At 37.3% G+C, this 121896-nt stretch overlaps 2 protein-coding genes across 6 annotated transcripts; one reads left to right on the top strand and one right to left on the bottom strand.

Moving 5' to 3' along the window:
• Window positions 1-275: 275 nt before the first annotated feature.
• Window positions 276-42614, bottom strand: LOC105484315 (centrosomal protein 57). 4 transcript variants are annotated; one of them, XM_011745819.3, is made up of 12 exons: window positions 41872-42458; window positions 32694-32850; window positions 18832-19011; window positions 18353-18474; window positions 14424-14540; window positions 13411-13488; window positions 10351-10458; window positions 9754-9831; window positions 4935-5173; window positions 3612-3756; window positions 1685-1926; window positions 276-304 (listed from the first exon to the last, which is right to left on the bottom strand). In XM_011745819.3, the coding sequence occupies exons 1-11, from the start codon at window positions 41914-41916 to the stop codon at window positions 1696-1698; spliced, it is 1500 nt and encodes a 499-aa protein (XP_011744121.1). In that variant the 5' UTR covers window positions 41917-42458; the 3' UTR covers window positions 276-304; window positions 1685-1695. The 4 variants fall into 4 exon arrangements, with proteins under 4 accessions (XP_011744121.1, XP_011744122.1, XP_011744120.1 ...); XM_011745820.3 differs by lacking the exon at window positions 41872-42458 and adding an exon at window positions 42476-42614 and having other exon boundaries at window positions 276-1926; XM_011745818.3 differs by having other exon boundaries at window positions 276-1926.
• A 53-nt stretch (window positions 42615-42667) lies between these two features.
• Window positions 42668-63668, top strand: LOC105484313 (family with sequence similarity 76 member B). Of its 2 annotated transcripts, none has more exons than XM_011745817.3 (10): window positions 42668-43227; window positions 44061-44125; window positions 44951-45005; window positions 46351-46506; window positions 49418-49617; window positions 52799-52846; window positions 53038-53118; window positions 53770-53902; window positions 56681-56782; window positions 60986-63668. In XM_011745817.3, exons 1-10 carry the CDS (start codon window positions 42808-42810, stop codon window positions 61073-61075), a joined length of 1350 nt encoding a protein of 449 aa, XP_011744119.1. In that variant the 5' UTR covers window positions 42668-42807; the 3' UTR covers window positions 61076-63668. The 2 variants fall into 2 exon arrangements, with proteins under 2 accessions (XP_011744119.1, XP_011744118.1); XM_011745816.3 differs by having other exon boundaries at window positions 53767-53902.
• Window positions 63669-121896: the final 58228 nt, after the last annotated feature.

The following is a 121896-nucleotide window of genomic DNA, read 5'->3' as shown; positions in this document are numbered from 1 at the left end:
TATCGGAATGAACAATTCACCTGTCTACCACAAGTCTGTAAGCATACCTTATTTGAAATGAATTGCAATAAAGCTGTGTTACAACATAAGTGGATGGATGACACATTCCTCTACTGTAAACTTGCAGATAAGAAAACTGAAACAGTATTTTTTCACTTCTCACCTGAGAGTACAAAAAGCTGGAGTAGTTCAGTTTGAATCCTAGTTGAGAAATGGGGTGGGATTTAGCATCATTCAATCACCCTTCTCCTAATTAGGACTCAGAGCCACTACAATTCAAATGATGGTTATACAATTTAATGACCTGAAATTCAAACAAGGAGATAACAGCAGTTTTTAATAGTTGAAATGGTGGTTGACACATATATTTATCATGTCACCAGTGCACTGTTTCTCACTTCTCTTGTGTCTATGGGCTCACAGTTATTAATTCGATCAAGCTACAAACCTACTCATTACAAAACTGGACACACAAGCACAAGTTTACAAGCCACAAATACCCCAAAATCTACTTCAGGATCCTAAATTAAAGGCTGTTACTGTAGTATCTTGTATCATGAGGAAATCTAATATTCTTGGGCTCTCTTTCTATGTAAGCATGAATATAGCAACTAAGTACTAGTTTTTTCTCTTCATCAATACATTGATGTCCTATTTAGAAATGCATTTTTTGAGAGTTTATCACAAAGCCTTTTACAGGCTGTTAAGGAAAGTTTCAGTGTTTCTTTTAAAAAGGTGCTTTATTGACTTTACATTTATAAAAGGTTAACATGTCTTGATCTAGTTGAAATTATGATTTATAGCAACATAACAATTATGTGTACAGTTCATATTCCACTCATACTGTACACCAGTAAAAGCAAATATTCAAAGGGTTCTCTAAGTTTCAAGATTAAAAACCATAATGCCTTGACTGAATATCATGATTACAAAACAGGTGTTAAGAACTGTGAAGGTATATGCTCACAACATATCCCTTCTCCCATTCTCACTTTATTCCAAAATCTCATTCCACTGACAATTTGTTTATACTTTCAAAAATCCTTTTATAATTTTTACAGATATAACTCAAAATGACTGCTTGAGTCTTTAAAAAAATTAACAGATTAAAAAGCAATACAAGTGCACTTAATACTGATCAAAGTCTGAAATGCCAAAAAGCAAAATAAAAATCCTCTGAAATATATATATATATTTAAATATAGGAAAACTCCACCAATAGTAGAAACAAAGTATGTTTAATGGTTGCTTTGGAAAGGGGAAGTGGGCACTTCATGCCAGGGAGATTTAAAAATGAGACTTTTCAAGCAAGCACTGCCTATGGCATAGTCTCATATTTTGAAAATGTAAACCTAGTTTTAAATATAAAGAACTATTTTTAAAAAATCACACCCACAAGTAAAAAACTGGTAATCTGTTTACAAAGTGCAATATATCAGTACAGCAAACTCATCTCAACAAAACAAGATTATGTGTGGTTTCTCAGGCTTTAAAACCCCCCTGGTTTCCATTTAAATGTTTTAACACTGAGTCATCCTGCATACATGAAAAGCCTGTGTAATGAAGCCTGGGTCCCTTAACACCTGCTATTAATTAATTCCAACATAAGTGAGTATGAGATCTGGGAAGTAAATTGTCATCATCTGATTGATGAGGTACAGATTATCTGAATAAAATTTCTGACCTGGTTATGAGTCAGTAATCCCAACACAAACTACTGCTTTGTAGTGAATTCTGTATGGTTTGCATGTCCTTCAATAACTGAAGATTTTTTCTGCCTTTTTCTCCAGGTCTGAGTTTGGTAAAATCTTTCTTATTTGTGGTCCCTGTGATTCCAGAACGGCTGCTGCTGTTTCCTTCTTCATCAAGAGTCTTTTTGGTAGCTTTTAATTCCTTCTTCTGCTTCTCTAACTTCTGTTTCTCCAGCTATACCAAATAACCAAGGCAGGAAGGAAAAGGAGAATTTAATGAAAATATTTTGTTCTGACAACAAAAAGTACAAAAGAGTACCTTTTTTTGGTTAACTCTCATGCTAACTGAAACTCAAATAATACATTCTAGGCTTTTTTAAAAAGACTTCAAAACCTACTGCACTAGTCATTTAACACTTAAATATTAATATAAATGAATATATGCTTAAATATATATAACAATATACAAACAAGTAAACCTGAGTAAACAAATTCTGGTTGTCCTAAATTAAGGCAATATTGCCAAAGTACAGAACAGGGCGAGTGAGAAACAAGGGGAGTTGAAGGAAACTCATGGAGGCGACAAAAATCAGACACACAGAAAAGAACGGGAAGGATTTTCACAAATGGGAGAAGAGGAGAAAGGCATTCTAGAAACTAGTCTGAGGAGGCAAAGAAGCAATTTCCAGATGGATGAACAGATGTAATTGGTAATGTATTAATACTATGAAAAGAATTTCATTTTTGTTCCATTATTTTAGAATAATTTAAACCAGGGGAGCTTTATTTTTACTTTAGCCAAACTGATGCTGGCATGTTGGTGTTCCATTAGAATAAGTCTAATTAGTATAAGCAACAAATTAAACCATTACTCCTTACTCCTACAGGAATAATTTGCTTGTATTTCTTTTTCATACATGAACTTTGAAAAAACATCCCAAGTTTTAGAGTTGAAAAGGCTAGTTTCATCCCAGCTCTGCCATTTCCCAGTGAGCTGATACTTGGGCAAGTTATTTAATTTCGCTGAGGATATATGCATACTTCCCAGAAAATGTGGCCTAGCATCCTCATCTATGAGAATATACCCACTTCATAAGCCATTTGTGAAAATTAGATGATATACTCAAAGCACTTGGCACTGGGTCTATCATATGGCTACCGATCAAGAGCCAACAAACCTGTTCTACTCTCTGAACTTCTCAGCCTTCTCCATTTCAGTCAGTGGAATCACCATCCTGCCTAACTCCCTCTCCTTCTACATGATACCCAGCAGCAAATAACCCCAATATTTTTTTTACTTCCAAAATACACCTCAAATCTGTTTACCTCTGCCCAAACCCAACTACTGTCTTGCTGACCACCACTGATATGTCTATAGCTGATCTCTCAGCCTCTCTGCCTTGATCCCATCACCCTACCCCTAGTCACTATAGTAATCTCTTAAATACCTGAATCATGTTTCTCTCTGGATGAAAACCCTTGAATGTGACGTCACCACTGCATCTAGTAGATACTACATTGTTGGCTGATATAAAATGATTAGTAACATAAATATATTTCACATATTTAATGTTTGACTTATTCCTTTGGAAACAGAATTTCCCAGGTGCTTTTTAAAAAAAACTTACTTGGATAAACTCAGAACTATTTAAATTCATCAAAGAAGTTAAAGCTTATTCATAAAGAATATTAAATACATTCAGTATTTGAAAGATTATCTTAGATGAATATGCTAAGTGACTAAAAGTGTCTTCTTTCCTAATCTACTTACCAATTCTTAATGAACAAATGTCTTCCGTAAAGAAGTATCTCCTGTAGATATTTATCTATGATACACTTAGTGTCATAATTTAGTATTTGAATTAAAGTGTATTTTTTTTCTTAATCATTAGAAACTTGAGTGAAGGAAAACTGAGTTACCTGGGCTTGGTATTTTCGAACTTTAGTTATTTGGTTGGCTTTTGCTTCCATCCTTCCCACTAATGCCTCCAATTCACACTCTAACTTGTCTTTCAGTTCAACAGTTGGTGACTCCTGGATAAGTTTTGCAAGCTGTTGGTGATCACTATATACAAAGCAGAAGTAGAACGTGGTTAAGTTTTCTATGTTTCATGACTAGGTCTATTATACCTTGCTCATTATGGGGTTACTGCCCCATGTATTTAAAAAATGACTCCATTTTTTGAATAGAGCAAGAAATTTTTTTTTGAGATGGAGTCTCACTCTGTCACCCAGGCTGGAGTGCAGTGGCATAATCTCGGCTCACAGCAAGCTCCGCTTCCCAGGTTCATGCCATTCTCCTGCCTCAGCCTCCTGAGTAGCTGGGACTACAGGCGCCCACCACTATGCCCGGCCAATTTTTTTGTATTTTTAGTACAGATGGGGTTTCACCATGTTAGCCAGGATGGTCTCAATCTCCTGACCTCATGATCACCCGCCTCGGCCTCCCAAAGTGCTGGGATTATAGGCGTGAGCCACCGTACCCAGACTAGATCAAGAAATTTTTAATTGAAAATATGAATTTAAAAGTTCAAGAAAGGCACTGGAGGGAAATGGAAGAGTTCTTAATTTCAAGGTTAAATCTTTATATTCATATTTTCCCCAAAAGAATACTGTATATGTAAAGGAAAGTCTAGAGATGAATTTTGTTCTTCAGACACTCATGTCCTAACTTATCAATTAAGTTTAGCTAAAATGAATATAATGTCAGGCACCAGATAATGATGCAGTACACAACAGACCACATATACAACAGTGATCCCATAAGACTTTAATATCATATTTTTACTGTATCTAGGTATGTTTATATACACAAATACCATTGTGTTACAACTGCTTATAGTATTTAGTAGTAGAGTAACATGCTGTATAGGTTTGTAGCCTAGGAGCAATAGGCTATAAGATTAGCACACTCCTACAGGCATAAGGAAAAAAAAATCGCCTAATGATATATTTCTCAGAGCACATCTCTGTCATTCAGTGATGCATGACTGTATATCCTAAGTTCTCAAAGAAATAAAACTTAAATATAAACCTTGGTCTTCAAAACATTTAACAGTAAGAGAGAGATTTTACCCTTATTAGTTGTATTTGTTAAAGTCCCAGTAACTTGGTTGGTGTTAAGGATTGTGGTCAGCCATACTTGCTCAACAAAGGAAAGTAAGAATAATAAAGTCAACAAGTTTTTAAAAACTGAGGTTTTAAAACTAAATTTAATTAAAAAACAAACAACAAAAAACTCACAAGCTCATTTGCCCAAATTCATCCTGTAAAGTTTGTAAGACTTCTGCCAGCTCCTCATTAATACCATTGGAGGGAGATGTTACTGACAACTTCTTACTTTTACCACCTCGTGAAGATACTTGCTTTGCCAAAGGAATACTGTTGATGACTCGATCATTGCACAAAGCTTTACTGTGTTGCTTCATCAGATGCAAGACAAGCTGAACATTGGCTACCACGGCATGGCTAGGACTTGTGGACTAAAGGAAGAAAAATGATGAAAGAAGTAACTGAAGTTATATTCTCTACACCACTTTCTATTCCCTAAGCCTAGGTAAAAAGAACTCTTCACCCTTCAAAGTACAGTATATAAATCCTAAAATTATTCTGATCATGATGTTCTTCTATTTGAAATCCTCTGATATAAATCCACTAACTATAATGTTTCAGAATGGAAAATAAGGCCCTACATCATTGAGCTGCAACCTACATTTCCTAGCCTCATGTCCTATCATCCTCCACTTTTCTCCATTTTGTGAACAAACCATATTTGCAGATGACATTTTTTGGTGTGTTAGCAACATTTATATCATTCTTTAAAACCCAGTTCAAATATATTATTTTTAAAGGCTTCCTTAAAACTGCCAGGTAATCAGTCCATTCTCAGATCACCTATAACACTTTTTACATATCTCTCTCATATCATTTATCATAATATATTTTAATTGCTTTTACATATCGATTTCACCTATTAAACAGTGTACATCCAGGTGGTAGAGACTTGTTCATTTCTCTATCCTGGAATAATAGGAAGCACTAAATACATGTCTATCACATGTGTAAGAAAAACCTGATAGACTTCTCAAAAATATTTTGTTTTTGTTTTAAACACTAAACCAACAATCTCAATGTACTATTCCATTTTATAAATAGATGGCTGGGCTTACTTGGCTCCATAAATATCATTAGATAGCATATTTAAAATGCAGGTTCCTACGCAGCACTCCAAACTCACTGCAGAGTTAGAGTTTGGAAATTTGTTTTCAAGTCCTCCAGTTGATTTTGATTAGCCAGATTCGGAACCACCATGCTAAGGTAAACATATGCTTTCCTTCTTATCTTAGTTCCCATTGTTAGCTAGCAAATTGAATACAGCAGTATTATATATCACATCCAAGTGGGAGTTTATTACATCAATGCAAGGCTGGTCCACTATTCAAAAATCAATCGAGGTAACCACTATTTTGCTCGTAACTTGTAATATATATTATACTAATTACCTATAAGTACACTTTCAGTATGCAATAATTTAAAAAATTCTCTTGTTCCTGTTATTTTTCTGATTATATTAATATGCACTTGACCCTTGAACAATGGAGGAGTTAGGGGCACCGACCACCCATGCAGTCAAAACTCTGCCATAATGAAACTTTATTTTCCTTCAACTTTTAAGTTCTGGGGTACACGCACAGATCTGTTACACAGGTAAATGTGTGCCATGGTGATGTGCTGCACAGATCAACCCATCACCTAGGTATGAACCCCAGCATCCATTGGGTACTCTTCCTGATGCTCTCCCTCCCCGTTGACCAACTCCCCCACCAAACAGGCTCCAGGGCATGTTGTTCCCCACTATGTGTCCATGTGTTCTGATCATTCAGCTTCCACTTATGCAGCTGAGAACTATAATAAAACTTTGCCCTAAAATGTAACCAATAGCCCACTATTGACTGGAAGCATTTATATTATGTTTTATGTATAAACTATATTCTAAAAGTAAAGTTAGAAGAAAATATTAAGAAAATCCTAAGGAAGAGAAAGTATATCTACTATTCATTAACTGGCTCACCATACAGGCCTTCATCCCCATTATTCACTATTGAGTAGGCAGAAGAATGGGGTTGGTCTTGCTGTCTCAGCAGTGGCAGAGGCAGAAGGGGTGGAGAGGGTGGAGGGGGAGGCAGGAGAGGCTAACACATTCTGTGTAACTTTACAGAAATATACTATAATTTGTCTTGGCTTTTCTGCTTTTTCATTTCTCTAAAAATATTTCTATATGATACCAATTATTCTTCCACCATTTGCTTTAGTTTCAGTGATGTATCATAGAAGGGTCTATGTCATAAAAGTCAAAAGCAGGTTGGGCACAGTGCTCATGCCTATAATCCCAGCACTTTGGGAGGCTGAGACGGGTGGATCACCTGAGGTCTGATTTTGAGACCAGCCTGGCCAACATGGAGAAACCCTGTCTCTACTAAAAAAATACAAAAATTAGCCAGGCATGGTGGCGCATGCCTGTTGTCCCAGGTATTTGAGAGGCTGAGGTGGGAGAATTGCTTGAACCCAGGAGACAGAGGCTGCAGTGAGCCGAGATGGAACCATTGCACTCCAGCCTGGGTGACAGAGCGAGACTCCATCTCAAAAAAAAAAAAAAAAAAAAAAAAAAAAAAAAAGTGAAAGGCAGTCTTGAATAATTAGAACCCTTCTGCCAGACTGTCTAGTGTCAATGTGTTTTCTGACATTACTTCCACGTTGTCTTCCTCATCTTGTGGCACTGGTTTGAAAGCACTTGTATCCATCCCAGTTGTTAATTCCTCTGTCATGGTGTCTACTGACTCTTGAATTTCTCCAAGATTTGTATCCTGAAATCCTTCACCTCCAGCCTTCTTTTTTTTTTTTTTGCCATATCTACAATCTCTTTCATGATTGGCTCTGTCACAAATCCTGTGAAATCATGCATATCATCTGGAGAGTTTTCTCCAACAGGAATTTATTACTTCAGGCTTGATGGCTTTCATGACTTTTTCTATAAAAATGATGACATCATCTTCAACTGTGTAATCCTTCCAGACTTTCATAATGTTCTCTCTGAAGTTCTCTTCCACAGCATTACGAACTCTTTTTACAGTGTATGTAATGTGCCTTAGAGGTCCTTATGCTCCCTGATCTAAAGGCTGAATTAGACACCTTGTGTTTAGGGGCAAGTAGACTACTTCCATGCCTTTGGTGTTGAACTTTCATGTTCCTGGGTAACTAGGGGCAATGCCTAGTATTAAAAAGACTTTAAAAGGCAGTCTCTTACTGGCAAATTACTTCCTGACTTCAGGGACAAAGCATTGATGGATCAATTCTTTTTCTAAATCCAGTTTAGAAAAAGGGTTCTCAACGGGGCATTCTTGTCGTAAACCCAAAGACTGGCAGTTGGGTATATTTCCCCTTGAAGGCTCAGGGATTAGCAGCTTTATAGACAAGGGCAATCCTGATTGTAAATCTGATTGTGTTTTCACGAAACAGTAGATTTAGCCTGTCTCCTCTTTCCTTAAATGCTGGTGCTGACTTCTCTTCCTTACTTATAAATATCCTTCATGGCATCATGTTTTTCCAGAATAGGGTACTTTTGTCTGCATTAAAAGCCTGGTTCTCCTCAATGATTTTCTTAATGGCATCTTAGGACTCATCTGCTGCCTCTTGGTCAGCAGAAGCATGACTTTTGTCTGCGTCTTGGGAGCACTTCCACCATCATTAGTAGCACTTGACATGGGTCCTATGGTATTATTCAAAGTATTTACTGTATTGTGCTAAACATGATGGTAAATACGAAACTGCTAGAGAACACTTTCTACTGTGACACACAATTTGCTGGAGAGATGAACTGCTCATTTGAAGATGATTAGCATCACACAGCATTTCAAGTGAATACTCCCAACCCTTGAGCTCATCACAATGACAACAGAGGTGGCTACAAAATTATCAGTTGCATAGTATATACTACAGTTAATTTTATACAGTTATGATTTAATACTGCATCTTTATTTACATTTATCTGTACTGTGAATGGCGCCATGTAGTCTGTGTGCAAATCGTTTTTGATAAAAAAACAGACTTGTATACATTTTATGGTAGTAATAAAATGCACTCGTATTGACATAGTCAATTTTATGCATCCATGACATACCAACTTTTTCTTAGCTTCTGATATTTCTAAGATACAGTTTGCAAGTTTTTTCAAATTGCCAGAAATCTCCAAAAAATTTTCCGAGATACTTATTGAAAAAAAAATCTGCCTGTAAGTAGACCCACACAGAGTTCAGACTCATGTTGTTCAAGGGTCAACTGTACCTTTTTCAAATGCTTGTCACCACTAACGTATTATATTCCCCATGATTTCACTCCAAATTTACTGGGGGTTTAAAATAAATAAATATAAACAAATATAAAATTCAAAAGAACATTTACTTCCCAAGATGCTAGAATGACAATCTAGTTGGAATCGAAACATAAAACCACCAGCAACACAGCTTATAAAGTAGTGTCAACTAGCACAGTTTTAGGCACTTCACTCAGTACTTGTTGATATATGACGATACAGCTTTACATTCAAGTGCTAAAGAAACTTAAGATTCAAGTGTACGTATGACTGCTTCTTGGAGAATTAGTCCTAGATCTGATGTGAGGGCAAGTAGTGCTATATGCTTATTCAAATATCTACCTGTATCTAAATATAACTCAACAGGATTAATACTAAAAATCCAATGCTACAAACATATTATTTCTTATTTCCTTGACCCCATCTGAAACGACACCTTCTTCAATTTAGGGTCTCTGCTTTTACCACTTCCTTTCCACATATACTTTATCTACTTTAAGGTATCCTCCCCATCTCTTCCTTGCTTCCCCAATCCCAAAAAACCTCCCCCCATCTCATTTTCACATCACTGTGATCCACACTGGTACAGGGACAGAAAAATGTTCATTCCATTTACAGACATACTTGCAGATGCAGGGACTTAATTCAAGGATCAACACTGTACAAAAAGAATCCAGAGTTTGACCAACTCACCTTCCCAGCTACAAATGGCATATCTCCCAAGCATAATCTATAATGTGGTTGTGCACCAAAATAGTTCCTAGAACTTTTCTGAATGAAAAGAAGAGGAAAACAATTTTATTTTATTCACATGATAATAAAAACTGACTATACATGACTAACTTGAAACTTCAGTTAACTATTGGGCTACTACTTGCCTTATCTATAGCTGGCATTATGATCACGAGCCAGCTCCTAATAGTACTTGTTAGCACGTATCCTAGCCTTGTAAAGGCTGGGGGAAAAAAAGCACTTCATAAAACAACAGTTACATTCTAAGTAGAAAATCAGTATACATATACACAAAACATTGTAAGAGCACAAGATAATGCAGTACTAATAATAATGCTAATTTTGTATGGTGTTCTGCAGTTCCAAAATCCTTATATATTTTCTCACTATCAGGATAAAAATTTAGAAGTATTACTTATCTCCACCTTCTGAATGAAGAAATTGAGAATGAAAGATTTACTCTCTCAAGGTTGTAGTACACCATACAGTTTATGGGTGTTTTGACATAAACTATATCAAGTAATCAGCATTTTGCCTGATTTGGTTCTGTCTTCACACCTTTTCTGGTGGTTTTGACTTCTTTTTTTTAATTCTTCTTGCACTGGGAACACGTGGAGTTGCCTTATCTTCAAAAGTAAGTCTATTTGTTTCTAGACCAGTCTGCAACTAGGAAAAATGAGAGCCTAAAGTTAATGCTGTAGGAATAAAACCGATGAAAGCCTGTAAAAGCCAATAGTAGTATCTAACTGAAAAACATTATAGCTGTGTAAAGTATGTCTTGAACTAATCTATCAATGATTGTCAAATATTTTAAATAAATACCAGTCTCTCATTTTATCTTGACCTTCTTTGTTATAATCTGTCCTTTCTTCAGTGTGGAACACATTACCTTCAGTATTTGTAGCTACTCCATAAATTCTATCTAATGAGTTAAAGGCAATGTATCTAACCCCAAACAATTGCTTCAATACATTCTCTTTTCAAAAATGGCATCTACTACATTACCAGACACAAAACAGCCAAAGAGCAGAATACATTTCTTCCCCTTCTAAAAAGCCATGCACTTACTATACAAGAAAAAGGAACTGAAAACTTATGTCCAAAAAAATACCAAAAAACAAAAAACACTGGAAGCTATCAGGCAAATGTTACCAAGTCCTTTTCTCTAGAAGCTTAGTAAGTATACTAATTTAAAAATATCCTGTCTTCATGGTAGAAATTCCACAAGCACTTACTAAGAATTTCAAAAAAGGACTGCTCTTTTCACTAAGCCAACTTTCAACTTTCCTTTAAACAAACAAACAAACAAACAAAACAAAACAAAAAAAACCTGTCCAGAATAGTGGTTGTTTCAAATCTGCCTGTATGTACCAAAACTGTCTGCAGTTTATGAGGACAATTTGGATTGCCAGGTGGCTGTCCAGACCTCATGATTTTGGCTCTTCCAGATTGGGGAAATTTATATTTTAAAGTATTTTAAAAGTTCCCCAGGAAATTATAATGGAGCTAAAACATATATTCAGGACCAGTGGATTCCATAAAAACAGATATTGAGATTATCACTATTACTTCCCACATGAGTGCAGCTTTGGGGTAAAAAAATCTATTCTGTGACAAAGGAATACAGGAAGCATCTATACACTCCCAACACATCTAACATTGCTTTATACACAGTAAATTGACTAGATATAATTCAATGAACAGGAAATTACTACTCTAGAAGACTTATGATGCCTATGAGTGTAAACAGTATACAAGAACATTTTTTTGAGTATTTTAACTTCCAGTTTATTTATTCTTCCCAGCAGCTATCTTATTTCTGTGCTAGTTTTCAAACATTTTAAAGCACTTTCATTATTTTTTATTCTCATTTGATCACCCCAACACCAAGAAGATGCAAAATGCAGAACATTTTTTTTTTTTTTTTTTTGAGACAGTTTGCTCTTGTTGCCCAGGATGGAGTGCAATGGTGTGATCTCAACTCACTGCAACTTCCACCTCCCAGGTTCAAGCGATCCTCCTGCCTCAGCCTCCCAAGTTGCTAGGATTACAGGCATGCACCACCACACCTGGCCAATTTTGTATTTTTAGTAGACAGGGTTTCACCATGTTGCTCAGGCTGGTCTCAAACTCCTGACCTCAGCAGACCACTATTTAACAATGGAAAAAATCCAGGCTCTGAATAGTTACATAACTTGCCCAACACTAGACTTGGAACCATGTATCTATCCCTCATTGTTCTTTCAGTACAATAATGTTCACCACCAACTCAAAATATTTACTGGTAACATATTACCAGCAACAACTAATTTGGTCCCTATGTGTTGCCTGCTAAATTAAGGAGAAAACAGAAGTACCATAAATTATTTTAAAAATTCATTAACTAAGGAACTTACTAAATTTTGTATTTCATATATAATGTACTCAACACCACAATGCATATAAAGCACAACCCACAAGTTTGTTACAAATATGGGAATGGAAACACAGTGAAGTGGCCAACCCTAAAGAGAAAATGGGCAAAGAAAATTTGTTGGTCAAAAATTAAGCCATGTGGCTATGTAACTCAGAAAGCACACTGAGGAAAAACAACAACAGTCTACAAATTGATCAGAAGGTAAATGTTTGAGAAAGAACTATATCTGATTTAATAGAAAATAAATTAAGTCAATAAATTTAGAGACGCACTAGAATAAACAAGGTAACAAAGATAACTTTTATATTCCTGTAATCACATATATGATGTGAGCCCAAGACACTGTAGGCATTTGGTCACAGATTGAACTGCAGAGGCTCTACCCTTTGGAATCAAGACCTGATTCTTGCGTTCATCCAAAAAAAGATACATGCATATGTCATAAAAATAAAAGACCCTGGAAGGGGCAGGGGAGTATCTGGGAGGAATTTGAGCAAATAAGCTCATAAGGAGAGTGTCTTCAGTTAAAAACATGAACATTTTATTTTACTGAGTCTATAAGTCAGACTTAATTCAGTAGTCTTGCTATGTATCTCCTGCAAACGCATTTCTGGTTGGTACATATAAACTCAATGCTTTTGTGAATCCACACTGCCTCACCTATTCTATCTGGTGGCCACTGCATGGGATAAAATCCAAAACTAGGAGAGAGTAGAGCTCATTTTCCTCATGTGGTGGCTTCTGTTAACTGCTCTGGGTCATTAGCTACTGGGGCAGCCCACTACCTCAACTTCTGTCCTGGCATCTTGAGGTCACCAAAGAAGAGAAGTACCTATAAGTAGGACACTGAAAGAGGTTTTAAGGACACTGAAAGAGCTTTTAAATATTTCTGATAGTGGCCATAAGAAGTTTTACATGGTTACATACCTTCTTATGTGTATAGTCTCTGATATTATCTAGTCTGTCATTTTTTAAAATGCTGACTGAAACTCCACAATTACAAACATGCTAAAAAACTGTACAAATTTTGCTGTCTATAAAAATACTTGTTCATAATTTTCCACATTAACCTGTATCTGAAAATTTATATGCTGCACTATTCTAAAATATAAATAATGTAAGATAACCAAATATAATTGTTTACTTGTATATAAAAAGCGGTAAGAAATATGAAGAGCCCACTTTCTCACATTTTAACTTACCTCAGCTGCCTTAGCTTGCATGCGTTTCCTTTCCTGTTCTTCTTCATGGAGTTTTGCTTCCAACTCTTGCATTTTTTTCTAGTGATAAAAATATCCAAAGGGATAAGGGTGAAAAATCTTAAGTGTCTGTAAAATTTTAATATAGCAGCATTGGAACATGTAAATTTTATCCTACTCAATATAAGGTGGTTAGATCACTGTAGTAATGGAGGCTGTGAGCTGGATGGCACCCATGATGCTCTTCTATTGTGTTCAATTATTTATCATCTGTGAGGTAGGTGGATAAAATTACAGGTAAAATCTATGGCCAAAGAACATAGCACTGCATGAATGTAAATAGGGATATGGAGGCTAAATTTGGAACTTTATTTTCAGCGGTATTAAATATCTCCCAAATGAAATAATTAAAACTAAAATTAGCTCAGAGAGCAACTTAAACCAAGTGATGCAAGCTTTAAGGATACTCAAAAACATTTACTTTTTTAACAAATATTTTAATTTAAAAAAATGCCCACCGCCGGGCGCAGTGGCTCAAGCCTGTAATCCCAGCACTTTGGGAGGCCGAGACGGGCGGATCACGAGGTCAGGAGATCGAGAACATCCTGGCTAACACGGTGAAACCCCGTCTCTATTAAAAAAATACAAAAAAACTAGCCGGGCGACGTGGCGGCGCCTGTAGTCCCAGCTACTCGGGAGGCTGAGGCAGGAGAATGGCAAGAACCCGGGAGGCGGAGCTTGCAGTGAGCTGAGATCGGGCCACTGCACTCCAGCATGGGCGGCAGAGCGAGACTCCGTCTCAAAAAAAAAAAAAAAAAAAAAAAAATGCCCACCAAGATTGTAAAATGTGAACACTCTCTCCAAAATTATTTTTTCTTTTTAAAACTCCAATATATTTCTTCATTATAAGATCATTTTTAATGCTATAAATATCCAGTTATACAAAATAATTAATCTTAAAAAAAAAACAAAAAAACCCTGATATATGTTAACAATAAAAAGACACATGCACTGACTTCTGCAAGGGCCTGCATTGTGGTAAGTTTGTTATACTCCTGTTCAAGTAGATCCAATTTTTCAAGTTGGCTCTGAACATGTGTTAGATCATGTTGTCGTTCTCTTTCTAGAGAAACCTGAAAAACAATATTCAATACAGCTTGATAATTTGACAATCAAAAAAGAGAAAAACACTTAACAGTGGATACTATTCTTACCTCAGTTGCCTTGGCTTATAGCTATTTATCTAATATGTAGTTTTATACAGTGACAATATCTTTATGCTCTGGGATAGCAGGGATTTATTGGACATATAGGCTTCACACACAGACAAATACTTTTAGTTTGGTCCTGTTAAGTAGTTAATCTCTTAATTAGGATAAAAATTACGGTTTTGGCATCTATCTTTTTATATTTCCTTTGAATTCTATGTATAATATCCTTTTAAACTTTTTTTTTGAGACGGAGTCTCGCTCTGCAGCCCAGGCTGGAGTGCAGTGGCATGATCTCGGCTCACTGCAAGCTCCGCATCCCGGGTTCACGCCATTCTCCTGCCTCAGTCTCCCGAGTAGCTGGGACTACAGGCACCCACCACCACACCCGGCTATTTTTTGTATTTTAGTAGAGGCGGGGTTTCACCGTGTTAGCCAGGATGGTCTCACTCTCCTGACCTTGTGATCAGCTCGCCTCCGCCTCCCAAAGTGCTGAAATTACAGGTGTGAGCCACCTTACCCGGCCCTAAACTTTTTTTTTTTTTTGAAGTTTAGAGTCAAAGATTTATAAAGATTGCCTCCTATATAGACTTTTTTTTTTTTTTTTTGAGACGGGGTATTGCTCTGTCACCAAGGTTGGAGCGCAGTGGCATGATGTCAGCTCACTGCAACCTCTGCCTCCGGGTTTCAAGTAATTCTCCTGCCTCAGCCTCCTGAGTAGCTGGGACTATAGGTGCCTGCCACCACACCCGACTAATTTATGTATTTTTAGTAGAGACAGGGTTTCACCATGTTGGCCAGGCTGCTCTCAAACCCCTGACCTCAAGTAATCCACCTATAAACCACTACACTAGGATAATTTCAAATATACTAACTCAAGGTCTATTATTGGTGAAAAGTGCCTGAACTTGTAAACTGTGTCTTCAAAATAGGGCTATAACAATAGGTACCATATTAATAGAAATTTGAATGTGACAAATTAATATAAAGCAATAATTTAGGAATTTGTGTGAACTAATTCCCTTCTAGCCACATCTTAGTGGATATTAACAGCTCCTGACATCTATTACATATGCCTAATAGTTGTCTCTGAGATATATATTAGTCAAAACATCTTAAAGTTGTCTTACTAAACTGACCCTTCTCCAGCCCATCCACAGAAATGTTAGACAAACACAGCAGACATAATAATAATATATGATTATTGATGTGGTCTAGCTCTGTGTCTTCAACCAAATCTCATCTTGAATTGTAATCCAAATTGTAATCCCCACATTTTGGGGGAGAGATCTCATGGGAGGTGATTAGATCATTGTGGTGGTTCCCCATGCTGTTCCAGTGATAGTGAATTCTCACGAGATCTGATGGTTTCATACGGGCTCTCCCCTGCTTTGCTCTGCACTTCCTTCTCTTGCCACCAATGTGAAGAAGGACATGTATGCTTCCCCTTCCACCATAATTGTTAAGTTTCCCGAAGCCCCCACCAGACATACAGAACTGTGAGTCAATTAAATCTCTTTCTTTTATAAATTACCCAGTCTTGGTTGCTCTTTATAGCAGCGTGAGAATGAACTAATACAATTACACAGCAATTTTGAAAGCAAGAAAGGAAAATCTTCAGATACAAAAAAAAAGAGAAAGGAACTCAAAAGCAATGAAAGGATACTGAAGTCAATATCACACAAGGCAATATTGGAGCCAGGATACATAGAATGTGCAGGAATATAAAACTTTAGGCAATGTATAATTCACAATGATCAACAATATCAAGCCAATATAGTAACATAAATCTGAATCAGAACCAGTGATTTTATTTATTGTTTGTAGAGACTTGGTCTCACTCTGTTGGCCTGGCTGGTCTTGAACTCGTGCACTCATGTGATCTGTCTGCCTTGGCCTCCTAAGTGCTGGGATTACAGGTGCGAGCCACCCTGCCCAGCCAGAACCAGTGAAAACCATCAAGCCTAACCAAAGGCAAATTCACAATGGGCCCATAAGGCTGCCCACACAACTGAGGATTTTATTGTGGAATTACCACAATAAATGAAAAAATGAGACCACCATTTAACTTTTCTTTATTAAGTTCCCATTAAAAAAAACAAGATACCATAAGGGAGAATCAATAGATAAAACCAAACAAAGATTAACACTTTGAAAACATCAAATAATTTTTAAAAATTGAGATTCATAGTGTTCAAAGAGATGAAGGTATAAAAACCACAGAGTTACAATACATTAAAAGAACAAAACTAAGTGGATGGAAAAAGATCTAAATGAAAATGAAAACATATAACCACTGAAATAAACGCAATAACATAGTGAAGAGACCTACTGCACACAAGAATTAATTACTGAGACATTTTCTCAAATATTGTTGTATGATTGCTCAAATATTTAAGTCTAATTCTCTCCAACGAGAACTGAAAGCTGATTGAGGGTAGAAAGCATATACGGTAAGCCCTCTGTATCTGTGTTTTGCATCCATGGATTCGATCAACTGTGGATTGAAAATATACAAGAAAAAACAAAAAAGGATGGTTGAGTCTGTACTAAACATATACAGATTCTTATTCTTATTCTTGATATTATTCTCCAAATATAGTATAGCAACTATTTACATAACATTTACATTGTATTAGGTATTATAAGTAATCTAGAGATAATTTATAGTATATGAGATTGGGTGTAGGTTATATGCAAATACCACACCATTTTATAGGACACTTGAGCATCCATGGATTTTACTATCCACAGGGGTCTCAGAACCAATTCACTCATGGATACTGAGGGACAACTGCCTAGTATTTCTTTTTTTACACTGCAGAGCATCTAGCATAATGTTAAGCATATAAACATTCATATTTTGCATAATAGAGTTAAGATCTCCACAAACTGTAGCACTGATAATGAATGTAAACTCCAGATTCATAACAGAAAAAGGAATAACTTCTAAAAAATATACACAAGGCCAGGGACAGTGGCTCATCCCCGTAACCCCGGAACTTTGGGAGGCCGAGGCGGCCTGATCACTTGAGGCCAGGAGTTTGAGACCAGCCTGGCCAACATAGCGAAACCCCATCTACACATAAATACACACACCAAAAAGTTAGCTGGGCATCGTGGCACGTGCCGGTAATCCCAGCTACTCGGGAGGATGAGGCATGAGAATCACCTGAGCCTAGGAGGTAGAGGTTGCAGTGAACCGAGATCATGCCACTACACTCCAGCCTGGGTGACAGAGTGAGACCCTATTTCCGATCAATTGATCAATCAATATATTTGAGACTGATGTTGCGATATCTTGTCACAAATGTGCGGGTTACCTAAATATGAAGAGCTCTGGTGTAAGAAAGCACAAAAATGTTATGCTAAGTAACAATTCTGAAGAGTTTTACAAAGTAATCTACTATCTCACTTGAGTGATTAAACAAATTTCAGAGATATAGAGTTATATGGTTATTTACACTTTTTATAATGTAGACTCAAAGAAGCTAACATAACTTTAAAACATCTCACAACTGTATTTTTACTATTTAAGTTAAACTCTACCAAATACAATAATAACAACAAAAAAAGCCAATCACATTTTTCGATTTCATAACTGATGCCAAGAAATTTCAGTCCTGGGCTATAACAGCACCATTAGTCCTCACCAAAAGAGAAAAAAATCTTTATTTAATTAGATTTCCCCGTAACTAACTGTTCCTGAGTATCAATCTGTGAGGTGCTTTACTTACTTGTTTCTCTAGCACAGATGTCCTCTCCATTTCTGCATGCTTTATCATATTTCGCATGTATTCCAATTGTTTTTCTAATAGATTGCATTTATTTTCTGCAGCTAACAACTGAGATGTCAGTTCTAAAAAGAATACATAACAAAAACAGATATCAACTCACCCATAAAATAGTTTTAACAAGCTGTTAACAGGACTTGAATCTACCGTGTATACAATAAAAACACCTTCCACAGACCTAGAAACCTTTTCAGATTACCAAAATCATTCTCTTTCTACATGCTAGTAAAACTGGCCTTGCATTCACTAAATAAATACCATGTATGATAACAGCATTTACTCCTCAAAATGCACCTGAATACAATGCAGTTTTGTAGTACTTGAAGATACCACTACAAAACACTAATGTAGTATTTCTTTTAGAATACTTAATACTGCACAACACTTATTTTGATAGAATTTAATTTTCTTCATAAACAAACCTTGATTGTGCTTTGATTCCTCATTCTTTGAATTCTCCCTTTCTTGTATCTGTTCATCCAGTACTTTCTTATATTCAATTGTTTCTCTAGACAAGGTTTTCACACTTTCTTCTGCCTGAATCCTCTCAAGTTCCAAGCGTCGAATCTTATCTTGAAGATTCTTAAGAGCAGAAAATATGGCTGCCAAATACAAACACAAACGTGGATGCTATAACAGCACATGTGGAGAAAGTATATTAAGAAAGAATAAACTCATCTAAATAAAAGATAAAATTGATGGGTGAGTCCAGTGGAGGATCATTCTTTGGGAACAATAAAATGTTAATTATCTCATGTTTGTTTTTTAAGAAATCAATTTAAAGACACTGAGTGGACCAGGTGCGGTGGTTCACACCTGTAATCCTAGCACTCTGGGAGGCTGAGGTGGGTGGATCAACTGAGGTCAGGATTTTGAGAGCAGGCTAACATGGTGAAACCCTGTCTCTACTAAAAACACAAAGATTAGGCGGGCGTAATGGCGGGCACCTGTAATGCCAGCTACTTGAGAGGCTGAGGCAGGAGAATCGCTTGAACCCAGGGGAGGGGTGGAGGTTGCAGTAAGCTGAGATTGCACCACTGCACTCCAGTCTGGGCAACAGCGTGAGATTGTGTCTCAGAAAAAAAAAAAAAGACAATGAGTGTTTGAAATGAGTTCAAGTAAAAGCCCCATTACTATGGTAAAAAAATTGCAAAGACTTTTATAAAGTGGTAAAAAATTTAGCCATCATACAAAGTTCACATAACAGTCCTAAAGTACATTACTGTCTTATTAATATATTACTTATTAATAAAAATTATTAGTAAATATATTAGTAACTAGTAACTAATACTTAATACATTTTATTAATAGAAGCACATATAAAATCCAACTGTAGAGTTACAGTCGAGTGCAAATAAATACTATTTTTAAAATCTGCATTTTAAGTACTTTCTAAACTCCCCTTCAAGTTTCTGATTATAAATTATGTTGACTGCAGTAAATGTAGATTGAGAAAAAACACGCTGAAAAATAACCAATAATCCTATTACACAGAGATAATGACTGTCATTTGGTTCTTTAAATTTTTTTCTGTATGTGTAAAATAAATTGAGACAAAATGTATGTAGGTTTTTTCACATTAGCATGGTTAAATCGTGAAAATTTCCTCATGCAATCTGTCTTAAAAGATTTTCTAATGATCAATAATTAAAAACTAAAAAGTTCAACTACTGGCTCAAAGAACATTCATAGCCATTCTAATGAGAAAAATATGCTACTTCTAGCTATTTTCCATTTCCATTATAGTATAAATCTTTTCGTATACGTTATTGGCCCATTTTCTCCCTTTCATGAATTTCCTTTGCCTGTTTTTGTACGGGAAAAAGTTTTCTTCATTTTATTATCTGCCTTTAACTCTAGTTCTGATGTACAAATGTTTGGATTTTTCACAGAGGTATACCTAACATTCTTTCCCATCATGGCTTTTTTTTTTTTTTTAATACTTTAAGTACTAAGGTACATGTGCACCACGTGCAGGTTTGTTACATATGCATACATGTGCCATGCTGGTGTGCTGCATCCATTAACTCATCATTTACATTAGGTGTATCTCCTAATGCCATCCCTCCCCCCAACCCCCACCCCACGACAGGCCCTGGTGTGTGATGTTCCCCACCCTGTGTCCATGTGTTCTCATTGTTCAATTCCCACCTATGAGTGAGAATGTGCAGTGTCTGGTTTTCTGTCCTTGTGATAATTTGTTTAGAATCATGGTTTCCAGCTTCATCCATGTCCCTACAAAGGACATGAACTCATCCTTTTTTATGGCTGCATAGTATTCCATGATGTATATGTGCCACATTTTCTTAATCCAGTCTATCATTGATGGACATTTGGGTTGGTTCCAAGTCTTTGCTATTGTGAATAGTGCTGCAATAAACATACGTGTGCATGTGTCTTTATAGCAGCATGATTTATAATCCTTTGGAAATATACCCAGTAATGGGATGGCTGGGTCAAATGGTATTCCTAGTTCTAGATCCTTGAGGAATCGCCACACTGTCTTCCACAATGGTTGAACTAGTTTACTTTTACCAACAGTGTAAAAGTATTCCTATTTCTCCACATCCTCTCCAGGACCTGTTGTTTCCTGACTTTTTAATGATCGCTTTAATGGCTTAGAATTGTCTTGGCAATGCGGGCTCTTTTTTGGTTCTGTATGAACTTTAAAGTAGTTTTTTCCAATTCTGTGAAGAAAGTCATCAGTAGCTTAACAGGGATGCCACTGAATCTATAAATTACTTTGGGCACTATGGCCATTTTCACAATACTGATTCTTCCTATCCATGAGCATGGAATGTTCTTCCATTTGTTTGTGTCCTCTTTTATTTCATTGAGCAGTGGCTTGTAGTTCTCTTTGAAGGGGTCCTTCACATCCGTTTTAAGTTGGATTCCTAGGTATTTCATTCTCTTTGAAGCAATTGTGAATGCCAGTTCATTCATGATTTGGCTGTTATTGGTGTAGAGGAATGCTTCTGATTTTTGCACACTGATTTTGTATCCTGAGAGTTTGCTGAAGTTGCTCATCAGCTTAAGGAAATTTTGGGCTGAGATGGGGTTTTCTAAATACACAATCATTTCATCTGCAAACAGGGACAATTTGACTTCCTCTTTTCCTAACTGAATACCCTTTATTTCTTTCTCCTGCCTGACTGCCCTGGCCAGAACTTCCAACACTATGCTGAATAGGAATGGTGAGAGAGGACAACCCTGCCTTGTGCCAGTTTTCAAAGGCAGTGCTTCCAGTTTCTGCCCATTCAGTATGATATTGGCCGTCGGTCTGTCATAAATAGCTCTTATTATTTCGAGATACACCCCATCAATACCTAGTTTATTGAGAGTTTTTAGCATGAAGGGCTGTTGAATTTTGTCGAAGGCCTTTTCTGCATCTATTGAGATAATCATGTGGTTTTTGTCTTCGGTTCTGTTTATATGATGCATTATGTTTATTGATTTGCCTATGTTGAACCAGCCTTGCATCCCATGGATAAAGTCAACTTGATCGTGGTGGATAAGCTTTTTGATGTGCTACTGGATTTGGTTTGCCAGTATTTTACTGAGGATTTTTGCGTTGATGTTCATCAGGGATATTGGTCTAAAATTATCTTTTTCTGTTGTCTCTGCCAGGCTTTGGTATCATGATGATGTGGGTCACATAAAATGAGTTAGGGAGGATTCTCTCTTTTTCTATTCATTGGAATTGTTTCAGAAGGAATGGTACCAGCTCCTCTTTGTGCCTCTGGTAGAATTCAGCTGTGAATCCATCTGGTCCTGGACTTTTTTTGGTTGGTTGACTATTAATTATTGCCTCGATTTCATAGCCTGTTATTGGTCTATTCAGGGATTCAACTTCTTCCTGGTTTAGTCTTAGGAGGGTGCATGTGTCTATGAATTTACCCATTTCTTCTAGATTTTCTAGTTTATTTGGGTAGAGGTGTTTATAGTGTTCTCTGATGGTAGTTTGCATCTCTGTGGGATTGGTGGTGATATCCCCTTTGTCATTTTTTTATTGTGTCTATTTGATTCTTCTCTCTTTTCTTCTTTATTAGTCTTGCTAGCAGTCTTATCAATTTTGTTGATCTTTTCAAAAAACCAGCTCCTGGATTCACTGATTTTTTGAAGGGTTTTTTGTGTTTCTATCTCCTTCAGTTCTGCTCTGATCTTAGTGATTTCTTGCCTTCTGCTAGCTTTTGCATGTGTTTGTTCTTGTTTCTCTAGTTCTTTTAATTGTGATGTTAGGGTGTCAATTTTAGATCTTTCCTGCTTTCTCTTGTGGGCATTTATTTAGTGCTATAAATTTCCCTCTACACACTGCTTTAAATGTGTCCCAGAGATTCTGGTATGTTGTATCTTTGTCCTCACTGGTTTCAAAGAACATCTTTATTTCTGCCTTCATTTCGTTATTTACCCAGTATTCATTCAGGAGCAGGTTTTTCAATTTCCATGTAGTTGAGTGGTTTTGAATGAGTTTCTTAATCCTGAGTTCTAGTTTGATGGCACTGTGATCTGAGAGACAGTTTGTTTTAATTTCTGTTCTTTTACATTTGCTGAGGAGTGCTTTACTTCCAACTATGTGGTCAATTTTGGAATAAGTGTGATGTGGTGCTAAGAATGTATATTCTGTTGATTTGGGGTCGACAGTTCTGTAGATGTCTATTGGGTCCACTTCGAGCAGAGCTTAGGTAAAGTCCTGGATATCCTTGTTAACTTTGTCTCGATGTGTCTAATGTTGATAGTAGGGTGTTAAAGGCTCCCATTACTATTGTGTGGGAGTCTACGTCTCTTTATAGGTCTCTAAGGGCTTGCTTTATGAATCTGGGTGCTCCTGTATTTGGCACATATATATTTTGGATAGTTAACTCTTCTTGTTGAATTGATCCCTTTACCATTGTGTAATCGTCTTGTCTCTTTTGATCTTTGCTGGTTTAAAGTCTGCTTTATCAGAGACTAGGGTTGCAACCCCTCTTTTTTTTGTTTTCCATTTTCTTGGTAGATCTTCCTCCATCCCTTTATTTTGAGCCTATGTGTGTCTCTGCACATGAGATGGGTCTCCTGAATAGAGCACACTGATGGGTCTTGACTCTTTATCCAATTTGCCAGTCTGTATCTTTTAATTGGAGCATTTAGCCCACTTGCATTTAAGGTTAATATTGTTATGTGTAAGTCTGATCCTGTCATTATAATGTTAGCTGGTTATTTTGCTCATTAATTGCTGCAGTTTCTTCCTAGCACCAATGGTCTTTACAATTTGGCATGTTTTTGCAGTGGCTGGTACTGGTTGTTCCTTTCCATGTTTAGTGCTTCCTTCAGGAGCTCTTTTAAGGCAGGCCTGGTGGTGACAAAATCTCTCAGCATTCCCTTGTCTGTAAAGGATTTTATTTCTCCTTCCTTAACTTATGACACTTAGTTTGGCTGGACATGAAATTCTGGATTGAAAATTCTTCTCTTTAACAATGTTGAATATTGGTCCCCACTGTCTTCTGGCTTATATAATTTCTGCAGAGAGATCCGCTGTTAGGCTGATGGCTTCCCTTTGTGGGTAACCTCATCTTTCTCTCTGGCTGCCCTTAATATTTTTTCCTTCATTTGAACTTTGGTGAATCTGACAATTAAGTGTCTTGGAGTTGCTCTTCTCGAGAAGTATCTCTGTGGCATTCTCTGTATTTCCTGAATTAGAATGTTGGCCTGCCTTGCTAGATTGGGGAAGTCCTCCTGGATAACATCCTGAAGAGTGTTTTCCAACTTGGTTCCATTCTCCCCGTCACTTTCAGGTACACCAATCAAGAGGTAGCTTTGGTTTTTTCACATAGTCCCATGTTTCTTGGAGGTTTTGTTCATTTCTTTTTACTCTTTTTTCTCTAAACTTCTCTTCTCGCTTCATTTCATTCATTTGATCCTCAATCACTGATACCCTTTCTTCCACTTGATCGAATCAGCTACTGAAGCTTGTGCATGCGCCACATAGTTCTCATGCCATGGTTTTCAGCTCCATCGGGTCATTTACGGTCTTCTCTATGCGGTTTATTCTAGTCAGCCATTCATCTAATCTTTTTTTAAGGTTTTTAGCTTATTTGCGATGGGTTCAAACATTCTCCTTTAGCTCGGAGAGGCTTGTTATTACCGATCGTCTGAAGCTTTCTTCTCTTAACTCATCAAAGTCATTCTCTGTCCAGCTTTCTTCCATTGCTGGCAAGGAGTTGCTTTCCTTTGGAGGAGAAAAGGAACTCTGATTTTAGAATTTTCAGCTTTTCTGTTTTGGTTTCTCCCCATCTTTGTGGATCTACCTTTGGTCTTTGATGATGGTGACGTGCAGATGGGGTTTTGGTGTAGATGTTCTTTCTGTTTTAGTTTTCCTTCTAACAGTCAGACCCTCAGCTGCAGGTCTGTTGGAGTTTGCTGGAGGTTCACTCCAGACCATTTGCCTGGGTATCACCAACGGAGGCTGCAGAACAGCAAATATTGCAGAACGGTAGATGTTGCTGCCTGATCCTTCTTCTGGAAGCTTCGTGTCAGAAGGGCACCCAGCCGTATGAGGTGTCCGTTGGCCCCTACTGGGAGGTGTCTCCCAGTTAGGCTACTCGGGGATCAGGGACCCACTTGAGGAGGCAGTCTGTCCATTCTCAGTCTCAAACTCCATGCTGGGAGAACCACTACTCTCTTCAAAGCTGACAGGGACGTTTAAGTCTGCAGAAGTTTCTGCTGCCTTTTGTTCATCTATGGCCTACCCATAGATGAACTCCATAGAGGTGGAGTCTACAGAGGCAAGCAGGCCTCTTTGAGCTGCGTTGGGCTCCATTCAGTTCAAGTTTCCCGGCCGCTTTGTTTACCTACTCAAGCCTCAGCAATGGTGGGAGCCCCTCCCCCAGCCTCAATGCCGCCTTGCAGTTCCATGTCAGACTGCTGTGCTAGCAGTGAGTGAGGCTCCGTGGGCGTGGGACCCCCCGAGCCAGGCGCAGGATGTAATCTCTTGGTGTGCCATTTGCTAAGACCGTTGGAAAAGTGCAGTATTAGGGTGGGAGTGTCCTGATTTTCCAGGTACCAGCTGTCACGGCTTCCTTTGGCTAGGAAAGGGAATTCCCCAACCCCTTGTGCTTCCTGGGTGAGACAACGCCCCGCCCCGCTTCGGCTCACACTCCATGGACTGCACCCACTGTCCGACAAGCCCCAGTGAGATGAACCCGGTACCTCAGTTAGAAATGCAGAAATCACCCGTCTTCTGTGTCACTCACGCTGGGAGCTGGAGACTGGAGCTCTTCCTATTCGGCCATTTTGGAACCAGACTGAGTTGTTCTTTATTTCTCTATTAGTTATACCCAGCTTACCTCCAAAAAGAACTTGAAGAAAATGAACTTAAGACTAGGACTTTTTCTCAAATATCTTACAGATTACAGGATGGTTCTTTTGAACTCTGAAAAGTAAGCTGGTTTTGCTGTCACCTTTATGATTGGGTCAGAAGTCATCAGTGCTTTAACAACAGAGTCTTGGGCGTGGTGTTTCCTCCCATCATGTTTTCTTTCTTTATATACTTAGAAAGTTCTTCCCAACCACCGGATCAGATAAACTTTGTATTTTTAAAATTGTATTTACAGTTTCATATGTTTACATTTGTTAAGTCATAGAAAAAGTGTTTTTTTTTTTTTTTTTTTTTTGAGACGGAGTCTCGCTCTGTCACCCAGGCTGGAGTGCAGTGGTCGAATCTCGGCTCACTGCAAGCTCCGCCTCCCAGGTTTATGCCATTCTCCTGCCTCAGCCTCCCGAGTAGCTGGGACAACAGGCGCCCGGAAAAAGTGTTTTTGCATTTAAAAAGAAACTTGAAATGTCAAATTGATCATACACTAAATTCACACACATATATATTAGATACTGTAATTCTGTTACATATACACCCTAAGACAGTTTCAGATCTTTCTTCTATTCCGGATTCTTTAATAATATTAGGGAATTAGTGCCAGTATGTCAATTACTAAAATTTCATAAACACTGATTCTGCCAATCACCTATATTATATAAATCTTAAAATGTTTCCAGTAATCATTCAGAATCATTTTGCCAAACACTAATTTAAACTATACAATATGTAAGGAGAGCTGCCATCTTTGAAGCATTGAGTCCTTTTACTCAACCCAAAGCACTCTTGTCCATTTATTAACATAATTTATTCCTTTGCCAAATTTTTCAGTGCCTAGGATATGACAAGCCTCAAACAGGAGACTAATACATTTTATTGCAGTCAGCTTATTCTTGCTGGTATGCAATGAGACTACAATCTAACTGGAAAAAATGCAGACATGAAACAGACACATACACAGGTAGAAACTGAAAAATCAACTGAAAACACACTTAGAAGTAAAAGAGAAGCAGCCTAGGTATAAGATTAATACTAAAGGGAACAATTCTTTTATATACCTGCAATAATCAGATAAATACAATAGCACAATAAAATTTTAAATGTCCTTTAATATCCATTGAGTTTTCTTAACCTCTTCTGAACCACAGGCAAATTTACTAAAGACTTTGCAATATCAAACATTTTTTGCACTCCTTCATTAAATTATACCCAACAGTACACAATTTTGCTATCATTTTATTTCTGCATTTATATTTATTATTGAAACTGGCTGGACATTTCATTTTTGTTCTTTATGTCAGCAACTGTAATATCACAGGGTTATGCTGGGGTGTGCGCTTTCCTTTTATGTATTCCTGAATGGCTTTATATCCCTGTTTAAAAGTGTAATGTTTTATTGTTTTCTTTTTTAAAAAATTACTGAATAAATGCAGAGGATAATTCAGAAAACACATGACTGAAAAGGAAAAAAAACACACCCATAATCTTACCATCTAGGTGTAGTAATTATAAACATTTTATTGAAATCCTATACATTTTTAAAATGCTTTCATATGTGAGATTGCCCTTTACTATGTCATATGTATTTATATATGAGCACACTTTAAATGCAATTTATAATATTAAGTATTTTCATTAACATTGTATAGCTCTCATTACGTATTCAAGTCTTCACATATGCACCTCAGTGAGCAGATAAAATTGGCTTGAGTTTACTTAACAGAGGTGACTTTTTTAATCCAGTCTCCTCCTGAGACCACGGGCTGCAGTGTTCCAGTTCTGCTTTGACAACTCTCATCACATCCAGCTTTTCAAAGTATTCCAGAAGTTGCCTCATGGGCACCTAGAGCTTTGTTCTCCAGTCCCTACCCACATTTAAAATTCCATCATCTCTGCTACTGTACCCCAACACTTAAGGCTTATACCTAATGCCAAGACTCCTAATACTGTCCCTAAGGGTTTTGGCTTTAGTTCCAAAACCTTACTGTCCTGGCTTGTAACTCATTTTATTTCTGTACTTGGGTATTTCTCTTTCTCACTTTTAAACTAGGTATTATTTATTTTTATTTAGTATTACATGAAGCTGCTCTCTGTCTATACTATTCTGTTTGGCAATAGTACTGTCATCAATCGTTTTTATTTGTATGATAGTAAACACCTTTGTCAGCTATTTATTTTTTATGTTTCATTTTATTTCAGGTTTTACTTAAAAAGCATATATTGGCTTTTGAGTTATAGTATTTGTCATACCTAATAAATTTCAAATTTTTCATTATATTTTATATTTCCTAATTCTGTTTCCGTGAATTTTTCTTATATTTTGCTGTATGAAGTATAGCACACATCTTTGGAACTGTTTGCCTGACTTATATACCTGTTTTTCTGGGAGTTTCCCCTTACCTCAACATGGCTATACCTACAACTTTATTATCCTTTGACAAATCTAACTGATCCACAAGTGACACACACTGAAACCCAGACAATGCTTTGTCTTCTTGGGACTTTTGTCTGAAACGTCAAAGCCAGAACTGGTTCAACTTAAAACTCAGTAATTGTTAGTAATGTTTCCTGCTAGGCAAAAAAAAAAGCTCCTTTGTAGCTAGAAAAAATGAAGCTAGTTACAAGCTGGGAAAAAAAAAAAAAAGATGGAAAGTGCTAGCCATGTTTGAATCCCTAATGTTCTTCAAGTCCAGCTGGGTCTATTTATTGCTTGGGACATTTCTGTCATTAACATAAAGACAGGTTTATGTTGTTGTAGATTAAGGGGGGGGGGGGTACCCAGATCTGTAATATGCATCTTTGATTTCTCCAATATTGCTGTCTTGGTAGTTCTCCACCTTTCTAACTTTTCCTACTTTTTAGTTTACTGTTTACACACGGTGGTAGTTTCCAAAGTCCTTTTCTCCCTCTACTTTCTTTTTCTGGAGAAACCCCTCTATACTCATAGGCTTCATCCACTACTGTATCTTTGATGATGTCTGAGTTCATTAGTGTAGCGTTCTCTATTACACTTCAGACTTTATTTTCATTTGCTTAGTATTCATCTCCATCTAATTCACAGGCATCTCAAATTTGATACAGCCAAAATTATATCAATTCCTCTAAGTATGCTTTTTTCTGTCATCTGTCCTAATCATACCACTAATCATCTACACTAGAAATTTTAGACTGAAACATTTCTCCATCTTCCTCATTCCCCACAACAAAATATGCATAAATCCTTCCTTAATCAGTCTCCTGTCTCGTTGTTTCAGTTTAGACTTACTTCTGATGTAAACCTGAGTCCATCAAGCATATAGACCACTATGATGTGTGAAGAACTCTGCAAGGTGTGAAGACAGTCTTTGGCCTCAAGGAGCTATCATCTAGATTGTGGAACAAATGCTGCTATCTACATTCTTCTCATATCTGATTTAAAAAAGTATTTACATGAATAAAATACTACTCTGGATGTACTCATATCCTTGATTACAGTGGTTCTCAAAATGTGGGGCATAGGCACATTGAGGGCAGGGCTCATGAGGCCTTTCCCAGGGCCTGTGAGGTCAATACTATTTTCATTATACTATTAACAGTAAGACTTCGCTTTTTTCACTGTGTTGAAGTTTGCCAACAATGATGCAAAAGCAATGTTGGGTAAAATTCCTAATTTTAGCTCAAATCAAGGTAGTAACACTCAACTATTATTTTAGGAATGTATTCTTTACTGTCATAAATTCCCAGTAAGAAAAAACTAAGCCACAATGTCCTTGATGAAGCAATAAAAATCATGTCAGGTTTGCCGGGCACAGTGGCTCATACCTGTAATCCCAGCACTTTGGGAGGCTAAGGCGGGCGGATCACAAGGTCAAGAAATCGAGACCATCCTGGCCAACATGGTGAAACCCTGTCTCCACTAAAAATACAAAAATTAGCCAGGCATGGTGGTATGTGTCTGTAATCCCAGCTACTCGGGAGGCTGAGGCAGGAGAACTGCTCGAACCTGGAAGGCGGAGGTTGTAGTGAGCCAAGATCACGCCACTGCACTCCAGCCTGGGCGAGAGAGCGAGACTGTCTCAAAAAAAAAAAAAAAAAAATCATGTCAAGTATACAAACCTTTCACATGCTGTACTCTTACTGAACTTTTCTTCTTATAGAACCGTACTCATTCTCTAAAGCTCAGATTATCTACTATTTCGTTTTTCCTCTGAGAGGTCTTCCTCTCCTCTAACTTCCCCAACACACACTTATCCCTGTTCCCCCCAAATATCTTTTCTGAACTCTCTTGGTCTTTGTTCGTATCTCACAGCCTTTACTTTTTTCTGGGTGAGAAGGAGATGGTGATTTGTGTGTCTTTCCTTCCCATTTGGAAAGTATCACTGGATTAACACACACTATAAAAGGATAATGGATTTTAATGATTATTCTGGGACACTGCTTAAACAGTTCACACCATCATGCTCTAAAGGCATAAAGGCTTATTTACTGTCTTGAAGGTTACTTTTCATCTTGTTTATTTCTCCTCTCCATCTCCTCCCTGCTTCTCCCACTTCTCTTTTATTCCTTAAAACCACTGATGTTGCACTCAAGCAGAATTTAGCTCTATTAGTAACACGCTGTGCTAAAATTTTTCTGATTCTCTGTGAATAAATCTGCCTTCTTTATTTTTTTATTCTTTGTTAGTAATTTGTCATTTTTTGAACTTTTTAAGTTTCTTTTCATGGGTGTAAAGATCAGAACTAGGTACAATATTGTAGTTGAAGGATTAATATCTAAATTCTTAGATTTTGTGTTCCTGTTAGAACTTTGTAAACGGATATTTTGTTTTGTGCTTATTTTTGAATAAGAAACTTCCTGAAACTGATTTTTTTTGCTCTTTTGTGGGCTTCAGTTACTTTTTTTGCTTTTTAAATCTACGATGTTTGAATGTCATGCAACTTAATTTTCTTAAATTGCCAACCTGCTATACTCTGATGTATAGAACTTTATCAACTGCTTTAACCATTAATTAAAAATTTTCATTATCATCGAGACACGGTATCTTACAACAAAGAGGCTTCTAGGTTAGCGATTATAGAGTACTAAAATTCTTAAAAGACTTCACACTATTTAGTCACATTTATTTCCGCAAACACTTTTCAGTACCTATTATAGGTTAGGATTTAAACTGGTATTTAGATATCATTACCTACTTGGTATTTTACTGTACAATCAGTCCAGTTTACAGAAGAGGTTCATTCTAAGATTTTTAGGATACTTACAATACATACCCCAACTGAAACAGAAAAAGTTCCTCAACTAATTTACAAATGCCTGTTTAGCCTACGATGCCAAAAATATAACATTTCTTTTACCTAGAGAATCATCAACACATATAATTGTTGCAGTATTAGTGATTAAACACAACTTTTAAAAAAAGGAAATGCCGTAGCATCCCAAATAAAGCAAAGACATTTCATTTAAACTTCACACATACACAAAGTATAATGTGGGTGTATTTTAAAAGATATAGATGAAGAAACATTGATGATTAACAAATTTAATATTAAAACCATCTTTTCATTATCTGAGTGGGTCCAATCTAATAACATGACCAGAAAATTTTCTCCAGCTGTTAGAGAAATGTAACAGCAGAACTCAGAGATTTGAAACATAAGGGACTTGGCTGGGCGCGGTGGCTCACGCCTGTAATCCCGGCACTCTGGGAGGCCGAGGCAGGTGGATCACGAGGTCAAGAGATTGAGACCATCTTGGCCAACATAGTGAAACCTCGTCCCTACTAAAAATACAAAAACTAGCTGGGCGTGGTGGCGCGCGCCTGTAGTCCCAGCTACTCAGGAGGCTGAGGTAGGAGAATAGATTGAACCCAGGAGGCGGAGGTTGTAGCGAGCCCAGATTGCGCCACTGCCCTCTAGCCTGGCGACAGAACGAGACTCTGTCTCAAACAAAAAAAAAAAAAGAGAAACATAAGAGACCTTACCTACTGTTACTGTAGGAGACAATAAGGAAAACATAAAGGAACAAGGACAGTTTCTAGGAGCAAAGACTGTCCCCAAGTAAGAGTCTACAAGGCAACAGAATCTCAGTACTGCAATGACAAGGAACTGAATTTAGCTAGGAATATTAAATGAGCTTGGAAGCAGATCTTCCCCAGAGCCTCTAGTAAAGAACAGAGCCCCAAGCAACACCTTGATTTCAGCCTTGTAAAGCTCTAAACAGAAGACCCAGATGAGCCTACACAGATTTCCAACCGACAGAAAACTGAGATGACAAATATTCAAAGCTAAGTTCATGGCAATTTGTTAAGGCAACAAGAAAACTAATACAGATGGCAGGTTCCAGGAACAAATGTATTTCAAAGTAGCCAGAGCAAAGGACGGGAAAGGAAAAAACAGAAGACAAGTTAGGGATGAAGTTGGTGAGGCAGATAGGGTCTAGGTTATGAAAAATTAAGATTTTATTATGTAAGCTACGAAGAGATGCTAAAACTTTAATTTTGTGGGAGAGATGATGGATAATGACAAATGACAGAAATGTTGTTAACTGGGGATGAGGAGGAGAAAACAGGCAGGGAGATTAATGAGGAATGTATTATGAACATCTGGGCTACAGATGATGAAAGCCTGAACCAAAGCAATGGGAACACAAAAAGGCAGAAAAACCAGTATGCTTTTGGTATATTTCAGAAGCAAAAAAGGTCTTCATTCCGGACTAATAGTGGGGATTACAGAGCAGTCACTGATGACTCAAAGTGTTTTAGCATCAGTAATGTGGTGGATGATGATGTTCAACAATCAACATAAGGAATACAAGGAAGCATAATATTTTGTGGTGGCTAACAACTGGAAACAAAGGGGAAATATATTTTCCTCTAATTGCAAAATAATGGAGACAAAGTTAAGAATTTTAAAGCAGCAAGAAAACATAAATAATATCTATTTCATTAGGCTCGATTACCTCTGCTGTTGCTTTCTGGATAGGCAAGTGTAGGCTTACTTGGGGAGCGTCGTAGATCACTATTAAGGAAAGGCTTATCCGAAGGATATACTACATATGGAGATGAAGAATGCCGAACCATGCTTCCATTAGACCTTGATGGCTCAGCTAAGATGTTCTAAAAAATAAAGACACAAATTACCTTTCAAAAGTGTGAACCACAAATAGCCGATTTAAACCACAAATATTTATGACTGAGAACTAGACTGTCCATACAGACAAGAGAAAAAAATCCACTGACTAGAAACGACAGAATTCAATCAATAAAGAAATACAACTTTTAAAGTGTTTCATATTAGTCTAAATATAGCCATAAGCCAGACACTACAAAAGAAAATAATGTTCATACAACTTGAATACAAATGCTGTGCAGAAATACTTACACGATACAATGAATGTAAATACTGTAGTTAAAAATATATACTGTGAAATATACATTCAGAAAAATAAATACATTATTTTTACAGGACCAGAAATTGCTACAAATGACTGAATTACTCTATTCCCCATCAATAAACTACTACTTGAATATTTAGAGTATTCAAAACTCCAGAAAGAAAATAAGGCACTGTCCCTGCCTCAAATAATATACATTTAATTAACAAAAAAGAAAATAATTAGAAAACATTAAGGCCCATCAAACACTCAAATATAAAACTTTATTTCCACAGTACACCATTCTGTCATGAATGAGATTCTGTTAAATTTAGGATTCCACATAATAATTTCAACCCAGAGGATGCTAACTGTGGAGTTTTATTTGTTGTAGGCAACTTCCTATTGACAGATGGTCCCAGACTGGTGGAAGTAACTAAGAAGCTGAGGGCTAAGGTGGAAAATATGACTGCTAGCTGTTCAAAATGTTCAGACATCCACTTTCCTTCCTCAAACCTCCACAGCAAACTATGTTTTTCAATTCTTACCTTTGAAAACTTAAATTTACCAGAATAATCCGTGTTTGTAAAAGTGCAAGAGCACAATGAATATTTAAAACAGTAAACAATCTCCTGAAACAAAGGTTATCGAAATATCTGCACTGTATTTAAATCTTACTTAAAAATTAAAGATTTTACTTCCATGTTAAAAATCATGAAAATTTCCAGTTGATTTAAGAAAGCAAATATAAAAGATTTTCTATTTATATAAATATAAAACACAGTATGGCTATGAAAATCAAAAGTGGGGACAAAGAGCTTAGGAGGGTAGGGCCAAGTCTTAAAAGTGGTACTCAAATAAGTGCTAAGTCTACTATAGTATGTTCATATATAACAAAGACTACTATTTGTCATTTTCCAAACTTAATGGCAAATTGGCATCTGGTTTTAGAGGTAACTGGAAAACAGGATGAGTTTTCAATTCTTTATAATACGGTCAAAGGTCTTGCAAAGCATCCTGAATTACTGCATAGCTTAAAAGTCACAGAGAACCTCAGGTTTTCATTGGTTATTTACAACCCACCAGAATCCTATCATTTAATATTCAAAAATATTAAGTGACTTGCCGACCACCCTCTGCCCAGTCAGGAGAATCCCATTAATTATATGATTAACTAATAAACTAGTTCCCAAAATGGAACTACCTCTGTTCTACATTTTATATGTTAGTGGGTTTGCCCTTTACTATTTTATATCACTCCTCATGACCTATACATTTTTATTATCTGTATGCCCTGTGGTATAATAAAAAATATATTTAGTCTTTTGTCCTTGGTTTCAGACAGAGATTCAAAAACTCCTAGAATTTCTTAAGTCATAGGGTGTCCTTGTTAGGCTGATGAGGGGACTCAAGGTAGGGCACCTAGATAGCTTCAGGTTTGAAGGTATCTTCTGGGAGCTGGTTACCAGTAAAACCAACCACTAGATTATAAAGAGTTACAAATTTCAGCCAGGCACACGGTGGCTCATGCCTGTAATCTCAGCACTTTAGGAGGCTGAGCTGGGTGGATGACTTGAGGTCAGGAGTTCAAGACTAACCTGGCCAACATGGTGAAACTCTGGCTCTATCTAAAATACAAAACAATGAGTCGAGTGTGGTGGCGTGCCCTGTAATCCCAATTACTCGGGAAGCCGAGGCAGGAGAATCGCTTGAACCCAGGAGGTGGATGTTGCAGTGAGCCAAGATTGGGCCACTGCACTACAGCCTGGGCAACAGAGTGAGACTCCATCTGTGTGTGTGTGTGCGTTGGGGGGAGGGAGGTGCAGTGGGTAAGAGTTACAAATTTCAGCCCTAGGCCCCGACCTCAGGGGAGGTAAGGGGCTGAGATTGAGCCCAGTGACCAGTGGATAAATTACTCAATTATGTACCTATGTAATGAAAGCTCAATGAAACCTCTTGAATAATGAGGTTTGGGGACCTTCTAGATTGTTGAACATACTGATATGCTGGGAAGGTGCTGTACCACAGAGAATATAGAAGCCCTTTCACACCTTGCCCTGTGTCTCCCTCCATTTGGCTGTTCCTGAGTTGTGTCCTTTATATAACTGAAATTGCTCAAGTACAGTCTTTCCTGAATACTGTGAGCCGTTCTTGGAAAGTTACAGGAATCCCTTAATTTGTAGTCAGCTGAGCAGAAATGCAGATGCTCTGCGAACTCTGACTTGACTTGGGGGCGGGCAGTCTTGTGAAATGGAGCCCCTTAATGTATGGGGGTCTGAGCTACATCTGGGCAGTGACAGAATTAAAATAATTTTAGGACACCCAGTTGGTGTAGCATTTTTGCTGGAGAAATTAAGTTCTAATAAAGGAGTTTTATTCTGTTCAATAAATCTGTTGAATATTAACTACACATTTCCTCCACAAACAGGAAACTGCACATCACTTATAAAAGATTAGCCTTTTCAACAAAGTTACTATAACTCTTTAAGAGATCATCAAAAGCTTTTGAGCTTCTTTATATTTAACAAACAGCACAAATATCATAGGAAGGCTGTGTAGAAAGGAGCCCAAGTCTAACTCCCAATCCACTAATCTTTCCATGACCCTAAGCACTCAGGAAAAATTATTTCAAACAAAACATGATTGTAGGAGAAACTTTCAGGATTAAAGGCAAAATGTTTAATGTGATCACTATCTTTTCCTGCAGCCTTTAGTTGTTAGGGCAAATATCTCATTTAGGAACACACAATTCAACAAATATTTACTGAACATCTTTTTATGACACTGTGTGAAGTATGAAGCATAATTTAAAAATGCATATTACTTGCTTTATAAGTGGAACAGGCAACACAGCTGCAAGACATTAGCTAGATAAAACTCAAATACAAAAGAGTAGGTGGGAACTGCTAAACTGGATGTGATAGAGACTAAGTGCAAATTAAATTCAGATGCATTCAATAGAACATTGCTTCAGATCAGTATGGTAAAGGAAGGTCTTTATTAGTGCTGAAATCGATACTGGGTCTTGTAGATTGACATGTATTCTAATAGGCAAGCTAGAAATGGGTATGAAAGGCAATTATTTCTAGGTTAATGAATACATTAGTTTAGCTGAAAAAAGAGTTTGTGTATACATGTTGAGGAAATAAAATTGGAGAAGTCAAGGTCCAATGGTGGAGAAACATGAGGTAGAGCTCTGAGCAGCGCAATCAATGCAATAGCTTCAAAGTAAAAATCAATACAATCATCAACAAATGTAAAAAAGCATTCAATAAAATTCAACATCCAGCTATTATTTTTTTAAAAACTTATATCCTTATGATAATACAAAGTTTTACAAGAAAACATGGCAAACATACTTAATGATGGAAAACTTGAAATATTCCTTTTAAAATCAGTAATAAGACAAAGATATCTACATCAATTCTAGTCAAGATTATATTTCATTTCCTAGTCTGCACACTAAGATTAAAAAAAAAAAGAATAACAGCTGTTAAGATTGAAAAGGAAGAATCCCAGTTTTGGATTATGACCATCTAAATAGAAAAAAACAAAAAATCTTCAATTATGAGAATTAAGTCTGGAAGGTTGCTGGGTAAAATAGATATGCAAGAGTCAGTAATTTTATATACTAGAAAATGGAACTTATGAAAATATATATCACGCAACTAAAAACTAGAAATAAATTGAATATACAAGACATGAAATTATACAAGTACTGAAAAATGTAAAAGTTCTAAATAAATGGAGTAACATAACATTCAGACAGAAGGGTCAATATCCTAAACATATCAGTTATACCCAAACTAAGCTAGAAATTCAACAAAATCTCAATCAAAATTCCAATAGCAGGTTCTAGAATTTCTACTGAAGAAAAGCAAAGGACCAACAATAGCTAATGTTTCTCTTGAGTAACAAGGAGGTAAATGCCTCCCCCCACCACAGCGGGTATCTAAGTAGGAGAGACAAATAAAACAAAGGGATAAAGAGCCAGGTAACACACCCATACGCATATGGAAATGAACATATTGCAAACCATTGAAGAAAGGATGAATTTTCAACAAGTAGTGTGGGGACAATTGTGTATTTTAAGTAAAACCATTAAATTGGATCCCTATCTCACAGCATACAAATTAATTTCAAGTAAATTAAGGACATAAAAGTTTCCAACTTTAAAATATGTAGGAAAAAAATACAGAAGAATACAACCAAGGCCTTGGAGAAAGGAAGAATTTCCTAAACAGAAATCACTAATTATAAAAAGACTAACAAATTTTACACTAAAAGTAACAACTATTAATCAAAAGGTATCAAAGACAAGCCAACATGTCCTTGGAACAGTCTTAACAAACTGATAATTAACATCCACAATATGTGAAAGAATGCCTATAAATCAGTAATAACAGGCAACCCAATTGAAAAACAGGCAAAAGACACGAACAGGTATTTCACAGAAGAAAACACACACACAAGAAAGTAAAGGTACAAAAAAAACAGGGTGCATATTCACCAATGATAAGAGGCGCACAAATCAGAAAAAGAATAGGACATCATTTCACACACACAGCAAAAATTTACAAGTGGGACAATACCATCCATTTAAGAGGACACAGAATAAAGAGGGCTGTTGGTATAATCACTTGGTAAAACAATTTAGTATGACCGAGTAAAGCTGAAGACGCATGTGCTCTGTGAACCAGATAATTCATTCAGTTATATTAGCTGAACGATTTTCTCTCCTTTCTTGAAAATGATATGAGTTGAGTCACAGTACATATTCCATGACCCACTACTGAGTTGTAATCCAGAGCCCAGCCTGAGGTCTGAAAAAAAAAAAAAAACCAATCACTGCTCTAGAGTTGCCCCTTGGAAACATTTTCTCTCAGGACCCCTTTACACTCTAAAAAATTTAGTGAAAAGAATAGCACTATTTTACATTTCTGCAGATCTCTTTAATGTTTGCCTTAAAAAAAGAATGCTGGATTCTCTTATCTAGTTCCACATTCACTCTGTTGGATATGTTATTTTGTTTGACATATTAAAGAAGATCTAGTCTACCACAAACGTGGTCATTACAGAAGGATCTTGTAGACTCGGAGAGGGTCTTGGAGATCTCCAAGGGTTGTGAGACCATACTTCGAGAACTGCACTCTAGAGAAACATTTGCCATGTACAGCATATAAGAATGAATACAACAGTGTTGTTTATAATATCTGGCAAACAAATGAACAACACAACTTATTAAATCCAAAGCCCATTAAGATACTGTCATTTACTAGCTAGATTTTTGACTCAACCTCTCTGTGACTCATTTTGCTCATCTGAAAAAGGAAATATTAATGCCAGTCTCAGAAGGTTAATTGTGAGGATTAAATGAGTTAACATACGAAAAGTGCTTAAAGTGCCTTTAAGGACTATGCATGCCAGATAGTCCTATATAAATACCTTACATTATAATCTTAAAATATGAGGTACTGGGTGGGCGTGGGAAGGAGAAGGAAGACACAAAGAGGTACATGAATACATGAAGGTATTCATTTTATTATTCTCAAAAAGTAAATCTTATATTTAATATTAAAAATGTATGATAGACATAAAACATTTTTAAGGGAAATTAATACGGAGCTACTGTGCAGCTTGGTCGAAGGAACTATCTAAAAAGTCAGAGAGACAAATTAAGAGATTAGTTCATTAATCACCAAGGTTACTGTGAAAACATTACAAGGCTGACATGAAAGACACTCTTGTGTGTTTCAACGCAATGCTGTCCAAACTTCTATATGGAATTAATTTCATTATGCCCAATCATAGTTGCTTTCCTGCCTTTTCCACCAGTCGAGTTTATCAATTCAAGAGCACTCACTCAATAAATGTTACCTAGACCTAACTGAAACTTATCGCCCTATCCATGTTGTTCACATTTGAGATTTACAGGGTTGAGGCTTCCTAAAGACGGTTATTCGTTAATCTACTTGTTAAAAATCCTGGCCTGTAAAGCATCTCAATGTACTTATAAGTAGCTCCATATGGGTTTATCAATGTTGAAAACAGCTGAATGTAACAGTTGTTAATCTTCACAATGGGGAAATCTGAATACGAGTTGTGTTTTCAGTTCATGGTACAGTTTTAACAAGTGTTTTTTTTTTTTTTTAATGTTGCCTACTGTTAAGATCAGCTGTTTGTTAAGCTAAGTGCTTTTCCAGTGCTTTTGGAAATGGCAGCCTTATTTCTGATGGGACATCTAAGCAGGACCTTTTCTTACGCAGCAAGAAACCAACTAAATTTAGTCATTTTTGTTTTGAGAAACAGTAGCTTCCAAATTAAGACATTTTGATGTAGCAGATTGAGTTATGCTTGTTATACTTTGATTTGTGGAGGATCCTAGACCCTCTTAGTGTACCCTTGATATTTAGAATCCAATTAAAGCTGAGCTTCGCACAAAAAAATGTATATGCTTTTCTAATGAACGGTCTTTGAGGTTTCTGTCAAGGCTACCATATTAAGTACTAAGAGCTGACTATATCCCAGTGCCAATGCTCAGCTAGGTGTCCTTGGCATAACGCAGCTCAATTAAACGTTTATTTAATATTTTATTTTATAGAAACAGAGTCGCTCTGTCGCCCAGGCTGAAGAGCAGTGGCACTATCATAGCTCACTTCAGCCTCGAACTCATTGGGCTCAAGTGATCTTCCTGCCTCAGCCTCCCTAGTAGCTGGTATTACAGGCATGAGCCACTCACCGACTCAACTCAAAATTTGTATGAGTATTCCTTTTCCTTGTTCAGTCTTCAAGTGCTTAACTTTTGAGAGCAGTGAAAAGTCCTCTTCTCCCAAGTTTAATCACTTCTCCTATAAAATCTCATCCATATGCTGACACTTCTCATAGTTTCTTTTACTTTTTTGTTTTACTGACCTAATCCTGAATAACCTTAAATTGCTGCTTTCATTACTTCTCCTTAACTTCCCCAAACCTCTCTGCAAACTTCTAATTCCCATTCTGCTGAATGCGTAGGTTGTTGAAAACCGCGGTGTTGGAAAGCTTTGATAGAAATGTTGGAGCTCTTATTTCTCCGTTTCTCCAGCTCTTATTTCTCCAATGTTAATACTTTTGGTCCCATTATTACAAATTCTAACAAGTCTGCGAAAGCTGAAACTGACTTCGCCAAGGTGACCAAGCTTTCCTTTTTTTTTTTTTTTTTTTTTGAGACAGAGTCTCGCTCTGTCGCCCGGGCTGGAGTGTAGTGGCGCGATCTCGGCTCACTGCAAGCTCCGCCTCCCGGGTTCACGCCATTCTCCTGCCTCAGCCTCCCGAGTGGCTGGGACTACAGGCGCCCGCCACCACGCCCGGCTAGTTTTTTGTATTTTTTAGTAGAGATGGGGTTTCACCGTGTTAGCCAGGATGGTCTCGATCTCCTGACCTCGTGATCCGCCCGTCTCGGCCTCCCAAAGTGCTGGGATTACAGGCGTGAGCCACCGCGCCCGGCCCAAGATGACCAGACTTTCTTAGCGTTCTCCACTCCTTCCCCGCTTAGATTCTAGAAAATAACTTTACCCTGATACTCTTCTAGTTTCTTCCCTCACCATCCTTTTTCCACGTTTTTACCTACGTTTCCAACTCACGTCATCCAACTCTACCTCCGTATTATTTCTTCTCATTCCGAACTAAAGTTTCCTGAAAGCACCACCGTCCTAGCACATACTCCAAAATTCCTGCATTGCCTTTTTCTCCCTCCTCTACTCTTGGGACAAGCAATTACAATTCCTTCGACACGCAACTAGCTCCATCTTCCCTTCTAGGAAACCTTCTCTGGCCTACGGAAGCACTGTTAATCACGCCCCTCTAGATTATTCTACTAAGGTCGCACTTGCTAAACTGTATTGCGTAGTAATCACTAATTACGTGTAGTTTCTCTTCACTGCTTTGCTCCTTCAAAGCAGGGTTTCTATTCTATTCATTTGAACCCTAACAGTATGCCAGGCATCGAACATTTGCTAATGTGGAGAAATAAGAGCTCCAAAATTTACTTCCTATCAAAGCTTTCCAACGCCGCGGTTTTCAACAACGTAAGCATTCGACACTCCAATTTGACAAATACCAGTGAATATCAGTTAATAAACTGGCTGGTGACCTTTGATGAGGCAAAAACAATATTTAAAATCAATTCCCCCTATCGCCTCTCCAAAATGGCATTTCCACAGTGAAGTTCCAGTAATTCTAGGTGGCGGGAAGCGCGCGCTCCGGCTACGAGGATCACACAACGAAGTTCATGTGGACGGCAGTGGGAGACACTGCAGGGATAGTTAACAGCATAAGCAACGACTAGTAAGCGCTCGAGAGACGGCGGACTACTACTCTGCAGCTGTCTCTTAAAATCACCGGCGCGCCTACCTGCTCTGGCGAGTTTCCTAGAGGGGCCGCTGAACTCACGTGACCAAACGAGCTACGTTTTCGCAGGCCAGGGAGTGGGCAGTTATCCCAGTTGGGCCTTGAGAATGTTAGGCAACCGGGGTTGCTACGCCGAAAGGTGAATGAAGGATGGGGAACAGAGACGGCCAGTCTCCGTTCCAGTTTCACTGGAAGCCAGAGAGTGCAGTCTCGACAGAGGAACAGTGAATGGAAGCTTGGGGAGCGCGGGGCAATCTAGGCACTCCCGCCGTCCTCCGGAATTGACTCAGAAGCTGGACTGACAGAGCCCTGAAAGTGAGGAAACTCAAAGAGGCGCTTGGGACCGACGTGGGGACCACTCGCGCCAACTGCTGCTTACCGACAACTGGGAACCAGAAGCCGCAGAGACAGACGCCGCCGCCATCTTTCAGCCTGCCCAGGGGGGTCTCCGCACCTTGGGGGCGGTCTGGGTTCTCGTGCTCTTCTCCAAGACTCGGGAGCCGCCCACCAGGGGCGACCCTGGGCTGAACCCCTGATGGAAAAGGGCAACGGTGCTGGTGCTCGGCTTGGAAACCCCTGCCACACACCCCCTCAGAGCCGCCTACGCTCACACCGTACACAGAAAAGGCAACACGTCCTAACGGACGTCTTCCCTAGCCAATCAAAACAGCAGACGTCTTTTAGTAGCAGGAGAGAATCCGCCTCTTCCCTGGTGACGTCACAAGGTAGCGCGTAACTGGGCCTGCTGGGGGCCGACAACGCCGCGGGCTACTGGCCGGCTCTGCGGGGATTCTACGGTGGGGCGGGCCTCCTCCAGTAAGAAGCGTGGGCGAGTAGTGTTGTCGCCAGTGGCAACCGAACGGAGTAATGTAGATAAAACAAAAGCGAAGGCGAAGTTAAAGCACTCCACGAGTTCCCTCGGATTAAACGCAGGAGAGAGCGTGAGTTTGCCTCGGGGACGCCTCTCCAGGTGAAGTACTTACCTTTTGGCCAATAACAAATAGGATTAGGAGGGACTTAACGACTTAGTCCAATAGAAAGCAAGGATAAAAAAGTTGCGGCAGAGAACGAGCCTTTCGCAAACATTTGCCCAATTGGATTGGGGCGCTCTCACCCAAACCTGGGACTGGCTGTTAGAAATAGCCGCGACCGCAGACCTTTGGGCGGGGCAGGTTCAAAGCGGATTTCGCGCGCTGAGAGCTCCGGGCTCTCATTGGCCGGCGACATCCTCCCTTTGTGGGCGCTCCAGGCGTCGCGGAAGTTGGAAGTTGGGAGGAGCCACCGAGTGACGCGTGGCCTCCGCAGCCAATCAGGGATGGGGAAGGGAGGCCGAGAAGGAAGCGGATCCGCGGTCGCGCAGCTAAACAGCAACCCCTACCCGCTTCGTCTCCCTCCGCCGCTATCGGGGCCTAAGCGGGTGCGGCTGGCACGGCGTCACTGGGTGGGCTGGGGCGGAAGTGGAGGCGGAGGGAGACGGTGGCGTCGTCCGCGGGGCCCTGGGCTCTGGCGGCGAGGACCTGGTGGGCGCGAGGCAGGGGGAGGGGGAGGAGGAGGAGCCCGCGGCCGGGGCGGCGGCGGCGGGTCTCGAGTTCTCCGTAGGGCCCCGCCTCGGAGCGGGCGGCGGCGGAGGAGGAGACTGAGGAGCAGGATGGCGGCCTCGGCCCTGTACGCCTGCACCAAGTGTACCCAACGCTATCCCTTCGAGGAGCTCTCCCAGGGCCAGCAGCTCTGCAAGGTCCGTGGCCTCCGGGAGGAGGGCGGGATGGATGTCCTCGGTCGTAGCCGGAGGGGGCCGGGTAGCCGCTGCACTGCAGCCCCTCTCTCTTTGCCGGCGCCTCGGGGGTTTGGGAGTCTGGTGTCCCCGCCTCCCCACTCGGGGACCCCTTTTTCTGGGGGCTTGAACATCAGCTGGGAACGGCCCCTGAGAGGGAGGCAGAATCGTGCCCTCTTCCAGGCGGCCCGGGCGGGTGCCGAACCCCGTCAGCGTCTGAGGGGTCTCAGAGGTGGGGTTGAGTGAGGCAGCCACCTGTCTATACCGCAGAGACCCAGGGATGGAGATGTTTTCATCTCGGTTTTCTGCCTGGTCTGTCCTCTTCTTCCACCAGGAGGCAGGGGACGATTTTTGCACTTTCTTGCTAGGAACCCGAAGCCGCAAAGCTGATGGCATCCTTCTTCCCTGTCCAGGAAAGCGAAGCGACTGGTTTGGGAACAGAATGCTCTGATTTGGAGCTCCTCCCATCCCATTAAAGCCAGGATGCTGTCTGTGAGCAACGGTGCAAAATAATAAGTAGTTTCACATTTAACCAATCCTTGAAATCGGCCCTGACAGCTTTCTTAATTTGTCTGTAATATACCCCACGTCTACTAAAGACAAAGACACCTATGCCTTCCCTGAGGAATTATATTGTGATTGGCCACTTATATGATAAAGCATCCAGTTCCTCACGTTGGGGCCAGGTTTTATCAATATTTTAGACATTTCACTAGTTTGGGTAAACAATTTTCTACCAGAAAAGTGACATTTGGGACTTTCAGATAGATACCGACTAATGTATTGTCTTATTACAGGAATGTCGGATTGCACATCCTATTGTAAAATGTACTTACTGCAGATCAGAATTTCAACAAGAGAGGTTTGTATACTGAACAGTTTTTGACTGTTAAAGACAAGGGTTGTCTGTATGGAATATTTGGGGGTTGTAATCCCATATTTTTGTGAAAGTATTTTTAAAAAATGGTTTAGCCCCAGAAATTTTAAGTTGTAAACCTTTTATACATGGTGGGAGAGAATGTTGCCAAAAAAACCAGGGGTTAATTTACCGTTACACTTTATATGAGACAGAATAAATTACTACGTGGAAAATGTACAGCCTTGCTAATGAAAATGCAAATGTAAACAGTTACTGTTATGCTAAAAAAAGAAGGTAAAGCCTTAATGGACCTGAGGAAAAGTCTGTAGTGTTACCAACTGCCGTCCAAGGGTGAAATGTAGTAATTTGTTACATGGAAGAGGAGTAGTATGTAACATTTTTAACAGTTATTTCCGCTCTGAGAGTATATACAGAAAGTAGCCTCAGAAAAGAACAAATAATTTCTTCTTAAATAGGTGTGGGCGTTATAATGTTGGACAATAGCCAAGTGGAAGGTTAGGTAGGCACTGGTATTGTAATGCTGTGCATTAATAGTGGCAAGTGTGAAGATTTTGGAGCTGTATAGGAAACATTATGATGTTTTGTGTACAAAAAGAAATACACAATAAAAATGTATAAAAATGTTTGTCTTAAGTTAATTTGGGTAAAACCAACTCTGAAAAGATCCTTGTGTTTTTGAGAAAAATCCGTGGTCCATATTAGAGTAAGTTTTAAGTACTACAAATCTTTGACTCATTTTATTTTGACATTGTGCTAATTGCTTTAGAAAGCTACATAAACATGATCTATATACAATTTCTTTTTCAGCAAAACTAACACAATTTGTAAGAAGTGTGCTCAAAATGTGAAGCAATTTGGGACGGTAAGTATGTCATGTTTTCATGTCATTGTTACCAGTTAATATTTTTCACAAAGCTGGACCTTTTAAAAAGTACATACTGCTGGCCGGGCACAGTGGCTCACGCCTGTAATCTATCACTTTGGGAGGCCAAGGCAGGCGGATCACGAGGTCAGGAGATCGAGACCATCCTGGCTAACACAGTGAAACCCCGTCTCTACTGAAAAAAAAAAAAAAAATTAGCCAGGCATGGTCGTGGGCGCCTGTAGTCCCAGCTACTCCAGAGGTTGAGGCAGGAGAATGGCGTGAACTCGAGAGGCGGGGTTTGCAATGAGCCGAGATCCTGCCACTGCATTCCAGCGTGGGCAACAGAGCAAGACCCAGTCTCAAAAAATAAAAAAGATGTACTGCTGTGCTCTTATGTATTTCAACATACCATATTTTATGAAAGAAATCTTCCATAGATATTTTGATGGAAAGGTGACAACATTTAAAAACAGTCAAATTATATGCCTGTTTTACATGTATTGAATATCAGTGTGAAATTTGTGAAGCTATTCTTTAAAGATTCAAATATAGCAAATTCTTGGTTATGGAGAGCTTATCCATGAAGTTTGCGTGATCAGACTTTAGCCCACTTCAGAACGACCTCTTCAGAACTATTTTTATAAAACAGCACAATTCATACATTTTTTCACAGAAATCATGACCCAATCCTAGTACAAATTGTCTTATATGTATACTACAGTCATTATAGGTATATTATACCAATATTATTTATTATTGGTTAAAAATGCTAACTTTAATGCTTTAAACTGTCCTGAATCATCTTTTGAATATCAAAGAAAATCAAGGTGTGTTTTTATAGTTTATGTTGAATATGCTTGTCCCTATTTTTTTAAAGTTGAAAACTCACAGTATATATTCCTTACATGATTTGTACCTATATGTGATGAAAAGTTAACATTTTTAAAATAAATGATATGGTCACTAAGCTAACTAGGATATTAAATTAGTAGAAGTACATTTCCTCAAATTCTTGATTCATGAGACTTCTATACATGTGTACCTTTATTTTCATTCTTGGTAACCTTTTTGTGTGTAGTTTTTGTGTTATCTAACACTATGCAAATCACAAATCTATTTCTCATGATCTTAGAGTAATAGTTTCATGACTAGAAATAAATATTAGTTGAATGCATAGAAACACCGTAAAAGTTATTGCGTATGACAGGGTAACAAACTTGACACAAAACAAATTTTTTACCTGAGTTTTCTTAATTCCAGAAATATGTCTAGAATACTGGATATGTGCTATGCAGCAAATATTTAATGTTTTTAAAAGTCTCAAAATATGTATGTTTTTCAGCCCAAGCCTTGTCAGTACTGTAACATAATTGCAGCATTTATTGGTACCAAGTGTCAGCGTTGCACAAATTCAGAAAAAAAGTATGGACCACCTCAGACCTGTGAACAGTGCAAACAACAATGTGCTTTTGATCGGAAGGAGGAAGGAAGAAGAAAGGTATGCTTTGTTTATGTTGTGACATCTTCTGGAAATTAAATGCCAAACAAGTTAGAAATTATGATTAATACACTGCCGAGACAGGATTTATTTTTTAGGTCCATGAAAGCAAGTAGTTAGATGAAAGTGCAGAATAGTGAGTTTTCTCCTTGTTTGCATGATACATAGATTCATGTACTATACTTTAAAAAATATTTTATGATGGCTATTCTGTACTAGTTGGCTATCCCACATTTGGTTCAGGAGATGTAACTAATTTTTATTAAATAACTCACTTTACCCTTTTGCTGGTTACTTGACATTGCTTGTGTGAAAAAGATACCTAATGGCACATTGGCACATGAAATTCAGTTACTCTTGTGCCTTTTGATACAGGCTCATATTTGAAACTGTTGTTTGTTTTTGTCTACCTGCAGTGACTTAATGTAATAAGTGTATGTGTTCATGTGATAATTCCTTTGCCGATCAGCATTCACACAGGCCTCCTGTTGCCTATCAATTTTAGTTGATTTAGAGAATGACTACCGCTTTGAGGGGCTTCTTCAGGTCTCCCCACAGCAATGTATGTACTGCGTTGTAAGACATGTCCCACCAGCATGACTGGTACATATACATCATGAAATACTGTGAATGGAATACATGTGAACAAAGAGAAGATAAAAACTTGATACTATTTTTAGAGGGTTAGTCAGTACTTTCGGAAAGTCTCCTCTTTTCTTTGACACAGGTACGATTGATCCTAATTATTTGTGGTAGGTCTTTAAAGTTCCCACAATGAATACAGTAGTACTCACCTTATCCATGGGAGATACCTTCTAAGACCAGTGGATGCCTGAAACTGGGGATAGTAAAGAACCTTACTATGTTTTCTTCTGTACGTACATGCCTACAATAAAGTCTAGTTTTTTAATTAGGTATAACGAGATTAATAAAAATAATAAAATAGAACAATTGTATTAGCATACTCTAGTTACAGTTACATAAATGTGGTCTTTATCCCTTAGAATACTGTATCATATGTAATATTTTTAGACTAAGGTTGACCATGGGTAACTGAAACTGTAGATTGGGGGAGTACTGTATTGAAGCATTGCCCAGGAGAAATATAGGATTAAGTTCATGTCTCCAGTAATAACATGTTGGTCAGTTGATCCAATACATAACCTTATTTTGTTTGTGTTCCTGTTTTGAAGATATGTCATTTAATATATACTGTTGATTGGCTGGGCATGGTGGCTCATGCCTGTAATCCCAGCACTTTGGGAGGCCGAGGTGGGTGGATCACGAGGTTAGGAGATTGAGACCATATTGGCTAACACGGTGAAACCCCGTTTCTACTAAAAATACAAAAAATTAGCCAGGCGTGGTGGCAGGCGCCTATAGTCCCAGCTACTCAGGAGGCTGAGGCAGAGAATGGCGTGAACTCGGGAGGCAGAGCTTGCATTGAGCCGAGATCATGCCGCTGCACTCCAGTCTGGGTGACAGAGCGAGACTCCGTCTCAAAAAATAGATATATTATATACATATTTATAATGTGTATGATATATATGTTTATGTAATATATGATATATAGCACATATGTAAGATATATATCACATATATTGCGTATATGTTTTATATATATGTACACACACAGTCGATTAATTGCATTCATGGCCAATAGCGCTAAGAGTGCCTGAATATAACTTATGTAACACATGTATTTTCTCTGTAAGACACATCACAGCCTTCGTAGCTTTCTTTTTCTATTTTTAAGTTTGCTGGTACATGTGCACTTTTATTATATAGGTAAACTTGTGTCATGGAGGTTTGTTGTACAGATTATTTTATCATCCAGGTATTAAGCCTAATATCCATTAGTTATTTTTCCTGATCCTTTCCCTCTTCTACCCTCCACCATCTGATAGGCCGTAATGTGTGTTGTTCCCCTCTGCGCGTCCACGTGTTTTCATCATTTAGCTCCTACTTGTAAGTAAGAACATGCAGGATTTGGTTTTCTGTTCTTTTGTCAGTTTGCTAAGGTTAATGACTTCCAGCTCTATCCATATTTCTGGAAAGGGCATGATCTTGTTCTTTTCCATAGCTGCATAGTATTCCATGGTGTATACGTACCACGTTTTCTTTATCCAGTCTACTAACGATGGGCATTTAGGTTGATTCTATGTCTTTGCTATTTCACATTACAACTTTCTTGAGCCTAGGAACACTATACAGCACTTTGGCATTACTCTTTGGGACGGCAAAAACTCGAAAAACATAGCACTAAATAGACTGAAAAGGATACTTGTCTGAGAGGTGAAATAAGGCAGAGCGTCACCTTGTTCCACCTCAGCTATGAATGTATGCTATTGGGTGGCACAGATTTTTGACCACTCTGTGTATGTGTGCAGTGGCCACAAAAGTGCTGCAAGTCTTGATTTTTGGGTTACAGATACATTTACTAAGTAGGCAAATACATGAATAGGAAATGCAAGAATAATGAGAGGCAACTGTGTATGTCATTTAGGTGCTTCTGTTTTTCTGTAAATTTACAATACTTACTGTAGTGAAAAATACTTTATTAGTAATTACACAGTGATTTAAGAATTCAGCCTATATGTCTTGGAAGTATATCAATTTATGCTTATTCTTCTGGAATAAGAAAAAATGTAACTTTTTCTTCAAATTAAAAATGCCTCAAAACTAATGGAAATCCGTATGTCATCCTCATCAGTTTTATAAGTATTTTCCCAAGTTTCAGAAAAGTCCAATTTTATTTCTATTTTGCAAAAAGTCCGTGAATATGTGCATACATGCATTTGCACATATTGCATGTGAAATATAGGTGGAAGTTGGGTGGTTTATCTTACCTGGTTTCATTTACAGCCAGTTTATATGGGTACATTTAATTTACCACGTGTTTTCTTAAAAGGTTGATGGAAAGTTATTATGCTGGCTCTGTACTTTATCGTACAAAAGAGTTTTACAGAAGACGAAAGAACAGAGGAAGAGCCTGGGATCTTCACATTCAAATTCATCATCTTCATCTCTAACTGAGAAAGACCAGCATCATCCAAAACATCATCACCACCATCATCACCATCACCATCGTCACAGCAGTAGCCATCACAAGTAAGTACTTCGAAATCATATTTTAAAAACTCATCCTGGCATTTTAATGCCATTTATTGGTGTTTACTTCTTGCAAATGTTCACTATGTGCTAGTCTAGTTTCCATTTTACACAGTAAGCATCTTGAGTGTCTAAGGCTGTGTCTCCATTTTATTCAGTGTATAATGTTACCTACATGGAATATGTTTAGCTGTTTACCTTAATAGAGATAAGACATTTAGGAAATTAATATATAAAACTATAACCATATAAAGTCAAAATACAAGTACATCAGTTTTAAATAATTTATCAAAAGCCTCAGTATTCTTTTTTTGTTTAAATAATTAAGGTTTTATTTGAAAAATTATAATTTATCTTAGTCAATTTGTTTTAGTAAAAACAAACCAAAACAAACCAATGACTGGGTTCGGAGAACATATTTTAATACTATAGTTTGTTACTATGATAGAAGCATTTCTAATCTTTGTGGTCCCCAAAATATGAGAAATGTTTTTAACTAGTGATACTTTGTGTTTTTTCAAACATATATTTAGGAACTCTACTTAAATACAGACAACTGTAGTTTTCCCTCAATATGTTTGAGGGATTGGTTCTGGAACCCCCTCATAGACCAAGATTTGCATATACTCCAGTTCTGCAGTTGGCCCTGTGGAGTCTGCCTATAGGAAAAGTTGGTCTTCTATGTATGCAGGTTTCACATCCTCCAAATACTATATTTTTGATCTGTATTTGGTTGGAAAAAAAAAATTCCCATATAGGTGGTCCCATACAGTTCAAACCTGGGATGTTCAAGGGACAACTGTACTTGATTTTTAAAGTGACCTGTGCGGGGAGTTATGTAGTAGTAGTACCTTAACCCTTGATGTGTGTGGTATAAAGGTTTTTTAAAATGCAGTTTTAGTCTTCATGGAAAAATCAAGAACATAAAAATTAAACTGATAAGCACAAATTAAAATAGAAAAAACAGGGACATATGGCATGCCCATTTTCAGAAGAATTTATTGTTTGTTCCTAAATTTTTCTGAGTCTTTAAAGTTTCAGATAGTTATTTAAAACAGAATTTACAAAAAACTGATGCCCACCTCATTTTGGAACACATGCAGTATTTTAGGGATGTAATGTAGTTCTAGCTAAATAGTAAGATTTGTTCTAAACTGTATTCAATCACCTATTAGATTATGAGGTTATGTTGAGGTTAGTGATGTTTAATTCTACCATGTTGTTGTAGTGCTGTCTAAATGTAGTGGTAGAATAAAATGCCGTGCCTTCTCTTCTGGCTGTTTTGAAGAAATCTTGTGATCTTTACGTCAGAGTATCTCAAGAAGCAAAGGAATATAAGTCTACATTGTTTTTGCTTCTTTCTTTAAGAAAAAATATGACAAAATGACTATATACCATAATAGCATACGTCAGACCTACTCCTGAGACTCCCAAAATGTCTCCTTTTCCTATTTACAGATAAATTTGTCTTAGCATTATATAAAAGGACACAATCAGATTATGTTTGTGAAGATTGAAGTATGTGACAGCAACTTAATTTTTTGAAAGAATGACAGATTTCAAAAAGAAAGGGAAAGAGAACGGTATTGAAAATGAAAGTCTTCAATTTTTTACTTTTTGTTACTTACGAAATACAAACACTTTTCTATTTGATGATTGTTGACCATTTGATGAACAGTTAGTTTGTAGGGTCCTATCTTAAGTTCAGTAGATCAGAATGAAAATAAGGAGCATTCATATTGTGATAGATGGTGATCGGCAGGGGTAGGGGATGTGATTCTAAGGTGGCACTAAGGTGGGTCTGAATCTAGGAATGGACAACCTTCAGAAAGCTAAGATGGGAATTCCGAGTGTTTCTGTCAGTCATATTAATGTGATTATTATTAACTTTGAGATATGGTTAGTGCTGTTAGTTCATGTATGGCTTGTTGTGCTTATAATGAAATTTGTGAGGGGAAAAAAAAGACAAGTGCCTTCCTCAGTAGGATTTCCATTCATTCACAAGTAAGAATAACTCAGTTGATGGAATTGTTGCTATTAATATTTTTTTCCCGACTTGGTACTTGTTTACAGCTGAGTCTTTAGGTCTGTTTTTTTCTTTTGCTTAAAAAACTTCTACAGCTGAACCAATAGTAAATTTTAGACACAGGTGAACATGTGTGTATATATATGTGTATATATATATACACACACAGGTGAACATGTATATATATATGTATATGTCTATTTTGTATATGCTAGCACTGTACTAAGTGCTTTTACGTATATAACTCATTTAATGCTCATATCAGTATAAGGTATGTATTACATATGAGGGAACCAAGGCTGGGGATTTTAAGTAATTTGCATAAGGTCACAGCTCAGATCTTCTAACATCTTCTACATTGTATAAAAACACGGCATGTGGTTCATAGAAGATGCTCTCTACATGCTGAGTGAATAAGCTAGGGGTTAGTGAAGCATTGACTGATATGCAAGTTTAGGAGGAAAAAAGTGTAGGATTTATGGTGAATTATAAAGTGATTATTAGTATTATGACAAAATAGAAAAGGAGTATTACAGTATTATGAGTAAAAGTAAAATCATTTGTTACTATGAAATTTCTCAATAGTTTCAGCGTTAACTTCTCCAGATTACTAAGTAAAGAGAGATCTACGGACTTTGGAGAGGATTCTTAAAAAAACTGGGAAAGAACCAAAGAAATCAATATATTTCCCCTTTTAAATTGATACACTATTCTGAGCAACTTGAGTTACTCCAAAAGAAGAATCTTTACTTTGGATTATTAGGAAAGCCTTAACTTTAAAGATACAAATTTTGTGTCTGAAATAGTAAGGACGGGCAAAGTACAGTGATACCTAAACTTTATAATCTTAGAATCTTGTTGTGGTAGTTTCCATGCTTGTGTAACCCACCCTTTGTATGATATTAAATTGAACTGTGGAGATCCTGATTAAAAAGAATTCTTGAAGAACTTAAGATGGTTAGTAGTCATTTGATTAAAATTTGTCTCATCAGAATGTGATTTATTCAATATATATTAGCTTAGTCTGAAAACTTAAATACCCCTTTCTCTGAACAAAATATTATAAACATAAAATGTGTATCCATCAAGAATGAATGTTAAATTTAGATGTACTAAATAAATGTCATTATTAGATGTCATTTGTGTATTTTTCAGAATCAGCAATCTAAGTCCAGAACAAGAGCAGGGACTGTGGAAACAGAGGTAAATACATTGCTGTATTTTCTGAAGTATTTTGAAATGTATGTTTATAAATGTGATATCCCTTCAACTTTGTTACTTAAGACTTACCAAAATCAATATTTTCAGTAATATTTTAGGGGAAGATGAATAACTTATCATTTGGTTTCTCTGTCCTTTTTACTCTAACTATTCTTATTAATGTTTGGTTTCAGCCATAAATCCTCTGCAGCAATTCAGAATGAAACTCCAAAGAAAAAGCCCAAATTGGAATCTAAGCCATCTAATGGAGATAGGTAAAAATGAATTCTTTTAGTGTTGTGAAAATTCAACTTAGTTGAATAGTTATGATTGAATGCCAGTTATTACTAGATTAAAAAAAAATAGAAACATGTATTTTCTACATTGACTTGAGTCACCTAGAAGAATAAACATAAATTAGTTTAAAATTTTTAGCTTAATTTTGGCAATAAGAAAGTGGCACTGAACTATGTTGTTCTATTTGGGAAATAAATTTGGGTTTTGAAGAAACAAATTTGGAGAACATTATTTTTATCTTTATTCTTCAGTGAAACACAAATCTAATTGTGATATTTTAAATTGACCTGCCTAGAAAATGTTTTTAGATTAAAAATATTATGAGCGTTACTTTGTTTTAGTTCATTAGCCAAAAGTTTGCTGATGTTACTGTACAAATTGGCTGCCTATTGCTTTACACTAGAAGTATTGACCCCCTAAAAGCTAATACTGAATTATATTTCTGCAGGTGTATGTAATGTGTGCCATTAGTAAGGTAATTTGCCAGTTGCATCCATTTCTGTCAGGTACATATTTTTTTGCATTAGCCTTAAGGATGTTTGTGGAATTGTCTAATTTATGCAATTTGAACACCTGCTAATTTTCCTTCTACTTCATTTAACTGTGTTTTACTTTTTTCTTTTTAGTAGCTCTATAAATCAGTCAGCAGATAGTGGGGGAACAGACAATTTTGTCCTTATAAGTCAACTGAAAGAAGAAGTGATGTCACTTAAGCGTCTCTTACAGCAGAGAGACCAGACCATTTTAGAAAAAGATAAAAAGGTAAGATCATGGTTCATTGAAGCCTGGTAAGAATTATGTGTTGACTGTTGCTTGATAATCACAAATTTTATTAGACTTTCTTTAATAATTTGGTAATGTTTGTTGGTTTGTTGTGCATGATTTTTATAAGACAAATTACAACCCCCCCGCCGCTGAAGCCGTCTAATGAAGATAGGTAAAAGTGGTCTTTCAGAATTTTAGTTCTAAGAATTAACTGAGCTTAATTAGGATAGTAATTTCTAAACTTTAATTTTCAGTAAGCATGTAATTTAAAAATAGGTCTAATACCTAATAATTTAAAGATGAGATGTAAATGGAATATTTTTAAAACTTTTTTAAGAATGTAGTTTGAATAGTCTTTGATATTCCATTAATATATATCAATCCAGATCAAATAACTGCTGAAAAGTAATGGTATGGGAATTTCCTGTAATAGTAATCAGCAATAGATGTCTAAAAGGTCATTGTGTAGGAAGTAAGTGTACTTATTGGGACTTTATCAGTTAAATCAAGAAGAATATTAAAATATGTTCATTTAGTGAAAAGAGGGATATTAACAGAATTATAGAAGGATTTAAGGTCTTGTGCTGTGAAATTAGGTTGGCATAATAGTGGGCAGGCATGGAACAGGAAACAATTTTGAAGTAATTTAGCCATGCTTAGATTCAAATCCCAGTTCTAATATTTTCTGTGTGACCTAAAGCAGAATGTGTAATTCTTTGGGCTTCAGTTTTCTCATTTAAATGAGAGCATTAATACTATCTCAAGTGATGGTTGTGATGATTAATGAAAATGCAAACTATTTATTATAGCTCCTGGTATGTATAAGTGCCCATAGGGGCTATTACTGTTTGATCATCTTTTGTACTTGTTTTATGGTGCCAGACAATGTAGTTTGACCTGTATCAAATTTATTATGCAGTAGAACACTAAAATCATTTCTTTTAAAAGAATAAGACCTTATTACGAATACATATATGAATTATGTCCATCTCTGAGTCTGTGCTTGAGTCTGTGCTGAGTTGGCTTTTACTTCTGGCATTCAATAATTTTTGATACATTTTCCCACACCTTGATGGTTAGTGGGCTTAATTTGTTCTAATACATTTGTACCTTACTTTAAGCAAATTCAGTACATGAAAATTAGGAGTGCCGTATAAGATAAAAATAGAATAGTTACGGGTGTCTTTGTCTTATAGTTCTTTTTGATTGACAGCATTTTTTAAATTAATGAGCCTTTATGGAAATTTGTCCTGTGTACAAAGTTTTAGAGACAAGCCAGGTATATCTGCATTAGCCTTGAGAAAAGTTGAATAAAATGCCGAGTTTACTGCAAAATAGCAATGATTTCAAAACCAAGTAGTAATCAGTTATAGAATATTGACTGTTAGATTTTTCTTTCCTCTCTAGCATAAGAGGTACTAACTTTGTATTGTGCCGTTAATTGAAGTTTTCTGCTTTTGTTAGTGTTCCTCTTTAAAAAAACCAAAGCACTAATGGGGATTGAAATCAGCATTGTTGTAAGGAAAATCCTAATTGTAGACCTAAAATAACTATACATTTGCAGCTTTTTCTTATTAATCTAAGACGACCAAGTTATTTTCCTGAATTGATTTCACAACGTTATTCAATGACTTCTAGAGCCAGACACTGAACTAGATCATGACGATACAAAGATGAATAAGACATAATTCTTACTTTCCAGAAAAGTTCATAGTCAGGAGGCAACTCACAGTGTGGTGAATAGAGTAATTGTCTTAGCTGATCTGGTGTAAATTGGCATTTCAGAACAGGAAATCTTTTGTGATTAGAGAAAGTTGAGAGAGAGAGAGAACTTAGTTATACTTTGAATTGGACAAAAGCAAGAGTTTTTTTTTTTTTTTTAATAAGAATATAAGACTCCATGATTTTCTCTATTTTTGCTGTTGTATGTCTTTCAGTCTACTAGATACTGGGTAATTACAAAGGAGAATGTGTAAACCTTTAAAGCTGGCATAAAGAAAAACCTTAAAAAGTAAACTGGAGTTGCTTCTGCATGGTTCTAATATGAAATTACATAATAACTTATTTAGTTGGAAGTCATGAGATATTATACTTTTATGTATGTCATTTATGAAAAAATTATGTAGCTTTCTTCCTCAAAGCACTGATTTTTTTCTTGTATTTGTCTAATTTAGCCCATATTTTATAGTAACCTTCTTTCTTTTCTCATTCTGTGTTGTATTTCTGTGCTGTGTTCTCTATTTTTGCCTCAAGTGTTAGGTGGTATTGTGTACATAATCCTGGACATAAATTAAAAAATAAAAACAGTGTAGCTTTTGGCTGAAAAGACTATTCCTTTTTGTATTACCCAGTGTGAAATTTCTTTCTTTAAGCATTGAAAGATTATTTTACCCTTAAGCTAGTTTAAATGTTTCTTTTGTTTTTACTATTATTGAAGTACATTTTTAAATGAGGCATTTTCCCAGTTATTAGCTGTTAAGCTTTTTTTGTTGGCATACCAGTTGCCAAACTATTTCCAGTCAAGCCATGTTTAGGAAAAAAAGAAAATTCAGAAGTTTTACTGATGGTCAGGTATTAACATTAAAATTATACTATTGTAAAGCAGATAGACTTCATCATTTCATAAAACAAATTTTAGATAGCTTGTACAATTCAGGAAACAGGAGTTAACATCTTCCACTTTTGTAATGAAATGTGAGTTTATTGTGAAAGTTACTTAAATTGTGTGTTTGTATGTGTGCAAATATATACATATATGTCTTTTTAATCTCTCAGTTAACTGAACTAAAAGCAGACTTTCAGTACCAAGAGTCAAATTTGAGAACAAAAATGAACAGTATGGAGAAAGCTCACAAAGAAACTGTGGAACAACTTCAGGTAACTACCATCATTTACGTAAAATGTTAGGCAAGGAGGGCTACACTTGAGTAATAGCATTCGTTGACTTAGATTGTTATTGGTAGCCCTATTTTGTGCATAGTTGGTGCATTTCAGTTTTGATTTTGACTTTATAATCATTTTTGATCTTGATCCCATTAGAAATTGTTGTTTGAAATTACTTGAAGTGTGATTCAGTACTTTAATCTTGAAAACTTTTGCCTAAACTTCAAGTGGAGTTTTTGGAGGAGGGTATCATTGGAGTATGTTCAATTGATTATTGGGCTTAGAGCAAAAAATTAAAAATCAGATTCATGAAACTAAGGTGAAAAGCAGGTCTTCAGTAGCAATCATTCTTCGTATTAATATTTCCTTCCAGATAATGGGAAGGTAGATGGGTGTATAAAACCAATTCTTAAGGACCTCGAGTGGCAAAAATGTATGCAAAGCAAGAGAGTTTACTTAACCTGCGTACAGTGGTTTGCAAAGTGCCAAATAGGGTTCTGCTAAATGCTAACAGGTAGTGATCCACCTGAACCTCAGAGTGCTGCAAAGTAGCATTTTAAGTATACAGAACAACTCAATGGTGAAGTCAGGAGTCACCACAGTAACAATCTGATGTCTGGCATGCAGAGATGGTGAACATCCAACATGGCTATGGAATGCTAACTATATTAAGCTTGTTCTCATCTAGGTTTCATAAATTTAGAAATTGGACCACACTAAATTAATTACATGTTCTCTGTGATTTATATAGTGTCACATTTGTAGAATTAATCTTTAGTAACAAAATTTTTAAGGTGTAAGAAATTTTAAATGTTAAAAGAATAGAAGATGGCAGCACACAGATTTCAGACTTGGGAGAGTACAGCTTCAGAAGGAAGGAGTTACTACTGCCCTGTTTCATTTTGTTTTTTCACATTGTAACACCAAGAGATATTTGCTGTTCCTTTCTTTTGGTTTTGTATTGTTCATACTTCTTTGCAAGTAGCTTAAATTAGTAGGGCTTAGGAACTTGCTGAAATTCGAGGTACACATTGTCTGGTTTTAATCCCTATCATACTATTATAAGATTGTTGAAAGGGAACCTCATGTAGAACCTGGGACATAGTAGGCATTCAGATAATTTGTTGACTAAGTGGTGATTTATGGAAATGCCCATATCATATATCAGATTCTTATATATTAATGTTTTTATCCACCAGCAAGTATTATTTTTAGTTTTATGTTATTCCTATTTTTCTTATTCAGTTATAAATGCTGAATGGTTACCTGGAACAAAATCTTCCACCTGATGATCCTTGATTTAATGTAATGTAACCAAAGCTCTGAAGTAAATCCAGAATGAGTTAACAGAATAACTGCAAGAGGTTCTTAGATATGTTTTAACTTAGTGCTCCCCACTGTTCAAAAGAGCAGTTTGTGTTTTGGTTTTTCTTTTTTAAAGTCATAGTTGCAAATACATGGGGTCTTCTTTGACTTAGCCTAATTGATATCTTAAGCCTACCTCCTCTTGGTAACTGAAGTTTCATATAATGTAAAAGTAACTAATATTTAAATTTTGACATGATTTTACATATGCTGTCTTACTTGTTACAAAAACTGAGTTATGTGATATGCCCATTTTACAGAGGAAACTGTGATCACATAGTAAACAGTGACATAGAAATCTCCATCTTCTGACTCCAGTTTATCTTTACTTTTCCCTGTTCTACACTAGTTCCCAACACTTCAGGTTCCTCAGGTTTTCTATTTCATCCTTCCTATCAGGCCACTTCCCTGATTTTTTTGTGTTATAACTAGAGACAGTCTGTCATAGCTGAGTACCATCTTTTTACCTCACTTCCTTTGGCAACCAATGGTACTAGTAGGATTCTTTACCGAGGTGAGGAAACAGGTAATTTTTTTTTAATCTTTATGTAATAAGGAATTGAATCCTGTGACACAAGATGGATCTTGCTCTAATAGCTAGTAAAATACTTTTAACTACCAAACCTACGACAAAACACGGAACATCACATGAAAATATTATTCAAAATGTCACCCCAAAATACCCCAAATATTGAAAATACTAAGATATCAAGTAAAAACTCTTATTCACTTAATTAGGTAAGTCGTTAAGAGGAAAAGGGACCTAACATCTGAGTGCCTTCTGTGTACCAGGAACTGTGTTAGGCTAAGTGTTTTATATATTTGATAAGTTCCTTTAACTCATTTTGAGTTTGGATGGTGGAGTTACTGTGTTACAAATGAGAAAATATGCTCCAGGTTATGTAGCTGGTTAGTAAGCCAGGATTTAAAGCAGGATCTGTGTAATTCTTAATTCTGATATTCTTTCCTTTAGACCAACATGTCTAAACTTTAAAACTTAGCTTTCTTAAGAGTCTGTAAAGAATTTCATTGATTTTCTTTTTTTTTTTGGCTGGCTGCAAAATGAAGTAATTTTAGGATAAAAAAATTTAAGTGTATATATATTGAAATATTGCATTATAAAATTCATTTTTAAGGTATTCAAATTAGAATAAATTTGGACTTGTACTTAACAATTGTGTTAATTTACCTTGAAGACTTCTTTTCTTATGTAATTTATTAAGAAATATCTTTATTAGTGATATAAATATATTAAAAGCAAATTGGAAATTAGCTACTAAAGCATTAAATGGAAAAATTGCTTTGAAGACTTAATGTTCAAATTACTTTATTTTGTACTTAAAATATGAAAGTTATAAACACTTTTTATTTCTTGATTGAGATAACTTGGAGATTCACAATTTTAGCTGTTTTGTATCAGTATAAACATTTTTACATAAATATAACTTACAGATCTAGTGGAGATCTTTTTGAGTCAAATTTGCAGACTCAAAATTTGAAATTGATACTGAATTTGAAATTGAAGTTTTTCATTACCACCTTAGTTATTAATAACCACTGAATAGGAAAGTCCTATTAATTATGCATCGGAACATAAAAAATGATTTGACTTGCACACATAAGATAGTACTGAGAATATTTGCATTTTGGAGGTCATGGCTGTTAATTAGCAAGAGTGATTGGAGAAGGGTGGGGAAATGGAAGAATAAAGTTTGAAAAAGGTTATTTCATGAAACCACTTTAAGATGGCATACAGAGAAGGCAGAGTGTTATCTGGCCATAAAAAGCTAAAATTAGAATAAAATATGAAGTACTGAGGTTAAAAAAGTCTTGTCTAGATAATAAAAATTCCTGAAACCTGTGAAGGAAAATGGTGTTGAAACCTAAGTCAGAGGATATCTTTTTAAAATGTGTTAATTTTAGGGGAGTACTCTGTTTTCATCACTTTCCCCATTTTGGTTCAAACTACAAAAATGCTTGATCATTAATGTATTTGTATATATAGGGATCCTTACTTATCTAAGTTTCCACATTTAAGAGACTGAATAAGGTGACAGAGGCAGTCAAAATGTGAAAATATTGACTGTACTTACACATTCCTCCTCACTAAACTAGTGATGGATGGACATTTAGTAATGAAATTCAAGTCAGATGATGAAATGAAATTTTGAATCTTTGCAAAAATTCAAGCTTTCATGAAATAGGAAACAATGATGTGGAACTGTATGTCAGATGACTGTATAGTAATTAAAGTAACAAGAATGAGTGGTTCTGATGGGTGCTTTAAAAAAAAATTGAGTATCATTGGGTGCATTTGGCAAAGTAACAAATTCTGAGTATTTTTTGCAAAAATGACCTCTTATGCTTGTTCTACAAGAGAGTAAACATAGAAGAAAGATCTTACACAGCTTGCCAGGAAATATTCCTCCCAAATCTTGATTCATTGTTTGATTTTATTAATTGTAAATTACAACTTATTTTCATAGTTTTCATGTTTTTAAGATGAAGGGCCAACACCTTTTCCCTTTTAAAATTTAGACCTCCTTTTAAGTGGATTCACTTCGTTTCCTTTTTTGTAACCAATTGTGCATCTTTGGACAACAATTATATTAATAATGACATTTACAAAGCGGGATGAACCAATCTAGAATTTTCCTTCTGCATGTTCATCCTTAAAGAGATGATTGTAAATGTATCAACTCTTTCATTTAATGTTAGTGCTTTAGTGAAACATTTATATAAATGAAAACAGTATTAAATAAGTAATATTCTTCATCATGACTTAATAATAATTCAAACATTTTTAATCTTGAATGTTTTTGTCTCCCACAGGCCAAAAACAGAGAACTACTCAAACAGGTCGCAGCATTATCAAAGGGTAAAAAATTTGACAAAAGTGGAAGCATACTAACATCTCCTTGAGAAAGTAATTTGTTTAGCATTTCTTCTTACAATGTAAATTTGGGGGAAAAAATTTTGTGAAGCCCTTAAATTCTGTGTAGTAGAAAAATATTTTTGCACACCAAATGAATTGGTGTGTTTCCTATTCACTTTTGTAATTGATATACAGCATTTTTTAAGTTGTAAAACATTGAAATAAAACTTCAACTGGTTTGAAGTAACTTTTTAATTATTTGATATCCAGGAACTTTTTTGCCAGCAATAGTATTAAACAGTTGTAAAGGAGTGCATGAGTAGTGCTCTTTATAAAACGCAACATGCAATAATAGAGTAGGTATGGTTTAAGAAGTCAGAGCAGCAGGGTTTTTTTGTTTTGTTTTTTTGTTTTACACTATGCTAATTTCAGACAAACAGTTTTCAATTTAGAAATACAAAACTTTTAAACGCGAAAAATGGTGAACACTGGTTTTTTGGGAATTGTGTTTTTACTTTGCATCACATGAATTTAGGAGAAAATCATGGTGCTTTTATTAAATGAACTTTAGATATATGTAAATTTGTTTTTTAAAGTTACATCATTAACATTAGTAACCTAGCATTTTCATTATTGGTATAGGAATTACTGTTTATTGTACAGTATCTAAGGTAAAATGTGTTTCTGTTTTGTAAAAACTACTGTAGATTTTTACTTACAAGTGCCTTTTGCCACCTAATGTTTTTATTTATAGGAATGCTGATCTTTTGTACATACAGTTTGTTTTAAAATCATGTTTAATAAATGTTTGTATATAAATGCATATGTACAGAAGCCTATTTCAAAAGGAAATCAAAGTTGCTAGTAAAATGTTTGAGATTACATTAAGAACTAACTGATAATGCATATAGATTTTAGAAAATCTTGTGATTTGTTTCTGTGTGATAAGGGAAGCTGTTGGTCTTTGAATTCATTTAATTATGTCAAAATAGTTCCCCAAAGAGTTAATTTTAAGTTGCTTCTTAAAGAGTAATTTTATTTTTTTTGTCATACGGCTTCATATTAATATTTTGTGAGTTATGTGTTTTGCTTTTTTATAAAATTTCTTTAAAATTGTAATGTTTCTACAACGATCCATATATCTGCTTTCCCTGTGTGTGGTTATCTAAGTTAATATTTATGTACACCATACTTAATTTGCAAATTTAAAGCAAATCTGAAAATTAATCTTTTTAATCCAGTCTGTGATAATCTTTGAATAAATTGGAATCTACTGTAAGATTCAGGCACTATAAGTAAATTGTCCCAAAGTCTTTAAAATTGTCTATAAAAGGTTAAGGTAGGGTGGGATAGGTTATGTGAAGTTATTGACTAATTATATTCTGATCCAGCGGTTTTCAGCCTGAAATGGAATTTATCTCCTAGTTATTATCAGTTCAGAGTTTTAGTTTGATTTTAAAGTATTGCTAGATACACTGTATAGAGTGAGTTGCTTCTCTTAATAATTTATGGGCAAAGATAAATTTGCTTCATGTAAAACTGTTACTGAATTTATCAGTTTTAAAGGTTTTTATACAAGCATTGATTATGAATGTCATATCAAGATTGGCTTTCTTAAGAACGTATGATTGAAACAATTTTTTTAACATGACGTGTTTCAGTAGACTGTTCTTATAGTTGCTCATTATAAAGTGATACCAAATAATTCTTTGTCCATTTTGAAAGCATAATATAGAGTAATTTTCAAGTGATAGAAAAAGATTCAGTTAGAATCTTGTAAACTAAACCAGTTTATTTTTATGGGATCTTCATGTAATAATTTTCTTAAATTTAGTACTCTCAACCATGATAGATAATGCCTTAACATGGATTTTAACGTTTGCAGGATTTGCTAAATTGATAAGATAGTTACTACCTTTCTTTGAAATTTGTAATGTTTTATATTCTTATTTCATAGCCATTTGTCAGTCCACAGTGGTCATTATGGTTTTACTTTGTGATAATTCTTATACCTTGTTGGAGAAACTACAAAAGAAAGCTGTCCTCGTCCTTCCCCTTAGCTAACATCAAAATTAAAAATAATATTAATGTTAGCCAACATTAAAATGAAGTTTGGAAGTTTAATGTTAGCTAACATTAACAGTCTAATAATTTAGCTTTGTAAATTCCAAGGCTAAAACCCTTTCATGGGCTTCACAGTATTTAATCCTAATTAAATACCCTTCTTTATTCCATGACCTTATTTTTATAACTTAAATTTTTTGCAATTGTATAAACTAGTTATTCAGTCCCAGTCCTGGATCTCTGTAGTGTTTTGACATAATAAACTGATATTCTTTAAATGTGGACCTGTAAGGAGATACTTATGGTGTGGTGTATTGTGCTTTTAGCCTGTTTTCCACTATTAATTAGCATTTACCAGTGAGAGTCATTTTGGCTTAAGTTATTTATGTATTAATAGCCTGTGAATATTGCAGTCCTTTTTAGATTATATTGGTCTAAATATGCATTCTGCAGTGAACCTGTTAAGCTGTTCACATGTATAGACTATTGAAATACTGTACTTGTACACATCTGACTGTTGACATTTTGTACTTTTTTCTAGATCCAATATTTCACAATAAAAAACTTGTCAAAGGCTTTGCATTAGTTTTCAATGGCTGCTGTAACAAATTCCCACAAACTTAGTGTCTTAATACAACAAAAATTAATTATTTTATGGTTCTGGAGGCTAGAAGTCCAAAATCAGGTTTACGGGTCTAAAGTCAAGGTATTGGCAGGATTGGTTCTTTCTGGAAGCTGTAGGGGAAAATCTGTTTTCTTGTCTTTTCCAGCTTCTATAGCTGCATTCTTTGCATTCTGTGAGCTCATTGACCTTTATCTTCAAAGCCCAAATTGTAGCATCTCAAATCTCTCTTTGCTGTTGCCATCATACCTTCTCTCTCAGAGTGTCTCCCTCTGTTCCCTCTTATAAGAACCTTATGAGAACATTATTGGCTCCACCTGCATGAACAATGTAGTTTTTCCATCTCAAGTCCTTAACCTATCACATCTACAAAGTCCCTATTTTCATATAAGGTAGTGTATTCACTGGTTCCACGGGTTAGGGCGTGGACATATTGGGGGACCATTATTGAGCCTACATAGCTTCATCTACATTTTGCCCCCTTTTCCAGTGTGAAACTCTGAAACAACAAATACATGAGAGAAGGGGTTTAGGCCAAACATTAGAAACTATTTTCCTGTCTGTCTATTCAGACCACTTCAGTGCGATAGTTATTTTTCCTGGAAGAAATAAATTTGCATCTAATTGAGCAAGCATTTCAAGCTATAGTTAAAGTTTTTGAAAACTTTGGATGACTAGTACCATGCTAGGTTGTTTGATACATTAAAAGTCGAAGGTGTGATTCTTTCATTTATAGACTAGTTGAGCAGATAAAGTACTTGGGGAAAAAATCTGGAACCTAACTTTGGTATTATAAAGTGTAGTAAAAGCTAACAGCTTTTAGCAAGGGCATTCCGAGACTTGTGGGAAAGATGTAGTCACTTGTTTCTCAAATGTTAGTATACATAAGAGTTACCTGGAGGGCATGATAAACACATGTTGCTGGACCCAGTTTTTGATTCAGTGGGTCTGGGATGAAGCCTAAGAATTTTCATTTCTAAGTCCTCAGGTAATGCTGCTTCTGGTCCAGAGCTCACATTTTGAGAACTACCATTTTAATATTTTCTGCATTTCCTATACAAACTATACCCTTGGGTAGGTAAGTAGTAGATGGGGGGTAGTTTCTCTTTAAAACATTCTAATGAAAAAGGAAGGATGGAATTGCAACATCACTATTTTGCAACCTCTCACAGAGATAAGGATTGGCCAGCAGCTGCTGACAATACACAAACACATTCTTAAGTGCTTTCTGATGGAGGAATACACTGCTACCTATAAAGTTTTACCAAAAAGAATAAAACCTAAATCTGACCAAGCATCTACCAATTAACCAAAAATAGAAAGGATGGAAGATCATATTGAGTGACACCAAAAGGATACAGTTGGCACAATTGTTCAGTAAGTTGCAAGCGGGAAATCAGTGGAGGGAGAACCGATAGCATAAGAGGTACTTACTATCAACCAATCACAACATGTGACCCTGATATGGATCTGGAATCAAGGAATTAAAAATTTTTAACGTGTATGAGAACCGAAAATTTGAACACTGGTTATGTAATGATTTTAAGGAATTACTACTCAACTTTTCAGATGTGATGGTGTTGCAGCTGTTTTTCTTTTAGAGTCCTGGAGACACCTACTAAAATATTTACAATGAAATGGTATGATGATTGGTATTTACTTCAAAATAATATAGGGAGGGAGATACGAGAATATAAATGAAATAGGATTGGGTGTGAGTTGTTGCTTTTTGAAACTGGGTGATATTTATTATACTATATTTAACTTTTGTATACGTTTTTTCATAACAAGAAGTAACACTGCCACCATCACTCCTGCCTGCCAAGTTATGCTCAATTTAAACAACACATGCTGATTGGAAAAAAAATATGCACAGTACAAAACTCAGGAGAAAAAAGAAAAGACCACTCACAGTTCTCCTAGGCGACATACTTCTTTCTGTTTTGTATGTTTTCTTGCAGTATTGTAATGGCTGTGATCATGCCACAGTGTAATTCTGGTTCCTGTTTCCATCCTTCCTTTCTCCCCCTACTTAACAAAAGCAATTTCCACACTAAAACAACAGCAATTATTTGTTGTCATTTCATAGCTGTACATGTAAGGCATTTAAGATGACTTTTTAGTGTAATGTCTGGTTTCAAATCCCACTTTGCCATTTGCTACAAGCTAGGTGTCTTGGAGGCATACTTCTTAATATCTCTGAGTTTCAGTTTCCTCATCTGTGTAATTACAGAGTTGTTAATGAACATTAAGGTAAAGTATTAATACACAAAGCACTTTACATAATATAGATTTATAATATATAATTGTTTTATTTATTTTAATTAAAAATAATACATAAAGGTAATGTAAAGGCTAACTGCCTTTTCAACTTTGGAGCGTGTCCCTTGATGCAGTTGATGAAAATTCTATTAGGATTGATTAATGGCTTCATAGTTTTCAGCTATGGAAACCTTTTTTTATTTTTTAATAAAATCTTATCAAGAGTCCCGATATATAAAACAAAAACTGATATACTGGTTGAAGTCGAGGCAAGGATTGGTATCCCTTTCATAGTAGGATCAAACATGGCAGATGCTGGTACTGTGTCCTTGATGGTGCTACATAATTTAAATGTCACAGTTACTTGAATTATATCTGAGTTTTTGCTAATTTTTAATTGAGAATGTCAATGAGTGGTATCTTACTGTATAGACATTTTCATTTCAGGGAGTGAATTTCCTGTTTAATTATCAGTTGAACATGTATTATGTGCTATGCATCAGTCACTATGCTAATTGCTACAAAGATACAAAGATAAATCTTATTCCCAGGAGCTCATAATCTAAAAGAGACAACTGGGTAAATTATTGCAGAAAGTATAATAAAGTACAGATATTCACAAATGTTTACATTAGGGAGGGACTTACTAAGATGAAACCATTTTGTGTAAAGAGAAAAAGTGTCCAAAGGTTCATGACTTCTAGAACATCACATTTGCCTGTTTTGTTTTTTTGTTTGTTTGTTTGTTTCCTCTTATGGAATGGTTGGAGTTGCTCAGGGCTCTTTTTTTGCTTTCTAGGTAAACTCATTAATATTACCTATAAGCCTAATGACTCCCAAACTTACAGTAACAGCCTAGCCCTCTACCCCTAATTTCCAGACTTTATATTCAGTGAAACTTGGTATCTCCATCTGGGTGTCTTACAAAGGCTCTCAAGTTTAACACATCCAAAATGATGTGCTCTTTATCTGCACTCCCCAGTTCAAACAACTACCAAGCCAGCCACTCTGCTATCTTCCCATCTCTGATAATGGCAACTCAATTTTAGTTGTTCAGGCCAAAATCCTTGATGTTATCATTGACTCTTTTCTACCACTTCATGGCTGTTCCTTGAAAAGTTCTGCCAGCTCTAACTTGAAGATTTGACTTTTTTTTTTTTTTTTTTTTTTGTCATCTCCACTCCTGACTGGTATCTCTGTTGTCTACAGTCTGTTTCTCAACAAAGAAGTGTGATCCTATTAAAAGATGTCATATCATGTTATCCCTGTATTCCAGTGTTCTCAACTGAGGGTTATTTTGCTCCCCTGGGGACATTTGGCAATGTCTGGAGACATTTTTGATTATCACACTGGTGGGGTTGGGGAGGGATCAAGTGAGTGGATGCCAGGGATGCTGCTAAGTATTCTACAATGCACAAAACAGCCCTGTGCAATAAAGAATTGGTTAACTGAAAATGTCAGTAGTCTCAGCCCAGGGTTGAGAACCCCTGCTTAGTTTATTGGACTGGTATAACATAACACCTTAGATTGGGTAGCTTATGAACATTAGAAATGTGTATCTCACGGTTGCAGAGCCTGGGAAGTCCAGGATCAAGGAATTGGCAGATTCTGTGTGTGATGAGAGCCCATTGCTCATAAACAGAATCTTCTTGCTGTGTCTTTACATGGTGGAAAGGGCAAGGCAGCTCTCTGGGGCCTCTTTTTTAAGGGCACTAATCCCATTCATCGGAGCAGATTTCTCATGACATAATCATCTCCAAAAGGCCTCACTTTCTAATACCATCACCTTGGTGATTAAAATAAAACATATAAATTTTGGAGGGAACACAAACATTCAGACCATACCAGCTGCTCTACTCAAAACTCTAAAATTATTCTCCACCTGTTTTCTTTAATTCTGCAAATATTAAGAGGAAATAAAATGTATTTAAAAGTTTTTACCCTTTTTTCTTAAAATTCCTACCTATTTCCACTAGGGGGAGGGCTTCACTACTAAATAATACAGTATTTTCATTCGCCACATTATAGGAGTCACTGTAATCAGAGCAAGCATTCTCATACTCTTTGTAACAGAATGTTTTATTATATATGGTAACCCATTTTCAGATGCAATTTATTTTTCACAATTCCAGTGTACATTTTTTTCAATTTGATAAAAATGAGTTTTAAAATCTAATTTTGTCTTTGAATGGATTGTTTTTGAATTTGCAAATACTATTTTAAGGAGTTGCTTTAAAGATTTCCATACTGGATTTTTTGTGCACATTTCTTTCCCTCTAAATCCAGTCCTACTGATGCACTAGGTGCAACATTTATTTGGTACCTCCTTCATCTATCTGTGAGGAAGTTCCTGCACCCAGCATAGCCAGGGGTAACATAGTAGGTTAGGAAATCATCAATTCTAAATCAGAAACCCACTATCTCCAACTAAGCCATTGTCTCCTAGAGAGACATGACATGGGCACTGCATTATTGAGTTTTTCATTGTCAATGCAAACCTGGAGGCCTAGACTTGTACAGTGCACAACCTGTGCAGCCGTGAATCCAAGCCTGAGGCTTGAATTACCCCCGGGCTGGAAATGTTATGCTTTGAATCAAGCCATCGTATGTATTAAATACCTCCTAAATGATCATTCTTTGCTCATTTTTGCATATTCTATGTGACATGAATTTTTCTTTGAGAGGGATATTAGGCCTCCCCTATTATTATGGAACAGTGTCTACTGGGACATCAAGGGTTCATAAAGGCTGGGCCATTCACCTTCTGTTGTGACCCCCTCTTCTTATTTTATCAATGCAGCTAGAAAAACTGTATAGTTTAGAAAATACCTGAAAAGTGGCCAGGCGTGGTGGCTCAAGCCTATAATCCCAGCACTTTGGGAGGCTGAGACCGTCGGATCACGAGGTCAGGAGATCGAGACCATCCTGGCTAACACGGTGAAACCCCGTCTCTACTAAAAGATACAAAAAATTAGCCGGGCGAGGTGGCGGGTGCCTGTAGTCCCAGCTACTAGGGAGGCTGAGGCAGGAGAATGGTGTGAACCTGGAAGGCAGAGCTTGCAGTGAGCTGAGATCCAGCCACTGCACTCCAGCCTGGGTGACAGAGTGAGACTCCGCCTCAAAAAAAAAAAAAAAAAAAAAGAAAGAAAGAAAATACCTGAAAAGTGATGAGTGAAACTGAAAACAATGATGAAGTGGAATAGCAGTGGGGAGGTAACCCGAGAAACCTGGAAAGTAGGTGAAAGTAACGTGGGGCATTGGGAAAAGTAGAGTTCATACAAAAACCAAACACCAGCCGGGCGTGGTGGCTCACACCTGTAATCCTAGCACTTTGGGAGGCTGAGGCAGGCGGATCACCTGAGGTCAGGAGTTTGAGACCAGCCTGACCAACATGGAAAAATTCCATCTGTACTAAAAATACAAAATTAGCTGGGCATGGTGGCACATGCCTGTAATCCTAGCTACTCGGGAGGCCTAGGCAGCAGAATCGCTTGAACCCGGGAGGCAGAGGTTGCAGTAAACTGAGAACACACCATTGCATTCCAGCCTGGGCAACAAAAGTGAAACTCCCTCTCAAAAAAATAAAAATAAAAATAAAAAAAACACCAAGCCAGCATAATTACTGCATCCAACTTTTGTTTATATCAAAATGACTTTTAATACAAATGTGACTTAGTTGGGGGTCATGGCATAAACATTCTATAGCTAGGTGCTTTTATAGTCAAACTAATAGTCAAAACTCATAACCAGTAAATATATATATAATATGTGTTTGTGTGTATACATACGCAAAATGAAATCTGCATTCTTATTTTCAAATTGTCTTAAGTTCTTTTTGCAATATACATTTTATTAATTCAAATGGAAGGTTTAAAAATGGCTGCAGGAATTCAGAGACTTTTAGAAATCATTTCCAAGTGCCTCTCAAAAGGAATGAAATGTATTTAATATAGTGTTTTCCTCACATCACCTTCTGATTTCCTTCAGCATGGCAGCTCTGAGCAAACAGAAGCCGCAATGCAGGCCTCTGATGTCATCAGCTGCCTACTCCTATGGTTACTAAGATGGGCCCATAATTTCTGATCATCTATGTCAATGAAGTGGCCCGTTTCCTAGACTATAAGTATGTGAGTAGTTATATAGAGTGGAGGGATAAAAGGGCATTTGTCAGTATTTAATTTTTCCTTTGGGTAAAGAAGTAGGAGGATTTTGTAATATGACTTATTTTTAAAATAAAATACACGTTTTCTGTTACCTTAATAGCTAGGCTCTCCATATACTTATCTCAAAGTACTACAGTAAGAAAACCTTTAGGAGCATTTGAAAAGGAACGAAAAACAAACATTTTATTTGGAAATAGGGCTGTGAATTCATCTTGGGCATACAGATCACTTATCATAGGATATGAGATTAAAATTCATGATTGAGACACCAAGGTACCAATAGATACCGAAGTGAGGTGGGCCACCCTCAGGAACTTGCAAAACGGTGGTAGCTGAAAACTCAGGACACAATTCTTATTTCCTCACCAGAATTGAGGGGTTAAAGAGGTTGAGAGTGGTACCCAGGAAAAGATTTGGAGAGAGATGAGATGTAAGTCCTTCCTGTCTATCCAAGGAGGTAGGTTTGGGGTGTTTTCCCCATCAGAAGTGAAGATTTTCAATGAATTCACTTGAAGAACTTATGTTCCCTGCCTCTAGTTGGGGACAACATGGTCTGTTGTCCAACTACCCCTGAAAATTCTAAAATCTGGCAGAGCTGGCCAGCTTTTCTGATGGTACCAACAAAGAAAATGCCACTGCATTGAGATCGTCGTCCGTCCTCAGAGATTATTGAGTCAAGGATATATGAGTATTGTTTCCAGTTGGGAATATGATATATCTGGCTTGGAGTTATTCAAAATTTTGCTGAAGATGATGGCTTTGGGTGAGTGGGAGTTGAGAAGTGAGGGAGTTCCAGCAGAAAGCCTTTATTGAATAGTTGAGATAAAACCTGAGCTTTTAGAGGAGCAGTGAGCCATAGGAAAATGTCCATGCTATGGAAAGTACAATAAAAAGTTTCCAGCGACTTGGAGGGAGATCTCAAAAGAACACATAAAAGCACCATTCCAGCTACCCATCCCATCACAAGAAAAGGAATCAGCTCCAAACATTTACCAAATTCAGAGAGTGAAGCTATATTATTATAACACCATTTAAGTAAAAACTCCCACTTCTCTTACTGCTCCAGTTTCCACCTGCTTTGGCACCAGCTGGGCCAGAAATACAAGCTGGAGGAAGAGGACAAATGCCAAGTGGAGGAACAGAATGACCAGGGTCTCTCTCCCCACCTACTGCAAATGGCTGGCATACAGCAGTCCTCAGTTAGGGAAGAGAAGACATCTTAGCTTTAAAACTTTAAAGCTTTAATTCATAGACAGATATGGTATGAATTACCAGTCCCCCCAAATTAGCCCCACGAATCATGCCTTCCAGTATTCACACCATGTGTAGTTCCCTGCTGCATTGATCTAGGATGGCCTTGCGTCTCCCTTTAACCGGTATAAAGCAAAGGAAGTGACACTGTGTCAGTTCTGTGCCTAAGCCTTGAAAGGGTCTGGCAGTTTTCGATTTTGTGCTCTTGGGAGACCTTCATATATAAAGCCCAGCTGTGCTGCTAAAAAGACCACACGGAAAGACCACATGTAAAGACCACATGGAGTGGAAAAGTCTGAGGCTACATGGAGAGGGAAAGAAGACCAGCTGTCCTACTCAAGTTGAAGGTCAATTTTATTTCATCTGTATCCACACCAAACTTCCCACAATTATCTCCAAGGAAATCCTAATCATCATATCATTTTATTCATAAGTATTTTAATATATGTTTCTAAACAAAAATATTCTTTCTAAAAACATAATCTTAATTCATTATCTGATATAATTTCTTAATATTATCAATTATGTGTTCAAACATTCTTGAGAGACCATGTTTTAGTTTGTTCAATTAAGAGCTATATAAGATCCACCAGACATTTATTATGTCATTTAAATATCTTTTCATCTCTAATTTCTCGTTCCATTTCCCCTTCCACACCCCACATCTCAGGGATAAGAATCCTTTTTTTTGTTTGTTTTTTGACAGGGGTGCCTGTCTGTCACCCAGGCTAGAGTGCAGTGGTGTAATCATGGCTCACTGCAGCCACAAACTCCTAGGCTAAAATGATCCTCCTGCCTCAGCTCCTGAGTAGCTAGAATTATAGGTGCACACCACCACACCTGGTTAATTAAAAAAAAAAAAATCTGCAGAGATGGGATCTGGCTTTGTTGCTCAAACTGATCTTAAACTCCTGGCCTCAAACAAGTAACACAAGCACAATCACCTAAAAATGCTGATGAAGAGAAATGAGCATTTGAACGGGAAAAAACAAAAACTACTAGAAGAACTACACACATTTTGGGGGAAAAGAGACTTTCTATACCTAAAAAGAAGGACTTCTCCACCGAACATTTCAGTAAATGGAGAGAATAGTCATTGCTGAAATATATACATATATATGCTAAATAGATCCAAGAGTCCAAACATGCAAAATAATAATAATCTTAAAAGGAGTTCTAAAAGAAAACATTAAAAAGGAGTAGAAGGAGTGGAGTCATTAATTATAGTAGAAAACATCCCAAAGCTGATGAAAGGCTTGTCTGCATATTAGATGGAATCAATGTTTCTAATAGGATTGATTTTTTTAAAAAAAGATATATCCTGTATTCTAAGGCTTATGATAAAATCTGATAAGTTTCCAGAAAGAAAAAATCGGTTTCCTGTAAAAGAAAAGGAATCAGACTTCTCATCTGTAACAACAGAAGTGACAGTGAACTAATATCTCACAAACTACTTAGAGAAAAAGACCTGCCACCTCAGAATCCTACACCAGCCAAGTATCATTCTCCTGACAAGATAACTTGAATTTTTGATATGGGTATAATCAGAGAATATATCACCCAAGTTGTCTATATGAAGAAAGTAATCTAGAAAGGACTCCAAGCAAGGAAACTAGAAAAGAAAACTTCTATGTAGAGATGTAGTGGACAGGAAAAGTGGTGAACAACGAAGCTTGTAAGACATATTTATCTTTAAATCTAAACAGTGAGTATCAGACTAGGGTATTTTAAGATCAGGAAGTGTTAAATATGGAGTCTTCAAAAAGGAGGGACATATCAAAAATGTTTAGCGATCTCAGCCAAATCCGTTAGAGATAAGAGAGTGGACTAGATTATTCCATCCATGAAGTTTCGTGGCCGGGGGGAAGCAGACCCCAACAAAACCATATTTTAAAGGTTTAAACTGACTGGGATGAAGAGAAAATACAAGACTAGAACCCCTGGGGTGGGATGGTAAGATTTCTTCAAATGAAATAAGAAAACATGAATGTGATCATGAGGGCAGGAAAGGACAGGCAGTCATTAATGAAATGAAGGGGCTAGAACATTGAAAATATTGGTGGAAAACTGGACTGGAAACTGTTTGATCAAACCAGCAAAAATCAGAAAGAGGAAACATGATTAAAAAATAATGACGGGAAGGGAGAAGTAGCAAGTAATGTAGAATGTCAGGAGAGAAATGGAAGACAAAAACAAAGACTGAAGATGGTGCTGTAAGAATCTAGCAAGAGGCCGGGTGCGGTGACTCACAGTTGTAATCCCAGCACTTTGGGAGGCCGAGGTGGGTGGATCATTCAAGACAGACTGGCTAACATATAGTGAAACCCTGTCTCTACTTAAAAAATGCAAAAATTAGCTGGGCCTGGTGGTGGGCACCTGTAATCCCAGCTACTTGGGAAGCTGAGGCAGGAGAATAGCTTGAACCCGGGAGGCAGAGGTTGCAGTGAGCAGAGATGGCGCCACTGCACTCCAGCCTGGGCAACAGAACAAGACTCTGCCTCTCAAAAAAAGAAAAAAAAAAAAGGAATTTAGCAAGAATATAATCATATTTATACACATGTAAAATTTAGCTAGGTGTGCATTTTTCAAAAGTTTTTAAGAGCTTTTTAGTTTTAAAAAAACTTCACCTTATGTAAATAAAAATAATTATACAATAATAATAAACTTTAGCATGGATATAAAAAGTAAAAGTATAATAACAACTTATGCATCCTGAATTGAAGAGAAAAGAGTAATTTCAGGAAGATCATTTCTTCTGATTACTAAAGTTTAATTAAAAGTAAAAAAATTGAGACCTGACGGGTGTGGTGGCTCATGCCTGTAATCCCAGCACTTTGGGAGGCTGAGGCAGGAGGATCGCTTGAGCCCAGGAGTTTGAGACCAGCCTGGGCAACATGGTAAAACCGTGTCTCTACAAAAAAAAAAAAAAAAAAAAAAAATAGCCAGGTGTGGTGGTGCACACCTGTGGTCCCAGCAACTTGGGAGAGTGAGGTGGTAGGATCGCTTGAACCCAAGTGGTTGAGGCTCCAGTGATCCAAGATCGCACAGTTGCACTCCAACCTGGGTGGCAGAGCAAGACCCTGTCAAAAAAAAAAAAAAAATTAAACCAGTTTTTGACAAAAAAACAAAAACAAAAAAACTCCCCCCAACAACTGCCAAAACAAATAAACAAACAAATAAAAAACCAAACTCAGAAAACACTTTCTGGCATTTTAAGTGGTGATTGCTGAAAAGAATTTAACCTTTCCTTAACTCAGAGACAAATACCTGAGACTTAGGATAGAGTTGCATACAGAGGCCACAAAGTGTGATAGCTAAGAACTGATACTTCAAGTTAGATCCTGGTTCAAACTCAGACTTGGCCACTGTCTGGCTGTATAACACTGGGTAAGTTACTCAAGCCCTCTGAGCTTCAGTTTCCTCATTGCTAAAATGGAGGTATAGCACATGACTGATGTCAAGTTTAAATAAGGCATGCAAAATGCTGATCTCATGGCTTGGCACATAGCAAGTGTTCAGTAAATGGGCCATTATTATTTTCTATAAAAGCAAGTGTATGGGGGCTCCCCTGGGAGATGCTGTTATGCCCTGAAGGCCCCCAGGCCACAGTGGAGCACCCTGGACCTCTCCTAGCAAGAGAAGCCACTTGGAGGAAGCTCAGAGGGAAGGGAACACATGGCCCATGTTTGAGAATGCCAAGGGTGTCGGGAACATGGTGTTGAGGTTCCTAGGAGCCTTTTCCACCCCAGGCAGATGTCCTTGAAAGGCAACACTCTCCCTACACAGGAGGGTAAACTGAGGTGGGAAGTGGACAGGGGGAGCCTTGGAAGGAGAGTCAGATCAGATGGGTTTCTGTTCCTCACCTCTATTATGGCCTTCATGTGCCAGGGGCCCTCTATAGGACTTGGCTTCAGTGGATGGACAAGAAGCTGCTGGCCATGCTGGCCACCCAACCTGTTTGCTTCTGATGTCCAACCACCAGCAATTCTACTCTCTCCATTTCCTGACTGAGGGTCCACAAAGAGTTCCATGGAGAGCCTCATATCAGGGTATCCAGTTGCAGCACCGGCAATGGAGCCTGGTCATGGAGAGTACAGTGGAGAATAAGTTTGGCAGCATCCTGCAGATGTACACTCTGGACATGCCGGATGAGGGCTACAGAGGGCAGGCAGAGGGGCAGCCTTCTAGTCCCCATCTGCCCCCACAGAGTGCTCTCCTCACTGACCGATTCTTCAGGTATGTCTGCTGCCCAATCAGACAGTGGCGCTGGGCAGTGGAGTCCCACTGCAAAGTGTACAGCAGCTTAGTACATGGAGGTGAACAGCAGCAAGGTGGACAATGCTGGCATAACCTACCTCACCACGCTCAAGGTGGGTGCCACTGCTGGCTAAGTGCAAGGGGTGGGTGGGCCAGAGCGACACTTCACTGAAATCTACTAGTATCAGAGAAGTTTTGGAACAGCCTATGAAAGAGATTATGGTACCAGCCAGTAGACAAAATCCTCTGTAGTGAGCAATTCTGGACATGAACTTGCTCCTGGTTCATAACATCTCTACCATGAACTGCAGTCTAAAATTAGATGCAGTTTCTCCTAAAGTAAGAATATGTGTGTCAGTCAATAAAAGTGGGAATCACCCCTGTGACTATTGTCCCCATAATCCTGCTTCTCCCTCTGCAACTTTGTGCTCTCTGAATTCCCATACTGAGTAAAGAACTCCTTGGTGAGCTTATCACCAACCTCACATATTTAACAAACGTGATTTTATCTTAAGACCCACTCTAAAATTATGCGGCAAAGTCCACTTGAATTACAGTAGATGACAAATTAAAGAATTAGGACAGGCCATTATGGAAGTTGTAGAATTAGTTGTATTTGTATCTGTGAGTTTTCCACTAGCCTATATTCATTACTTGTAAAATATGTCGTGTTTCATTCTGTCAAGTTTAAACTGACACACTTGATAATAAAAGGTGTCCCAGCCAAGGCCCGGCTAGGTGACCACTGGTGCACCACAGACTTCTGTCCCATCATCTGCAGAGATGCTGGTTTCTTCACAACAATTCTTGGGTGGCAGATGGGCAGATGTGTACCTGGGACTGTATCACTGAACTTTTCAGGGATGTAGGATGTTCTAAGCCCCAACTTCCAGTTAGTTTAGCTAACACTGTTTGAAATTCTTTGGTGTAGTTCGAAGATGGAAATAAACAGCTCTGAATGCTGGGGGAGGTGGGGCGGGGAAGACAAACAAATGTAGGACTAAATAGGAAAGGACACTGGAACTTGCTCCAGATATCAAAAGTTCCTTGATAATCCACTTACTTTTAAATTATTTACCTCTTTCAAATAAAGAGATGGAATATCTATGCAGTTGCATGATTTCGGAGCTGAGCTTCCACTAAATTAATCACTGAATCAAAGTCTGTTGTGATGGAGAGAAATAAATAAGAGATGTGGAGTCAGAAGACCTTGAAAATACCTTCTTTTTCATTTTGTTTCCTCTTTTAATGTGTCACAGTAATTCTGCTGTAAATATCAACTCCCAGAACGGTGAGGATCCAGTAAGATTATGACAAATTGCCCTCAAATATTGTTACTGTTACAGACCATGCAGCAAATACTTCCTTGGCAGCTGAACTGACCAGAGCTCCTGGGGTACCTTAATCATGGCCCCAGTTTGAATTCTGCCATGCTCGTTGGAGCTACGGAAGTTAACAAGTTGCACGCCCTTTCAGTGACAGTCCCTCTAGATCACAAGTACTCTGTAAGGAACAGAGATATCTAAGGGGCTTCCTTCATGTCATAGAATCCTGTTGGTGCTCTTCACATAGCAGATTCTCTTCTTTGTCCAGTCACTTCTATCCTCCTGCTGTTTCTACCCCAGAATCTGTGTCAAAGTCAGCTCCACTTTGGATCTCTACCACCCGCTCTGCTTGTGAATCTCCAGCATTTGCTACTCTCTGGCTGTTCCTTTTTGCTGTTTCATTTTTCTTCCTTTCCTTGTTCTTTCTTTCTAGTACTTCTTGTTTTGTTTTGTTATTTTTGCTTCCTTGCAAGTGCTTTAAAATAATTTTTGCTATGCTAATAAGCAGCTTGAATTTCCTGGCCATGAGAGACAAATGAAAGTGGTTTTTTGTATTTTTAATACCCCAACCAACCAGCCAGTAGACCCAACCTGATAAAGGTGACAAGATGATCATGAATATGATTGAAAAATTCAGATTTGGAGAAATCTACTATGCTCAAATTATTTTGTGATTATTTTGTTGATACCATGGGACCCTATGATACCCAGTAGAGGGGAAAGGATTTACTAGAAGGAAAGGAAGATTCCCACTGTTAACCACCTGCACATATGTGGTGGACCAAGGTCGAGGAGAGGGAAGGGCTTTGTCTCCTCTCTAGAGCTCTGAGTAAGTAGGCATGGGCTCTGAAGAGTGGGTAGGCCTGGAGAAGCCCAAGGAGTAGAGCTGTACCAGTAACAAGGACAACAGGGAAGGAGAAACCAAGGAAAACAAATAATCACTCTCTCACGGGACAGGCTTGAGCAGTGGCAACAGTAAGTTCAGAGGTTACAACTTCCAGAGCAGCAGGGAGAGCCTTTGGGTCTCAAGACTCCTGTATGTATTCCACTCAGCCCAAAGCAACAAGATATAAGAAAACATCTCCAGAAAGACTAGATGTCTTGCTCATCTGATCAAGTGGAAGATTGGTTCTCATATCTTGCCAATGGGGAGATGTTTGAAATTCAAGCCGGTCAAACTCTTCATACCTGTTGTAGATTCTTCAGAAGCTTCAGACTAGAGGTTTTCATACTGTGCTCCACAGAAGCTGTAAGGGTCTGCAAGTATAATAAAAATTCATTTAAACATTTTTGACTACTTCAAAAACGAATGAGAAGTAAGAAACAGGCTGGGCACAGTGACTCACACCTGTAATCACAGCACTTTAGGAGGCCAAGACAGGCGAATCACCCGAGGTCACGAGTTCGAGACTAGCCTGGCCAATATGGTGAAAACCCTGTCTCTACTAAAAACACAAAAATTAGCCAGGCGCGGTGGTGCTCACCTGTAATCCCAGCTACTCAGGAGGTTGAGACAGGAGAATGGCTTGAACCTGGGAGGCAGGGGTTGCAGTGAGCTGAGATCATGCCACTGCACTCCAGCCTGGGTGAAAGAGCAAGACTCATCTCAAAAAAAAAAAAAAAAAATTAAATTTAAAAAAATTAAAAGGAAGAAAGAAACAGGCTCACAACACACATATATAACAAACATATAACAGAAGTATAACAAATGTTATATGTAACAAGCATTAATACATAGTAGGTTCTATACATTAGGATTATGGTTTCAAGTAATAGAAATCAACTATAAAGAGCTAAAACAAAAATGGAGATTTTTACCTGAAGGACTCCGGACTTTGTCATAGACCAAGGGCTAGAATGCAGCCAGATCTCAGGAAGCAATTGAAACCAGGTATCAAAGGACAGTAGGAATCTATTGCTCATCTTTGTGTATTTCTTCATTCTTTTATCTGAAGACTTGCTTTCTATGCTCCTCAGGCCTTGTGGCCAAAAATGTCACCATATCACACACCTTGAGTCCATATATCATCTGCAGAGACTGACTCAACTTTGAGTCCCTATTCCAAATGCTCAAGAGAGGAAATCAAATTGACTAACAAGCCAAGTATCACCTGCACAATCAATTAACTTGGCCATGGGCACTGATACACAGTATAAATACGGCTTCCAGGATCCTATCCATGTTCATGGGAGAAGAGATGTGTGGGAGCCAGCACTGGGGAATCCCTGAGATGTCTACAGTAAGGACCACAAGTTATGTGCTAACTTGTGATACCTTGTTTAACTTGCTTTTGAGTAAATTTTGGAATTTTTTTTCTTACAGATTTTGTATTTGTACTTTTGAAAAAAGCAAATGTGTTATATGGGAGGTTTGTAGGTCTACCCCAGTGTTTTTTTTTTTTGAATTTGGATTGGTGCATGTGTTCTCTCATAAAGTTGTATTAGCAAGTGCATTGTAACAACTCACAAATGCTGGGTTCAATCAAATGTTAGATAATATTCAGATGCTTCCACTGGGTGCATGGGATTTTTGTGGAGGAATAGCCAGTGTTAAGAAATATGTGAATGGCTAACATGTTGTGATCCAATTATATTACAGATAGTTTTAGCATTTGTGAATCTGTGATGCTGTCTGACTTTTAATAAGCTGAACAAGCTCAATTTTATAATTCAATCCTTTAGTATTTTCCAGTTTATAAATGCAGATAAATGTCAAGGATAAAATTGAACCTTAAAGTTTAAAATCTACATCCAAAAACAAAGTAAATATAACCATTTGAAACCAGCCTCAGTATGGCAAAGCAATTACGAGATTCTAGATTTAAATTGCTTGAGTTTCACATGTAGCTTCTTGCCTTACTAGCTGTGAAACCTTAGACATACTACCCAACTTATCTGTGCCTCAGTTTGTTCAGCTATGAATTCAAGATAGTTTTATAGGATTGCTTTGAGCATTAAATGGGACAAAATCTAGTAAGGTGTTCAGAACATTGTTTAGCATTTAATAAGTGCTCAATAAAACTCAGTTATGATTCATTATCAACTCATGACTTTGTTGGCCATCACTATTAAGGTTAATCATCCCTCTGTCTCAGCCTCTTCAGTTCATGCTTAGAGCTGGCACTGCCTCCATTCTTCCTCATCCACTAGTGTCCCATCATCTAGTTTCTTACAGAAATTTACTAATGACTTTCATATGCTGATGTCTCCCATCCATTCTCAGCTCCTATAGGAATTTCTCCCATTTTTTGCTGATTATCATTTCAGTGGGTCTTCAGAAAGATGGGAAGGGAGTGTGTGCTCCATTTACTGTCTTGAATAGAAATCATTCTGAGATTTAAAAATACATTGTTAGGTATTTCATAATGATTCCAGTTATGTACTGCTTAAAAAATTGTCCCATCAACTTACTCCAAACTGAATACTTACCAATGACAAAATGTGAACAATGTTAGATAATTGTTAGTAGGCCAAATTTGAATAAAATGTATTTCTTACATCCTTCTTTCAAGATTGGGATCAATTATATTGTAGGGTATTACAAGACTGCCAGGCAATCTGTTAAAAACATTATCGTTTGCAACAAATTTTCTCTATGAATTAGAAGTTTCTTAATACTCTGCAACCCTATAAAAATAAAGACGTAAACTAGAGACTGAGGGTGATATAATACAGCAACTACTATGTATGATTTCTGTCAACCCTGATTTTTATCCAAGCAAAACCTTCATTGCTCATTGGTGACTGTATAAATAAATATTGGCAATTTTTATTAAACTTGGTGTACTGACCACATAAGTTTATAACCATTTCAAAACCTCACTAAAACTAAAGAAAATTAAAAGGTGTAGACCCAGGAAGAAAATGAGAATACCAGAGGATGCAGGAGAGTGATAAATGACTTAGCAGGGTAGAAGAGATCATGACATGAAGAGTCTGCAAAAGAGGAAACTGACGAGCAGCAAGCTAGTCCATCCCCATGGAAACTTCGCAAGGCTCAGGTACTTGGAGGTATCGGGTACTGTGCAGGGTGGGAATGAGGGATAGGGCTGAAAACAAGAAGATTGTTTGAACATAGGCAATAAGCAAAGCAAAGCTTGAACTCAAAAATAGCAGGCATTGTGTATGGCTAGAAGGAGAGACAAGCCAGAAAGCAGGGACTGAGTGAAAGTTCACATACAGAAAACAGGACCAGCTTCCAGTCACTTGCCCTGTCCTGCTTCCAGAATGCCAGAAGCCTTGAGAGTAAATAAAACTAGGTACAAATGTACAAGGACAGAGAAAAGCGAGTAAGAGGTTGCAGCAGATATGAGATGCCCTATTTGACTTTGCCCAGCCCAGGAACTGGAGGCAGGGGTGAGGATGGACTGCATGAAGGAAGACTGATTGAAACATAGGCTGTTCGAACTCCTCTGCCTTCCTCCACAAAGCTAAGCATCTGGAGGTTTATTCACCAAGGAAATGGAATCAAGATGCTCTGGACTTAGTGATGACAGACACAACCTAGGCCCAGAGTGAGTTACTTTGTTAGAAATGAGGATGATTTTAAATTCTTTACAATGAATGGTAAGGTCTTTCAGTCCATTTCTTTAGCTGGATGCTGAAATCATGGACACTTAGCATTGTGCACTGAAGCAGGGGTTTGGGAGATCTAGCTCTCCAAGGAAATGGGCATGGCAAGAACTAGGGTATTTATTTGTTTATTTAATTATTTATTTCAACAGACTCTTGCTGTGTCACCCAGGCTGGAGTTCAGTGGCATGATCTTAGCTCACTGCCACCTCTGCCTCCTGGGTTCAAGCAATTCTTGTGCCTCAGCCTCCCAAGAAGCTTGGATTACAGGCATGTGCCACCATGCCTGGCTAATTTTCATATTTTTAGTGGAGATGGGGTTTTGCCACGTTGGCCAGGCTGGTCTTGAACTCCTGGTCTCAAGTAATCTGCCCGCCTCAGCCTCCCAAAGTGCTGGGACTACAGGTGTGAGCCACTAGGCCTGGCCTAGTGTCATTACTAATGTTGTATAGCAAACCACCACAAAATTTAGTGGCATAAAAATATAAATCATTTTATTATGCTGAAGGTTTTTATTGATCAGGATTTCAGACAGTACCCTCTCTAATAAAACTTAAGTAAGGATGATTTTTCTCTGCTTTATAACAACTAGGGTCTTTATTGGGAAGACTCAAACATCTGGAATAACTCATATGGCCAGGGACGGAATCATCTGGAAACTTTTTTAACCACGGTTATGGTGACTGGTAATATGCCATGAAGACTAAGCTTAGTTGGGACTGTCAATTGGAATGCCTGTGTATAGCCTCTTCATGTGGTCTGGGCTTCTGTTGGACTGTTCCAGCAAAAAAGATAGATGCTCCCTGATCACTCATGGCCCAGCCTTGTAAATCAATGTATCACTTCCAGTGTACTTTACTTTATTGGGTAAAGCAGTCAAAACTAATCTAGATTCAAGTAGGGTACATCTACCATTTCTTAATAGGAGGAATGTCAAATAATTTGTAGGAAGGTTTTAAAATCACCACATATAGTCGTGAAAACAACAGTCAAATTGTCAGTAGCTCTTCAGAGAAACCAAGGCAGAAACCGGAAGGAAAATCAGGCTGATCTCTGCTGATAAGGGTTATGACAACAAAAATCATTCCTGGATCCAACTGCTGATGGCTGAGGCAGCTGCCTCTCTGGCATGTTACATGCTGGCTTAGGAGATGCAAAGGAAGATTATTTAGGGCCCCAGATGGGAGAATCTGGAAAAGTCGGGATTGAGGTAACCTCTGGAGCCCTAGCAACTAAAAGTTCAGTGTGAACCTTGTCTGGATCCTGCCTCAAGAAAATAACCAGGGAAATTTGAACACTGACGATGTTGAGGATTTACTTAATATTTTGGTGTAATGATGGTATTGTTGTTACGTTAAAAACGTTAATTTCATTTTGTTTTGAAATGAAATATTCCTTAATATTTATTCCTTAATATTCCTTAATAAATAATAAATAGGATATTCCTTAATAAATTCCTTAATTTCATTTTGAAACAAATGAAAGTATTTATTAAGGAATTTTTATTTATTAAGGAATTATTAAGGAATATCCTTATTTATCAAGGAATATCCTAAACAATTTGTGGATAAAATAATGTGATGTCTTGGATTTGCTTCAACGTAACACAGTGAAGGAAAGAGGAGGAGATGGGGTTATAGGTGAACAAGATCGGATATATGTTGATATTATGAAAACTAAAGAGAGGTATGTGGGAGTTCTTTATACAATTTTATCTCCTTTTGTGTAAGTTTGAAAACTTTCACACTGAAAATTTTTTGGAAGTTTACACACACACACACACACACACACACACACACACGGATAGGTATTAACCTCTAGAATGGATTTACCATATTTAAAAGAGTAATAAGGAACTTCCAATAAATTGTATTTGCATTTATTTAAGTCAATTGTTGTCTCTGTAGATAATAACCGTGTAGCACTTTTTATTTCGTGAAACCCTTTGACCTTCACAATAATTCCACAAGGTGGCCAGGCACAGTGCCTCACACCTGTAATCCCAGCACTTTGGGACGCCAAGGCAGGCAGATCACAAGGTCAGGAGATTGAGACCATGGTGAAACCCCGTCTCTACTAAAAATACAAAAAATTAGCCAGGTGCGGTGGTGGGCGCCTGTAGTCCCATCCACTCGGGAGACTGAGGCAGGAGAATGGTGTGAACCCGGGAGGCGGAGCTTGCAGTGAGCTGAGATCGCGCCACTGCACTCCAGCCTGGGCGACAGAGCGAGACTCCATCTCAAAAAATAATAATAATAATAATAATAATTCCACAAGGTAGGCAGATGATAAGTGTAAGCATAGAGGGATAAAAGGATATGCTCAAGGTCACACAACTAGGGCATGGAGGATCCAAGTCTCAAATTTGAGTCTTTTGGTTACATAACGCATTGCCATTATATGATAAGTTACTATGCAGCAGTAGTTCTTAATATATAGGCACTGTGTGACACTTTGATGACTTTGATGACCTGATCAAAGCTATGGAACATTTTCCCAGAAAAATGCATATATGCACACATCCAAAAATGTGAAGACAATTTCAGGGATGGGGAGGTTCATTTCCTCCAATACATCTGAAGCCTACTCATGGATCTCAGGTTAGGCATTACTGCTGTATAAAGAACATGCTTGTTAGTCAATTCTATTTCTCCTTTGTTCATATCTCAGCCTCCTATCATAACTCAACTTTCTAACAGAGTTCTGGCTTGCTCCCTCATCCAATTAACTACATGAAATCTGCTCTCTTATCTTCTTTCTTTGTCTCTGATAATGATCTGAGCATTAAGCATGAAGATATCCTCCCTTAGCCTTAAATCAGCAGTTTCTCACAGGCCCTACAGATAGCCATTTCATTTTGTAAAGTTTCATTCACTGCTCATCGTATCTCTTACAACAATACTAGTTTAAAACTTTCTCAATACTGAGAAACTCAGGTATATTGTCCATAATCTATTACTGAAATGGTACCTGGTCATGGGAAGCATGGAGAATTAATCTCTCTTCTGTGCTCATATAGCTCTCTAAGTATGTATCTATCAAATGAGCTCACACTATATTATGATGATCCTGTTACATGTTTTGCTCCTTCAAGAGGTTGTGAGCTCCTTGGTGGCAGAAACCATATCAGTTCATCACTAGGGAATGGCTAGCGCAAGGCATGTGAAACAAAGTAAGAGTGAAATAAACATTTCTTGCATTAATAAATAAATGAATCCAAACATTCCATTTAATGAAATACTTAAAATAGTAAAACAAAACAAAACGTCCTTGTGACGTAAAACTGCATCAACTTCAGAGGTCAATTAGGTAGGAATTGTTTTGAATGCTTCCTTCTGCTGCTCTTCCAGATACTAGAAGAAGAGAGATATATTTTGGTTAAATGTTATTAAAGCTTCTCCAGTTCTACTAACTATCTTCCTGGAGACTTATTTTGAAGCCTCATCTGATTAAAATGTTTAGTCTCAATGACTGGCCAAGAGGAGTGATTATTGATTAGCTGTTTTCTTTTGGGTTAAACATGAAAGGCAGAACTATTGTCTCCAGAAGGCATTTGCTGAAAAGAACAGGTGTTACCTTGATAAAAAGCAATAAACCCTGAGCTAGTCTCCCCACCGCTGCTGGAGCCCATCTACATAGTGCCTGAATGGGGAGCTGGAGGCTGAACAGATGGATAATTAGGCAAGAAATTCCGCTGAGAGATATTTTGAAAAAAAAAAATAGGAGTACAGTGTGCTACATGGGAGTCCAGAACCAAGGATGCATGTGAGGAAAAGTGGTTAGGCAGGAGACTGCTACTAAATGAAAAGGGTAGAGAAACTTTTATTATGAAAACCTTGCCAAAACGACCATCTTTGACCGTTTGTTCTTTGCTCTCCCTCAAAGTCTGTTTAATAATAAAAAGGGATTATTATGGTCTTTGAAGGAGAGGGTTGTCTTTTGTAGATTAATGTGACTTTTACTTAAATCAAAAACCATTTTTCCTAGAGTATAATAGCAATCAAACCAGTGTTTGACTTCCATAAAGTAACTGAAATTGGACTTGGCCTCCTACCAGAAACACTAGAAAATTGTACAAAAATGTATTAAACCACTGTCTTCAGACTTTGGACAACAGGTAGTACAGTGCTGTGATCCCTGAGAGAAGGTAAATCAGTAATGTGGGCCTTAAAGTGATCTCAGCTTTCTGTACTTTATGGACAGTGCATAGCAGGAGAACCCAAACAGAGCTCAGTGGTCTTGTTGTGTTGAAGACATAGAAACTACAGATTGAAAAGGCTGAGGTAGCTGTAATTTGTAGAATAGGAAACTGGAGAGTAGGGAGCCATGCAGAGAAAGGGCACCAGAAATTTTCAAATAGGTCCACTTGAGTCTGTTGCTGAAAACTAAGCTTTGCATGCTAAGGATGAAAACTTTATGCCAAGCAAGGAACCACTAGGGTGCTGCAAAATAAGCAATTTCCAGAGAACATACTTAACTGAAAGTTCCTTAAGTTCCAACTGGCCAAAGTGATGAGGCCTCATTGAACATTAAATATAGACATTGGAAGACTTATACCTTAGTAGGAAGCTAGACTAATCCTAAGATAAAAGCTACTCTAGACATTTTTAAAAGTTTAAAAACAGGCCTCAAAAAGACCTGGTTGATCCACAAGTAATTTAATTGCCTTCCAAAAGAAACTTAAACACAATCTAATGAAAGAAAACAAAATTTAGACACTCAGCAGTGTAACAATAACAATGCCCAGCATCCAATAAAAATTTCTAGACATGTGAAGAAGCGTGTGGCCCATAACCAGGAAAAAGATAAGTCAGTAGAATCAAATTTAGAAATGACAGAAGTGGAATTAACACACACTGGATTTAAGTATTTGTTAAAATTGCTGTAACAAATATGCTCAAGAATTTTTTTAAAATGAAGTTAGTGAGGAAAGAAATAAATATTTAAAAATTGAAGCACATGGAACTTCCAGAGATGAAAAATCAATAGAGAAAGTGAAAATATTGCAGGAGGGACATAACAGATTAAACACTATAGAATAAAAGGTCAGTGAAATTGAAAATGTAGCAATAGAAACTATACACATGAAAGCAGAGAAAGGAAAAAAAAAGTAGCAAAATAAATGAACAGCGCCTCAGCAATCTTTGGAACAATTTCAAGTGCTCTACATTTATTTAATTAAAATCCATGAAGAAAAAAAGGGGGATTTTAAAAGTATAAGATTAAATAAAGAAAAAAGAACTTCCAAATAGGATAAAAATCATAAAATATACAATCATACAAACATCAGAAAAAAATCCACCAAGGCATATATTAATCAAATGTCTGAAAACCAATGATAAAGATCCTAGAAATGACCAGAGGAAAAGAGAACTCTATACTATGTAAAAGGGAACAAAGACAAGAATGACATCAGACTTTTTTTGTCAGATATGGGACAAGCCAATACATAATAAAACAACACAGTTAAAGCACTGAAAGAAGACTAAAAAAGATATGTCAACCCAGAATTTTATATTAAGCAAAATTATCCCTCAAAAATGGAGAGGGAAAATAGTTATCTAGACAAATGTAAACCGCATATAACACGATTACAGATTTAAACCTAACTGTATTAATAATTCATAAAGTGTAAATGGCCTAAAGTCCCTAAATAAAAGTCAAAGATTGTCAGATTGGATTTTTTAATAAAGAAATACTCAACTTTCTGATACTGCAAGAAACTTAGGTTAAAAGTAAAGAATGAAAAAAAAAAAAAACCCTGAAAATGTCTAATTAAGACAGAGATTGCATTAACATTAAAGTAGACTCAGAACAAAAAACATTATCACAATAAATACATTATGATTTAAGCTTCTGTTTTAAGACAATGCATATTGTACACTATAGAGCAAATAAAACTCAAAGTAAACAGATGGAAGAGAATAATACAGATAAGAACAGGAAGTAATTAAATAGCAAGTAGAAAACAGAGAAAATTAATAAAACCACAAGATGATTATTTGAAAAGATTAATACAATGAATAATCCTTTAGCCAGAGTAATTAGGAAAAAAAAGATACAAATGAAATGACCAATATCAGGAATAAAAGAGAATTCATCATTAGAGACCCTGAAGCATAAAAAGGAAAATAGAAATATTATAAACACTTTATGCCAAAAAATATAATTTAGATGAAATAAATATTTCTTGAACAGTACAAATTACCAAATCAACACAGGTAAAAATAGAATATCTGAATAGTCCCATATTGATTTTAAAAATTGTATTAAAAATTAAAAGATTTCCCACAAAACTACAAATTTTCTAGGTTGCTTCACTGGTGAATTTCATCAAATATTTGGTGAATGATACGAGTCCTCTACAAACTTATTTGGAAAACATCAGCAGAAGAAACACTTCTTAACTTGCTTTATGAGGCCAACAGTCTTAGTTTGTTTTATGCTTCTGTAACAGAATACTTGAGTGTGTAATTTATAAAGAACAGAGATTTATTTCTTACAATTCTGGAGTCTGGGAAATCCAAGATCAAGGTGCTGGAAGGTTCATCATCTGGTGAGGGTCTGGTTTCTGCTTCAACGATGATGACTTGAACATTTCATCCTCCGAATAGGAAGAATGCTGTGTTCTCACACGGCAGAAGGTAGAAGGGCAAAAAGGGATGAATTTTTGATGAACAAGGCTAGGTTTGTCAAGCTTTTTTATAAGGGTACCTAATCAATCACCTCCCAAAGGCCATGCATTCCATTAATGTTGCATTGGGTATTAAATTTCAACATGAATTTTGAAAGGAACCAAAAGTTAAACCACAGCATCAGACTTATCTTATAACAAAACCAGACCTCTGTGTGTGAGTGTGGTGTTGTTTCCTTTGAACCCAGTCTTTTCCACAAATGACTTTGCACACATTACAAAAAAACTATAGACCCATGTCCCTCATGAATATTGACACAAAATTACTCTATGAATTATAAGCAAATGAAATTCAGCAGTACATTAAAGAAATGATATAGAATGGAGAAGATTTATCCCAGGAATGCAAATTTGATTTACCTTAAATATCTAATTAATATCATTACCATTTACCATATCAATAAAATAAAGAAGAAAAACGATATGAACATCATTAGATGTGAAAAAGGCATTGGACAAAACACAACATATATTCATGGTAAAATATCTCAGCACATTAGGGACAGAAGGAATCTTGTCAACCTGATAAAGGGCGTCCTCAAAAAACAAACAAAATACAGCTAACATCCTACTTAATGATAAAAGATTCAGTTTTAAGACTGAGAGTATAACAAGTTTGTCTGTTTTTACCACTTCTATTTAACATTGCAAGGGTCCTAGACCACGGTTCTATTTCATGCAAAAACCAAGGCAAAGAAAAAAAGGTATACACATTAGAAAGGAAGAAGTGAAACTGTCTGTATTCACATATGACACGATCATGTAGCTACAAAACTCTAAGGAATTTGAAAGACAGATACTAGAATTAACAAGTGTATTTATCAAGGTCACAGGATGCAAAGCAGTAGACCAAAAAAAAATTGTATTTGTATGTACTAGCAATGAATCACTGAAAAACGCAATAAAAGTGATTGCATTTAGCCTAGCATGAAAGATAAAGTAATTAGAGATAAATTTAACAAAAGGTATTAAGAATGTACACTATAAAACCTTAAAACTACAAAACCTTGCTTAGAGAAATGAAAGAATGCCAAATAAATAGTAAGATATATATGTTCACTGATTGGATGACTCCATATTGTTAAGATGTCAATTTCCCCTAACTTGATGTAGAGTTTTACCTCAGTTGCAGCGTGATTTTTTTTTTTAGAATTGTCAATTCCAATTAATTCAAACATTTATATGGAAATGCAAAGAAACTAGAATGACCAAAACAATTTTGAAAAAAAAAGAACAATATTGGAGGATTTATACTACTTTCTTTTAAAATTTATAAAAGCTAAAACAATGAATACAATGTAGCAGTCATGTAAGGATAGACATATAAATCAATGAACAGAAGATTGTGTGTGTGTGTGTGTGTTTGTGTAGAATTGCCTTTCACGCAGTATTTTCCACAAATAATGCTAGAACAACTGGGCTATCCATTAAAAAAATGAACACCACACACACCTTACTTCATACTCTTTTTACATAATAATTCGAAATGCCTTATAGGCCTAAACATAATGCTAAACCTATAAAATTTTTTGAAGAAAAATATCAGAAAATATTTGTGACTTTGTGTTGGCATGGATGTCTTAGGCACATAGAAAGCATGGAATATGAAGAAAAAATGGAAAAATAGAACTTTACCATAATTAAAATATTCTGCTCATAAGACCATTAGCCGAGCGTGGTGGTGGCCGCCTGTAGTCCCAGCTACTCGGGAGGCTGAGGCAGGAGAATGGCGTGAACCCGGGAGGCGGAGCTTGCAGTGAGCAGAGGTGGCGCCACTGCACTCCAGCCTGGGTGACAGAGTGAAACTCGTATCAAAAACAAAACAAAAAAACGCAATGAGATACAATCACACATTCACTAGAATTACTAAAATTAAAGAGATTGACAATACCAGGTGTTTACAAAATGTGGGGCTACAGTAACTCATAAATTAGTTTTGGGAATATAAAATGATAGAACACTTTGGAAAAGAGTCTGGCATATTCTTTTTTTTTTTTTTTTTTTTTTTTTTTTTTTGAGACGGAGTCTTGCTCTGTCACCCAGGCTGGAGTGCAGTGGCCGGATCTCAGCTCACTGCAAGCTCCGCCTCCCGGGTTTACGCCATTCTCCTGCCTCAGACTCCCGAGTAGCTGGGACTACAGGCGCCCGCCACCGCACCCGGCTAGTTTTTTTTTTTTTTTGTATTTTTAGTAGAGACGGGGTTTCACCGTGTTAGCCAGGAGGCATATTCTTATAAAGTTAAAATACAATTACCAAAGGACCAACAATGCTGTTTAGGAATCTACACAGGAGAAAGAAAGCATATGTCCACATAAAAAGTTTTACCTGAATATTCATAGCAGCTTTATTCATAACAGCCAAAAAAACAAAAACAAAAACAAAAACAAAAACCACACACACAGCAAACAACTCAAATGTCTATGAATAGGTTGATGAATAAACAAATTATAGTATATTCACACACTGGATTACTACTTAGCAATAAAAAAGAGCGAAGTACTGAAGCATGTAACAGCATAAATGACTCTCAGAAATATACTGAATGAAAGAAAATACACAAAAACAAATGTATGTAATTTTAGCAAAGACAAAGCTCAACTACAGTGACAGATGAGTGGTTGCCTGGGGACTAGGGTGGGGATAATTTGCTACCAAGAGGACGAGGGAAATTTTTGGGATGATGAAAATGTATTGATGACTGTGGTAGTTATACAGGTTATACATTTGTCAAATCTCATTCGCCTATAAATGTAAGAAATAGGTGCACTTTATGTGTGTAATTTATACCTTAGGTTGATTTGAAAGACCACGACAATGCATGACTCCCAGACAGGGCCGCTGGTCAGCTAGCAGCAACCATTTTACTAGGCATATAAGTTTATGTTACACTGATTCACTATTTAGGTTAGGAGGAGAATATAGCTCCTTTGGTACAGCGATGGGGGCTTTGCCTGACTAGAATTTATCATGACCTCTGAGCAGTGGGAGATGTGATGAGATATCCCCAGGATGAAGAAAAGGGAAGGCAAAAGTCTGTCATGTGGTAACTAATATTCTTGACCAGACAACACTTCTATAGATCCCAGAGAAATCTAAGTAGAGGGAAAGGCCAGACAAATATGTACTCTTCCTTGTCAGGATTTTAGCTCCTCATGCTGCATTTACATTGTGAGAAGAGAGTTTTAAGAGATATAAAAAGGGAACAAAGCATTAAGAAAGAACAATTTAGGCTGGGTGCAGTGGCTCACGCCTGTAATCCCAGTACTTTGAGAGGCTGAGGCAGGCAGATCACCTGAGGTCGTGAGTTCGAGACCAGCCTGTCCAACATGGTGAAACCCCCGACTCTACTAAGTAAACACAAAAATTAACTGGGCGTGGTGGCGAGTGCCTGTAATCCCAGCTATTTGGGAGGCTGAGGCAGGAGAATCGCTTGAACTCTTGAGGGGGAGGTTGCAGTGAGCTGAGATCATGCCATTGCACTGCAGCGTGGGCAACAAGAGCAAAACTCTGTCAAAAAGAAAGAAAGAAAGAAAGAAAGAAAGAAAGAAAGAAAGAAAGAAAGAAAGAAAGAAAGAAAGAAAGAAAGAAAGAAAGAAAGAAAGAAAGAAAGAGAGAGAAAGAGAGAGAGAAAGAAAGAGAGAGAGAAAGAAAGAAAGAAAGAAAGAAAGAAAGAAAGAAAGAAAGAAAGAAAAGAAAGAAAAGAAAAGAAAGAAAGAGAAAGAAAGAAAGAAAGAAAGAAAGAGAAAGAGAGAGAGAAAGAAAGAGAGAGAGAAAGAAAGAAAGAAAGAAAAGAAAGAAAAGAAAAGAAAGAAAGAGGAAGGAAGGAAGGAAGGAAGGAAAGAGAGAGAGAGAAAGAAAGAAAAGAAAGAAAGAAAGGAAGGGAGGGAGGGAGGGAGGGAGGAAGAAAGAAAGAAAGAAAGAAAGAAAGAAAGAAAGAAAGAAAGAAAGAAAGAAAGAAAGAAAGAAAGAAAGAAAGAAAGAAAGAAAGAAAGAAAGAATTTACATGGGAGCACGGGTGCATAAACTCCTTAGTGTTCTACTTCCAACCTTTCAACAGTAATAGCCCAGGCTTATATTGTGTTCACTGTGTACTACACATTTCTTTCAGGGAGATATATATATATATAGATGATATATGTGTCATATATATAGACACGTGCTGCATGCAGATATTTGTGGGTGTGCACACACATGTATATTTTATATATATAGTTATGCATCATTTAAGGATGGAAATATCCTCTGAGAAATGGATTATTAGGTACATTTATCATTGTGTGAATATCATAGAGTATACTTACACAAACCTAGATAGTACAGCCTACTGCACATCTAGATTATATGGTGGTCTAGCCTATTGTTGCTGCTTGGCTACAAACCTTAAAGTATGCTGCTAAACTGAATTCTGTAGGCAATTGTAACATCATGGTAAGTATTTGTGTATCTAGACATACCTAAACATAGAAAAAATACAGTAAAAATACAGCACAAGAGACAAAATAATGGTACACCTGTATAAGGCAGTTCCATTATAATCTTATGGGACCATAATTGTATATGCAGTCTAGCGTTGGCAGAAACATTGCTATGTGATGCATAGCTTCATATAATTTATTTCTATCTCATGACAACCTTGATTATCGCTCCCATCTGACAGTTTGGTCATTGAGACACAGAAAGAATAACTAGCTTGCCCAAAGTCACACAGCTACTAAGAGACAGATCTAAGATTTAAACCTGTAGAGTATGGTGCTCTCCACAAATCTGCCAGTTGTGCTCTGAAGGTATCAGTACTTCAGAACTACTCCCCTCACAGGTAGAATCAAGCAAAGAGAGCCTTCACCTCCCACTTCAGATAGAGAAAAGTAAAAAAGAACCCCATCCTTTATGTATGTATATATGTATGGTGAGTGTATTTGCTGAAGGTAACTGCCTACTATCACTTATTTGATTTTTCATTTAACAAATATTTGTTAAATGTGTGACTTCCATGTATCTGATATTATGCCAATCATTGGGGATTCAGAAACAAATACATTGTAATCCCCAGTTTCAAAGGACTGGAAATTCCTCCAGGATGACTGTGAAAGGCACATAGTGCAGATGAGAGTTAGAACACTGACCACACTAGTTATAAGCTGGGTATTTAGGCTGTACAACATCCAGTTATATTCTCAGGAGACTGTTTGCACTTCATTCACTGAAGGTCACACCTGGGCATCCCTGGGGATCCTCTTGTCTTTACCATTAAGCAATGTGAAGCCATAAAATGATTAGGGTTGGCAAGCTTTTAGAGGATTAATGTTCTAACAAATTGGGTGATTTTGCTCAGCTTAGCTATTGAGGATAACATATTGTGAATTTACTGAGCTCATCTGTGACCAGATTCCTCTGCAGGGTAATTGAAAGTGAGTGGAAATGGCTATTTATGTATTCTCAGCCATTAGATGTTGCTTTCATCTCTGATTTCTTTGGATGAGGAGTCAAAATATATACTGAGATCATTGCCTGCGGGTGCCACTTTGCATGTTCAATTAAGTAAGGCCTGTGCTTAGTACTGGACATTAAAAGACAGATGGTGAAGGGAAACTGGACTCAGACTTCAGAAGTGACCCACTAGCCAAATGGGGATATATTTCTGAATTGCATCTTCCTTTAGGGCTTGAGGGCCACTAGGTTGTGTGTTGCCCTCAGCTAAATTCACAGACATGTGGCAGTGTTGCCCAAAGTGTTTGTCTTGATGTTAAGAATAATTTTAAAACCTCTTACAAAAGAGCTTTTGGTGAAATACATCTGAGAGGTGCTGCATTGAACAAGGTTGAATACACTTCTTTAGTGAAGGATTTTTCAGCGTCCTGGGCAGCCTTACATGTGTTGGTACTCTCTAAGAGAGGAAGGTAATAAAATTATCAAACTTATATAAGGGAACTTATCAGGCACCTATATATTATTTGTTACATTAAATACTTTATATAGATTGCTTTATATAATCTGCATAACTGTTCTAAGACATGTCTTTACTTTTCTGGAATGATGGCACTGAGGCCTGGAGTGCTTATATAGCTTTGCCAAGTCACATTGAACAAGTGACTTTGCTGAGATTTGAACCTAAGCACTTTGGTTATAGAATCCACACTCTTGAACACAATGCCCTATTTCTTCTTTTCATTTTTATTTTTTCCTAAGATGTTCTTGCTCAAGTGGAGACCCATAGGTTACACTTTCAGAAGAAATTCCTAGGATAAAGATATGAAGTATTGCTGGGATGTGCCCCAGCTCAGGTTACACACATGAATGGTATAGTGGAGACAGGAAACAGAGAGTCAATGTTAGACATTTTCAACTCACCCTCGCCTGATTCTATTCTCTAAAGTATCAAAGAAATTAATGACTCCTGGAGTTTTGGGATGAGAGCTGACTCTACTTTTCTTCAAGCATCGGAGTGACCTTGCCATGATCTAGCTCATTCTTCACATTTTCATTCAAGCAGCACAAGGACTCTGATAATATCACTTCATTAAAGTCACCCATTTTTGAATGCATATTATGAGCCAGGCCGGCCCTGTGCTAGCTGTTACATTCAAGAGTAGATGCAGGAATCGGACAAAGATGTAAAACTGGCTTTTTTGTTAAGGCTGATTAGAGAGTGTGGAAATAATTAACCACCACCCCTCCCCTGCCAAAAAAAAAAAAAAAAAAAAGAAATAGGGCATTGTGTTCAAGAGTTTGGGCTTTATAACCAAAGTGCTTAGGTTCAAATCTCAGCAAAGTCACTTGCTCATTGTGATTTCGACAAAGCTATATAAGCACTCCAGGCCTGAGTGCCATCATTCCAAAAATGGCATCCTCAATGGGCCACCTAAGACTTTACTACTGGATTAGGCAGACTCATCTACCCACCCACCTCTTCTAGGCCCTAGAAGAGCAATACAACCCTTTCACTCACTCTCCAGCCCCCTCCATACATTTACCCCATGATAGTTACAGAGAATATGGGTGTTCTACAGGCAGGCCAGGTCCAAAAGGAGAGGCAGATGTGATGAGCTGAGTTATGATGGTTTCTTCTCCCACATTTTCCAATGAAGTAAGCCACTTGGACAGGAGTGAGGCAGCGCCTAGAGAGACATCACAAGCTCCTCCCATGCTTTTCTCTTCTGAGGAGGAGAATAGAAATTCCTGCTCCTCTCTGGCTGGAAACAAGCAGTGGGGAAATAAGTGTTCCCCCCGCCCAAATATTAGTGACAGGAGATAAAACTGCTAAACATATCTAACATCTCAAGGATCTCAGAGTCCAGTGGCAGAGACAGACAGACAAAAAGACAAACAGAACACTGTGAAAGAAAATGATGCATGAAAAGGGGATGAAGCAGAAGGTCCTAGGAGAAATATGGTCCCAATACTATTTTCAACCAATTCAATACAAAATAGATATTGTTTCCTTCCCTCTGTCAGGAATACATTTTCATATATTAATATTTCTCTTCCATTCATTCATCCATCAAATGTATATGTGTACTAACATGTATTAAGCCCTGAAGATAAAAAGCTGGCTAAGATGAAGCCAGAAACTCCCCTCCCTGATAAAAATTTAAAAAATTATCTTGTATTAATTAACTGTGTGTGAATTAATTATGATGAAACACTGGTTATTTGCTTATATGGAAATTCCTCAAGGTAATGCCACCTATGGTGTAAGCTTTGAGTAGCGGGGATATGCAGTGCAGGTCAGGGGACTACTTAAGCACTATCAACTAAAAGGAAAGAGAAAGAAATTTCTGTAATAAATGAGTTAAGAGCCTCCAGGCTCAGAAATGAATTGTGGAGCAGTTCTCACCCCATTTTTACTTGCTTTACAATTTTTCCCAGAGTCAGTATGTGTTTTATTAAGATAGGATTGTACCCACGGAAGTTCAAATGAGGTCCAGGGAATCAAATGAAAGTCTCACAACTGAATTGCTAAAACACAGAGAGTGGTTGCACTGTTCTGACGTCAAAGAACATGAGCTGGTAATTATTCTATTTGTGAAGGGAAGATGGAAAGATTGAGGACTTGGACATAGAGAACCTAAATTAGCCCTAATGAAATATAATGGATATAGAAACCAGGGTATCCTAATATTTAGTTCCACACAATCAGATCTGGAAATTAAAAGGGTAAAAATTGCTATGTAAGTTTCATTACTTGTTTGAATGGGAAAGAAACAAAGCCATTACTTGCCAGTTTGAAACCTTGTTTGAGGAAAACGACTGTATGCCTTCACAGAAATCTAACTCTTTGGAATGCTGACAGTTGGGAGAACACGAATAACTTTTTACTTCTCTCACCAATGCCACCGAGAACTTTTTATTATTATTATTATTATTATTATACTTTAAGTTCTAGGGTACATGTGCATAACGTGCAGGTTTGTTATATATGTATACTTGTGCCATGTTGCTGTACTGCACCCATCAACTCGTCAGCACCCATCAACTCGTCATTTACATCAGGTATAACTCACAATGCAATCCCTCCCTCCTCCCCCCTCCCCATGATAGGCCCCGGTGTGTGATGTTCCCCTTCCCGAGTCCAAGTGATCTCATTGTTCAGTTCCCACCTATGAATGAGAACATGCGGTGTTTGGTTTTCTGTTCTTGTGATAGTTTGCTAAGAATGATGGTTTCCAGCTGCATCCATGTCCCTACAAAGGACACAAACTCATCCTTTTTTATGGCTGCATAGTATTCCATGGCGTATATCTGCCACATTTTCTTAATCTACTTCTCTCACCAATGCCGCCGACTCAGCACTCCTGGAACTGCTCCATGGCTCATCGTTTTAAGCCATAATATTTAACACTTTCTAGCACGCTGTACCATCTACTTCTTTTTTATGTTTCTTGTTCATTGTTTGTCTTCCTCACTAGAATATAAGCTCCATGAGGACAGAGATCTTCCTCCGTTCCTTGGTGCGCCCAGAGTGCTTAGAAGGGTGCCTGCGTGGCATGCTGTTGGCCTTCAACAAATATTTGTTGGAAGATAAATTCTTCACTAAATTCCTCCAAAGAGCTAAAATGGAGGTAGTTTCATGGGAAAAAAAGTAGTTTTATGAATAAAAGGATTCTCTGTGAAGAAGAGTGGGTGGATTTGCAATAGATCATTCTCAGGGTCTGAATTAGAGAGGAAAACATAGCAACTCAACTAAAACCAGAACTGGGTGGAAAAACTGCCTCCCAGAAGGCATTTGAATAAGAAAACTGCAGCAAGAAACTACTTATAAAACATATCTTTCCCCACCCCTTGTGTCAATTATTTCAAGGCAAAACTGTCCATGTGATTTTCATTTTTTCTTCTGATTAGTCCGCTCTTTTGTAGGAAATCATTGGTTAGCTTGTTTAAGGGCTCCCTAGACCCAGGTGAACTCCACACATCTGGAATCCTTAGAGTTGTAAAGATGCAGTAATGCAGCTGGGTGCCATAAGTGAGTTTGATGGGTCTTCTTTCAGCTGCTGCATTTGAGATGGCATAGAAAATTGTCTGTGTTTTTCCTTCTCTAATCTTGTAATTGTTTTCTCTTCTCAAGACTGGGTTAATTATATAGTAGCTATTTTGGGGTTGCTTCTGACTACATAATGTTTGTGTTTGGTGTTTCTTCATCAGCTAAAAGGAAGGCTTATTCTTGGGTCCCAGAATAAAAAGGAAAACAACAGAAGCCAAGCATTCATGCTGTAGTGGTCACCAAATTTTACTTCATTAAATCATCACAATGGCTTCGTGGAGTGGTACCGTGACCGTAGTTGTTTTATTTCAAATGACTGGAGGCTCAGAGTCATCAAGTTGTTTGTCCAAAGATGCACAGCCAGAAAAGTACTCCAGGTGGTACTCAGACTCATGTCTTAGAACCAAAACCCTGGGCACTCTCTACTGCCCATTAAATTGTCATCGCGCTTACGTAACAATGATCTAATTGTTAGTTTCGTCGTAACATTGTGCCTACTAAATTATAGACTTAAGAAGTATATGAACATTTGAATTTAGGAGCACAGTCTTTTTTTAGATTAAATTTTCTTTTTGTTAAAATAACTTCAGGATGTCAAATAGAAGAAAAAGAAACTTTACCTCCCAATTATATTTACTGGTTTCATGTCTCTAAAAATACATAAATCACCAAGATTAGTATCAAGATAAGATCTGAACTATTACTGTTAGTGTTTTTGTTTTTTGTTTTTTTCTATGCTGCAACTGAAATAGCCAGAAATAACATGGAAACTTCTAACCTCCTTTCTCCACTTCACTACCACTAATCTCTGTGTCGTAGGAGACCAAGAGAATAGGATTGTGGTGGGATGGAATTAAACAAGACTCCCTTTTTCAAGCTTTGCTTGAGTATTCATCTATTTTAATAAAGTTTACCATTAAGTAAATTAGTCTTTTCTTTCTTTCTTTCTTTCTTTCTTTCTTTCTTTCTTTCTTTCTTTCTTTCTTTCTTTCTTTCTTCTTTCTTTCTATTTCTTTCTTTCTTTCTTTTTCTTCCCTCCCTCCCTCCCTCTTTCTGTTTCTTTTCTTTCTTTCTTTCTTTCTTTCTTTCTTTCTTTCTTTCTTTCTTTCTTTCTTTCTTTCTTTCTTTCTTTCCTTCTTTCTTTCTCTCTCTCTCTCCCTCCCTCCCTCCCTCCTTCCTTCTTTCCTTCCCTCCTTCCTTCTTTCCTTCTCCTCCCTCCCTCCCTCCCTTCATTCCTTCCTTCCTTCCTTTTTCTCTCTCTCTCTCATTCTTTCTTTTTCTGAATCTAATAGAGCATAAGCCATTAACCCTTCCTTATGCTAATACATGTGTTTTGAAATGTTCTGAAATAGCACCATACAGAGAATCATCTACTCTGATAGAAATTTTTGAATGTTTTTCAAATTCTGCTCTGTGGGTTTATTCTAGTTTGCCACAGTGCTGATTGCTGCCCTCAGATCTATACCTTGCTGTTCCCCTGCTTGAAGGGCTGATCCCTGTAAGCTGTTTCCCAGGCTTATGTGTCAGTTTGTTTCACACTGTGTGTGGCCAGTGGGAAGACCTGCAGCAGACTGAGCGGTGACAGAAATGAAGGTACCAGGGAATTTCTCTTCAATTATATATTTTTGGGGTTATCTCTGGCTAGGTTGTATATTTTCCATGACACTAGCTCCTGTCTGACAGGCCTGCTTGGAAACTGGCTTCTGCCGAGTAACCCTGACACCTGGACTCTAGTGACTTTGCCATCTCCCTTTATCTAGCCAGCCCAGGGAGAGGAGTGGTTCCCTGATGTTGCTAAGGGTTTCCTCTCACCGTTTCATTTGGCTTCTCAGCTCCTTTATCATCTGTGGAACCAACTTCCTGTATTATGTATCCTCTGTTGTAAATACTTAAAGTGAATTGCATTTTCCAGGCTATACCCTGACCAAAACAGGCACTGATAGAATCACTTTAAGATTGCTGAGACAAGCAGCACTGTTAAACTGTAATAAGCATTGACTTACTTGATGAGAGAATTGGCTTAAACTCTGAATGAGTTCACATTTACTTTAGTGGACCAGTAGGAAAATGAATGGGCAGTGATTTCAACATGAATTCACTGTTATCGTTAAGGCAGAGCTATCAAGACTCCTTTTTTTAAAAAAAAATAATAAATTTATCTTTTTTTTAAGAGTAGTTTTAAGGTCACAGCAAAACTGAGTGGAAAGAATAGTGAGTTCTCAAATAGCTCCTGCCCCCACACATGCCCATTACTTCTTTTTGATTTTCTCAAAGGAAGAAGACTTAATAAGTAAATAGCAATCCTAGTTTTACTGTTCTATTAGTGAGGGCTTGTATTAAATGGCAAAAGAAATGTAGCTTTCTAGAATTTTCTGCCAGATTATGTAGTAAATAATAACTACTTCTATGTAGTAAATGCTTTGAAAAAAAAAAAACACAAAACCACAAGCCATGAATCTATTCAGCTGGAGGAATTCTGGAAATAGAGCATATGAATGCCTTCAAGGTCTGAGGAAATGGAGGAGGGGTGGGGTTTGGGTTTGAGTGCTGCTTATGGGACATGGAAAGAAGCTTGAAACTCTCTTCACAATTGGGTGATGTGTGTTTGGAGAAGGAGAAAAGGGAGACCAGATAGGCATATCTAGACACACTAAAGCAGAAGTCAAGCAGATTAACTTCTGATGGATGAGACATTTTAGTAACTCAATGTCAAAATACGGAGGCTTTTTACACAAGAGAACACCTTGCACGTGCTGAAGAGGCACAGGTTGGAAAGGCCACAGATAGCGCACTTGGGACAAGAGTGAGCATTAAAATTCACTAGGAATGATTGGATACTAACTCTGGAGTTTTAGAGACCTGAGAAGTCCCATAGAGCTGCTATGACCTGGCATTCTGGGAGGCACCCCAGATGTTCATTGCTTCCTTGCCCCTCCCTCCTTCCTTCCTTCTTCCTTTTTTCCTTGTTTCCCTCCATTTAACAATTACTTATGACTTTCTACTTAAGTGTCAGGCACTGTTCTAGGCACTGTTGACACATTAATGAACAACACAGATTTTTTTTAAAAAAGCTTTTTCCTTCATTCTGGTGGGACAAAAAAATCAATAAATAGTAATTCATTGTTATATAGCATGCTAAAGGGTGAAGAGTGCTATGGGAAAATCTGGAAATAGTGAGAGTGCTAGGGTTGAGGTGGAGGATGGAATTGGATTGCATAGGGTAGAGCTCATTGAGAAGGTGACTTTTGGCAAAGACAAGGAAGCCAAGGAGTTATCCATGAGACACCCAGAGGAAGAGCATTCCAGGTAAGGGGAACAGCAAATGCAAAGAGCAGAAGGCAGAGTTTCTTTATAAAGTTAAACATGCATTGAGCCCATGCCCAATAATCTCAATCCTTGGTATTTACCCAAGAGAAATAAAAACGTATGTCTACACAAAGACTTCTACACTATGTTCATAGCATCTTTGTTCACATTAGCCCCAAACGGAAAATATCCCTAATATCCATCAAGAGAAGAATGGATAAATGAACTGTAATATATTCATACCATGGAATGCTAGTCATTAATTGAAAGAAAAAAAACTACGAATGCATTCTATGACATGAACAAATCTCAAATAGATTCTGTTAAGTAAATAAAAGCTAGACATAAAATAATATATACTATTTGATTTCATTTATATTAAGTCTGAAAACAGGCAAAGAAAATCTGTGGTAACAGAAATTAAAATTGTAGTTGTGTATAAGGATGAATTGGAATTGAATGGAAAAGAACCTGAGGTGACAGAATATTGTTGTCTATCTTGATAAGGATGGTGGTTACACAGGCCTATAGAACTGTCAAAACTACAAACTTAGCACTTAAGATTTGCCCATTTTATTTGAATTATAGCTGAATTGAAAACAAACAAACAAACATGTGACTGTAGTGTTTGTTGAGGAAATCAGGGTACTTGGTTGTACTTGGTGTGGAGTGAGCAAGGAGGGATGTAGCATATGATGCAGCCAAAGATATAATAAGGAATGAAGTATATCATGTGAGGCATGTGGGCTATCATAAGGCATACATTGGTCTGACATGTGTTTTAATAAGAACACTCCAGTTGCTGCGTTGAGAAAGACTGTGGGCAGATCCATTGGAAGACCATTGGAATAATCTGGGCTAGAGCTAGTGATGTTTGACACGAGGGTGGCAGCAGTAGAGAGGGCAAGAAGAGGATACAAGTCTGAATAAAATTGATGAGATTTGTAGAAAGATTGAGCATGGGGGTAAGAGAGGAATAAAAAGTGACTTTAAATTTTGGTCTGAGCAATGAGAAAGATGGAATTACCATTAGTTGAGAGGGGAAGATGGCAGGTGCAGAAGGCTTTGTGGACATAGTAAGTTTGAGAAACCTACTGGGCATGCAAGTAAGGATGGTGATTAGGCCATTGGGTATTGGGAGCTTTTATTATACAGATATTATCAAAGGCCACCAGATTGGGTGAGATCAACAAGGAATTGAGTGTAAATAGAAAACAAGAAGAGTTCCAAAGATATTTGGATATTAGCAACACTGAAGGAATTGCAGGCCTGCCAATGTTAAGCAGGAAAGGAGAGGACACCAATAGGAAAGAGATGGAAACCTCAGCATGGGCAGGTACAGGAGAGGAGATGTAGTCTCTTCTGCCTTTCCTTCCTTTCTGCCTCAAGTTTAGAGGAGGATAGGAAGCAGGATGGAGAGGAGTAAAGAGGAGAGAAGACCCAACCCTGTTTTCTCTCTTCACTCTCTTCTCAAGTTTTGAGAGTCATGAGTTTAGCATGTGCTGGGATGAAAAGAAAGAGGCTTTGGATCAAAATTGAGATTGCAGCTAAATGAATAGCACTCAGTTTTAAAGATCCAAAATGTGACTATTTTAACAACTGAAAGTGACTACAAAGTTATGGAGCCAGAACGATACCTTAAGAGATCCTGCTTCCATGCCTGGAAAACAGTAAAGACTGAAGAATGGTATTGGCGGGGGGATGTGTTCAACAGAGTACAGGGGTACTTGTTATTGGGAAAAAAAACTCAAAGCTTTTACTGTTTATTTCGCTGTGAGTTGAGATAGCTTACAAAACTAGGCATGTCGGTATTTGGTGCTATGATATCTATGAGAGTGATAGCTTTTGGCTTTAAATTGTTCGCATTAAAATAAGTAAGTTGGGCAATATGATAGGCTACAAGATCGTTTCTAAATCTCAAATTCTGTCATTTGGTTTAAAGCACTTGAGATCAGTGGTGGCACGTTGGCTGGTGCTACATCAAAATTTTGGTAAAGTTTGGTTTTTTTTTCTTATGAAACTACATTTGGAAGAACAGGATTGGACCACCTAAGTTGCAGTGAAACTAAAGAGCTTTTTAAATCAAGTTGTTCAAATCTTTTTAAGATTCTGCTTTTAAAGACAACATTACAAATAATAAGGAGCAATATAATTTCAATCTACATGCAGAACAAGCATGTCAATGGAATTTCAGCTTATGCAGACTCCTGCTTTACTGGGTTTAATGAGAATCTAAAAATAAGAACTGATGTCCTATGTGATAATAAACACTCCGACAGATTTGTTTGACACAAAGAGTTCCCAACATTGAGCAATGTGTCATTCCAACTCATGTTTTGGCCTCTTTAAGCCCTCAAACAGCAATCTTTTAGCAAACTTAATGACAGATGTGTTCCAGACATGACTCCCTACAGTTCTTCCACATTAATGTAGAAATTAGCTAAGGTCACAGAATGCAAATCAGTGATTTTGCCATACAAAATTTATTCTAATTTTCTCTTGGGAAAATCTTAGCAATTGACATGCATTGGTTTTGAGTAGATTTGGGGTCTATTTTTCAACTGCAAATGTATCAAAATTAAACCTTTAGCAGAAACTAATGGTCATAGCATCTATGTAACTACATATTTTACAAAAGAGGAAAGACCACGGCAATTGACTCTGGGAATTCATCGCTATTTTGAGCAAACTTTTTTTCAAAATTTAAAACATTAATATGAGGATAAAAAGTATGATTTTTAAGGAAGCTAGTTATGTAATTCTGATGGGGGAAAAGCTCTCAATAAAATCTTATCTGATATGCTCAGTACAGTTCTGTATCATTGGTGGTTACTAACTGGTCAGTTGATTGGTGTATTAGTCTGTTTTCACACTGCTATAAAGAACTTCCCTAAGACTGGCTAATTTATAAAGGAAAGAGGTTTAATTGACTCACATCTCCATCTGGCTGGGAGGGCCTTAGGAAACTTACAATCATGGCGGGAGGTGAAGGGGAAGCAAGTCATGTCTTACATGGCAGCAGGCAAGAGGGAAAGAAAGCATGAAATGGGAAGAGCCTCATACTTATCAAACAACCAGATCTCATGAGAATTTACTCACAATCTCAAGAACAGCATGAGGGAAACTGCCCACATGATCCAATCACCTCCTACCAGAACCCTCCCTCAACACCTGGGGATTACAATTCAAATTGCTATTCAAGATGAGATTTGGGTGAGGGTACAGAGCCAGACCGTATAGGGTTTTCATAGAGATGAAAGGACTGAATATAAAAAATTTGCATCTCATTCATTTATTCGTTTAGAACTGTGGTGAAGCTGTCAACCTTAAGCAGTAATAAAATAGTAGGCTAAGATGCTAATTTCAGTAAAATTTTAAAATGGTTAAAAGTATACATTTAATAGTTCTTATCGAGAATATTAGAATTTTTGATGATTGACTTGACTGTGTTGCATAGTTTTTTTTAACTTTTATTTCTGTATATGTACTTTAAAAATTCTGGAAATGTCATTCTCTTCAGAAACAAAGAAATATGGTTTTTTATATATATATATATATGGCTAGATATAGATGTAAGGGCATGTGTATACACATGCACACATATATACATATATGTCTCCTATGTTGCAGATAGCAGGGACTTTATAGCCAAGACACCTGCAGTTTGATCTTGGGTCTATCACTTTTTGTGGCATAATTTTAATTCAGATTTAGTATCTCTGAAATTATTTCATCACCTATAAAGCAGACAGTGACATAATTTTATAAAAAGACCTTAAAATATAGTCTATAAAATGTAAAGTATTAATGATAAAAATAGCTAACAAAAGAGCATTAAGAGTTTTGTCCCAGTATCTCTCTCTATAGCTACATAGAGAGAAACATATATAGAGAGAAAAAATATAAAACATACCATCTATATCCATATCTAGCTATGTCTATCTACTATGTACAAGTTCTTTACATGGTTCCTCACAGTAAATTGTGAGATCAGTAATAGCCCTACTTTACAGATGAGAAAACCGAGCTCAAAAGTCTAAGAAAAGTATTTAAGCTCACACAGCTGGTTAATTGTAGATCTATTCTTGGTCTATTTGGCTGGAAACCCATGTTCTTTTCACTCTGCTATGTTCTACCCTTTTCTGCAGACCTACTATGGAGGCAACACAAATCTACAAAGAAAATTAATGAGAAGTGATTATTTCATTTCAAATGAATCCGCTACGGAGTTTTTTTTTTTTTTTTAAATCAATGTTTAAATACCATCTGCCTTTATACACATTTCACTGCAACATATCAACTTTTTAGGAATGTAAGCATTACATAACATGAGACATGTCTTTTAAAATGAATGCCAATCAAAGTGTTCTGGGCTTCAAAAGATGTTTGTTGCTATCTTCCATATGTATAACTTCCTGACATCTTGACTAGTGTCAGGGTAGAATCCTTTAGTGAAAGTAGAAATGACATGGAAGGGATCACATGTTTGTGAGGCATCAGGACTGTCATAGATAGATTTGATCTGAATTCCTACATTGTGTCAGAAGGCATTCAGGAAAGGGCAGACAAATGCACAAAACAACTTCCTTACTATTAAGTACCATGGCATAGTATGGTAAAGAGGCAATACTCAGAGAACTCCATAGATAGAGAGATAGAAAGATATTAACATTTATCTACTGATATATATGGCATGTTTCCCAAGCCAACAGCATCAGAATGGCAGTCCAAATATGGTATTCCTTTGGCTTTGCCTCGTTCACACCAGACTCCTTTAAAATCTTTACGGATTACTTCTGAGTTATTCTCAGCGTATTTCACCAGAACATCCCCTCCCCCAAACACTATCATTTTACTTCTTTGCAGCCCCAGCTTTGCTGCCTAGGGTAGGGTCTACTGCCAAATATCCCAGTGCCAAAGAAACAGATGCTGCTGCCCAGGGCTCTTGCCTTGGCTCCCTCCTGCCCCCTGCCCCCTGCTTCCCCCAGTATTGAAGCAATCTTATCGTGCCAAAACCACTGATGCGGGCAGCTTTCTGCACAAATCTCATGTTGTGTTCTTTCCACTGGTGTGTGGAGAATTCCCCCTCTCTTTTGTACCATACCCCTGGTATCTGTGTAACCCATGTCCTCAGGCCTCACCAGTCTGTTGGTAGAAATGGAGTCGCATTAGCATAATGCCCAGGACTGGCTGGCTCCTTTCCTCTCATTTATAAAGCTGCAGTGATTTACCAATCCCCATCCTTGCCCGAGACTCCACACTTAAGTGGGAATCCTTAGAGAGCATCTTTGTGCATTCAGAAACAGATCTGTTACCTGTTTCTACCCACTGAGTCCTCCTTTGAGCTGTCTCTTCTTTCCTCCAACATCTTCCCTTTTTCTTAGATTCCTGCAAAGAATGCTTAAAAATAGTCTTTAGTATCCTGAGTCCCAGACATATGATCCTTGTAATACATTTCCATGTTTTACTTAAGCAGGCTTAAGATAGTGTCTGTTACTTCCAAGGAAAAGAAATCTCAACCGATACAAGTGTAGCAGGAAGGGGTGGGCTATTTGTCTCTGAATATAGTCACCTTTTTATGTTCGGAATCATTTCATTTCTTCAGAGTACCCAAGATTGTCCCCAAACACTTCATTACTAGTTCTATTCTACACAATGAAGCTCTTTCAGATTAATCAATGTTGAGAGCTCAGCTCATTACTCTGATGTGATTTGTTCTCCACATTGATTAAGTGAACAGATTGGTAATTTTATTCCCTCTGATATTTCAACATTTAATTCTCAATCTCGTGATTTGTTTTATATTTTATAAATATGTAAATTTAAAAAATTATTTAGATAAATCACTCATTTGCAGCTGTGCTGTTATGTTGCAGATAGCAAGGACTTCACAGCCAGACCTGCAGTTTGGTCCCGGGGTCATCACGTTTTGCTTTATGGTTTCAATTCAGATCCTTAGTGTCTCTGACATTATTTTATCACCTATAAAACAGATCAATGATGTAGTGTTATGAAAAGGCATTGAAAAATATGAAGTCTATAAAATGTAGTGTATTAATAGTAAAAATAGTAAACAAAAGGACATTGTGAGTTTTGTCTCAGTTTTTCTATAGCAGGTAGGTTTGCAACATTTTTGATTTAAATTCTTTTCTTAGTAATTTTGGAAGTACTCTAAGAAAGAATTTCAAATAGCATTTAAGCTAAACTTGATAGAGAAAAAATGATGATGTAATTGAATGAATAAACAATATGGTAGAATAAAATATATATTTATAAATTTATAAATGTGATAAAATGTGGATTTCCGGCCGGGCGCCGTGGCTCAAGCCTGTAATCCCAGCACTTTGGGAGGCCAAGACGGGCGGATCACGAGGTCAGGAGATCGAGACCATCCTGGCTAACCCAGTGAAACCCCGTCGCTACTAAAAAAATACAAAAAAATAGCCGGGCGAGGTGGCGGGCGCCTGTAGTCCCAGCTACTGGGGAGGCTGAGGCCGGAGAATGGCGTGAATCCGGGAGGCGGAGCTTGCAGTGAGCTGAGATCTGGCCACTGCACTCCAGCGTGGGCGACAGAGCGAGACTCCGTCTCCAAAAAAAAAAAAAAAAAAAAAGTGTGGATTTCCATCAGTCTTCTCTGTAGTCTTTTTAGTGTTTGATACAGGTGTTTTTTTTTTCTGAATATACTACCATTATAGAAAGCTGATTTGTAGACTCATATTATTGATAAATATCCAAATTTATTAGTGTCGAACCTAGATAAATAGTCATTAACTCAGCCAGATTTCAAGATGGAAGAAAGGGGAGATAGAGGTAATATTTAATTCTTCCTTTGCCAAGGGCTGGTGAAGTTGTTAAAACATCCATTTCTTCAGTAGGTGCTAGATAGCATCACCTGAATTAGACTAAAATTAAGATTAGACAAGCAATGTTAGCTTCCTGACTAAGCAAACACTAAACAGAGTTTGGATTTTGGACTTAAATATATTTCTATGACTTGCTGATGATGGTTCAGCCAAGGACAGCCTCTTATTTGGAATTCTAAGCATTGCTTTCTCCTTTCATTCCTATTCTAATGACATTGTCTTCAGCATTATTTTACACACAGTTATTCATTTGTCTGCTTGGGTTCAGTTACAGCAGGCTTGGTAATACTAATACAGTATAGCATCATGTATCCAGAAAGACTGTGTCTAAATTAGCCAATACATAAAAAAACTTAACAAGCATGCTTTTATATATTAAATATAATTTAACATGGGCTTGTTTCTATCAAGTTAATTAATATAATTAGAATATACCACTAAATATATTGCATTGGAGTTGCTAGCTTTTATTTTTATTCAATAGAACCATAGGGAATTCTCTCTGAATTGTCAAAAATTCTGAATTACTGGTGTACAAATTGAGATAGCATCTTGTAGATTTTAAATTTAAATGTTCTCTCTAGTTTTTTCTCTTTCTCCACAGCATATTCCCTGCTTCCAGAAATAAATTGGATGAAACTTCCTTTCACCCTCCACAAGATAAATTGAGTTTCCTTGTGTGAAAGCAAAGCAACTAGAAACACAATTTTTTCTGTCTTGGGAAGATCTGTTGAGTTATAGCATCATTGTACACAAGGCTTTTACTGATAAGGAAGTGAGGTGTGGAGAGACAAGAGCTCTTAAGAAGAGAGAGGCATATTTATAGGGAGAGGGGAAACCATACTCAACAAACTTACAGTTCGTGATCTCTCTGAGAAAAGAGAACATAGCTTGTTGGAATAGAACATGTTCTGGAATAAATAAACAGATTTGTGTGAGGTTCCAGCTAAGCCACTGAAAGTGGACATTACATGTGCTTGGCAGTTTATACAATCACATTTAATCTTCATACCAATTCTGAAGGGTGGGTATTGTTAGCTAAATTTTACTGGTGAAGAAATTGTAGCTCAAAGAATTGGTATGACAAATATGAGACAGAACATGGAATTTGATCTTGAGTCTTCTGATTCTAATGCATTGATTCAGTCCTACCCAGCACCACCTTCCACAGAGTCTCTTTTATCATCAACAGAGCTTGTTTGCTGGCTGGGTTCAAAGGCAGCCTGTGGCTCTAAGGCCTAGTGTAAAGGATTTGGGATCAGTCTCAGGACACCACTTCAGCCTTTACAGCCATTAATCTTTATGAACTCCTCAACGTGGGTTCATTCCTTCTATTTTATGTAGTTGGGGAATGTCACTGCTTCAAATTAGACTATAAGCTCCCTGAAGGCATGGGCCAGGATCGTTTTACTCATTGCTTTATATGAAGTGCAGCTCAGCACAATGCAAAAGCATAACAGCATTTGTTCAATGTAGAAAGAATAACTTTTAAAATACACTTTTATTTTAGAACAGTTTTAGATCTCCAGAATTATTGTGAAAATAGTTCCTCTTCCATATACCCCACACTCAATTTCCCCTATTATAAGTATCTTACATTGGTATGTCACATTTTTCACAATTAATGAACCAATGGTGATACATTATTACTAACTAGACTGCATACTGTATTCAGTCCTTAGTTTTGTTTTTTGATTTTCTTTCGAGACAGAGTCTCGCTCTGTTGTCCAGGCTGGAGTTCAGTGGCATGATCTCTGCTCACTGCAAGCTCCACCTCCCGGGTTCACGCCATTCTGCTGCCTCAGCCTCCCGAGTAGCTGGGAGTACAGACGCCCGCCACCATGCCCAGCTAATTTTTTTTTGTATTTTTTTCAGTAGAGACAGGGTTTCACTGTGTTAGCCAAGATGGTCTCGATCTCCTGACCTCATGATCTGCTCGCCTCGGCCTCCCAAAGTGCTGGGATTACAGGCGTCAGGTACGGTGAGCCACCGTACCCTGTCAGTTTGTTTGTTTGTTTGTTTGTTTGTTTTACCTTATGTTCTTTTGTTGTTGTTGTTCCAGGATCCAATCTAGCATATCACATTATATTTAGTAGTCATGTCTTCTCTTAGCTATAACAGTTTCTCGGATTTTCCCTGTTTTCAGGACCCTCAGAGTTTTGAGGAGCACTAGTTAGATATTGCTACCATTTAAATGTCCCTTCCAAAACTCATGTTGAAATTTAATTGCCATTGTAGCAGTATTAAGAGGTGGGACCTTTAAGAGGTGATTAGGCCATGAGGGCTCCCCCATCATACGTAGGATTGGTGCCATTATAAAAGGGTCAGCCTGGCCCCCTCTTGCCCTCTCTTGACCTTCACTATTCCACCAGGGGAAGATGCAGCAAGAAGGCCCTGGCCAGATGCCAGCCCCTCGATCTGGGACTTCCTAGCCTCTAGAACTGTGAGCCAATAATTTTCTGTTCATTATAAATTACCTAGTCTCAGGCATTCTGTTGCAGCAACAAAAACGAGTAAGTCAGGTGTTGTGCTGAATATCCCACAATTTAGATTTGTCTGGGTTTTTTTCCCCGTGGTTAGACTGGGTAATGTGTTTTGGAAAGGATGACCACAGAGGTAAAATGCCATTCTCATTACATCATATCAAGGGTACACAGTATCAATATGATTTATCACTGTTGATGTTAACTTTGATCTGGCTTGGTAGTATTTGTCAGGGTTCTCCACTGGGAAGTTATTTGTTTTTGTCCTTTTCCACATTGTATTCTTGAAAGAAAGTCACTAGGTGCAGCCTACACTTAAGTAGTTGTGTATTGTGCTCCCCCTCCTTTAGGGTGGAATATCTACAAATTATTTGGAATTCTTCTTCATAGAACATTTGTTTCTTCTGTTTCATTTATTTATTCAGTCATTTATATGAGTGTGTAGTCATAAATATTTATTTCATACTTTAATTTAAAATCTAATGCTACTTTATTTATTTTGTTGCTCATATTATTCCAACTTTGGCCATTGGGAGATATTTTGGTTGCTTCTTGTATTGTTTTGACATAGCCCCATCAGTGTGGGGTTTTGTTTTGTTTTGAGCATTTTTTTTTTTTTTTACTTTCTGTAATTGCAAGGTGTTCCAGGCTCATCTTGCATATTTTCTGCTCAAGTTCTAGAACCAGCCATTTTGCCAAGGGGCCCTAGTTCCTTTTATTGGAGAATGGTATTAGAAACCAAGATCTGGGAATTAGCTGTGCTTGTTGCAGCTAGGGTGTAATGGCTTCTAGGCCATCTCAGATGACAAAGCAAGGAGAGAGATGTGTGTGTACTTAATGGCATATGTGAACATATCTATAAACATTTCTATATGTAACCATCTGTATCTATATTAATCTAAACATGAGTTTATACTGATATTTCAAACTCTAACCTATCACACATGGATCATTCTAGGCTCCTCTCATTGCTTATCTGTACTGTCTTACTCCAACAGTAAGAAACTTGGCACCTACCATACACCATCCATTTACTTAATTGCTGAATTCCAATATCCATATATATTGGTTTCAGAATTATTGACCCACACTCTTGAGGCAGAAAACTTTGTCAACTAGAGTACACAGAGTCCCTTTTGTCTTTGGACTTACAGACTATACTCATTTCCAAAGTTATTTAAGTCGACACCTAATCCCCAACCCCATTTAGTGAGGTTGTTTCATGCATTTAAAATATTAGAGACCTTTGTTATATCTGTATTCAATTTTGAGATCCTCTGACTTCCTAAATGATTTTTAAAACATTTGCATAATTTGCAGAGACACTTTGAGTTGCAATATTCTATCAGCTTTGAGGAATGCATGGTGTCATATACACATCATTACAGTATAATACAAGATAGTTTCATCCCCCCAAAAATCCCACACACTTCACCTGTTCAGCCCTACTCACCCTATCTTCTGGAACATACGGCATCCACTGAACTATTTACCATCTCCATAGTTTTGCCTTTTCCAGAATGTTATATACCTGGGATTATACATTGCATAGCATTTTTAGACTTGCTGCTTTTACTTAGCAATATACACTTAGGAGTCATGCATGTTTTTGTGGCTTGATAACTCATTCCTTTTATCACTGAATAGTATTCCATTGCATGGATATAGCAAGGTTTGTTTATTCATTCATTTATTGAAGGACATCTTGATTACTTCCAGTTTTTGGCAACTGTTAATATTAATTGACTTGCTATAAACATTCACGTGCAGGTTTTTATATGGACATATGTTTTCAAATCAGTTGGGCAAATACTTAGGAGCATGATTGCTTTTAAGACTGTATTAGTTGCATAAGAAACTGCTGAACTGTCTTTAAAAGTGGCTATATCATTTTTTCATTCCCACCAGCAATGAATGAGAATTTCTGCTGCTCTGAATACTTGATAGCAGTTAGTATTAACAGAGTTTTTAGATTCTAGACATTCTAATAGGTGGTAGTGGTACATGTCTCTGTTGTTAAACGAATGAATTTTTCACAGACAAAGGTATCATTCACTCACGTTCCCTTGGAAATGTACAACTTGAAGATCATCTTTTGGACTCTAAACCCTTGTTTTACAAGTCAGTAAATTGAGGACCAGAGAAGAGCAGTAATTTCACAAAGTTCCAATAGAGTTTGGTAGAACAAGAAATCACACTGAGGCCATCAGTGTGACAATTGTTCCTTTTTCTTACCATTGTTATTTTACAATAATAGAGCAAACTTTATTGCGTAGAGTTTGAAAAACTTACATTGACAAGAGGTGTTTTTAAAAAAGTTATGAGGCTTCAGAACCAAAGTCAGGTACTGTGGGGATGAGCAGATCATTGGGGGTCCAGGCACTGTGGGACTCATAGCTCAAGTGATACAGGGCCATGTTTATAAGGCTGGGGTGGAAGTCATTCTATGTCCAGCTCTGGTAGCTTTATACTAAAAACAACCTTACTTCCTGACCATGAGATTACAAGATTTCATCTTTAAATGCTTACAATGATTAATCTATGGATCACTGGAAGAGAAAATATACCTTTTTGTTTGTTACATTTGCTGTTTGTGAAACACAGAGCTAGGATAAGAACATCTGCTGCTGATCTTTTTTGTCTAGATACCAGAATCTTGACTGCAAAATTGAGTGAAGTTTCGTCTCAGTCCATAAATCTTTTTAAATACCTGGAGGAATTCTTTAACTTTGATTTTAGTAAGAAAATAAAAGAATTAATGAACGGTTAGCGAATTTATATTATGAAATGAAAATTGTATGAGCTTTACAGCTAACTATAGAGTTAGCATGAGTAAAAGATAACAATAATATGTAAGAAACCTAAAATCCTATATTCTTGTATCTATTTTGACTCCTCCATCCCAAGGAACTGGTAAAATCCTCTGCCAGATGCGACCAAGGGAAATATGTCTATTTTGATTCTTTATGCAGGGTCTACTCTGCTGTACCTCACATTATTTATGTCCCAGACTCACTGTGCAGTTAGATTACTTTCTTCATGGGCTTTCATCTAATTCTAGAGAATATTCTGTATTTCTTCTTGCTAGTTCCTAAAGTTCAGATGCAACATTTTGAGCACAAAGATGTTTGTTATCTCTAGCTGTCTTTTTCATATAAACTTTCAGCTACAATCAAAGCTCCGCAAAAAAAAAATGTACTCAGCTTTCTGTATCTCTGTACCCCATGCATGCACTCATCTGTGCTGCAGTGATGGGCAGAGTATGAATTTTTTGCCTTGTAGAGGGAAGGGAGTGGTTGCCCAGCTAGGTATGACCTACAGATGTTCCCCAAAGGCACTGAATTGGTAGATTCTCTAGACTGATAGAGTAGACATTTGTGGTTTCCTGATGTGGCAGTTGAAATGGGTACTCCCATTGTCATTTTTTTTTCCCGCCCAGAATTGGCCAAAGGGGGCTCTGGGCCCCAGCCCCTCTTAAGGGCAACACTTTCCATTTTAGTATATGTACTTGCTGAAGAGAGCACTGGGCAAAGTATGCCAGACCTGCTGGATCACGTTGGCATCTGTTATTTCTGTGTACTTGTCTGTGTACATGAGATAGATCTCAGAAGTTTAGCTACAATATTTTCTGATTTTGTTCTATTCCCTTTCAACAAATGGGGAACTGGGCTGGCAGCAGTCCCAAGAGTGTCTTCTCCAAAGGTTTATCTCTGCTTCAGGGTTCTCAGGTGTCTTCTCTTCAGCTCCCCTTTCTACTTTATTCCCTTAAAGATTCCTCAGAGTCAGGCAAATATTCCACTGTTACTGTCACTTACCAGCTGTGGCATGAGAACTGTCAGTAAGGTCGGTAGCATGTGCCAAGAAGAAAACTCCTGGTGGATGAGGAAGCGCTTACCTGTAAGGCATGGTTAAACAGGTTCTAAAAACGCGTTGGACTTCCTAACTCAAGTATTGCCCTTCCGGATTCTGCCAAAGTGCTTGGAATTTCCCACAGTTCCTTATCCCTTGGGTTTAGGCACTAAGGTCTCATGTAAAGTATAGATGCTGTTTAAGTATAGGAAACATGAAAAATTTAACTCAGATTAATTCATTGGTTGAGCTGCAGTAATTTAGCAGAGGAATAGGATATTCCTGAGAGAGTAAGACATGAGACGGATGAGATTTGATTTGGGAAGAGGAGTTGTTCTTATCTTTGGTGGTTATAGGCTCCTTAGAGATTATTTCAAATGCTATAACTTTCTCTCCAGAAAAACGTATTATAGTAGAGATGACCTTTTGCAGCTGGGCATGTTTAAAAGTCAAAACTAGATGAAAATTTTGTAGAGATAAAATTTTGCAGAGACAAAATTTTACTTAAAATCCCTTAAATCACTAGCAGGGCTTGGTTGTGCATGCCTATATTCCCAGCTACTTGGGAGGCTGAGGCACGAGAATCACGAGAGCCCAGGAGGTAAAGGTTGCAGTGAGGCAAGATTGCCCACTGCACTCCAGCCTGGGTGACAGAATAAGATCCTATCTCAAAAAAAAAAAAAAAAAAAAAAAAAAAAAAAAAAAAAGCCCTTACATCACCTATGAATTAGAGTGTAAATGATTTTGTGATATTTACTATTCAGTAATTATTAAGCATATTGAAACTTGATTACCATTGATCTAGACCAAAGAAAAAAGAATGTGTATATGCTGGTGTCTGGCCCTTTACAGCATTCCGCCTTTGTAGTAACTATTAATTCTCCGGAAGAGAATGGGGAGTAGTGTCCATTCTCAAGCTTGCCTGCTGGTTATAGTCCAGTCTGGTTTTTTTCCATGGCCTTAATACATGCCAATAGATTTGTTTGTGGTTGAGGATAAAGAAAATTGGTGGCAAGACTAGGTTCTAAAATCAGAACATGAGTTACATTTGTGCAAAATGAGGCTCTACTGTAAACACAAAACTAACTCTTGATCTGGAGCATTTGTTGTTTCAGGTGGATGGGAGGATGGGAATTACAGCAGCTGGGGAGAGGGTAGGAGCTGAGGGTGATGAAAACACTGTAGAGAATAGAGAGGGAGATGGAGAGGGTTGTGTTAAAACCCCTCTGCTGACCTTCAATTCTTTCGTTAGGCCAGTCCCGGTCAGAGACCTTTCCTCTTTTTAAAATTCCCTTGCTCCCATATCTGTTCACTGCTTCCCGCCATCCTGTCTCTCTCCTATGTGCCCTAGTGCTCCTCCCTGGCCTCTTAGCATTCAGCAAGTGAGACTGCAAGGAAGTTCTCAGTTGGTTAAAAGGAAAGCATAAAGCAGCCTTATCACCACTTCCCTGATTCCTCTGGGGTTTATTGTTATTAATTTTCTTATGCAATGTTTCTATGAGGCAGCTGTATTTTCAGCTGGAGAAAACTTTGAGACCTTAAGGACAGAAAAAAAAATAAAATAAAAAAGAATCTCTTAAGAGAGAGAGTGGAGAATTTTAAAAGTCAGGATTTCTTTATATAGTATCAACTGTAGCCAGTTCCCATTTTTTCTACAAAATCTTCCCTGGGTGAATAGAAGGTAGACGGCCACTCTCTCTGATCTAATGATTTCCCATTTCTTTTTTGGCACAAGGTTATGAACAAGAAAATTCCTCAGTATCTAGTGAGACCATTTATTCGCTTGTTATGTCAGCCTATAAATTTGCTAAGAAGTTAATTAGTGATTTAGGAGCTCTGACCATTACAAAAGTCATAAATCTCTCTATAGATACATAAAGGTACAACTCTACCTCTTACCCTATTTCCTCATTTGGTAGAAAATAAAAGGGGGGCATATGATGTACTTTGTTATTTGTTTATTGCAAAGATTAAGTGAGACAATGTATGTGAAAACGCCAATCATTACTTAGCACACCAAACAGTTCAATGCATGTTATTTTCACTTTTCTTCTTTAGATTAACACTCCCACGCTCCAGATGTTTCTGTTCTTATCAGAACCTGGTGCCTATTCCTTTAGAACCCTGAGAGGTGGCAAGAAACAACAGGACATGTGAATTTGTGCTAAAGCTATTGGATAGTTTGTAATGCCAGATGCAGAAAGGTGGGCATGGAGTGGTACACAGTTAACTTTCATATCCATTACAGCAGATTTATATATCTTCAAGCTGTACTTTGCAGGTTAAAACTCTTCTGGTTTTATGGGGACAATCCCCACCTGATTAAGACAGAAGAAAACTTGTGAGATCCTGAGCAATGTTTTAAAATTTTAATTAACTTATTTTTATTTTATTTTATTTTATTTTATTTTATTTTATTTTATTTTATTTTATTTTATTTTATTGAGACAGAGTCTCACTCTGTTGCCCAGGCTACAGTGCAGTGGCATGATCTTGGCTCACTGCAACCTCTGTCTTTTGGGTTCAAGTGATTCTCCTGCCTCAGCCTCCCAAGTAGCTGGGATTACAAGCGTGTGCCACCACCCTGGCTAATTTTTTTTTTTTTTTTTTGTATTTTTTTAGTAGAGACGGGGTTTCACCATGTTGACCAGGCTGGTCTTGAATTCCTGACCTCACGTAATCCGCCCACCTCGGCCTCCCAAAGTACTAGGATTATAGTCGTGAGCCACTGCACCCGGCTGTTTTTTAATTTTTAATTTTATTTTTCTTCTACAGACCCAGGAACTTGAGTAGCAGTGTTATGTAATCTGCAAACAAAATGAATTTTGTAGTCAAAGTACCTGGGTTTTTTTTTCAATTTCTTTTAAAAATATATTGATGCTAACATGCAAAACCCACAAGGACGGGAATTTTTTGTTGTTGTTGTTCTTTTTATTGCAGCATCCTGGTCATTTAGAGCAGTGCCTGACACATGATATAAACCCCCACATTTTTGTTGAGTAAATGAAAGAATGAACAATCTTGTTCAAGTAGCCTAATAAAAGACAATCTATGCTCTGCCTCTCTAGTATATCTGAGAACATCTTGTAGATATTCTCAGGAGTGCTGAGAAAAGATGTTTTTGAGAGACTTCTGTGTATCTTGCATTATGTTGGGCTCTCGGGGATTTTGTGGTTAACAAGTTAGTCATGCTCCCTGCCATGAAAATGAGCATATAGTTTAGTGGGGAAAAGAAAGATTTAAAAAGGGAATATAAGAGGGATGGTTTTTATGGAAACAAAAAGGGACAGAGAGTGGAGCAATGAGAGCACTGTAGGGGACCCAGCATGTGAACAAAGGCAGCATTCTGAAAGCAAGTCTCGGAGAACATGAAAACATCTTAAAAACTAAAACATAAAAAAAATTCAAATGAAATGTACTATCAGCAAAGGCCTTGTGATTAATTAGCTGCTCTATCTCTTTCCTGGGGTACAAAGTGAGGAGGACAATTGTCTCAGTGGTTCTGACGTGTGTATGACCCTGAGATGCAGTTAAGGAATCAAGCCTGAATAGGTCAGCAAGCCACTTGTTCTAAAATTCTTCTTGGGAGGAAACATCTGTCTCTCTTTCAGGATGCCAGCCATCACATGGGTCTTTCAACATTAGCATATTTTTCAGCCATCTGCAGTGGTTGCCTCCCTCCCACACAAGCTTAGTCACTGCACACAAACACACACCTTTATCCAAACTTCAGTAGCAGGTTTTACAATGAAAAACTCTGTGACATCTCCGTGGAACCACGTTTCCCAACAGTGCTGCATAGCTATTTTACTTGCAATACATTTATCACTTTTTAGCTCATTTGAATTCATGGGAAAACACAGAAGACTGTTGTCGTAGGTGGTGGTGTTTTATGGTTGTTATTGTTTTTCCTTAAAGTCATAGGATAGAAGAAAGCTTGAAATATCATTTGGTTTCGCTTCCTACCAGGCAACTAGGTAGACCCACTCTTAAATAAAACCTCTAATTCAATATCTTCTCATTTTCAACTCAGCTACAGTGATGAAGTTCTACAGGTTCCCTATGTTAAGTTATTCTAGTGTTAATAAACCTTATTTTTGAAAATTTCTTTTACTTTTAGCTAAAGTATCTTCTATTGCCTCTGGAGGTAAGTGTTAAGTTTCAGTTGTAGAACTACATCAGCTTATGATATAGTTAAGAGCAAAGGTCTTGGAATCAGGCAAATGTAAGTTCAAATTTGACCTCTGCTTCTGATGAATTGTGTGATTTGAGACAGTTATATGACATTTTGTATACCAGTTTCCTTTTCTTCATCTGTAAACTGAAGAAACTAACACCCATATCAAGAGAATAATGTCTGTGACCATGATTTTGACCCAGTTTCTCCCACGTAATAAGTATTTGATATATAGTGATTATCATTATTGCAATGTTTAAAGTATCTAATAATAATATTGGGAAGAGGAACCATTAATGTTTTGGATTTGTTCCCTTCACAGCCCTTAGTGCCATGGATATGGTAGGTACTTAGAATTTGTGTATAAATGATTAACAAAAAAGCAAGATAGTAAGAGTAGGGAGCAACCTGCATCTATTAACTAGCTTCATGCCGGGGTAAATCATTTATAATTCCTGAATCTTAGTTTCCTCATCTGTAAACTGGTAGTTTTATAAATGACCCTTTGCACTTGGACATTTATGATGAATATTTAATTTGTTCTTTCAGGACTCTGGAGAAGGAAGTTCTTTGGGCAAAATTTCTGGGTTTAAGAATTATTTCTTAATGATAATCTGATTTTTCGAAGCTTTCATGTATTCTCAGCAAACTAACACAGGAACAGAAAACCAAACACTGCATCTTCTCACTCGTAAGTGGGAGCTGAACAATGAGAACACCTGGGCACTGAGAGGGGAACATCACACACTGGGACCTGTCAGGGAGTGGGGGGCAAGGGGACGGAGAGCATTAGAACAAATACCTAATGCATACGGGGCTTAAAACCTAGATGATGGATTGACAGGTGCAGCAAACCACCATGGCACATGTGTACCTATGTAACAAACCTGCACATTATGCACATGTATCCCAGAACTTAAAGTAAAAAAATAGTTTTTGAGAAGAGATATCAGAAACATTGTCCTATTTTCTTGATTAGAGTCTAGATAAAAAGAAGTAAATGTCGAGTTTCTGCTCCCTTTGGTATTATCTTATGGACAGCATAGTACCAGAATTGAATCCTGATGACCACATTGGAAGAAGAAGTGGAAAATGAGGTGAAGAAGCCAAATTCTAGAACAATTCAATTTCATTTGTTATTCTGGTGATTAACGTCTTCAGCTTTATCCCTGGAGTGTTTCCAAAGCTTTTCACTAGATGCTCACCTTGACTCTGCCCAATATTTTCATACTTAGCTAAATAAGACTAGTTTTTGACAGCTAAAGAAATGGAACTTGTAAAATGTGGACATAATTCTACTTAAAGAGACAATGATAAACCCATACTTACATTCATTTAACTGTGTTGATTTTTTTTCTCAGCATTTAAGTGGGTTGAGACAAAGAGGTATGTGACAGGGAGGAAGGGGAAAATCTTCTGGGGATCTTATATACGCTTTAGAGTTTCTTTCTATACCTAACTCTTCTCTGGGGTTCTGAGGGTTCCAAAATGAATATTAATTACATTGCAAAATTCTAAGATGATGAATTTTTTTTGTCAGTTTCACTAATGGCCACTTTGGATTCCCAAAGAACACAGTAAACTTTAGTTAGGTGATTAAACCATTAAGTGAAAAAGGAGTATTTCAGTATTAGAATAATCTTCTCCTCTGATCCCCAATCAACAAGCCATATGGAATCAACATACCAATGTTGATTTATTATTTATTAATCAGAATATATAAGTTTAAAGAGGTAAATAAGACTACCTCTCTAGGTGTGTATGTGGACTTACAGAAACTAGTTTTATGGTTGTATTATATAATGGAATTATGTCACATTCATTCATTTTTGATGGGCAGGTGGCATTCCTTAGGCTTTGGGGTAGACTAAATTGTAATGTGGGAAAATTCTTTGTCTAACTTCATTAACTGATAGCACCAATGAGAATACAAATCAGGTTGGTTGGTACAGTTTCACAGTTTTGCTCTATTAATACTGGAATCATATCTTTATATTCAGCAGTTTTACTCTGAACCAATGACATCAGCAAAATTTCATCCTAAAATAAATTTCCATATTGAATCAAATAATTGTAAGAATGTGATTTCTTCTTAACTTCCTAAATTTTATGCCAATGATTCCATTGGATATAGAGGAAAGAGTCTTTCCTTTGAGAGCTTTCTTTCCACAAACATTAAAAACATACAGTCCAGGAAATCCTTTTAGTACAAACCAGCGGAAGGTGATATAAATGAAAATAAGGGGAAATAAAATAAAAACAGTGGGTAGAATCTGACATATTTGTTTGCTAAAATAACATACTTATGAATGGCACAATATTATTCAGATTTTACTAACATTTAATATCATTATCACATAAATAATCTTATTTGATATTTAAACTTGGGAATTAGCTCTCATTGTCTCCCCTTTCCTTGAAGACAAGGAAATGGAGCAGAGAGGTTAAACAACTGTCTGAAACAGAGAGCTAGTATGGGTGAGAACCCAAATTCAATTCCAGTTCCACTGGACTGTAGTCCGGTGGTTTTCCCAATTTTGCTGATGGTTCTAAAATTTTTTCCTCACTCAATGCACCTGATAATTTGTGTCTGTCAGTAGCACTGTGCCTCTGGAGGGGTGGGAAGGTGGGAGGTTTCCCTTAAGGGCCCATCAGAATCTATATGTGGGTGGGTATGTAGGTTTGGGAAACACACCAGAGATAATTTCATTTTCCCACCACCCACCTGGGTTGACATTCTTTGCATTATCCCACACTCTGTACCATTTTGGTTTGATTTTATTCTGTTGACTTTAGCACAGTATTTCTCCCAGCTTTCCTGTTTAATATCTCTGTGTTATATGTTTTTGCACACATTTATCAAGCAATTAGTTTCGTGGAATATTTCTCAGTTGGCACATTTCCTTTGTTCAGAAGTATATGTCAGAATATATGGGGCAAGAAACTCTTACCACAGAGTTATATTAAGTTTTAATTAGGATAAAACATCAATTCGGGGGTTACTATGTGAAGCTGGAAATCTCTCTGTCACATCTCTGTATTTCTCTTCTTGTAAGAGTCCTTGACCTTGCTTGCCTATAATGGCTTAATATTACAGGAATCATTCTGCTTGAGCTTATTCTGATACCCATGGCTCAACTGCTCCCTAATATGCTTCAGGAGGAGCATACTGAATCAAAGACCTACCCACAGGTCTTTTTGTCTTCTGACCACAGTTATCTCTAGTCTCCCTTGAGGGTCTCTACCCAGCCATTTTCAGCATCCACCACAACTCTACCCCTTTGCCTATGATACTGTGATGTCCCAACCAAGTGACATCCACACTTAATATTCTGTTGTGTACTGGTAGCCTTAGTTTTCCTTAATGGTCCCTTCTAAGTCATAACTCGTTTTTTCTCATTAACGAAATGAGCTGGTGAGTTTTGTGATATTGAATCAGGCATGAGAAATACACAATATTAGACTATTATTTGGAGTTTAGTGAACTTAAGTACCCTTAGCC

Source organism: Macaca nemestrina, chromosome 12 (genome assembly GCF_043159975.1).
Source record: "Macaca nemestrina isolate mMacNem1 chromosome 12, mMacNem.hap1, whole genome shotgun sequence".
In the NCBI taxonomy this organism is placed as follows: domain Eukaryota; kingdom Metazoa; phylum Chordata; class Mammalia; order Primates; family Cercopithecidae; genus Macaca; species Macaca nemestrina.
This window is presented reverse-complemented; position numbering and strand designations above follow the sequence as displayed.

What these genes read in the sequence shown, in the direction of transcription:
- LOC105484315 (XM_011745818.3), bottom strand. Translation starts at nt 41,916, where the DNA reads ATGGCGGCGGCGTCTGTCTCTGCGGCTTCTGGTTCCCAGTTGTCG. An exon ending in TGCCATTTGTAGCTGGGAAG is followed by an intron (nt 5,174 to 9,753) that starts GTGAGTTGGTCA and finishes TTCTTCCTTTAG; the next exon opens with TCCACAAGTCCTAGCCATGC. An exon ending in TTCGAAAATACCAAGCCCAG is followed by an intron (nt 1,927 to 3,611) that starts GTAACTCAGTTT and finishes TATTTGGTATAG; the next exon opens with CTGGAGAAACAGAAGTTAGA.
- LOC105484313 (XM_011745816.3), top strand. Translation starts at nt 42,808, where the DNA reads ATGGGGAAGGGAGGCCGAGAAGGAAGCGGATCCGCGGTCGCGCAGCTA. An exon ending in TCAGAATTTCAACAAGAGAG is followed by an intron (nt 44,126 to 44,950) that starts GTTTGTATACTG and finishes TTTCTTTTTCAG; the next exon opens with CAAAACTAACACAATTTGTA. An exon ending in ATGTGAAGCAATTTGGGACG is followed by an intron (nt 45,006 to 46,350) that starts GTAAGTATGTCA and finishes TATGTTTTTCAG; the next exon opens with CCCAAGCCTTGTCAGTACTG.